Raw genomic sequence first — 144,179 nt, forward strand, 5'->3', positions numbered from 1 at the left:
TCTTTTTGTCTAATTTGAAACAAAGTACGGCTTGTTACATCTTATTACTGAACTGTAAAATAAAGTGCGACCCCTGATTCAAAGCGAGGCTGATCTATTCTGTGATATTCTTCTCTGAACAGTGGAATCTGCCCTCAGTCACAGCAAAGCAAAATGCCTACAGTATCTGACCACCTCTAATCACGTTTTACAGATTATATTTTACATTTTTGAATAGATACACAGTATTAAAAATAACAAATAAACATGGTTTTGTTATTCACAACTGAGAACATCCGCTGTGCACCTAACTCTCTCCCATTTGGCCTGCTCTACCAGAATAAAAAAAAAAACAAAACGCAGCAGTTCAGTAGACTAAACAAGCACAGATGATGATAGAACAGGTTCTATATGATCCTTAACAGCAATGTGACAATGAAAAAAAAAAAAAAGAACAATCCACAAATATGGATAATAACTTAAAGAGCGTTCCCCAAAGGAAACTTTTAAGGGATGACCAGAAAGCTCTCCTGCAGTTTATTCTCAGCAGATCGGAGGAGTGTGGCAGAGCGATAGAGGAATGCGAGGAGAGATGAAAGAAAAACACCCCTGTGAGTCGGAATGATATGCCAAGGCTTTGAGGCATTTGTTGGTACGATATAAAGAGTCAGTCCGTCCAGTTATCCACCAATTCTTTAAAACAAACTTCTAAATTTACCCTCCTACCACAAAGAAGAGGCAGCAGCTTTTATTTCCAGTCCAAAGCGATGCGCTCAAGCCCCCCTAAACCTCGAGGGTTCGGTCCTCGTCTGATTCATCGTTAGTTGAAGCAGAATCCTAGCCTGTCTGGTTCAGAGCCTGTTAATGACTGTCCGTGTGTGTGTGTGTGTGTGTGTGTGTGTGTGAGCTGGAGTGTGTCTGTAGCCTGAGGAGGTTGCAGACAGGTCGGTGCTGCCTGTCATTCACTGTGCACACAGAAAATGACGATGGAGAAAACAAAAGCCCCTGCCATGACGTGAGATGGTGTTAAATCATGCACTTACATGCTGCTACTCAAACGTGGGTAATCCCATGTTAGCGTTTGGGTGTTTGTGGCGCTTTTCTGTGTTGAATACATGGATATTTCCTCTTGTTTGTCCCAGGGCTTTGCAATTTATATACAAGAATATTGTCATTTTCAATCTTTAAAGAAGAAGACAGTCAACACCGCGTATGACAGATGACTTAACACCCATTTTACGCCTTCGTACCCTCAAATTGGTTTCACATCTTGCAGATGCAACATTTCTTTGGGGGATTCAAGCTGAATCAGGTTAGCAGTTATCACGGGATGGCCTGCATGGGAATGGGTGAGTATGTAGCTACAGTGGCCAATCAGGGGGTCAGTGAAGAGGAAGATGAGGCAGAGGTACTGCAGTACATGTGAATGAACCAAAATGCTTTGTGGGCTTGTCATTTGTGTGCATATTCATAGGCAGGTATTCTTATTTTCATCACGGTGGTGAAGAATTAAAAGAAAACAAACAAACAAACAAAAAAAATACATCTTGCTTGCTCTCTTGATTCCTTGACCAATCAACAATCCCCATCTGTTGTCATGACAACTAGCACCTCACTTTTGCCCATCTCTTCCAGCGCGGTCGCCAGAGAGACCAGGTCTGCGTCAGCTTGGTGACAAGCTTCCCATAAGTCCAGGAGAACACCTGTGGGGCTGGGCTTTGTGGCGAAGTAGTTCAAGTACCTGAGGAAGAGGCAGACACAGCGAGATGTGAGAAGAAAAGGAAGCGCTGCGTTATTGATCACAAACATTTTTAAGTCATGAATACTGCATGTCGCAAATATTGCTGGTAGCATTTTGTTTTTGACAGTCCAGTACTGATGATGATTTCATGAAGCAGGAGTAAGAGAGGCCGACCGGTGTGGCCTAAAATTCATTTCACTGCGTAATTTTAAGCGGTAATGCTATATAACACAGTATATTTGTTTTTATTAAAATTTCAATATAAACGCCTCATTACTGGCTGTAATATTTAGACATGTTTCATATACATTACACAGAAATTTTAAAACATTTAATGTGCAAAACTGGAATAATAGATAGAAAAAACAAATACAAAATCTTTCCTCAGGCATATCAAGTTTTATCACCCCTCTGTCATCTAACATTGCAGATTATTATTTTCTGCTTGCTGTCTGACCTTTTAAATCTGAACAACGTCCATTTAAAGGAAGATGCATCGACACTTTTACCAGCTCCTCTTCCTCATCACACTGTAGCAAGCTGTTTCAAACAAGCTAAAAACGAAAAGGTGTCGGTACGTAGTCTAACTGCTCCGTCTGTCACATATAAATCTGGCAGTGCGCCGCCGTTAACGCTTCTTTTAACGGTTGGGTGTAATTTATTATCAGGGTGCAGCCTCTCCTCGAGTCATGTCAGCAGAGAGGCAGACAGTGAACCAACGTGAAGAAGACGGAGAGCTCAAGAAATATTTTAATCTGCTCTGTCCGAGCCTCATTCACCACCACCGCCATGTTTTACACAAGAAAGCAAAATGAGGGCTCCACCAGTCGGCACACTGTAGTCACACAGTAAAAACTTTCTATATATAGTGTACTTTCAATACCGTTTACAGCGTCCACCACTGCTAGTTAGCACTATGAAATATTTTGAAAGGAAACGGAAGGAAAAGAAAGAAGGAAGGAGAACAACATTTGGTCAAAACTGCATCTCAGTTAAGGAGGCTGGGATGAAGATTTCTTTACCAGTACTTCACTAGTATTAACACTTAAAGCTGGTTATGGTTTAATGGCATTAAGCTAAAAGACACTGATCATATCCTGTACTGGTACTGAGTGTTTGGTTGGTAATTTCTTGTACTGAGGACTGATCTTTTCTCATGGTGTTGGGATTATTGAGGGTGTTTGTGCCTGAGTGGGAATTTATTATTGTTCTACAGTTGTTTGTGTTAAAGTGGTTGTTTTATTTTGCACCTTTACAGGGTTTTGTTTTACTTTCAGATCATTCTTGATTAAAAGATTGTTTATTTGGTCCATAAAATGTAAGAAAAATGCAGATCAGTGTTTTCCAAAGCCCAAGATGACGTCCTTGAAGGCCCCGTTTTGCCCACAACTCAAAGATGTTCAGTTTATTGTCATAAAGGTGTAAAGAAACCAAAAATATTCACATTTAAGAGGCTGAAGTCAGAGATTTTGGACTTTTTTTCACCATGAATTGGAATTATTTGTATTACTTTCTAATGCCCTGTAGGTCAGGTTTTATTTTATTTTTTTTTATATAAATCTACAAGTTTACTCTGTGGTGAGGAAAATATCCCCATTCCCTGGTTTTCACTGTTTTGTTTTATTTCCTTTGTGCTTGTTACAACTCTCAAACTGGGGCATTTCACACAATATCTGAAACTCACTTTATGGAAATGTGGTGGCAGAATGTCAATAAAAAATGTATTAAAAAAGAAGGAAAAGCTTGGTTAAATCATATTCCTGAATTTAATATTCAAGTCATGTCTTGCAGATTCTAACCGGTGCGACCAGGATATAACTGTTTTTCACAACTCTTAACTGAAATCTCAGCCTGGGCTCTTCTTAAATAATCACCCCCTTAAATCTAACCTCGGCTCGTAAATATCTAAATGCTACTTTTCCTTAATTCTGAGTTATCATTTGACAGCGGGAGCCTGAGCATCGACACTGGACTCTGCAGGCTAAAAAAAAAAAAAGCGTGACCGCAGCTGCCTCTCGCAGACATAAACATGTGAGGCAGATCTGACCTGTCAAAGCCCAGACTGCGTGCCAGTAGTCTCCAGTCACATCCTCGAGCACTGGGTGCATCCAAACTGGCACAGATCTTCTGGCGGATGGAGTCAGGCAAGCGAAAGGCGTAGGGTCCCACTTGAGAGGAAGGCAGGCAGGTGCCTCCTGCAGGGAGGGGCGAGTGCGGCGGTAGAGTCTGGATTGACAGAGACGGCGAGAAGCATTGAGGTCAAACTTTGTATTTATTGACGTGGCTGTGTTGCTTTCATTGCAACTTTAGTCCTATTTGCACAGTAATAGTATTTTCTATTTTCCCAATGTAGCGTGACTTACATCTGTTTTATGAGCTGCACGCCTGTTTACTCCCTGTCAGCTCTACAGTAACGTTACTGCTGTCGACAAAATTTGATTTTTCATCCTTAAATAAGTTACTTCACTTCTCACAGTTTGCTTGGTGCATATTACTAATAATATTTACAGTTTTGTTTTGTATATAGTGTTTTTGAGCAGCACCTCATTGTCTTAGACATCTGTTAGCAACGTTAGCCAGCTAGCTTCGTCGTCTTCACTCAAACCTTTAACTCACTGCATTAGATTTGAAAATATCAGACAGCTAACAATGCTAATGGTTAGCTAAGTCATTGAGGTGATCATCACTCCTCAAAAACACAAAATGAACTGTAAATACTATTAAAATATGCACCAAGATAAATGTGAAAAGTGAAGCAAGTAACCTGATAAAAAATCCTAAAGTTTGTAGGCAAAGGTTACGTTACTGTAGAGTTGACAGAAAGTAAAAAGATGTGTAGCTTGGCTTGTAAAACAGATATAGGTCACACTACAATGTGCAGTGTTACCAGAACCCAACTGATATAATCGTATATATGTTTACTGATATGCACCAATATGAAAACTTTTTTCTCACAAGATTGGCAGTGCTTTACTCTTTATTTTCTCAGTGCTCCTTCCTGCAATAGGTACATGTTAAACTGTGTTAAATAAAATATGAATATTCTTTAAAGTTATTTGTTTAAGAAAGCAGCCCTCAGAGTATCTTTGCATAGTCATATCGGTGAAAAACTGGTGCACAAACCACATAAAAAAGGTCTATTTTTATTCCAGCTAAAAAAAAAATCACTATATCAGTAATCAGTGATTTTTTTTCCCCCTCGAAAATCAGCACCAGTCTGAAAAATCTCATATTGGTTGGGCTCAAGAAATGACCCCCTCATGTCTGTGTTTCATGTGATGCATTCAGAACATTTCAGAAGCTGAGCGTTTGTACTTCAGCAGCCACGTTAATAATATAGTTTGGAGTTGTTTTGCCCTCTTTCGGCATGTGTTTAAGGATAAATACACATTTGCAGCTAACCTCCTGTGTCATCAACGCTTATTTTAATCATCAACATAGCCGATCTCAGAGCTGTTGACTGATATTTAACATCTTATAAGCTGCGATCAAAGTTCTTACTTGTTCAGTTGTCTGACAACAGAAAACTGATGTAGTAAAAAATAAATACGACCCCAAATCACCAAGAGGCTGATTCATGCAGGACTGATATTATCTCAGGAGCTCTGTACTTGGTGAAATATGGTAGGTAATTTGCCGTGGAATTTTTACTTTGGCAGATTTGCACAAGATTAACATCACAGGCGACCTCTACAATTATTGCAAATTACTTGATGTCCCAAGGTAATACCAGTCCTGCAGAAAAAGGGCTGTAATCAGTGTTATTTCAGATGTCGCCATTACCTCCTGAATATCCGTGTGCAGCTGGAATATCTGCCCCTCCCCTTCCACCTGCCGGACACAGATCTTACAGGTGAGCTGTGACACGGCCAGGCTGCCTCTCTCCAGGCTGAAGGTGCAGTGCAGGGGTCTCTGACTGCCGCTCCAGATGTGATAGAACGGGATCTCCTGTCAACAGAGACAAAATGTTAAGAAGGAAAGCTGAAAAAAAAACAAATCTCCACTGTGACTGAAGTGGGTTTGTCCTGAGCAGCACAATCAAGAACCATCTAGACTGTTACCATTCAAGGAGAGTGCAATATGCTTTATTTTGATACTGGGTGTTTCCACCAACTGGGTATCCGTGTGTCAGAGAACAATTTATTTCTAAAGCGCACTGTCCATAAATTAGGACCACTATCAGATTTCCTGTTTGTTTATTCAGAGAGGGTTCAGACTGCAATCTCGCTGCCGCCGCCAAGAGAATGCAGCAGAGAGTTTGGATGTTTACAACAGCAGAGAATAGTCGAGAGTCCACTAACTGTGTTTTCTGAGAAAATAGCCGTTCTGCTGAGGTGAAATCAAGAGTTTGTTAAACCGTTGTGGGTGCGTAGGAGCTATTACATTTTAGTTTTTAAAGGGATACTTCAGATTATTCAATGTGGGGTTATATGAGGTACAGTCTGGATCTCGGAATCTGTAAAAGGGACCTGCTGGAGGATCTTGTGTCACACTTAGGCTCATAAGAAGTTAAGCAGTCACTAATGCATTCAGGTGTTATTCTCATCCATGCATTACAAGCAGGGTTGCATGATATATACCCCTGCATGGTAAAAAAGAAGTAATATTGCGATTATTTTGACTTAAATTGTAACTGCGATCTGCAATAAGATCAGTTGGAATGTTCATTTCTGCATCATATTTTATTTTTACTGAAAAAAGTAAACTCAACTGGCATTTGTTGGGGTTTGTACCAACCAAACATGTTTTCTTACATCTGGAGAACAAGATTTGTCACACACAAAATTGCAATTTGGTTTTGGCTCTGCAATTTGGATGCTGCATTTGGCCATTTTGCAATTTTGATAATAAAGGCATTAATTTCGCAGCCCTACTTAAAAGTGATGATTAAAATCTTACGGCAGCCAGCGTAATAAAGCTGAAATTGGGGTTATGTGTACTCCTTTGTGGGAATTTGAGAGGAGTCTAGCAGCATAATTTTGAATTAACTGAAGTCTGGAAAGACTGTGTTTACTTAAGCATGTGTCAAGTGAATTACTGAAATCTGAGCGGGATGTGATGACAGCATGAATGACAATTTCCAGGTTTCTGGGAGAAAGAAAGGACCAGATCTTAAAGATTCAGCACAACTGTTTGAAACAAGACTGGACAACTGATTTGACATGCTGATTGAAATTTAAATTACTATCATAAATGATACCAATATTTCTGCAGCTAGAGGTGACATGAGAACGGAGAACGAACCCTAATCCTAACTCTTACCTTTATTTGTTAGCCAGTTTTTACTTTACCTTGCCGTCATACAGCCTTTTCTTACGGTATATTTGGCTTATATAATGTCAGTTTTGCATCAGAAAAAGCTGTTTGATGGGAAAAAAGTGGTTAAAATATTCTAAAAATAGAGCACACCTGGTATAAATTCTTTGAGTTTGACCTTTTTAAGTGGCTTAAATACATTTTGTTGTTGGCCCTTTGCACAGCAGTTCACTGACTAACTACAGCGCTGTTACTCCTCTCTGCTTCTCCAAACTAGGAGTGTCCATCTACTGTAGGTAGTACCTCATAAAACCCCTCATTAAATAATCCAAACTATCCCTTTAAGCAAGGCTGACAATTTATCAATAGTTTTATTAATCTACATTATTCAAGCTGCTGCTGATTTGTACTGTAGAGACACAAACATCTTTACACACCACACATATAAACAGAGTGTAATCTGGTATCTGCTGCAGTTTGAGCGTCTCACCTGGTACTTTGCCAGTAGTTTGCTTCTCCAGTGAGTGTGAGGAATGTCATGGATGGACAGGCGCAGGTTGTGGTAGCTGTCTTTGAAGAGCAGCGGCTTGGGATCCTCCAGCAAAACTCCGCCTAGACTCCTCTCCAGATCCAGCACCTCCTGCACAGAGGCAGAGACGGAGAGAGAGAGAGAGAGTTGACGGGCTTAGAGACATATTTATTTGATCAATTCTATCAAAAGAAAATATTGTGCATTCTAAAAGTTGGTATCTCCAAGTGGAAATGTGTGAGAGCGAACAGTTTGAAAGCTGTTTGAACTTTAGCAGCCAGAAATCATGTAATGTGATGCCAGTAAACTGCACGCAGCACGCTCATGTTTACTACCCCGGCTGGTCTGTGAACACTTTATACAAAAGGGACTGAGAGAAAAATATTTAACATCAGTGAGTCCAACTTTGTCTGGATGGAGAGATAGCTGGCTGTTGAGTAGGGGGTTTATATTGTGATGTGCTATTTTGAGTCGTTCCTGGTGGCTGAGGGAGAGTCAATATGTTAGAATTTGATTTGGGCGAGGAGGACGGATCTGCAGGACGTTAGTTTAGAGTGGATTGGTAACATCTATTGCCCAGGACTACTATGGAACTAAATTATATTAACTTTTAAGGTAATTATCATGTGACATGCTTCATATTTCACCATTTCATAGTATATTTTTCATCTTTCAACTGAATCTGCATCTTTTGTTTTTTGTTTTTCTTATGATTATTAGCACAAGTGTGTTATGTGCATGTTATTTCTGACCAAACCAAGCTCTATTTTATCTGTACTTAGCAACTAAAGCTGAAAATCTTATCGGTAAATCACCAGTAATGCATTTATTAAAGAGGTACAGCACACTTTAACATGTTTTTTGAGCTGTAAACTCAATTATAATACTCTTTTGTGATGAAACACATTAATGCTGGTATTAATATTGACATTTCTTAATAAATTTATGAAAAACTGTCATTTCATGGGTTAAAAACAGCACAAAATGGCATCTACAATTTGAAAATCAGTTTTTAGCTTTTCCAAAGCCATTATTAAGACAGAGTCAACCATTTGACCATGAAATATAACAAGCAGTTTAATGCCCTCTAATCAGAGTTGGGCGGTCCACCTCCCTCAGCTCTTTGAAACACGTTCAAATATATGCTGATCGAAACTCATCAATCACAAGAGTTTACACTAGTTTTTGCTAACCCTCTACTTAGTATTTTTCAATTTTGGCAGCTTTGATGGTTGTAGAAGCTCCACTGGACTGCAACAGCAGGGTACAACTATGTACTGGCACTGCCTCACAGACAAACACACACACTGGAGAGCCTCTACTCAGCTAGCGTTGGCTCGGTTAGCGACAACACAAGTACAACACAGATACTTTTTCAAAAAGGGACACAAATTTGCTTCTAGTGATTGTCAAAGCACCAGCTGACTCTCTGTGTCTCCAGTGTTTCTGCACAGACACAGAGAGTCTGACAGCAGCTGCTCGTGGTTGGTTAGCTCCAACAACTAGTTCTGCTACAGCAGACTTCAGTCACTTTCTCTGGTCTGGTGTCTCTTTGCCACTTTTCAGCATTTTCCAAAATGATGCTGTGGGGGAAATTAGGCTCAGACAGGGGTTGCAGTTACAGTTAAATGCTATCATCCTGTGCCATAGTAAATTTTTGATGACTTCATAATAGATTTTTTGACTTTGCAGGTCCAGGTTTCGTTGAATCTGTGTCTTTTGTTTTGTGATTATTTGGTCAAGTGTGTTATGCGCATGTTTATGACCAAACCAAGGTCTGTTTGAAGTTATATTTTGCAACTAAAGCAGACATGATGGATGTAAAGTATGAGTAATACAATTTAACCAGGTAAAACTGAGTTGGGATAAAAACTTTTACGGACAGGTGTCTGGACAGGTGGCATCTTTAAGTCTAGCTTATTATTAGATCTAAGACTGTAGGAATTATGTACAAATACACATTTAGAGTATATATACATGAGTAATCTGTGCAAATGAAGACCATCTGACCAGAGTGTACAATGTAAAGTGATGAGTCCTGCAGCCTGAGTTTGAAATATATCGCAAAGCAGAATTATAAAGTGGGTCATGTAAGGCCAAAGTAGAGGGACAAGCAAATCATTTACAGCACTTACATTTAGCTGAGACAGGAAAACGACCTGTGGCCAGGCTTTAAAGCGAGGATGGAGAGAATATTCACACGGTACAGTACACAAGTACAGTATTGCCAGATTGACGCACACATCAAAGAAATGAGGAGGCAGAAACGCAGTGGGAGAGAGAGGCGAGGAGAAGAAAGGTAGAGTGACAAACACACGAGCGGCACCTTGAGTGCGTGCGGGGTGTCATGGATGCAGTAGATGCGGAGGCTGTAGTCCAGGGAAAGGCAGGGTGCTCGGGGGGCGAACAGCGCCAGCTGCAGACGTTTGCAGGCGGGCTGTGGCGGGCAGGACTGGCCCACCAGGCCATATGTTCCCAGCTGTTCCATGAGAACATGACAACACTCCTCCTCCAGCTGCAGGTAGCACGGAGACGACAGAGTCTCCTCTCCTACTGTCAAAACCTCCTGAAAAAGAGACCGTGATAGGGTTCAGTGATGCCGCATCAGCCAACGAAAGATCCAATTTCTTGTTAGAAGTCAGAGGTCGTCTCACCTCCCACGCCCCCTGATGTGTCTGTGTTTTGAGTGTGAGCGTCCAGTCAGGTGTAGGTGTGTCTAACTGGGCACAGTGCGGCAAAGTAAGAACCACAGGGCGATTCAGCAGCATACCGGACGGACCACAGCTCACTACAGGACTTAGTACAGTCTGACTGCCCTCAGAGGGTAGCCTGTAAATGTCACACACATACGCGCGCACACACACACACACACACACACACACACACACACACACACACACACACACACACACACACACACACACACACACACAGAACACCAGGTGTTTGCAACAGTTGCCAAAACATCACACTTCTTTTATAAAAGAACATCATGGCCACGACACGGTTTGGAACATGCTGGCATTGACGTATGTGAGGCACGCTGAATATCAAACTTCCAGAAAATTGGCAGGAAATTAATCCACTCCAATTTTACAATAACAGTTGAGACAAGCTGATCCATTTTTTATCCTCGGAAAAATTGATAGAACTTCCAAATAAACTTCAAGCGGTTCACAGTAGGTGAGTCTTGCACGGGAAAACTTCTGATTGAGGTGAGAACGAGGTCTATTCTGCTCCGTAGCTGCGAGACAGATGAGTGGAATGGAGGAGGAAAGATGAAGGGCACTCACGTCGTTTTGTCCCACTTGTTGATAATGAGGTACATCTCATAGAACTTCCCCTGGGGGATTGTGCCAGGGGGGACCAGCAGACTCACACCTGTGGGGGGGGGGGAGGTGTCATGACTTATCTTGTTTTATGTGTGATTAACAGAGCACGTCGTTGGCTCACACTGAATTCATTTGCATGTGAAAAAACAACCGCATGTGATATATAAACCCCTAATTCCAAAGAAAAGTTGTGATGTTGTATAAACCATGAATAAAAACAGAACGTAATAATATGCAGCTAATTTTCTATCTATATTCAAGTGAATACAGTACAAAGACAATATATTTAATGTTCAAACTGATGCACACTCAATCTGAATTTGATGCCTGCAATGTGTTTCCAAAAAGTTGCGAAAGGAGCAAGTTTACCGCTGTGATGCATCACCTTTCACTCAGTAAGTGTTTGGGAACTGAGGATGCTAATTATTGAAGTTTTGAAAGTGATTTTTTGTGCTTTATAATGCAACACACATTTTCAATTGGAGACAGGTCTGGACTGCAGGCAGGCCAGTCTAGTTTAGAACAAAACGTCCATCATTTCTGAAAACAATCTGAAATGTGGACTCACTTTTTCCACTTTGCATCAGTTCCATCTCAGATGAGCTCCAGAGAATTATGCAGTGTCTCTGGATGTTGTTGATATATTTCTCTTTGCATGGTAGAGTCTTAACTTGCTTTTGTAGATACAGAGACAAACTGTATTTACTGACGGTTTTCCAAAGTGTTCCCGAGCCCATGTGGTAAATACAGTTATGCTGGTTTTTTAAAGCAGTGTTGCCTGAGGGGTCAAAGGTCACAGGCATTCAATGACATCATGGATCACAGACAGCGAAATCCCTAAATTCCTGCACTTCTGTGGTGAGAAACGTTCTTTATCTGTTGGACTGTTTGATCATGCAGCTTTTCACAAAGTGGTGAATCTCCCCCCATCCCTGCTCGTGAACGACTGAGCCTTTCAAGGATGATATTTTGATTATTTCGATGATACCTTCACCTGTTATCAATGAACCGGTTTACCTGTCAAACAGGCATTTTTTGAACATTCAGGAACTTTCCCAGTCTTTTGTGGCTCCTGTTCCAACTTTTTTGAAACATGTTTCAGGCATCAAATTCAGAATGAGTGTATATTTAGAAAAAAAAAAAAAAAAAGTTTATCAGTTTGAACATTAAATAACTTGTTTTTATACTGTATTCAGCTGAATACAAGTCAAAAACTATTTGCAAATCATTGCATTGCACTGTTACACAGTGTCCCAGCTTTTTGGGAATTTGTTACCTGTATTGGGGATGGTAAGGCGTCCTCCCAGATTACCCAGGGTGGCGCTGGTGCTCAGCCCAGGCTCTCTGGACAGGGTGTGGCTGTGGTAGTCTCGCTCTCGCCCCACAGTCCCCACGGACTTCAGGCTGAGGATCTCCCCGTCGGAGCACATGTCCGCGGGGAGCTCCAGCGAGGAGAGCGTGGAGGAGTTGTACACCTTGATTTTGAGACTGGGCAACGGGTCCAGCAGGGGGGAGGTGGTCATGGGGATTTTGTGGGGGCTGTCGTTGACCCCTTGCTGAAGGGAGAAGAGCGGCCCGCGGAAAGCCCCCGCTGTGGCCGTCAGATCCGGAGGAGCCGAGGGATGCAGGGGGTGGGGGTTATCTGGAGAGAGTGGAGGAGAGAGGAGTGATTTTCTTATCACCAGAAATGACACATGCAGGGCGGAGAGTGCTAAAAGTGATGCGAGTGAAATGGATTAATGTTGCTAATTAATATTTGATGGCAAGAACAAGAGAAGGAATACCATGACGAATGCTTAAAGTGTAAAAAAATGTAAAAAATTGAGAATTGGCTAAGCGAGAGGAGATAATGGTTTAAAGAGAATTAATTTATGGGCCGATATAAATAGCAGTGTGATAATGAAATGAAGTGTGAAGAAGTGCTTCTATGAAGATGAGTAAAAATAAGGGAAGTTGTTAAAAAAATAAACACAATGATAAATTGTGTGTGAATGCATGCTGACGGATGTGTGCGAACGTGTGAGTTACCCTGTCTGGGAGGCTTGTAGTTGCCAGGGTGGAAGGCGGCGGTGAGAGCAGACGAGGAGTCGGTGATGTCTCCGTGGAGATGGCGGCATCTGCGGCGATATGCCAGCACTCCCACGCACAACACCAGTATCACGCACAGCAGCAGGGCCCCCACCAGACCCGCGTAGACGGCTACACCCATACCTGGTGCCAGTGCTGAAAGAAGAAGATCAGACGGTCAGAGTGTCATAAAGAGAAATGTGAAAACTCACAGATACAAATGCAAGGGAAAGACAAGAGGGAAGACAAGATAATTAAAGAGATTTCATCTGATTTACTACATGTCAGTTCTCGCAGGAAGTAGAATAAATTAGTTACTGCAGTCTAAATTAGAGCTGAAACGATTAGCGGATTAAATGATTAGTTGATCATCAGGATATTAACAACAGTTTTGATAATCCATTAATCTTTGAGTCATACATTAAGATAAAATTCTCGCTTCTCAAATGTGAGGATTTGCTGCTTTTCTCTTTTTTGCATCATTGTAAATTCAATATCTTTGGTTTTAAGATCAGACCAAACATGATAATTCGAAGACGTCACCTTGGGCTCTGGGAGAGTAAATGGTTAATTGAAATTTAATCAGTAGATTAATCAATAATTAAAGTAATGAGTGGTTGCAGCCCTTTCTTTTCCACACTTTTTTTTTCCACAGTTAAAATTGAAATCTTCAAGGACAGGATAGGTCAGCAGTCTGTCAACTTAATATGTTACAGTATTTTTAGTGCTTAATTTTCTCCTTGTGTTACTTTCACACCATCACGGTTCAGCAAAAAAAAAAAAAAACACTGTCTGGGAAATAAAGAAGAGGTAATTAAACACTAAAAATACTGTTACTTCAGACAATACTTGAGAACAACAGATCTGATGTGCCAGACAGGCATCTGTACAGGTGCTGACCTCGTTAGGTGGATCACAGGTATCGTAATTATGCAACAGATCCACATAAAATACATAGTTTGTTGTATATGGTAGTTATGCATAGTCAGTGTTTTACCAACAGTAGATACCAGAGCAGACAGGAGGCACCAGCACAGAAGCTAAGCAACGAACAGCTGCGAACAGGGTCAGCAATAAAAGGTATTTTTGACACTTCAAACAGGTCCACCTAAAGAAATGTACGCTATATTTAGAATATTTGCACTGCTTTACTTTGCCATTAGACACCCTTTTCTGACAGGAAACCACTGTTATAGACGCCCAATACTGCTTTCACCAAACTAACCAAACTCCATGAGCGAAATTAGTCATTTTACTTGCAGTACATGGTAGTCGCTGGCCTGCTGCTGCCTCGATCTGTTAGTATGTTTGTGTGACTTTGGTGTTTTTTAAGGATAGCTCGGATTCCCCAAAGTTACACAATAACACAAACAAACTAACAGATCGAGGCAGGAGTGGACCTGAAACTTGAATTTTCTGCGAGGTAAAATTGGTGATTTTGTCAATGGAGTTTGGTTGGTTTGGAGAGAGCGATATTTGGCTTCTATAACAGCAGCTTCCAGTCCGAAAAGGCTGTCTGATGGTTAAGCAAAGCAGTGAAAATATTCTAAAAATATAATAATAATATATAGAATATAATACTATATTGAGGTGGGCCTTTCTTAGGTGGCGAAAATACATTTGTTACTGATCCCGTCCACAGCAGCACTTCGCTTAGTCTTCCTTCTGGTACTTCTCTCTGCTTTTCCAAACTGGGTTTGTGCCAGACAGAATCTACTATAGATAACACACTGACTATTAGTATCTTGTACAATCCCACTTCAAATAATCCAAACCGTCCCCATCCATTTCTGTGTGGTGGGGGATAAAATCTTAAAAGTTAGGGAGGGAATCACTTTGCAGCCAGTATGGACAGGAGGGTTACGGTTAGTTAATTCTTTGGATTTAGGACTTACTCGATGTTCAAGGCTGAAGTTACATAGTTTTTTTGGCTAAGAGAGATGATCTGGAGAAGCAACATTAATAAAGAGCTCCTTCTAGCCTGCAGGGGGCACATCTGAAAACAAAAGTCTGCATGGATCGAAGTGAGGTTGAAGGGGGCAGGAGGGGTGGCTGTCCATAACTTCACCTGCTCCCCGTCGGGCTGGGTTGCTGGGTGATTGGTTGTGACTGGTCAGCAGGGCCCACTGCAGCCTGCTTTAGCCCTGTCTCCCCAACACTAGCGGAGCCATACCCAGCCCGAGACACGTGAGCCAGTCACACCATGGCAGAAAAGAGGAGAAGACAAGGAGCAAGGTTGGCGGGAGACAATGAAGAAAATGAAAAAAAAAAAGGGTAGACGGGCTGGATAAACAGAGGAGGGGAGAGCTGGAGGAGAGGCAATTTGGCAAAAGGGGATAGGAAGGAGTTAGATAAGGTTGTGATTTGTTGAGAGGACAGACGGATTATAAGTGTGGTGAGGAGGAGAGAGGAGATAAGGATAGCTGTGCTTGAGGAAAAGGCCCGTATTAAAAGAGCAGAGCGGGGAAGAAGTTGGGAGGAAACCAGAGACAGACACTACACAGCGGCAGTGAGAGTAGAAAGAAAGAGTGGAGAAGAGGAGAGCCGGAGGCAGACGGGCTGGCAGAGGAGAGCTCCCATGCTCACGTGGCGCGATGGAACCGAATCCGACAGCCGTCCGCACTTATTACCACAAACGGAACAATAGCGAATTAGGTGCATTACCGCGGCTGAACCCACGTCGCATTGAGCAAGAGGAATTACCATCACTTCAAATGTAAACTATATCACAGATTAAGTGAAAGTCAGACAGAAATCAGCTGTTTTTCTCCAGCGAGTTCTCTGCTTCCACCTCAGAGCTGATGGATCAAAGAGTCTCAGCTTAGAGGCCTGTCATTTTGCTCTCCTCATAACACAGCTAGCAGGTTTCTTTTTTCCGCTGACATGTTGGGTTTAAAACTTTAATGTTTATCTGGTTTTTGCTTGAACATAAGACTGCATGCATCGGGCATGTTAACATCTTAATTTCTTAAGGCAGAATGCAAAGATCTGCAAATAATTTTTGACTTGTATTCAACTGAATCGTCACGCAGACAAGATATTTAATGTTCAAACTGATTGACTTTATTGTTTTTTGTAAATATACACTCATTCTGAGCAACATGTTTTTAAACAGGACAGGAGCAACAAAAGTCTGTCAAAGCTGTGGAATGTTCAAAGTCACCCAAAACTGCAGGAATTTATGGATTTCACCATCTACAATCCATAATATCATTAAAAGATTCAGAGAATCCAGTGAAATCTCAGCTTGTAAGGGGCAAGACTGGAAAAAAACATCGAATGCCAGCGACCTTTGACCCCTCAGGCGGCACTGCATTAAAAATAGTTGTGTAAAGGATACTACATGAGCTCAGGAAAACTTTGGGAAACCGCTGTCGGTAAACAGTTTGTTGCTGCATCCACAAATACAAGTTAAGACTCCACCATGCAACATATGCTGCCATCCAGATGACGTCTTTTTAAGACACGTCCCTGCTTATTTCATCAAGACACATTCTGCACATTACAACAGAGTGGCTTTGTAGTAGAAGAGCTCAGGTACTAGACTGACCTGCCTGCAGTCCAGACCTGTCTCCTTTTGAAAATGTGTGGTGCATTATGAAGAACAAAACACAACAACAGAGACCCCAGACTGTTCAGCACCCGAAGTTGTATATCAAGCAAGTATGAAGAAGAATTGCACTTTCAAAACTTCAACAGTGTGATCTCAGTTTCCAAACGCTTACTGAATATGATGTGTCACAGTAGTAAACTTGCTCATGTCCCAACTTTTTTCAAACATGTTGCAGGCATCAAATTCAAAATGAGTGTATATTTACAAAAAACAATCAAATTAATCACTTTGAACATTAAAACTTTGTCTCTGTACTGCATTCAACTAAATATGTGCCAAAAAATATTTTCATTGCATTCTGTTCTTATTTACATTTTAAACAATGTCCCAGCTTTTAGGTAACTGGGGTTGCAATTACACCAACATCTATTAATCCCTTTGTTGTAAATTTATCTTCTTTTTTTCAGCCCACAGTTGCAGCAAGCTGTTATGTAAATGATGCTAACCTACGTTACGCTTAGTCAACATGTTAGACAAGACGGGATAACAACATTCATAAGCAGGCCGGACAAGAAGGTGAGGCGCGTCTCCACTGAGCTCGATCGGAGATGACAACAAAGCGCGGACAGACGGGCTCAACACAAAACGCCGCACGCGTTCGGCTCCACGTGCTAACAGATGTTAGGACTCACAGACAGACACACGAACACACAGAAGGTAACAAACAGAAACAGTATGGAGCAGTGACAGAGTGAAGTCATGGGAAGGTGAACTTACGATGGCTTGCATGTTCAATAGAAATCTTTTTATCTGTTTGAACAGGAGAAAAAACAAGAGAAGAAGAAAAGAAAAAAAACAGAAACATAAAAATGGATGGAGTAGTTGTTATGCAAATGAAAGATACAACATAATACAAAGCAGAAAGTAAACAATGGCTCATCAATATGAAAATAGAAACTTAAAAGGCAAACCGCAAACAAGAAAACACACTTTACATCTAAGAAATAATAACCTCTTCTAGGAATGTGTGAATGTTGAATGAAGTTCAGCATAATTGTTTTTAATGTACAAGAAATAAAAGCCTGTTAGAGATGACTGTGAGAGAGATTAGGATCATTTGGATGAGAGTGTCGAAGGTAAAGAGAGTCTCAAAAATGAACAAGGATGCTGGTGTTGTGTGGTACACGAGGGAGTCGCTGTAGATTGAAGTCGTCTCTTTATACACCCCACAGGGTACGTTATCACCTTCATCCTATGAAAAGAGAAACCCCATCCATCCTGACGGGAACAATCTTTTCCAAGATAACGCCGACGTGAATCATCCCTGAGTGGTTTGATGAATATCGAAGCCATCTTTCAAGGATCGTGTCACTCACCGTATCTCAAACCAAATAACCTTCGTTCTCCCAAGCATCGTCAAAAACACCAAATGGATTCTCCGACTTTCCCGCTCAGCCAGTGGCAATTAGACTCCACCAGGAGGCGGGAGGATGATGGCTTGTGGCGTCTCAAAGCATTTTGCATTTATGACTGAGGTTTTTAGACGATCCTCGGAGGGATTAACGACGAGTGAAACTTTACTCTCAGCTTCTGTTGTTCGATTACACAACAGGTAGTTCTTATCAAGCGATCTGATTGGTCAACTGGACATGTGGTTCTCAATTTATTTCTCATCCAACGACCCCTTATGTGACAGAAAACACACCAAAGACCCCCTCAGGTATGTCCTTTAGTTATGCCTACCCATGTGCAGGTGTGATAAACATTTACGTGGTAACAGTGAGCTCCACCAATCAGAGACAACACAGTTACACTTTAGGATTGTGGGTAGTGTAGTAATTCTCCAAGATACTGCGAATGATACTTGTTTTGTCTCAAAACAAGGTTCATATCACACAAACTTGTGGCTTTAACAGGAGCATAGCTGGTGGTGAGTCTACTGTGGATTCTATGTTCAGAATATGAATGGGATTTTCACTTCTGCACCCTCACTGAGTCCTGACTGCATCACTGTCGTACTAATAACGACAGTAAAGTACACCTTCTCGTGTAATATTTCTTAATTATCTGAAGAATGTTAGGAACCCAAATTGTCCTAATTCCATCAGGACAGTTTGCCCGCAGAATAATCAGATTATTGTGCCGGGAAAATAAATAAGCGAGTTGGTAACCTGTAGTTTGCCAAGTGACACATTTACAGATTTTCTGCAGCACAGTGTTCCCCATCTTCCCCCTCTGTCAGAGCAACTTGAGCGTGTGTTTTCCTGACAGCCCCCTGAGAACGCCCTGCTCCGTACAGCCAAATCAGACTGCGTGTTTGTCTAATCTGGCTGCTCCATGGAAGCCTGTTTATGTCAGGGCTCGCGTGTAACCGCTGATAGAGTTGAAGCAGAGTGCGCCTATGATCCCCCTCGTTGCACGTGCGTTTTTACGAGGTTTGTCTGCATCCATCGGCCAAACTTACGTGTGTGTGTGTTTTAAGCGTGTGCTCGAATGTGTCTCACTGCCTCTGTGGATGTGCGTCTCTAAGATTCTAATGCGCTGTCAGCTGGATTCCTCCCAGCTCATCACGGGCTGCACATTGGGTGTCAGTGTGAGTCTGACTCACTCTCATATGCTCTTCCCTGTGCTAATTTTTCAACTTGGCCGTGTCATGCTCGCTTCCCACTCCATGCGCTCCCGTAGCCTGCACTCGCTCCCTCGTTCTCTCTCTTTCTCTCCATCTGTGCTCTTTAGATGTGGATCACTTGCCTTCTCTCTTTGTGAACCTAAATTTTGCCTCATGAAACATCTGTCTGCGATTTAGCTGTTTTTTTCCTTTCATCTCTCTCTACATCATTCGCGCTCTCATCATGCTGCAACGGCTAAACACTTTGGGAATACAGTTCTTTAAAAAAGAGCTTTGAAATGCAATGCACCTTATAAAAAAAAAAAACTGTGAACTATGGGCAAAGAAAAGACTTGCTTATCAATTCAACAACTTCATGAAGCTGCAAATGAGCTGTTATAGTCCAGGCTTTTTACCCAAAAGTGTGCGTCAACCTCACACAAATTCCAAAATAAACAAACTCAGCATATTCTTCACATTCTGTTCTCAATGTGTTCTTAATGAGATTTTTTAAAAAATGTTACGGAGTCCGCTGCTGGAGTTTCACGGGAAAACAGTGTTGCAGAGGCCACGCTCACATGCACATGCACGCCGTCTGAGCTGGATGTGCGTGGCGTGACGGTGCGCACACGCAAGTGAACAGCGTGTCGGGGCTTTAGGAGACTTGGATTACACCACACGAGCAGCATGGAGGCATATTATGTGTTTTTCTGTATTTTTTTACATTTGAAAACTGGCCACCATTCACTTAGTTTTGGAGATTCTACAGCGCTGTTTTCCTGTGAAACTCCAGCAGCGTTTTGTGGACTAAAAAACTGAACCCGACCTTCAATCAGCATGAGGGTGAGTACAAAATGACTGAATTTTCATTTCCTTTTTTATAGTACAGGAAGCTTTTTAGAATGAATGCGTGAACCTCACACAAATGACAACAGCTAGTCTGACAAATTATTATTTCTCATAAAAGTCTCCTCTATAAAAAATTATAAGAGATCCAGGTGGTGGTTCAAAGGTGTTTCTCAACCATAGCCTGGCACTACTACTTTTTTGCTCCTGAAATAATCATTAAATCAGCATCACTATGTTAGTACAGTGTGGTTAAATTATATATTGTTAAAGCCTACATTATGAATATATATTCAAGTTAAGCACAATTATGACCCTGAATCTTACATCACAGCAAACTTAACAAGGAGTGACAGGAATCCTTCCTGTGAACGTTCAGGTTGGCCTTGAGAATGAGTCACATTTTATTTTGGACTGTCTTTATTTTGATGAGTTGGGAATAAAATGTCTGATCAGAATCCAAGAATGTTTTGGTAAACAATGTGCGCTAGTGAACTAGCATACATTTAAAATGAAAATTATTTAAATATCACACAACACTCCTGACTGCCAAATGGACACCTCAACTTTTTTTTTTTTGAGGAAAAGGACTTGATAAAAACTTTTCATTACAAAGATACTGCAAGAAAACGAACCCACTAGGTAATTTTGACCCATTTATGTGTCTAAAAGATAAAAATTTCCTTTTGCACATTCACTGTACCGTATCCGACACCATGTCTCATCTGAAATACCGTTTCTGGTTGATTGTGGACACCACTGAACCCTTTTGGGTGAATATGAGACTAGGAGACATGCATAAATCAAGTTTTTTCACATGGGCAGGAATGGGAAATTGTGGTATCACCAGTTTTAGTATTTTTCAGTCCTTTTCCCCCACTTGGATTTCTTAATACTTTTAATATGTTATAAATGACATATTTATGAGAATAGCTGAAATGTTGCGTGGGGGTCATGCTGCATAATGCCGGCACTATTAGGGACAGATCCCTCAGAAACACCTTATTCTTTTAGATATTAGACAGTTGAACTATGTGTACTAGTGAACTAAATTCTGATCTGTATAAAAGGCCCAACTGAAGAATTACGCTGTATCAAGAAATATACATGAGCCAAATATTGACTCTCTTTTGACATTTAACAACCACGGCAATTCAAACACTTTGCTCCGGTGACTTACTGCGTGCACACAGCCCCTCGGTGCAGTTTTTGCTCTCCATCATGCTGCCGCTGCAGTGCTTCCCTCCGTTCCTGGGTGGGGGAGCTTGGCACTCGCGACTGCGCCAGTGAGTGCACTCTGTCCCACAGGCGGACCACTTTGCCCACTCCGTCCAGCCGCCATCCACTGGAATGACACAGCAGAAGATGTGAGTCACATCACAGTTTACAGCTAACCAACCGCTAATCGCTCCAGGTAGAGGGGAACTGGGAAGTGACGTTGTGATGCGGCATGATGCAAATGTAATGGCATAATTTTGCAATTTGCAAAATGCATTCTGTGGTTTGTTTTTAACGAGTTTGGAGTCAGGGTGGTCTGACACACGGGGCAAAACAATAAGAGGCAGAACAGTGTTTGACAGTAAATCAGATAACTATATGTTCCTGATGTTGATGTTTCATCCTGTCCTGTTGGATGTAGTTGTTTAGTGGAGTTGTATGAGGTACTTTTTGGAGAAGCAGAGAGGAATATGAGCAGAAAATCTTAGCAATGCACTGCTGTGGACAGGGTCAGCAACCAATTTTAGCCACTTAAAAAGCGTGCACCTAAAAAAATCAATATCAGTTTAAGTGTGCACAATATTTAGAATATTTTCACTACTTTACTTTGCCATCCGAGAACGGTTTTTGATTGTAAACCACCATTATACATATAAGCCGAATATCGCTCTCTGTAAACCAACCAAACTTCATTTGCAAAACCAGTCATTTTACCTCAAAGAACATGGGAGTTTCTGGATCACTGCTGCCTTGATCTGTTAGTTTGTTTGTGTTATTGTGCAACAACACCAAAGTCACACAATAACACAAACAGACCAGAAACTCTGTGTTCTATGAGGTAAAATTACTGATTTTACAGAGTTGTGACAATCCTATAATATGCTGACTATTGACAAGTACCTCATACAACTCCACACCAAATAATCCAAACCATCCTACAAACCTCAGTTGTGGAGGATGCAGCTGAACACCAGCCTCTAAGGTTTTAAAATTCATCCTGCTTCTTCCTGCAAAACGGCCCAATGACTTCGTCTGAGCATGTTATGAATAATACAGGTGAGCACGTCACCCTCACCTGGACACAGCGTGGTGCAGGTCACTCTCTGGAAGGGCGGGCCCTCGCAGAAGGCTCCTCCGTTCAGGGGGGCAGGATTGGTGCAGCTGCGTGTTCGTCGCTGCCAGCCCCGCCCGCACCGAGCGTTACACTCGGACCAGTCGGTCCAAGACGACCAGCCTCCGCTCACTGACAGACACACAGACAGGTAACGTGAGGGAGTGGTCAACTTTAACATTGATGAGAATATTTCTACTTCAGCATGCACACTGATGAGTGATAATTCTGCTAATGTCTACCAGACTTAAATAAAAGTATGTAAGTATTATCAGCAAAATATGCTTGAAGTAGTCTCTTGATTAAAGTGGTCCCTGTTAGTGTTTTACAATTAAATATTATGTTTTTGGATTAATACTACTGCTGCATTAATGTGTATGTTGCATTTTACTGCAGCAGATGTTTAAGGTAGAGCTAATTTTAACAACTTAATATACTGTTGGGTAGTATAATCTACAGCAATGCATCAAATACTGCAGATCATCTGTTGTCTCTGTGCTGTGAGAACCATGAATCTGTAAAAAGTCAAGTTTTTGAAAGAAAAACAGCCTGTTTTCAGCTTTGTGACGATGCATTTTCCAGCTAAATCCAAGAGGGTTTTTACAGAGTTTATTTAGCTTAAGAAAGAGGAGAATTTTCTCAACCCATAAATGAACACGTAATCCTTCAGTTCATCACAAAGATTCAAAATCAACACATTTGGAGATACAGATAAAGTTTTCATTGGACAGAAATGATCTGAAAAATAACTAGTCACTAAAACTGAAGCACAATAACACAATACTTGGTAAAACTTTATTTGAAGAGATGTGTATTATTACGTTGTCATAACCATGTCATGACACCTGTCTTGAACATGAAGGAATCTTTATGAATGTTTATGACTGTTGACATTAAGTGGCATCCAGTCAGTTCTGTCACTTTAAATGCAAAGTCTCTGAGACAGACGATGGCCAGTTTAACAGAGAATACAGTACTGAGGTGGTTCTTGCTGGGTTTGGCTCCTGGCATCCCGGGGCTGAGTCGGCTAATCAGGTGGCTAGCTCCATGGCTAACTGAGCTAACCAGCTAACACCAGCTATTGATAACAGCAGATAGCGGATAGCCTACTTCAACAACAACTTAACTAGCTAACTGCTTTCTGACCATTAGCTTACTCTATAAGCTAAATCCCATTGGTACTGTACTCCACTGTGAAACTGGCCTTATAACTTTTAATGACATCTTTATGACCAAGTTAAAGTTAAAATGTACCTCTTTACTTTCGGTCAAGGTCAAATATTCATGGCACACTTATATTGGTCTCATAACAGCCAGTGACAAAAAAAACAACCACATATGACAGTTGCAAATATATTTCTGGCTTGATTAATGTCAAGTTGACATAACAGACATTTTTGTCATGGTTAATGTCAAGTTTTCATAATAAAGACTTTGCTGGCTTAATTAATGCTTAGTTGTCATAACAAAGACATTTTTGTCATGTTAGTGTCAAGTTGTCATAACAAAGACATCTCAAGCAATCTCAAAATAAAATGAAAAGTAACATAATTGACCGAATGACACTTAATCACAACAGTCATCAACATTCCTAAAGACTCCTTCATGTTCATGACAGGTGTCATTAAATGGTTATGACAGTGTAATGACAGGCTTATGCACGCCCCTTCAACTAAAGTGTTACCCAATATTTGCCTTGAGATGAAGTAGTAAAAAGCTGCATAAAATGGAAACACTCAAGTACCTTAAATTTGTACTTGAGTATTGTACATGATGAGTAAAGTTACATTCCCGGTCTGCTGCCTGACATTTTTATAAGCTTTGGAAAAGTAAGAAAAAGTTCCTATTGGTAGTTAAACATCGTCTGGTGGTTTTCAAATCATATTTCATTCAACTGTCTTACATAAAAGTGCAAAGTTCATTCAATAATTTTAGATTTACATTTAGGTATAGAGCTGCTAAAAAATATCCCCAAAAATCCCAATAAACAGGCAGGAGTTTATCCTCACAGAAGAGAAAAACTTGTGTGTTTGTTACCATAAACGATAAGTGTAGCTGTGCTGCTGCGTCTTTTGGCCACCACGTTACGAGCCACACAGGTGTAGTTAGCGGTGTCCGAGAGTCTGGCCTGCTTGATGATCAGATCATGATCAATGGTGATCAGGAAGTTGGAGTCCTGCGACGGATCAATGACGTCCTCATTCTTTAGCCAGTCCACCTGTAGAGAGGAAGGCACACACACCGCTCAAAACTTTGTCGTACTAGAGGAACTCTTCAACCTGATCAAACAAAATGATAAAATTAACCAAAAAGGAGAAAGTAGCAATAGAAGCCAAGATTTTAGTTGACAATCTTGAAAAACATCCGTACTGTTTAATTCTTTTGGCAGAAACCTCTTCACATATTTCATTGTACAAATCAGCAGGTGTGTATGCATAAACATGAGTCTGCAGCCCACCACACACACACACAGACCCAGTCAGTAAACACAGTAAACCTGCAGAGTATTAAGCCATCACGACACGCTTCAATGCTATATGTGGTATTGTCAAACACTGTCAATATTTGATCAGTTTGCTTGGGATAAATAGACTTTGTGGCTTCTTTTGACCAAAATATAGCTTGATAGTATTTCATAAAAAACAACCACAAGCAATACAATTAGTCTTCATCATGAAACATTCTGAAATTGCAGCTTTTCTGTTTTCAAATAATATCAGCTTTTCACTTTCATGCTTTGTGCTATTATTATGTCAAATAATAGCACTATTTACACACTAAAAAAGAAAATACAGCTCACCAGGATATAAATATTTACTTGAGTGATAAAAATCTACATTTTGAATAATTAGTTTTCTTTTTTAATAAACTGTTGTGCTGCTGTTTTATGGGAGAAATAAAACTGTTTGATATAGTGCCTGGAGTCAAAGCAGCTTAGAGTTAAAACATGACACAAAGTGGATTTAAGCACTGCCTTTTTTGCTCCATTGCTTAAATAACAAAGCATATTATTTTTTATATATTATGGTGTCACGTAGCTGGATGGACTTAAATCTCTCAAACTTCAGTGGCTCGCCCTTTGCTATGCTCCCTTGTGTATAATGTTTATGTTGTTCTTTTACTGATTATTTAGACCTCAGTTTTGCGATCCTGGCTTCAGATATAGAGCTATAAAAAATATAAATGGTCTTGAACTATTACCCTCCAGTATCAAAAACACCAATGTAACCCCCAAAAGTGAAAAGGAATGAGAATTTACAATATTTAACCCTTTCCTCTGACACGTTCAGGGCAAGAACCTCGCATAGGGAACACGTAGGGAACCTAACAAATCATTTCACTGCTTCCCCATTGATAGCCACATTAAAAGACAATGGATAGTGAAAATCTGGAGGGACACTGGGTATTTTTTTCAAGTTAAAATAACATATTCGATAACCGATCAGCTACTGTGGCTAATGTTAGCATTCAGTCACTTCCTGGCTAACGATACCATCTGATACTGAAACTTAAAAGATAATGGATAGTGAAAATCTGAAGGGACAACTGACATATTTCAAGTTAAAATAACATATTTCCCATCAGCTACCATAGCTAAAGTTAGCATTCAGCAACTTCCTAGCTAACGTCACCGAAACACATATTTCTAACACTGAATATTAACGTAAGCTGTTTGCCTGATGGATGGACGGATTATAAAATACTATCAGTCAAATTCTACTCCTATCAAATGGTAACTTAGCTGGGAAGTGGCTGGATGCTAATGTTAGCTGTTATCTGACAGTAGCTAATTGATTAGCAAATACTATCTATCAAATACTAATACTACAAAATGGTAATGTTAGCTAGGAAGTGTGTGAATGCTATGGTTAGCAGTTAATTGGTTATCAAATATGTTCATTATCAGGTTTCATTATCCATTATCTTTTTAACAGCTGATTAATCGGGAAGCAGTGAAATGATAATGATCTATCAGAGTCCCTATGTCCCACCCCGAATTTGACGTCAGGAGAAAATAACTGCCTTGTGGATTTTTCTTAGGAGGGTGAGATTTACCTCAGCAGCAGGCATGCCCTCTGGGGGGCGACACTGCAGAAGGACCTCCTGCTCGAGTCGCACCTCCCGCCCCAGCGGCTCCTGCTCAAAGTTCTTCCTCAGGTCTACAGGGGGTGACACAAATGTAGTCAGCAGTTAGTGAAGGCTGCTCTGTGACAGCAGTGACACCCTGTTTATCTTAGTGACATTGGCTGTCACACACACACACACACACACACACACACACACACACACACACACACACACACACACACACACACACACACACCAGGCAAAGCCCCAAAAATCCTCTGTCACTGTTTTCAGTTCATACCCTCATAAACATGCATAGTGTCAATCACACCACATCACACATTACCACGGGGGACTACGATGGAGTGCTACAGCAAATTCATTTGCATATATACTTAAGCTGACACGTATGACAAGAAAAACTCAGAAACATTTGCTCTTCTGCTTTCTCTCACACAAACACACACAAGCACATACGCACACTGGCACGACTAGTACTGACATGCAATGCGAACGTAGGCACGGTTGCTCTTGGTGGTGCCAGCCGAGCTCCAGGCTACACACTGGCACCAGTAGTCCTCCAACCCAAACAGCTCCTCCACCTGGGTCCTGGACACCGAGATGTCGACCTCCCGCACCACCAGACCTGTGTGGAGACAGAGAAAAAGAGGAAGAGAGATTAGAGGGGCATATTTTTCACGGTGCATATAAATAATGCATTGGCTGCAGGCCAAATGCAGTTAACGTGCACATAAAAGCCTGTGGGAGCTAATGGATTATGTAGTTGAAAATGATGTTTGTAATTGAGTATGATGTTTATGTCTGTGAAATACAAGGTGACATTACTATGTGTGTGTGTAGTGGTGTTTACAGTACACCTCTGTGCAGTGTTGTAGTCAAGACCACCTAAGCCAAGACCAAGGCCACAGTGTATCAAGACTGGGACAAGACCATGACTTTGGAGGGGTGACACCAAGTCAAGACCAAGAAAGAGGCAAGGCAAGAACAAGTCAAGACCAAGAACAAGGCAGCCCTGGACCAAGTCAAGACCAAGGCAGGGCAGGACCAAGTCAAGATCAAGAACAAGGCAAGGCAAGAACAAGTCAAGACCAATGATGGTAAATAAAGATGGACAACCCTTCTGAACTACCTCCCATTTAAAAACACTGAAGCCGAAATATCCTGGGTACTACCATTTCTGCGCAGTAGTGGTCAGTGTTGGAGCCAGGCTATCAATTGTCAATTGTGGCATAAAATCCAACTTTTATATCACACTTGAACAAACTTCCGTGTAATAAGAACTAAAATGACAGAAACCATTTTTGGGAAAAATCTTTTGACGTGTACTGAAGTGCTTTTTTATTTTGGCACATGTGCTAGCTATTAACATTGACAGGCAGGATTTATGACTTGTACTGCAGTCTTCAACCAGGCGACGACATAGATGCTTTGGCTTCAATATGCTGGTCAAGACCAACATGAAGCCAGCTGTGCTCTTGATTTGTCTTGAAATAAAATTTATTTTTTGTATGAGTCAGACAAAAGACAAAGTAAAAATGTGTGAGACAAGGCCTTCACAAAGTGATCTGAAGTTCTTCAACACTACCCCTGTGAGTGAGTGTGTGTGTGTATTACCTGTGATCTGGTCCAGGCTCTCTCTGGTGACGTGATCGTTTTGATTGACCCATTCTCCGTTACATTTGAAGTAGATCTGGGTGGCTGGCGACGCCCGGCATCGTAGCTGGACTGGCCGGTTCTTTACGATGAAAGCGTCCTCCGGCTCCAGGAGGAACTCTGGGAGAGGTTCTGCCGGTGCTGACGGGAAGGAGTCGGGGAGAACCTCGGCATCGCTGTAGTCGCTGCTCTCTGAAAACACAGGGCACAGATTTGATTAGGATGACAGATTCAGTGGAAGGATCTGAGTTAAAGCGGCGTACTCGAGCAGTGCAGTGACTCTCCTGTAGTATCTGGATGGCTGCTTTGTGAACGAACCTCACTGTTCAGGTAAGAAATAAGCAAAATAACACATGTCCCACGGGGATCAATAAGCTAACAAATACCTGGAGGGAGTATATGTGTGGGTGACAGCTTGTCTTGTGTGTCTCAATCCAGCTTTAGGGCATGTGTGAACAAATCTGTCTGCAGTGTTTGGCTGTATACATAAAGGCAAACCTGTGTTTCAAGAGGACATTTAAGGTGCTGACAGTTTGTTTGACTGTAAATGGAGGGGCACAGTGACATTTTCGCCCCCTTGTACTGGCAGTAATCTGGTGAATGCAGGCCTCCTGCTCTGGTCTCTCTGGGAGAGTCCATCCCTCTCAGTCGGGGAGGAGAGCTGCTGACCTTCCACAGACAGGTCCCGTTGATCGCACATTATCCCATGACATTTTCGATGTGACACATCGCTCTTGGCGATGCTGCCAAGAGCTTCTCCTGGCAGGAAGGACACGGTATCTGTGACCTCTTCACTCTGACTTGTTACTCTAATAATGATGGGTGGATCCCTGGCAGTGTATCAGTGCTGCAATGTTATTGGCTACTATACAGGTTTTCACAGCAGTAAATTTAGGTAAATTTAGGGCTGATGCAATAACTGCAAGTATGAAATACCCTCTGACAGGCCAACCACAGGGGAGGGCAAGCAACCACAACAACCACAACGTTGATGTTTTTTCTTTTATCATAAGGCTAGGCTCTTCTCGTGTTATGCTTTAATGTGTGTTAAATTAATGAATCAATGCTTGCAATGCAACATGAGGGCCAGTAACTGTGCAAACTCAAGGCTAGATCAATACCAGCTCTATGTGAAGTTTTGCCATGTGCTAAGTTGTTTTAGTGTTTATTTAGTACATTAACCTGTTGAAACAAACGTTAGGCTGCTGCACAGCTAATGTGGCTAGTACCACAGGCTGGGGCGATGTTGGACTAATGTTGTAATATTGAGGGACAGTCAAGAGGAACTATGTGAAGGTTAAACCTCATTTGAAGCCATCTAAATATCAAAAGTTATCAGGTTTCATGATGATATCCATTTTCTCATGTTTACACTGCACTGAGTCAGGTTCTACTCTGTTGTCCTCATCGCCTGTGTATTTGTGTGTGAAACTGTGAAACTAAGCTAGCCAGTTTGCTTGAATCATAAAGTTGCCTGCTGGGCAAAATCCACAGATAAGGTTACACTAAAAGTTACTGCACCAAATGAGTAGGGGTGTCACAATTTCAATATTAAGTAGAAAATTGATCTTTCAATGTCAATAATTGTAAAGCCATATAATCCATAGAAATGCAATAATTTGCCAAAAACAAAAAACAAAAAAACAAAAGAATGGCACTAGTGCATCTCACTGTTGAGCCAACCTAAATACCTGCAGGGGAAATTCTGTCAGCCTGACAACCCGAGGTGTATGTACTGATAACTTTGCAATGTACTACTTTTGTTTTTGTAAATTTCAGGAGTCGGTACTTTTACCGTACAGCCTGTAAAGCCCTTTGAGGCATATTTGTGATTTTGGTCTGTACAAATAAAACTGACTTGACTTGACAGTTTCAAGAGTATCATAATGATGCATAATGATAGAATGACATAAATTGTCAAACACATCACATCACTGATGGTTAATCTTCTTCTCCAGCTGTTAGAGCTGGAATTGGACTCAAAAACTCTGCATCAGTCAGACTTGTTTGTTTACAGGGCCGCAGGGTGGCAGATGATGATGCAAGCTCGACCCTTGCCACAACTCATGTGTGTCCATCAACTGGATTGTATCCTTGTGTACTTGGGCAAAACAGTGAAGCACAGGCAGACTGGAGAAGAGCTTGTGGCATGAAAGTTGCAAACAACAGGGCTGCAGCAGCTTCTGCCATGAGCAATAACCTGACCGCAGTAAAACCATGATGGTCTGACACATATAGCACACAAAAATACAACAATAAGCTTTGTTAAAGTATGTTTGAAAAGCCACTGTAGGTCAGCAAGTGCTGTCTTAACAGCATCTACTATCAAACTCTTACCATCTCTTTCTGACTCCTCTTTTCAGGTAATCCTGGTTCTTATGAATTGTTAATGGGTCTGACCTTCCAATAGAAACTTTGTTCTGCTTACAAAAATGATCTAAATTCAATAAACATTAAATGGAAGACTGGAGTGGAGTGCAGGGGATTGACAGGGTCGGCTCCAGCCAAGAGATGCAAAAAAAAAAGGACTGGGCATATCCAGCCCAGTGCACTTTCTTCTCTTGACGTACACACACACACACACACACACACACACACACACACACACACACACACACAGATGCAGGCATAGGTAATTGTGCTTTTCTTGCACTGCAGTCTCACTGCACTTCAGTTTTTAAACCTTATTCTCTGCATTCAGTGAATAAAGAAAGAAGTGGGAGGGCAGATGCAGCCTTAAACCAGACAATGAGACTTAAACCAGACAAATTTGCAGTTTTCAAAATGTATTGAGCTCAACCTGATCAGTTATTCCACAACCGGGGAACAAGAAAAACTACTTAGAAAGATACCATCTCCTATTTTAGGAAAGTGAGCGCTTCCCCACCCCCATCCCACTCCTCCCCATGACAGTCTGTCTGAAACATTAGGGGAAAGCAAAGAGGAACACGGCGCACGAAGCGGGAGAGAAAGTTGTGGCACGATTCAAACCAAGGCCAGTGGGGGATTCAAGAGGACTATACCATCTTCAGGTACAGGGGACAGTACAATCTTTTGCCCCGAATCCACAGTCCAAAAAGAGTCTGGAGCGGTGCTGCCCACAGCTCCGAGCGTGGCAGTGCTGTGGCCACAGGACGGGCAGAAAGGGCAACAGCTGCTCCAGGCCCAACAGCCATCCAGGGTGAACCCGTCATCCTGAATCTGTCTCTGCCTCTCTCCAGCCTGTCTCCACCGCAAACACATCCTCGTTCTTCTCCACCGACTTCTTCTATAGAGACACTCCACCAACTACTTTTACTCACTAACCCGTGACCCTAAACTGAACCCTGAACGCTGCACGCATTTACGCTTTAACCCACCTAGACCCCGGCGCTGTCATCATGAGTGCTTGTAAGTTCAAGAAAAGAAAATTGTTTTTCTTGCACTGAAATGTTCACTATCTTCAGTGTAGTAATACTAACAGATATGGCAGAAAAACTTCAACAATCCAGTGGACAGCAGTGAGAAATGTACGTTCTGAGTTTGTCACCCCAGAAAAATGTCTTATTAACCACCCAGCCGAAACGAAATTATTAAAAAAAATTACTGTAGTCACGTCATTTGTAAGTCCGTTCACTTATGGTGAGTGAATGAAACAAACTAGGTAATTTGTTTTTACTTCTGCTCAACTTCTCATCACTTGCACTGCTAATGCTAAATGCTAATGTGCTCCAGTTCATATAGGTTTAGAGGACAAATGGCTCTAGTGCATCATCTGGCAATGATTTTAGGTCTGCCCAAAAAAAATCCAGAAACAGAAACAGTCCAACAGTCTTGACTCCACAATTCAGGACTACATAGTTCAGTCTTTTCCACACATTCTCAGCTATTATTTTCTAATATGTAGAGGAAAATGTCTGTATTTCCTTTACACAGACTTTAATGATTTAGTGCGTTTGGGTGCTGCTACTTGTACGAACACTTCTCGCTTCTCATCAGTCGATTAAAAGGTCAACCACCAATCAAAATGACAGATCCATCTATTCATTATCTACACCCTGAAGCTTATCGCAGCTGTCATTGGGCAAAAAGTACACCCTGAACAGGTCGCCTGTTCATCGCAGGGTTGATGCATTGAGGCAATCATTCATGCTCATGTTCACATCTACACTAGAGTCACTGATTAACCTGCATATCTTTGGACTGTGGGTACTTAGAGACAAGGGGTGAGCATGCAAACTCCATGCAGAAAGGCCCTGCCACAGCTACAAACTCCCTCAGGTGCCCAGAAGAGGTGCACCACTGCACCACTGTGCCGTCCAAAACCATATAAATGACAGGGAGCCGCACAAATAATCACATAAATGCTGCAAAGTGTTTGAACTGCAGTCAGTGTGGAGGATCTTGTGACACGGTCCGTTAGAAAATAATAAATGGCAGATGATGAAATAAAATGATGAAATCATGTTTGCATGACTCCTTTTGATGATTTTCATTGACCAGATCTGCTCTTTACTTTACTTTACTCTTTACTTGTCAATATCTCTGTCAAAATATGGAGTGAATGACGTTTTTTAAATCCCATCAGAGTCTCTATCGAAAACTGTTTTTTTTTGGTCACACACTAAATGTTGTGAACTATATCTGGATTGTACTGGATGAACATGATATACCACACTGGAACAACCAGGGGAATTCAAATGGAAAAACACTTCATGTCAAAAAAATACTTTTTTAAGTAGTAAATGATCTAATCGCGCAGTAGCAGTAACACTAGCCGAGTCTGATTCACTTTACATTTGTTTTACAGTGTTTCTGTGCATCTTGAAAGACTTGAGTGTCCATCACTGCCATATTTGTGTCAGCTCTGATCGACAGAGGAGTTTAGAGGCTGAACTTTTTTTTATTACAAATGTTGAATACATTTCAGGGTTTTTACCATCTGCTTAGCCTCAAGAAATGAGGCAATTTGGCCGCCATAAGACCTGAGCAGGCTACAGCCGGGACACACTGGCTGTTTGAGCAGCATGTGTGCATCACAGAACCTGTTGGTTTTTATTTCCACACCCATATTAACAGGTTAGAGCAGCCTGGCTCACATACGTGTCACTTGCAGCTGTAACCACGCTTCATCTAGAGATCTAGAGACATCTTGCCTGTTTTTTTTTTTTTTCTTCTGTGTGATTTGTGTGGTTCTCTGCAAAAATACACAGTGAGAATGGCCTGTTGACAGTCAAATCAGCATCATACCAGCAATATCACATCACTACAGTTTCATTGTCTCTGTGTGTAGAATATGTCACAGACAGGGTAGCACTTTTCTTGTGCGCTGCCTCTTTTCAGTCCTTTTTTTTTCTCTCTCTCAACGATTTGGAAAACAAAATTACACTGCTTTTATGGTGGTGCCAGCGTATGTCACATAAATATATTGTATAATGCTTTCATATTCTGTCACAAATGGCAATGAAGTTCTTTCTGTGTACGCCGCGAACGTTCTGTGACCTTAAGAAGTTACTGACTTCAACAGGCTGTGGCGCAACATATTCTTACGAACACCAAGACAATGGACTGGGGATGGGGTTTTTTAGAAATGACCAATCGAGGAAACATCTGGGTTCAATCAAGGTCGTGCATTTTTGTTCTAGCTTTTTACTTTTCAAATAAACTGCTCCTCTTATGCACTAGTTCCTGTTTCTGTTTCGTCTCTTCATCAACCCTTATTTACACTTTCTGGCTACATCTCATCACTTTTCTTCAAAACTCTTCTGCAAGCTCAGTCTAGAAAGACACAAGAAATGCTGTCTGTGTGCACACCACACACACACACACATTCTTTTTTAAACATCCATTGCAGAAAATATGTCAGACATGCTTTTTATGTATTATTGAGAATTGGGGATCATGGAAAAAAGTTTAATTCTTTAAAAGAACATGCCATATTTAAAAGATGTAATCAAAAATGTAGTCAAGTAATCCTTGGCAATGTATCTATAATCTAATTACATATTTTCAAATATAATCTGGGCTGATTATACTTACTTATTTTTTGCAATCTGATTATGTAATCCCGATTACATGTAATCCATTATTACCCAACCCTGCAGGTGAGTCTCATGATCACAGAGTGCAGAAGAAGAATAACAAACACATGCACGTGCACACACACACGCACACACACACACACACACACACACGTTCCCACATGTTCCACCGTGGCAGGGTCCCACACTTCATGTCACTCAGTCACACTCAATTTAACACAAACACTACTGCGAGCAGGTTCACATGCAGGTAAAAACAAATCAATAGGCATAATAAAAGTTAACACATCGCAGAATGATGTTTAAGTATGAAGATGAATCACATTCATCTCCAAATTCTCTCTGTCTGTTTTCTCTCCTCACATCCTCTTGCTCTCCTCTTACTAAGCTGTCGCCTCCAGTCTTTCAGACTTTGAATTCACTGTCAATAACCAATTGTGTTGCCCCTCCCCGCCCCTCACCCCCGCTCTTTCCCTTTGTCCGGCATTGATCGCTCGGTGTTCAAACATCGGCTGAAAAACACAGCCTGTCACTCTTCAGGCGCGATGAGAGGGGGCACGGGGAGAGAAAAAGAGGAAGGCAGAGGAGGCATGGCAGACAAACAGAGGGAGAGAGACGGTGCTTCAGTTGGAGACATAATGGGAGGAACAGCCCTGCGTATTTGGATAAACCTCTCTCTCTCTCCCTGTAATGTGTGTGTTCTGAGGCCTGCAGAGTTGCACAGTTTAATTAAAACACTTTTGGATGACAGAGGTAGGAGACAGACAGACAGCTTCTTTCTCTCTCCACCGTCTCTCTTTGGGATAATGGAGCTGGGGGTTTAAAGTGGAACCTGTGTTTTTGGGCCGGCATACAAACATCCATCAGAGCTCAGCAGCCGGCAATTTGTGCGGAATGGAGGAAACTTAAAGACAATAACTCCTCGCCGTGCAGCACAGCAAGTCTTTTATTACTCTAATGACAGACAGCAGACAGCTAGAACGCAAACACAGGCTTCTGGGTATTCTTTTCTAGCGTACATGAACACTCATGCACACACGTAGATCCACTGCATGACAACCTCTGCTTATTAGGGTTGGGTACCAAACTCGGTACTTCTGTGGGTACCAACTGAATTACGTCGTTACTGCTGAGTACCGATTCATGTTAAATCAAATTTCAGTACTTCGGAGTACATCTATGAGAGAGAGTAACAGAAAGTAGAGATGAAATGATATGATTAGCGTGTTATTGATACTATTTATAGCTATTGATACACACACTGAAATCATTTGACCAAGTTTAACATTGAAAAACTTTCAGTGATTTGAAATGGGATCATGTCTTTTGTGATATCAAGGTTAAGGTCACTTTATTGGTCTCCCTTAGGACAAATGTGTCTTGTATAAAGGGAAAATGCTGCATCAAACCAAACACTTCAGTATAAAAAACAGTAAATAAGGACATTAAATAGGTCAAATGTTCAAACTCTGTCGCCCACGTTCCTCACAGTCATGCTGGATCAAAATACAAAGGCATAGTACTGCTACCCAGGTGTTCAGACACACACTTACATTGCTACACACTAATATGCACTCAATATGTTTAATGATGCAAAACAAACCCACACTGACTGCTGTGCCTGCACCTGGGAGGCTGTTGCTAACTTTGGTTGATGCAAGATGGTATTTACTGATTCACTGTGTTTTTCAAAGCGTGGTGATCAAACACGGTTATCACGAGAATTAAAATTTGAAAAGGTTACACTAAAAGAAAAGAGAGAGAGTTACGTTACCTCTGCAGCTTGTTCAAGTCACAGTTAGCTGATAGCGAGCTGTTTGGTTAAACTTTTCAAAACTTCTCACTGCAATATTTATAATGTGAAGTGCAAAACTGGCCAAGGCGACTCGTCTAACAAAAGTCAAAAAACAGTGTGTCTGAAGGCTAGAGAGAGTGCACAGTTTTATAGCCTAAAAGCGGCAGCCGCTAACATTAGCATGCCTGCAGCTATCGCCTTACAACTTTAAACAACTTGAAGCAAGCCATCGACAACTTCATCAACATCCTGAGGTGATTAATTAACTAGTTGGATGTGTTGTTGCTGAAGAAAACTTTTTTTGGTTGGCGCTGGCTTTGCATTTTTACTAGTGGGCCCAAAATTCCTTGCAAACATGCTATTTAGCACGCTACACCAGTATGAGAGATTTATCAGTATGTCCAAATCATTAGTATGAAACAAATATTCATGAATTCAAGGGGACATGAAGAATCAACTTAATATATATTGAAGCAATCTGATTGGTTCAGTATCCAGCTCTATATACAGCACGCTCTCACCCACTCTTATTCATGTATGCTGAACTAAAAATGGTGTAAGTGAAGGAGTCCCCTCCGTCAGCGACTGTGCGGCGGAGTGCAGAGCTTCAGTACAGTGTAACCGAGAGTCGGAGTGACAGTGGTGGAGCGCGGCCGCAACTAGAAGGCAGGACTGCGTGGGAGTGAGATAGAGGGAATCTGGACAGAGGTGACAAGATGGGAAGACAGGGAGGCCGGCGAAAGACAGGTCAAGAGACACTAATAGACAAGTGGAGAGGAGAGAGACGATGCAGTACACACACCCACACCCACACACACACACACGCGCTGCTATAATAGCTGGCGAGGAAAGTGAATCACAGAAATGTCTGTCTTTGTCTCAGCCTGACTGTGAAACTGTCTCTCTTGTTCTTTCTGCCCTCTGTCTTTCTCCACCCTCTCTGTTCTCACACACGACTGTAATTTTCTTAGCCCCAGCGCCTCCAGCCAGAGTGGAGTCTAAAGCGTCTGTACTTTATCATTACCTTTACAGAGTTAGTCATTACTGTCCCCTCCAGTGCCCTCACTATCCCAACACTGCACTCAGAAGAAAGCACGAGAGAATAAAGCATCGGAAGGAGAATAGCCAAGCAGCAGAAAGGCTCCATGAAAGACACAGGAGTCGGCTCGTGTTTGGCAAGATCAGGAATCTCTTTTTCTTTTTCTTCTCAGAAGTCCTGTGAGTTCAAAAACAAACAAACAACAGCACAGCGGCCCACCTCCTCCCATCCGCTTTGCAGTTTGGGGTCTGGCATGCAGAGGTGGCATGAGAACGCACATTCTTTACCCACGTAGACGAACACACAATGGTGTTAAAAAAGAGTCTGGTAAAAGAAGAAGTACTGTTTCAGCTTCTTTACTCAAATAAAATTGAAATAGTACAGGCTTTGAAAAAAGTAAAAGTTGCCCTCTGAAGGACATTTGTACCAGCTGTTTCTGTGCAAAGATAACTGAACTCCTTTTTTGGTTTTCTTGCTTCTTTATCGTCTTGTTATGTTTCTAAAGTTGTTTTTCGTCTTGTTATATGTTACAGTTTTTTTATTACATCATATTTGGTTGTGACGTCTTTTTCATCTTCTTACATCTTTGACATTGTTCTTCATCTTGTTACATCTCGTTACATTTTTTTTTCATTTTTTTGTCCTGTTATGTTTTTTGCGTGTCTTCTTACATCATTTTTGGTCCAATTATTTCTTTTAAGTTGTTTGTAGTCTTATTACACTTTTTCTGTCATGTTGCTATACTTGTTGTGTCTTTTCCGTCTTATGTCTTTTTTCATAATTTTTGTCTTTTACGTTTTTCGTCTTGTAAGATCCTTTTCGTCTTGTTACATCTTCACCAACGCTTTTCATCTTATGTTATTTTTTGATTTGTTACAACATATTTTATGTTGCGTATGCGTTTTTTTTGTGTGTCCTACTGTCATTTTTCATTTGATACATCTTTTAACATCTTGTATGTTGTTTTTGTCTTGTTACATCTGTGTGTACAGTAACAAAGTATTTATACTTAGTTACTTCCCACCTCTGCTGACATGCTTTTCTTCTCCTGGCCTTCCTCTGACTCTGTTCCTCTTTCCATCCTGCCTGCTGCAAACATCAAATGACATGCTACAGCCTTAAACACACACACACACACACACAGACACACACAGGCAGAAAGGACTACAGCCCACAGCTATGAAGCTCAACTGGTCCACTGAGCCCACTAAGGACAAACAGCTGTGAGGACAGACAGTCCAATGTGACAAACCTGCTGGTGACAGAGGAAACAAGGCCAATAGATAGAGTGATCAGCAAGACATTATGCAACATTGAGTGGCTGACCATATCCATCATCCTCACCCAATCTACCTCATTATCATCATTCTTGGGAGGAAGCCCCGAGGAAGACACACACACACACACACACACACACACACACACACACACACACACACAAACACACAGAGGCAGGTCGAAAGAGACAGAGATGGATGGAGGGAGACAGTCTCTCCTTGCCTTCCTTAAAGGACAATTACGTTGAGTGATTGATATTCAGACCGACCTCATCCTCATCAGCCTGAAAACAACTCGCTACAGGAGGAGAGAGGAGAAAGAGACGTGAGGACTGGAAAAAGCAAAGTGTCAAGATTTAGATTTGGTGGAAAAAAAATCACCAAACGTGTGAGTGGGACAGTCTCAGTGTGTGTGTGTGTGTGAGTGTGTGCGTGTTGGCATGCGGCGACATGAGTGCAGGTTGGAGCGACACAGCATCACTTCTCACATCAACAAAGCCAGACGGGGTGTGAGGAGTCACGCAGTTCACCCATCTGACAGAACACGCACACACACACACACACTCCCGCACAAACACTTACAGTATAAGCAGACCTTTAGAGCGCAGACAGGGGGGAAAATTGGTCATCTTTTAATAGGAAATGTCGTTAATTCACCAGTGACTAACAGACACGCCATCATTTTCATTTCATCATGGTAGCTGTGAGGCGACAGGAGGCAGGAAGCACAATTTGACGTCCCGCTAAGAGCGACACAGATATAGCCGCGTGCTCTCTCGTAAAGCCTTCAACACGTTGGCCTTGAAAGTTCTTGTTTGGATATTTTGATACAGCCACTGAGATGCACACCTGCGGCGCCTCCACATGGCTCTGCAGCCTGTGTCTTTGTACTCCCCATGGTGGCTCTCTAACTAACAGACTTCATCTCCCACGCAGGCAGACACAAGTTTTTTACCCTGTAAACAGCTAAATTGAGAACTTTTTTTTTTTCATTTTATAAAAAGACCCAACAGCCTGGTTTCATCAACCTGTCTGCCGTTTTTCCCACAGTCAGATAAAAAAAAAGAAGAGTAATATCAGTTTCATCTTTGTGTGTGCAGCACAGCAACAGGTTTGGGATGTGTTAGCCTAGCTTAAAATAAACACTGGAAACAAGAGAAAACAGCTAGGCTAGCCCCATAAAAACTTTCAAAAGAACACTGTGTGTTATGTAATTAACAGTTAGCTAGTTATATATTGAATTTTTTTTTCTTGAGGAGCCACTACTATATCTCAAAAATCCCCCACAGTGAAACTTCTACGTTTCTTTTGTTAATTAAACTGGTGGTTAGCTAGTGAGTGAACTTTGTAATGCTGAACATAGAAAAAATACCACATCTGCACAACTTCTTATCAGCAATAATCTTCTTTTCTAATTTTTTAGTGTACGTTTTTAGTCATTTTTCAGCAACAACTGAGCTATGCTAGCTGCTATATTCTCTCGAGTGTAATCTATGCTAACACATCATGGACACTCAGGTTAAATAGTTGACTTCCCAATGCTTTGGACACAACCGGACACAAACATAAATGTTAGAGCTGTGTATCGGCAAGAATCTTGTGATACGATACATATCATGATACACGGGTTACGATTCAATACATTGCTATATATTGCAAGACTATAATCAAGGAGATATATGCTACATTTTTAATATAATTTGAAGAAACTGTCATAGTATCAAGAATACACCACCATATGCATAAAATCTAAATTTATAAAAGTCTTTTTTTATCAATATTCTCTTTTTGTAAATGTAACTTTTCTATTCTTCCCTTATATATATAACCAAACATGTACTTCATAATCAAATATTGTCAACTAAGCATCACCTCAGACGCCTCATCATGTTTGGTGCAGGAACTTGTGAGCTGTAACTTGTTGGGAGTTCATCACAGCAGTGGAAATGTCACACCTTTGATTGGTTCCAACATGAGAATGAGGACGCCTGCAGACTGGCTATTTCTGTGACGTGTGAAGCCTCTCCTGTTTCATCAAGACACAAGCGTGAGCGTGTAATTGATTGTGCAAGGCGCGTGCATGAGCGAGTGTGCGCGAGCAAGAAAGACGGAGTCTGCGTGAGCTGGAAAAAGACAGAAAGAGGGATAGAAATAAAATGTGTGTGTGTGTGTGTGTGTGTTTGTGTGTGTGTATGAGGGAGGTGACAGGAGGCTGGAAAGCAGATTGGCAGAGGGGGAAGGCCGAGCAGGTGATGGAGATGCAGAGTGACAGAAATGCTTCGCTTGTCCATCCAGCATGTCCGGGTGGCAGGAGGAGAGAGCGCAAGCCTGAGGACATGGTCACACACACACACACACACACACACACACACACACACACACACACACACACACACACACACACACACACACACACACACGCAGAAAATGCAATGTCTTGCAAGAGCTAATTTACAGATCTGCTTGTAAATAGAGTGTTATCCCACACTCTTAGCTGCAAGGTGTTTCACCCTACAACCCTCTAATTGTAAATGAAGTGTGACCTGCCCTTTTTAAAAACACACATCTTCTGTCTCTTTTTTCGCCCTTCGCTATTACACACTCTTAGAAATAAAGGTGCTCACTAGAACCATACAGGGTTCTTTTGCTTGTCCTCATAGGAGAGGACTTTTTTTGTTCCTTGTAGAACTTTTTATAAAGGTTTTACTTGGGACCCTTTCGGAGAGCGCTACTGAGAAAACAACCATCTGTGAAAGGTTTCAGACAAAACCCCCCTTTGGTTTTTAATGGTTCCACCCAGAACGCTCTCTGGGGAAAGAAACTTTCCACACCTTAGAGTGCTAACAAGAACCCACCCAGGGGTTCTAATAAGAAACCATCATATTCCAGGGGTTTTACCTAGAACCCACTTAGCGGGGTCTACCAAGAACTCTTTTAGAATGCAAGGATTTTATTTAGAACCCACCCAAAAGGTTCAACTGAGAATCCTTTTATATTCTAAGGGTTTTAACTAGAACCCACTCAGGGGGTTCTACCAAGAACTCCCTTAGATTGCAAGGGTTTTATTAAGAACACACCCAGGAGGTTCTACTGAAGAACTAAGGGTTCCAAGGGTTTTGTCTGGAAATCACCCAGGAGATTCTACCGAGAACACTTTCATATTCCAAGAGTTTTATCTAGGACCCACCCAGGAGGTACTACCGAGAAAACATTTTGTAGTCCAAGGGTTCTATTTAGAACCCATCTAGGATTTATATTATGCCATTATGGTAAAGAACCTTTGATGAATGAGTTCTTCGAGCATTGCAACCATCCTTGAAGAACTCTTTCTTACAAAAAAGTTTTCTTTGGAGGAGAAGGGTTCTTAATGGAACCGTTAGCCTTGCAACAAATACTGCGTTGTAAAAAGGGTTCTCCAGAAGCAAATGGCTCCGGGTGGAACCTCAGCCCTTCGGGGACTGGAACCCTCATTTCTCAGAGTGTATTGAGACTTAATCATCCTGTTGGATGGTATGCAGGAGGGGGGGGGGGGGACACAGGAACACATTTAAACATGTTATCTAACTCTGTGGTTCCACACTGTAAATACGGCCGAATGACAGAGTGACAGTCAGCTGTGTTTTTTACTGATAACTGGTTGAATGTTGCAGAATTTTGTGGCTGTTTCACATGGACCCACACTACATTCAGACGGAGCGCGTGTGAGAGGTGGGGCGGGTGTGTTTGTAACAGACTATGGATTATATTTACCCACTGTGTATGCGAGGGACAGCCCACTCTGAGCGAGATTCTGTGACTGTGTTTTTCAATGTGTGGGTGAGTGTGACTGCGAGAGTGGGAGCGCTAAGAGGATTTGCGCTCATGTTGTAGCTGTGAGCCCACTGCTGCTACTGGTGCATTTGAATAGATGGGGAGCTGGGGGGGGGGGCGGCGGCTGCGTCGTGGCTGGGAGTGTGCGCCGTCGCAGCTAGGGGGCGCCACCCCCCACGGAGCTCATTAATCATAGCCCATCAGAAAGTGGCCCTGTGCTGGTTGTGCGTGCCCCGACGACCACCTACTGCATGGGAACACGGGCGTACACAAGCAGCACTATCAATCACTATCAGAGGTGGAGGGGGGAGAGGGTGAGAGCAGGGTGAGGAGACAGGGAGGGGCACGGAGGGAGGGAGAGGAGACAGAGTGGGTGAGACAATGTTGTTTTCCTATTATCCTCTCGAAATTACAGACCAATGTCACAACTATTACTTGGAGGTCAAACTCATATGGTAGAGTGAGACTCCCCTTCCTGCGTGTGTGTGTTGAGTGTGTGTGTGTTGAGTGTAAGGCGCCACTGCTTGTCTGCTCCACCACTGCGCAGATGAGAGTTGCGCAAATCTACCCAGAGTGGCTGGTTGCCATGGTGGGTATTCACATGGAGCCGGCTCCTCTAGAGGCCTGCAGTCTACACAGCCATTAACTACGGTGCACACACTGCAGCTACACACACACACATACACACACACACACACACACACACATATTGTCTGTAGTCTGTCTCCCCATCGCTCTTTCTTTTGCCACCTCACTTCCTCCAGCTGGAAGTCTTGCTGAAAATCTGTCCTCCTCTGTCACTGCCCGTCTCACTGTGACTGTACGCGCGTCTGCACACGTACACTCTTAGAAATAAGGGTTCCAGAGAGGTTCCTTCTGAAAGACTGAGTAATCGGATACAAAACGCAGCTTGTTATGTCTTATTCTGTGCTGTAAAATAAAGTGTGAACCATCTTGCTTCTGAAGGACCCTTATTTGAAGAAAGAGTTTGTCAAGAGTTCTTCGTGAGTCTAGTGGTTCCATGAAAAACACTTTTCATACAAAGAAGCTTTTGGAAGAGAGAGAGTTCTTCAAGGATTGTTGAAAGTCTTGAAGAACTCTTTCGTCAGGGGTTCTATGTGAGACAAGGGATTCAATTAAGAACGCTTTTCATCCAAACCCCCTTTTCTTTTCTTTTTCAACAGGGGGAACCTTTATAAAATATACTTTTTGATCTTTCTGGGTGAGTTCTAGATGAAACCCTTGTTATGTGAAAAGGCTCTCTGTAGGACTCCCTTTATGGATTCTTAGATGGTGGACAGGTTTTGGATAGAACCCAGAGAGGGGGTTGAACCATCTCAGACGCTACCAAGGAGAATCTTTATAAAAGGTTCTACCAAGAACCAAAAAGGGTTCTCCTATGGGGACAAGCCGAATAACCCTATATTGTTCTAGTTAGCAGTTTTATTTCTAAAAGTGTATAATTTCTAAGATTTCTAAGGGTTCTAAGTACTGAGGTTCTATGCATAAAAGGATATTGGTAGAACCCACTGAGTTTGTGGAACCCCCTGGGAATGTTGTAGATGAAACCTTTGTATATAAAAAGGTTCTCTGTAGATGCCCCCGTGTGGATTCCTGTTAGTACTCTTAGAGGGTGGAAATATTCTGGATAGAACCCCCAGACATGGTTCTGGGTGGAACCACCATAGCAGGGTTCCCTGGAGAACAAGGTTCAAGGTATAAACCTTTATGTTGGGTTATCAGTATAACTCTCTCAAAGGCTTCCAAGTTTAACTTTTATAAAAGGCTCTACCAGGAACCACAAAGGGTTCTCCTATAGGGACAAGCTGAATAACACTGCATGGTTCTAGTGAGCACCTTTGTTTCTCAGAGTGTGTGTATGGTGAATAGGTGAGCAGTACAGTGGGATGAGTGTTTGGAAGCTGGGGCCGTTTAAATGGCAGTAATTACATGAGAAGATGAGCTGCATTCCTTCCTGAGGGCAGGCTGATTACAGGCCTCTCCTCTCTGGGCCCCTGTAATTACCCACTCTACCCCCCGTCCCCCGTTCCCCTCCACCTCCCCCTCCTCACCCCCATGCCTCACCCTCCATCCCACTGTACTTGCATCGGCTCTGCTCTGCGGGCTAACAGGAGCGTTCAAACCCCCCCCTCCCCCTGTCCTCTGATCCACCTCTCTCCCAACTTCTGCAACACTCCGCCTCCCCTTCCCCTCACCAGGTCACTCCTCTGTCCTCTCTCATTGCTCCTCCAACTGATTGCCACTCACACACTCACACAGACTCACACTTACAGACCACTCAGAGGACAAACAGCAGATGTGGCACCATGGACATGGTGCACACACTGCCTTCAATTTTGGCCTAAAGATCTCTTATTAAGAGACATTGAATTGTACCATGAATCTTCTCTTTGAATGCACGATAAAAAAAAAAGACAAAAGACCTAGTTTGGTGACTCAAAAGCTATCTGACATGACTCACACAGAAGTCATGTTCATGGATGAGGTAATATGAAGGTTTTAGTCATGTTATGTTTAGTCACTTCCTTCCTCACTCTCTGATGTATCTGGCGTATCCTGTGTTTCAAGGAAATAATTTAACCTTAACCTAAATATAAATATTCCACAAACAATCAGAATAAAAGTGCCTCCTGTAAACACCTCAATCAGAAGAGACCGATCTGATCCATCCTGCTCTGCAGGAGTTTTCAATCTGACTGAGAGGGCTGGTCTAAATCTTTGATAATCTGTTCAAACAGAAAATAACAAACATGTAAATGCTTTATCTGATCGTTTCCCTCTGGTTTAAATGAATATATTCTCTCTGCGCATGTCGCAGGTCTTAAGGTTTGAAATAAACTTAAAGGAAAGTTTTGTCAGCCTATAATCTTTTGTTGAGATAATGACAAACTTTTCTTCTTCAGCTAAACTTTAATCTTTTTTTGAATTCAATCCAATGGAAGCAATAGAAAATATTAAATTATTAACCATTGTTCATTTTCACTTTAATGAGTTTAATCAACAGTTTTTGAATTTCTTTTAAAACAATGTGTGTAGGTAGGGGGGTTGTTGTCAAATGCCATTCGAAACACTAATGGCCACTCCTGGAGACAAGACTTGACAGTTGCTGCCCTACAGGTAAATCCCTGAACAGTATGACCCCACTTTTTGTCTCCTTCACACGCGCACACACACACACACACACACACACACACACACACACACACACACAAAGTGAGGGTGGGGTTGCGTACATGACCTCACACATATACAAACCTCAACAAAACCAGTAAGTCCACCCCAGTCGGGGATTCCGGTAAGACTGGAGACACACAGACAGTCAAATTACATGTCCTTCACCCAAACACCCTCAATTGTTGCACCAACCAACAAACTCAGTCCCTGCTACCCTGTCATTTGTGTTCGAGCACATATTTGGCGTGGAACTCATTTACAGTTTGTCCATTAAGGCTCTCAGAATTCCTCCTCGCCTTAAAACACTTGAGTTCTTGTTAGTGATATTGTCTTGTGGTGCCGTCACGTGAGACCGTGCTAAGTCAAGAGGCATGAACTGTGATTGCAAGAAGAGTCAGCTAAAGGCGTCACAACATATGTGTTTTTTATTATTTGATATGACAACTGCAGCTCCCCGGTGGCAGGAAGACGGCCGGATCAAACTTCCTGTACAAATCACATCAGACACCCCGAGCAGGTGATAACGAAGAAAGAGGAGAGTGTTGGGGGCGTTTTAAAGAGCTGGAGAGAGAACTAAAACATCACGAGGAGGAGACGGATGGATTAAAAATGAAAAGTCTTGATCTCCCTGAGCATTATGAAGACAGAGAGCAGGAGGAAGGGAGACGGAAATAGAGCTAGTCAGGGAGAGAACTTCAGAGGAAGGAAAAGAAAATGGGAGAGATGGAGGGGTACAGTAAGTGAAGGTAACCTAGTTACTGTAAGGTGCAGGGTTGTGATGGTTTGGATTTTTTCTTACCATGGTGACAAAGCAACATAGTCCTGCAGGATGATGGTTTACTATAATTCTGTTATTGAAAAAAAGATAGATACAGCTGGAGTGAAGAATCACACAAGCCTCCTCGTGTTGTAAAAATAAACCAGCACAAAACTTACCAACAAAAACTACCACGCTCTGAACAAACACATTATAAACATGAACAAACAGTGACATTTGCATTTTAGAACATAAAATAGCAAACTTAACTCAATGCATCATGGAATTTTTTGCAAATGAGGTCGGTTTCTCAGCCCAAATGTGAAAGTCACAAGCTAGAACCCTGCAGCGCCCCACACTGATTAGACACCACTACATAAGTTACATTACATCAACTACATAAGCTTTCCAGATTAAAGTTCATGTACTTTTACTACTACTACTGTACTATTACTACTACTGCTACTACTACTATATCCAATTTCAGATATTAGAATCGGCTCAGAACTGAAAAAAAATTGTTCTTCTGTGATTATTTATTCATTATTCCATCTTGAACTCAGTTTTTGTTGTTGTTAGCATGTTGTTAGACATCCACTGGCAATCTCAAGGCTGCGTTCCTGACTTGTGTGTGACAGTGCTGATCCTTAGGTTTATTTATAGATCCATGCACTGATCCCAACATGCTATTGACCCCTCAAAATAAAAATTGCGGAGAGAATGGTCATGAGATCATCCCCGCTGTAGGCATCACATGACCATGGTATAGCAGTAATGCGGATATGGTCACAGCCCTAGGAGCTGCACACATGAATGTCACAAACCAGAAGCGCCTACAGCACCCCACAATGGTTGAATGATGCAGTACACACATTACATTACACAAACTACACAAGCTTTCCGGAGCAAAGTTCAGTTTCAGCTTCATGTAACCTTACTACTAATACCATGGTGCTGATCCTTGGGTGTCTTAATAGGTCAATGCACTGATCCCAACATGAGATTAATCCTTCCAAATAAAATTTGCGGAGATAATGGTAATGAGCTCAACCCTGCGGTAGGCATCACATGACCGCGGTATTGCAGTAATACGGTTATCTTCACAGCCCTAGCAGCTGCACACATGAATGTCACAAGCCAGAATCTTATGGTGCCAAACAATGGTTGAAGGATGCCATTACACAAGTTACATTACACAAACTTCACAAGCTTTCCAGAATGAAATTCAGTTTCAGCCTAATACGCCTACTAATACTACGGTGCTGATCTTCAGCTGTATTAATTGATCCATGGCCTGATCTCAACATGAGACTGACCCTTCAAAATAAAATTTTGTGGTGATGATGTTAATGAGCTCAACCACACTGTCATCATCACATGGACGCGGTATTGTGGTAATGCGGTTATCGTTACAGCCCTAGTAAGGTGCTGATGGAGGGAGGAGGAGGGAGGAGAGAGGAAGATTAACGATGAAGCTGTAAGCTTTGCTGTAAGTGGGTAGCCATGCTGGAGGGGAAGGAAGGAAGGAAAGAGGATGTGGATAGAAAGAGATGTAGAGAGACACAGAAACACTCCCTGGGTGCAGATCAAGTGCAACTCTTGATTGGTCCAAGTGTGTATGTGTGTGTGTGTGTGCATGTGTGTGAGTACTGTGGGCATTGGCTATGGTTGCCACGATTGCCAGTGCTATTAGAGATGCCTGCTGCTGTAATGTGTTGTGACAGGGGCTGATTCTTGTGACTAACTGCTTTGGCAGGAGAGCTCCTCTGTCATGCTAATGAACAGATGAGGAGATGAGCTGGATTGACAGTGGATCGACGGGCCGCGCACGACTCCTCACACACTCAGACGCAGGGAAAAAAAACACAGAGGGTTAGACGCTACATACGAAGACAAGAGCAGACCTCGCTGTCATGAACGTGTACACGGCACATGACACACTGATGCAGACGTCCCCACTCACAAATAGCTAGTTACCAAGTGAGTGTGACAGAGGTGACAACACATCGACAAACAAACAAACAAAAGAACACATGTGCACACACAGACGCATGCTCACACCCCACACAAACACAGCGGGGTTGGCGTCACTCTGTTCCTTCATTGCGTCCCCTTGCATCAGAGAAATCCCTAGATATGCAGCACACAACAAGCAACATGCTGTGGGCCAGCCTCTGTCTGTGTCTGTGTCGGTGTAAGGGAGGAAGATACGGGTTGTGAGCTTTGTAAATTTGGCCTTAAAAATTGGGAAATGTACCGTTCAATGTGGGCTTGAAATGATGAAAGCACATTACTATTCCACAAACAGGCTAAAAGCAAAAACATTTGCAAAACTTCCTTGAGGATTGGCAAAAATTAAATATTAACAACGATCAATTTGTTGGTTATATTAATACAGTTTTTCTCATTCGCTTTGGCTCAATTCCCTAATGTGAATTGCTTTTTTCAAAACATTCTGAACAATTAATTTGTTGCTCACGACAGATTAGGATTTCATATTTGTTCAAGCAAATTGCAACAGTTTTGGCATGTGTGTGTAAAAGAGGAAGTCATAAAGGGCCATAAAAGCCCTGCAGGTGGGCCTTGAGAGGAAATGAAAAATACATCAATGAAATGTTTTTCAGCTCCTGTTTTATAACTTTAAAATAACCATAAAACATTTATGATTCATTTTAAATAAGTAGTACGAACTAAATTACATGTTATTCTTCATTTATCTGACCTAACAGGTGTTACACCGTATGTGGTGACCTGTCATATATATATACATAAACTGGGCCGTGGCGTTCTTAAATTTGAGAATGGCTGGTCTACAGTTTGCACAATAACCACTTGCACATGGCTTGTTGTTCAAAACTGATGAGTTGATTCTCAGTGAAAATGTCCACATCACATGCAAAATGATCCATTTAATTATCAAAAACTTTAAGATTGTTATGATTCTCAAAATCCACGATTCAATTTGATTTAAACATTTTTTTTTTTTGCAAAGATGCTTATGTCTTGATTTGCAAAGATCAACAGATCATTGGGTTTATGATAACGTACGCTGCGTCGTCTTTGAAATTGTTTTTATCTTTGGACATGCACAAAAGGCAACAAACAGGTGGGGGAGAAAGAATACTTGTAGAATTGTGATTCCACCTTTGATTTCAGTTTGATTCGATTTAGCCCATTTTGACTGATTTTCTATTGAAATTGTGGCTCTCCTCCATGTGATGTTCTTGATGTCTGCTAAATTAGCAAATGAGCTGCCAGGTGACTATAATGAACCAGGGATCACGTGGATGTCTTTTTGTGGAAAATCTTCTGTTCATTGTGTATGACTTTACATGAAAGATCAAATGTGAATTTTCTGATCACAGTGCATGTGTATACAGATGTGCATATCCCTTTTCTGTGTACTACAGTGGTGTGCGGTCTCGTCTTTTCACAGTAAACTTCCACCTATCTGAATACAAAAAGCTCAGTGTGATACACAAAGAGCATTCAGCTGGACAAAACTGACATTCTTGTATAGCACAGTGAGCAGTCTGTATCAACAAAGGAGATTTTTAAGAAACATTTCCAGGTTGACTGCCATGGTGAAAAAACACAAAACTACTGACACAACAACTCAGTTCTGAAGCATTGAATGCTTGAAATGATTGAAATGTTTTGAGCGAGCTGCTACCTTTTCCAGACGCTCAACAGAGTTGTGACGTCCAATGAAACACTTGCACTTGCAGTTTAGAGAAAGTTAAGATTGTTTTGAAAAAATTAGCCAAAGCGGCGAACAAGGTTCAGATTAAACTGTGAATTAAAAAACAAGCCAGATTTTTAACGAGATATTCTAAAATAAAAATGAGAAAGATGGAGATAGAAGTAGACAGATAGCAAGGAGAGACAGAGAGGTAGACAAGGCCCAGAAAAGATTAGGGCACTAATAGGCAGAAAATCCATGTTGGAGGAGATAGATGACGAGAGGTGATGTGGCGATAGCAGAGGAGGACAAATGGAGAGGCAGAAAATAGAGGTGAGATTCAATCTCTTCACCCTGCCGAATGTCGGGGTCTTGTAAGCAAAAGTAGTCCTGCACAGAAGCTAATGGCTGTTTTATCCCTTTGATCTTTTTCCTTCACTCCCTTTATACCTCGCTTCATCATTCTCTCAAAATAAATTTCCCTCCCTGCCTCGGCTAGGACACACTCGCTCAAATCAGGCCAAAGGAGAAAGAAGACATTTCCATCCAAACTGCTTGTCTCAGGGAACCAAATCTGGATGCACTCTGCAGGTTTGCTCTAAAAATGTATTGTATCATCCGTGTACCATTTGTGTCTGATCTCTTGACTTTCTTTGTCAGCAGGATGTTTTATAAAGTCTGAGGGGTTCATTTTGAAATTTTCTAATAGACATAGCGGTACTTTTTGTTTTTCCGATCCAACAGCAAGCAAGAAAAAGAAAATCAGAAACCCAGAGGAAGCCAAACTTCAGTGGGAAGTGTGCAGTTCAAGATAGGAAGCCAAGAACACACCAGACTGTTTGACTGCCACGTAATCTCAGAGCGGTGCAGCACCACAACATAAAAGCAATAACGAGAGCACAGGCATCTCACAGACTATCACTTTGGACCAGGCCAACTTTTTCCCTATCTGGCAATCTCAGCTGCTAACAGATTGCGAAACAGTGAGAACTGATAACGCTGCATTGCACAAAGGGGCTGGTAGCATCGCTGCAAAGTTATCTGCAACCTGGACGGCCTGTGTGCATCTCTGCTCCGCTTCAAAACGTAAATCTTGTTATGTTTTAGGTCAAAATATCGGGCTCTTTCTCCTGTGTGATGAGTCAGCACTTGCTCATCAATCATTCATGAGGCTTTAGTTCCTGCCTGATGTCAAAGTTTTTCGCTGCTTTTCACTGCAGCTACGGGGGAGCGTGTCCTTGACCCGGGGACAGGATGGGGACTGGACTGGGCTGGAAATGAAAAGAGGACATCCCAGAGCCGTGGGCCACAACCAGTATGACTGGACTGGTGGGAATGGCGGTGATGGAGAGCAGTGATGAAGAGAGCATGACGAAAATCCCTGTGGCATACACAAATAAAAGAGGCGGCTGAGAATGGGAGAGAAAATGTGCTTGTGTATGTGGGTGAAAGCTGAAAACAGGAGCGATGGATGGATGGATGGATGGAGAGCTGGAGTGTCACCCGCCAGACGCCCAGGGCCAGCGTAGACTGATGGCGACACTGACTGGCCGGAGTGTGTGACACTGTGACAGTAATGATGAGAGACTCTTTCCCTATCTCTCTCAGGCTGCTTCTCCTCCTCCTCTCCCTCTCCCCTCCTTGTGTCACCCCCTGCAGCGGGCTGGTGCTTCGATCCACATCCTGAGCATGAGTGTTTCCTCCTCTGGCATGGGTCAAACCGCATCGCCAAACAAAGTCTCATGATCCTCCAAACCCCGCTCATGTGGAACGCCTCAGAAGTCATAAAAAAAAAAACATTTTCCATTCCAGTTCGCAAATATTCAAAGTCATTAAAAGAAAACTAATTTTTAAAACTGAAGAAATTTGAGGGGAGGTGAGAATGACTGAGATACATCCCTGTTGTGAGCAGACTACCAGACACAGAAGAAGTGTAAGCAGGTTTCAACACATTATCATTTATTTATCACGACTAAGAGTCCACAGCTGTGCTCATGACTCTGTGAGGCTGTAGTGATTCACAGCAGTGCTTTGAGCTAAACGCTCACAATGACAATGCTAGCATGCCACAGGTAAAATGTTTACCATGTTCGTCGTCACAGTTCAGAATGCTAGTATTTTAGCATTTGATAATTAGAAACTAATTAGCTAATTTGCATTCGCTAATTAGCTCAGGCTGATGTGGAAGTCAGTAGTTTTGCAGGTATTTGGTCCTATTAGCCTGGACGCAGCCTCAGAAGACCGGCTTGACCAGAACAAATACAGTACCAAGGTGATGTACCAAATGTCATGGCAATCCATCCTAGGGATGTTGAGACTACAAAATATACACAAGTCCTGCACAAAACAGCACCTGCAAAGCTGCGGACTAGAACTGACCCGTTTTCTGCAACTATCTCCCAGTCAATTCTGCGCCCGCCCGCAACCATTAATATAAGTGCAGTGACCCGATCTGCACCAGTGATTAAACACTCATACACAGACACTCACTCATCACTTGTCACTCACTTGTGTTCTCAACTGGTGCGACGCTTGTTCTCCTGCAGCTGTCCATCTGTTTCCATAGTGAGCCGAGCCTAGCTCGTGGCTATCAAACGCTAGCTTTTTCTGAAAGCAGCGAAGTTAATTGCAACATTATTCTCACAGCCTCTAATCACATCAAATTTCTCCCTCTTCAGCAATGTATTATCCACAATTTGATATTCTCCAACGGCTATTTCTGCCTGCATGTCATCCAGCAGCTAGCCTACCTCGCTGTCAGATCAGACAGTAATATCCTATTGTTCGGCAGGATGAGAGGTCGAAGGTTTTGCAATAGGCTTTCACAATAAAATTCTGCCAGCTTATTAGACTTGATTGCATTAACATTAATATATTATTGTACTGTATGCGCTATATTATTGTTCTCATCCATTGCCCACTCACATTTTCACCCTTGCACATACCTGTGAATTTATATAAATGTATTTTTTACATGTTACACAACTTTTTTGCAGGTTACCCTGTGAGTGCCTGCAGGAGCCCAACCCAGTGCCAGACTCGAACATGAGTGGTGACACTAGAGGAAAAATCAAGGGATCACCAATGTCAAGAGGATTCATCTTCTGAGCAGCATGAATGTCCTTGCGATATTTCATAAATATCCAATAGTTTTTTAACTAATTCAGTCTGGACCAAAGTGGTGGACCCACCAACTGTGCCTGGAAATCAAATAATTTGACAAGATCAAACGTGTATTTGTTTTATTTCTGGTATTCTGTCCCTTTATTCTGGATCTATGCCAGCATAGAGAGTGTTGGACACATGGCCGTTGCTCCAGTGGACAGCAGGGAATTAACTCTCTGTCCCACATCCTGGCGGCCATGTCCCACTGAACCTCACACCGACCCGCGTCAGCCTGGAGTCGCGACTCCTCTGCACGGCCTCCCAACAGCACTGTTTTATTTACACTGTACATTTTTCTGACCTGTGCACTTGTGTATGTTTTCAGTGTGGTCCTTTGGCGTGTGTGGCCCCGGCTGAGCTCTCTCTGAGCTCCTCTCTCTCTCTGTCTCTCTCTGGCTTCGCCCAGCCGCAGCCATGGCAGCGGTGCTGGTTAAGAGGTTTGTGTATCCCATTAGGATGATGAAGAGGCCTTTCATCAGTACACTCCCTCCGGCCAGGCACTGACAGGAGCTTTACCTCGACAAGCCTCTCAAACACACCGCTCGACATGAGACAGCACCCAGCGAAGTGGTCCGCAGGCGGTACACATACTCACTGACAAACACAGCTTCTCACACAACACACACACACACACACACACACACACACACACACACACACACACACACACACACACACACACACACACACACACACACAGTCTGAGCAGAGGAAGAAAGGGAAGACTGGGACTAACTTTTCACTTTCAATCTTCTATCCATTTCTAACATTAGCCAATAGAGTTCAGTGAGACACTCTTAGAAATAAGGTTCCTCCTGAAGTGCTGAGGTTCTACTCAGAACCATTTCCTTCCAACGGACCCTTTCTTGAAGAAAGCATTTGTCAAGGTTTCTTTGTAAGACTAAGGGTTCCATGATATACCCTTTTTATTAAAAAAATAAGTTTTTGGAAGAAAGAGTTCTTCAAGTATTGTTGAGATCCCTTAAGAACTCTTTGGTCAAGGGTTCTTTGTACCATAATATAAGAAGCTTCTTGATAGAACCCCCTGATTGTTCTATATGTAATTCTTGTAATATAAAAGAGATCCCGGTAGGACCCACTGGGTGAGTTTGAGATAAAAACCCGTGGAATACAAAAGGGTTCTCAGTAGAACTGCTGGCGTGGGTTCTAGAAAAAAAACCCTTGTAATATAAAAGAGTTCTCAGCACAACCCTCTGGTGTGTTCTAGATAAACACCCCTGGGATGTAAAGTTTCTTGATAGAACATAGATAAAATTCTTGTAATACAAAAGAGTTCCTTGTGGAACCCCCTGAGTGGGTTCTTAATAAAACCCTTGTAATATAAAAGAGTTCTCAGTAGATCTCCCTGGGTAGGTTCTTGTTAGCACTGAGTGTGAAAAGGTTCTGGATAGAACCCTCAGTGTGGACCCAGCATAGAAGGGTTTTCTGTAGAACCACTCATAGGAGGTTCTGGGTGAAACCTTTCACAGATGGTTCTGGGTATAACCTTTTATGTTGGGTTCAACACAGGGGTCCAAGTGGAAACTAGGTTCTAATATGAGCCAAATAGGATTCTCCAATAGGTACAAATCAAAGAACCCTTTCAGGTTCTATTTATCACCTTTATTTCAAAGAGGATGAGACGAGGAGGCCGGAGAGGAAGGAAAGTCTTGACTAATTCTGACTCGGTACTCTGATCTATTTTTAATCAGTGCCACACGAGGACTAATAGTGTAACGTCCGTGCAGGCCTCCGTCCAGATGGGCAAAGCAATTTTTCAGGAGGGGGAGAGTGGGAGGAAGAAGACAGAACGTGCGGACAGAGGAGGAAAAAAGAGACAGGAATAGAGAGGAGGAAGACAAAGACGGAGAGGGAGAACAAGCGAGAGAGGAAAAGAGGGAGTGTGAGAGACAGAGATTGATAAAGACGGAGCGGGAGAGGGAACAGGAGACAGAGAAGCCACAGGAGCCAAGATGACCTGGATTCATAGGACCAGTATTGATTACTGAGGATGAAAAGCCAAAGAAAGAGCTCTGCTTAGACACTGGATAAATGAACTACAGGCAGAGACCTGCAGACACACGGCTGACTGAAAGTAACAAACAAAATGTTCACACACACACTCTGACAAAAAAACACACCAACTAGAACCACAAAGAGTTCTTCAGATTGTCCCGAGACGAGAAACACTTTTGGTTCCTGGTACAACCTTTCATCATAAAGGTACAAGCTGGACCCCTTTCAGAGAGTTCTACCGAGAACCCAACAAAAAACTGTAAGACCTAGAACCATCTGTGAAAGGTTCCCCCATGAACCCTCTTTGAGATGTTCTACAGAGAACCCTTCTACTGTGGTTCCACCTAGAGGCCTGTCTGAGGATTCTATCAGTCTGTAAGAGGGCTAATAAGAACCAACCTATTTTATATTTCAAGAGTTTTATCTAGAAACCACCCAGGAGGTTCTATCAAGTTCTTTTTTATATTATGAAAAGTTCTAAGAACCCTTGAGCTAAGAACCCAACATAAAGGGTTCCTGGTGGAAACTTTCATAAAGGTTCCACTTGGAGCTCTTCCAGAGAGTTCTACCAAGAACACAACAAAAGCGTTACACCTACAAGCATCTGTGAAAGGTTCCACCCAGAACACCCTATCAGAGGTTCAACAGAGGACCCTTTGATGGTGGTTCATTCTGTCTGGGGGTGCTATCCAGAACCTTTTCACCCTCTAAGAGGGTGCTAACAAGAACCCACCCAAGGGGATCTACTGAGAACCCTTTTTATATATCAGGGTCTACTCTAGAACACAGTCAGGAGGTTCTACTGACACCCCTTTTATGTTATTGTACAAAGAAACCTTGATGAAACAGTTCCTCAAGGATCTCAACAATCTTTAAAGAACTCTTTCTTCTAAAAAGGTTTGGATGAAAAGCGTTCTTAATGGAACCCTTACTCCAACAAAGAACGCTTGATGACGTTTCCTCACAAGCAAACGGTTCTGCATAGAACTGCAGCACTTCAGGAAGAACCCTTATTTCTAACAGTGCAGAATCTGACTATTGTAGTTGCTTTGCCTTAAATCTGACAAGGTGGAACCCAGTCAGCTGTTTAATCCACTGCTCTGACAGATAAAACAGTGTGACGGATAAAAAAGTATGACAGGTAGGGACAGGAAGTGTTTGTGTGTCGGCTGGATCCAAACGCACAAACAGCTTTAACGAGAGCACGTATGCAGCATATGGGTGACTGCATGATCTGATTAGATTGTGTTCTGTGTGGGATTTATGGGTCAGCCTATAGAACGTGCACAGATGATGTATGGATGTTTGAATCCACACACGTGCATACAAACAACACGGAGGCCCGTCTCTGCATTTGTAGTCCGGATTACTCTGCTTCACCTAGATTAACTTTGTATAATCGCTTTGAGAGTTCTGAGCTCAAAGCACTGACGCCACCCAAAGATGCACCATCAAAGACTCGCGGCACAATAAAACGAAACACAGGTAGCAGCACATAAACTCCTGCCAAACACAACGCTCTCCTCAGTTCCTCATTCAGACGCTTTTATGCACAGAGCCTTACAGTACCAGCGCTTATGCTTCTCTCCATTTCAGACTCTGCAAAGACAATAGTTGCCCTGGGAAATTACAAGAACTTTTAAGGACAGAAGTTGTGAAGAAATCACACCCATAGTGCGATAGTGCAAGTCAGTAAATCATCATAATGACCTGCACCAATTCTTCTATGTTTACTGAACAATGCATTCTCACATTTAAAGGTCCAACGTGCAAGGTTTGCAGGGGTTTACTGGCAGAATATGGCAGAAATGAAATATGATATTCATCAGTATATTTTTATTAGTACATAGTCATCTGAAAATAAGAGTTGTTATTTTTTTGTTGCATTAGAATGAGCTGTTTGTATCTATAGGTGGTGTGAGTCCTCATCCACAGAGGCTGCCATGTTGCACCACCATGTTTCTATTTTTTGCAAGTTTTGCGGCCTCCATATTTTCTCCGGCATGGTTGGAAGGGGAAAGTCAGGCGAGATGTTTGACATCTGAATCAGTCTCGCATAGCCAGACCTCTCTCCACAGTGCTCACTGCTGGAGAAAGGTCTCCACACACGCACAGTCTACATTTCTTTAAACCAATCACAAGCGTCTCGGGCGGTGCTAAGCCCAGGATGCAGCGACGGTGCTGCTGCAAAATGGTGTTTTTTGGTGGAACATTTGCACGTTGGGAGGTGAGCGTCATCATTACAACAACTTCATCTCTGCAAAAGAAAAGGTAACAGCTGTTAGCTTGTTTACCTTTGTACCATGAGCATCCAAGGTGCTAATTTGCCATTTTCAGCGTGTAGATTGCAGCTTGGAAGTTGTTGTTTCTAGAGGACTTTGAAAACATAGCAGACGCTGCGTTGCTGAGTTTTGATGCAGAGTTATACCAGCGGTGTGCATCTTCTGAGCTAGATGCCACTAAATCCTACGCACATGAATGTTCATGACAGAGATGATGGAGATTTAAAAATAGGATTGTTTTGAATGCCATTGTGACTTAAGTCCACACCACCCTAAGCTCATCTTGCATTCCTGCAGCGTTCCTGCAGCCTGCCTGAGCTTCCTGAGTCTGGGGAGGAGGGGTTGGGGAGAAACAACTGACTTCAACCACAGGCAATATATTAAACAGGGGTTCAACCAATTTAATTTTAAGTCTACGGCTCCATCTTGCTATTTGGACTGCAGTACTCATATCTGAAAGTGCAACATTCAGACAGAATCAGGAGTTGTGGCAAAAGCAGGCATCTCATTCATTTTGAATAGTTTAGTGCCTGGAGGCTGTGGCAGTGGGGGCTGAAGGGGTTGCTGGACAAAAAAGGCAGCCACCTGTTGAAATTTTTGGACAAACACAACCCAATGTCACATTGCAGTGGCAAATCACGTAAGCCAGCGATCTGACTGCTCCACAGCCTGAAATATCTTTGAAATGAGGACCAAACGATGATACTTCAAACCAGCTGTGTCTTTGTTTGGTTTATTTTATGTACCCAGCTTCCACGTCTAGATCTGGCTGCAGTTCATGCTGCTAATTAGCAATAACAGTGGTTCGTGTCCATTTGAGGGAGAGAGAAAGCACGCAGCTGTGGTTGTGCGTGATAGAGACTGAATGAGGCGAGGGAGCACTGGTAGTGAGAAAACTACAAGACCTTTTATTTTGAAAATTGACCGGCTTCTCTATAGTGTTTCTGTGTCTCAGTTCCTGCCTGCTTGATGTGATCTGTGCAGACAGACGCAACATCTGTCAAAAATATATACTGGCCTGCTGTCTGCATGTTTTTCTTTGCTGTTTTATTGCTGCTTTTCATCTGCTTCTCTGTGGACTGTAGAAGCATTGACCAATTAACAACTGGCAGCATGAGTGACACGAGATTGTTTAGTTTGTTAATACAAAAATATCGATTATAGCTTTAAATTGTAAGAGTTTCAAGGTCTTACAGGATTCAAAGTATGCAGGCGTTCTAGCAGTAACAATCCTAAACTTTCTCATTTCTTCTCTGTGATGTCTCTTCGTAATACTGATGGCCTACAGAGCAGCAACAGTGAAGGTCCTGAATAGAACCGCCTGACCCTCATATGGCTGCGGTCACTTAGGTCATTTGTGAAGCACAATGGCAGGCTGCAAACATAAAGGTGTTTATATCTTTCCCACAATTTACAATCTATTCAGCATGACTGACTTCACAACTTCAATTTTCCACAACAACAAAGAGCCAGCTTTTAGTACGTGTGTGAGTGTGAGTGTGTGTGTGTGTGTGTGTGTGTGTGTGCAGCGAGTGCAGAGGATGTGCAGGAGAACACAGAGGTGTGTGGTGTCTGGGTGGCCGACCAGATTACAGAAATCATGCGAGACACACAAAACTACTCTGTTGTGTATTATGAACGACATCACATGCACAACAATAAGACTGAGGCTGTTTGAATAGTTAACACGCCAGCACCAGACCAAAAAGCAAACAGCGAATGATTGATGTGAATGAAATGAGACTCTGTGTGTGCAGCTTCTCTGCAAATACACTAAATTTATGCCAGACACCGCGGCTTTATCAACTCTACAGCATACTGAAGTTAGTTAATAACGTTCGGTATTCATGTTGAAGTTTCAGCACTGTAAAAATAAACTTTGTTTTAAAGGTAGAACCAGTAGAATTTCTCTGAGCTGTTCGCAAAAGCACCTGAGAGAAAGCTGATTGTTCAGTCTCATTCCCAGGATGGCAAATATCGACATTCTGAGTTGTTAAAGAGTCCTGAGCCCAGCAAAATCAGGAGGAAAAATAAGAAAATACAAGCAGAGGGCAGGGACTCTGCAGCGACACTATGTTATTTTTTTAAGAAGAATGATCCATATTATGTCTTCCAGTTTAAAAAGCTAGTGTCTGGACTGCCTTAAAAAGATGTTAAGTTGTTCAGTCACACTGACAAACAAATCTGATTTCTTTTTACAAATTTCTCAGTTTCAAAAGTCAGTTCTTTATTTCACACAAAGAACTTAGAGCAGCTGCTCCTGTTGGCGCTACTTTGTTCCAACATTGGCACAAAGACAATATGTGAAACTGCTCGCAATGAATTTTAAGCGACTGAATTAACACTGACCTTCATGGTGTTTTGAAATGTTTTTATTATCGAGAAAACAAGCACTCATGACTTATCTTCAAGTGTATTAGAGACACAGCATGTTTCCATCATATATATGTCTGTCAAGCTATAAAAAGAACTGCTGAAGGAGAGTTTTTAACTCTCAAACAATGCATGCTGGGAAGTCTGCTAATGTGCTGATCATGTGTCTTTAGAGACTTCATTTAATGAGTTGACTGAACTCTGTACAGTAAATTCATTCAACTCATTTTCACTCATCAAGTCAAAAGATTCACTGTATAAGAACTCATGTTTATAAGTTCTGAAGTGGACTGAAAATAAAAACTAGAAATTTTAGGTTTAATCAAGCTAAAGAAATAAAATTAGTTTATTCAGTAGACCCATTAGGTAAACCCATTAATGTCCACAGTGGAATTTTTAAATTTCCTTTATAGCACTTACACCCTGAGCTAAGCACAAAGGCATTCAAATTTTTGTTGGACAATGTGTTGGACAATGCATGAGGCTGGCACAAGTTTATATTACCATCCTGTCTTTCATGTTTAGTCTGTATTTCCACTCATTGTTTTCAAAATAGTACAATACAGAAATGGCTGTACCTCAAAAACTACAAGAAGTGCTTGGTGCCATTAGATTCAAAACTACTTCAGTGTGCAACTTAAAAAAAAAGAAAAAGGAAAAGAAAAAAACAACAACTACTGATTGGGGAATGATAAATATATGACTGAAAAAATCTGTGGAGCTTTTCCTCGACACAATAAAGTCAATCATCAATTCATTTCATTTTTTTTTCCCCCACTCCTGTAATGCACATAAAACACATAAAGTTGTTCACAATCAATACACAAATCTGTACAGCTCATGAATGAAAAGGAGCAGGGATATTTTCCCTGTACAGTATGTTTACAGTGTCTTGCCCTCATAACATCAATAAATAACACTGCAAATTATCCAGTGCAAATCTGTCAGAGGCCACAGCCCTCAGTTAACTCCATATCCCAGGCTTCACTGCACGTATTGTCACACCTTCATGGGTTTTGCTGCGCTAAGACCTGATGCTACAGTGATACACTGATGAAACATCTCTCAGCCTTTTCCGTGGCTTCACCCCTCCGTGACCCTCGACCTCACCCCTCACCTCCGGCTCCTCGCAGGTGGCACCGCAACTATTCTGCACACATGTGCAGGAAAAACAGCAGATCACGGTCTCATTTTAATTACCCGACACAGAGGCTCGCCACTGTGTTTTCTCCCCATGAAATATTACAGCATCCATAGCCCCACTACTAAAGTACTAAAAGTACAAGCACATTAATATACATTACACAGTCTCCAATCATTTTTAATGGCTGTGGAGACACTGAAAACGATCAGTGGAGCAAATAAAAAAGAAGGGAAGCGGGACAGAGAGAGACACAGTGGACGGGGTGTAGTGAAGCTACCTGTGTACTTAATGAGTGTGAAGATGACAAAGAGAGAAAGTTAGCTGAGCAGAAGAGGCAATTTTGGACTGTGTGAGATTCATCATGCCGTCTTGTCTTAGACTCATCATTTTCTGAGGTGGTCCATATAACAAGGTGTGGAGATCAATAGCATCCATTTACTGGGGTGCAGCTCATCTAATCATCTGGCGCTCTGCTGCCCACAGAAGGAGCTGTGACACACACACAGGGCCTCTGGAGGAGAGCAAAGTAATGAAATGTACACTGCAGCCGGGTCTATCTTCAAGTTTCCAACACTGCCAGCACAAACACTGCCCCCACGCCTCCCCCTCGTCTCACTTCCTTCGTCTCCTCCACCTCAACATATGAACAATAAACCCAAGCTTCACCTCCCGGTGTCCCTCTTACGCACATGCCACATATGTTCAGCTTAAGTTGCATATCGTGTGGTCCATTAGGGATCTGAGGGGTGTGAGTGAGGCGCAGAGACCAAAATATCCACAGCACTCTGTTTCTCTCTCCAACTCATTGACTGAGTGCCTCGGGGTAACATCACAATAAGCACTTCTTGTCCCCGCTCCCCAATGCAATTCTATAATTCATCTTAATTGAGAAAAACAAGCAAGCAAATGGGAACTCAGGAAGGATGCAAAGTGCAGGTCGCGTATCTCTGGGACCGAGGGACTAAGTGTGTGTTTTGTGTCAGAGAAAGGTGAACGTAGGTGCTTACCGTTGCAAAAATCTATTCACCTTTCTCCTTCATGTGTGAACATTTACTTATCAGAGGGTGTTTTTCTCTAATGAGGCTGAAAACAAAGCAGTGACAAATCATACAAGAATGAAATAGAATTACACCTCGGGGTTGTATCCCTCCGCCAACCAGTCAAGTTGCCATTTACATCCACATCTCAACAGACTCATATAATGAATGTATTGATGACTCTGAAGGAATTTAATTAAAGGTATTACGTGCATTCTTTGGCAAAGTTATCACTATATTGACAGTGAATAATTTCCAGTGAGAACCTGCTCTTCTCTTAGAGACTATTTTTACAGGAGAGTACAGAGGACTGATAAAGAGCAGAACATTATGATGTCTCAGCGAAGTTGACCTTTGATTTTTTGGATATAAAATGTCATCACCTGATCATTTTATTCCATTAGATATTGGGGTGAAATTTTGTCATAATTAGCAAATAAATTCTTGAGACCTTTGACCACCAAAATCTAACTTGTTCCCCTTTAAGTCCAAATGGATGTTTGTACCAAGTTTGAAGAAATTCACTCAAGGTGCTCTTGAAGTATCGCCTCCACGAGAATGGGACAGACATGAGGTTACAGTAACCTTTGATCATGGAAATCTGATCAGTCCATCCTTGAGTCCAAGAGGATATTTGTACCAGGTTTGGAGAAATTCTCTCAGTGTTCCTGAGATATCACAATCACCAGAATGGCAAAATGAGTGACCTTTTAACCTGTGACCACCAAAATATGCCATGTATCCCAAATCACATACCTTTTTTTAATATGTATCTGCCAGGTATTCCTGAGATATTGTATTTAAGAGAATGGGATGGACATGAGGTCACAATGACCTTGAACTTTGACCTTTTGCCACCAAAATATAATAAGTTCATCCTTGAGTCCAACTGGACATTTGTACCAAATTTGAAGAAATTCCTTCCAGGTAGTCCTGAGCTGTTGTGCTCACAAGAATGGGATGGACAAGAGGTTGCAGTGTCCAAGTGCACGTTTGTGCCAAAGTTTGAAGACATTCACTCAAGGCGTTCTTCAGATATCGTCTTCATGAGGATGGAGACAGAAATGAAATCATAGTGACCTTTGACCTGTGACCACCAAAATCTAATCAGTCCTCCTTAAGTCCAAAATGGACATTTGTGCCAAATCTGAAGAAATTCCCTCCAGGTGTTCCTGAGTATGGGACGGACCAGCAGTTACAGTGACCCGTGACCACCAAAATCAGCTCTTTGTTGTGTCCAAGTGGACGTTCCTTCAAGAACGGAACAGATGCACATAGAGATGGACCGACAGATAACCTGAAAACATCATAAATAACAAATATAAAATAATAAAAACATACAAAGGAGTCCTATAAGTGTAATGATTCACTGTTTTGTGCTCAAAAGACAAAGTTGATGTTGTTGATAAGTGGCAATGAGAGAATTTGGCAAGAAGGCAGAGAGAAAACCACTGAAAATTAGACCCTCTGTGCTACAAACATAATGAAGGACCGGGGATGTATTTTTATTTTCTGCACTCACTCACTCACTGTGATTTTTACGCACATAGTGTAATTTATTCAAGGGTTCTCTGGTTCAGATTCCCGAGCTTAGAGACAGAGGTAAAAGGCAGATGGTGTTTAAACACTTATCTTGAAAATGCAGAGTAAACATGACATCTGAATATCAAATCGTGGAGAAACTTTCGGGCCAATATGGCAGCTCCAGTACAGATGGAGCCCCAGCTTTAGCTGCGTGCATGCAGACTTTTGCTTCAGGTAATTAGCAGAGAATTCAGGCTTTTTTTGTTCTCTTCATGGCTGTTGGAAGTTAAAAAGAAGCTGGCTGGCAGAGGCAAACCTTAACATTTATGATTAAGAACACCCCTGCTGTTCTAATGTACGATCAATGCAGGATATAAATACATGAAAGAGGGATTTCTACGTTGGCTGCCACCGTGCTGAGCGTGTATTTCTATTAGAGAATACATGTTTTTAGAATATGCAGCACTGTATCGTTTGTGTTTGCTTTTATTTTTTCATCCACTTTCCCAGGCCTGTGCTATCTAGGGCAGTGGTCAGCAGTTTTAATCAATTTTCCAAACGCAGGAGCACTACGGCAGGCAGGAAATCCCAGTGGGACAGTAGGGAATGGACATAGCAATAATAATAACACAAAATCTAATCTGAATTATGCTCTAAAGAGATTAGGTCAGAATAATCCCCAGAATAAACACAAATGGGGAGGAGGGGAGGCCGCTTGTGATCAAATGCAGGGAGGGGGGAGCTGCACCGCCTGCGTGTGGATGTTTTTATTCCTGATGGTGGGATTTGTGTAAAGTTGTGTTTGATTTTGGGCGTAAGAGCGATGAGGGTGTTTATTTTGGGAAATGAGAGTATGTCTGAGGCTCAGAGAGTTGCTATTATTAAAGAAGAATAAAATGCTTCCTATCGCCTGCTCAAACAAAGACAGATTCCCTGAAGTGTGACGGATTCCTGAACGTTCTCAGTCACAAAGCCAAATGGAGGACTTTTATTTTCCAAGTAGGATTCAGATTTAATAAAATATATCTGCACGCAGTTAGACAGAGACCCATTAAACCCGTTAAACTAAATTATCCATTTTGAGCGAAAATACGGTTTAAACATTGCAAACATATTGCTGTCAACCAGTCTTTTTGAAGAAAGGAAGATGCAAAAAAAGGCAGGAATTGAGAGTGAATGATGGAATATGTCTGTGACATCAGTTCACCTACTGTTACTTGGAGGCAGTAGCAATTTCCTGAATAATTTCTGATAAAATAACCACCTCAACATCGCTGATTTCAGTATATGGTTAGAGGCTCATACAGCAGTGTCACACTTTCATGCACCTAGAAGAGGCTGCAGTATTATGCGCCTGATGCCAGTTCTCATCAGGTTGTCTCACTTCTTTTTGGATAAATTAGCTAAACTATAATCTAAAAAGTTGTTTATGAATCTAATCTTTCCCTAATCCCAGATTGCACATGTGAGAGACTTCACTGTGACTTCAAACTGAGTTTTTACCTTTTTTGTGACGATCAATTTACATAGAAAAACTTTACTCCTTGTGCTGCTTGCATGGCTGCAACCACGACTACACACCCCTACAGATTTTCAAATGACTTTTTCTTAAGTGCTGATAAAGTCTTAAGATGACCTTCATGAAGTGATACTGGAAATACGTACTTTCAAACAGAAATATGTTGACATTTAGATGGAGTAAATCATGTCCAACAACAAAAATCTACTTTAACTGGAGGGGTCTGTATTCTGATATGAACATAAAGTCCAGCCCAAACAGCCTAACAAGGCAGACTGTCTGTTTCCATGTGCACAGGTGTGAAACCAAATATACAAATAATAAGAAAACATGAATAATATGCCTTTATATATGACATAAATTAAGTAAACTGATCTCGTGTTGTATGCACTAGCACTTAATTCTTAAAACCACATCTTTTTCAGGTTTGTGTGTGGATTAAACAAACAAGATATAACCTGTTAATCTTTAAAATTTGAAGGTGTTGGTAGGTGGATTTTTCAAACTTTGGCCAGCCTCAATGTTTCCTCTTTTTCCCTCCAAGCTAAGCTAACCGCCCACTGGCTATCGCGTCATATTTAGTGTGCATATATGAGCGGTATTGATCTTTTCATCTAACTCTTGGCAAGAAACCGCATAAATCTGTCATCAAAACATTGAACTATATCTTTTATCAGGGCTCAACAGTAAGGATTGCCCACAAGCTATGTAAAATGCTAAGTCAGATGATAAAATTTGACAGCTAACTGTTATTTTTCATGCAAAAATGGCAGAAAATGCTGTTTTCAGCCCCTAAAATATGGAGATGACTCTATTTCCTCTGTTAAGTATCATATTAATCTCAATGCCTTTGGTTTTGAACTGACAAAACAAAGACATCACCTTGGACTTTTTAAACATTGCACTGCACTGATTAAACATCTTTGTTGTTATCTGATCAGTGATAAAAAAGCAAGTAAAAACGAATGTCAGGCGAGTAGATTTCTGACCCACTTTCCCACTTTGAACTATGTTTTATGGCAGCCACTATAGAAGCTGAAGTGTAAAACCACATTTATGCTTCTAAACTGTGATATTTTTTGATTTGCCTGAATTACTGCAGGGTCTCCGCTGTGGCTTCCCCCGGTGCTGACTGTGTGCACCGAGGGTTCAGGGATCAGAGTGGACAGGGCCGGGGCAGACCTCGAGGTCACCGGCTGCCTTTCTGCTGAGCACGCTATTGTCCGGCAGCTGCATGGCCGCACCACTCCAGGTCTATTCACAGCCTATTCAGCAGCCTCAGCTAAGTGCAACAGAAGACCCCCAGTCTATTGTCTGCTGCCAAGTCTGTTTGAGCTGCACCAGAATGCTCACTTCATCTCCCAGTGAGTTCAGAGAAACAGTTAAGTCTCAAAGAATGGGGGCGGATTTACACGAGTAAAAAAAGACACGTTAAACACATTCAGGACTCCGGCGCTCAAACAGAGAGCTGCTTGACCTCATGTGACCTTTGCAGAATGTCAAACCACCACTGTATGACCTCTGATTGCTTCCCTCATGCAAGCATTTAGACTCAGTACTGGAGAATGAGCGAATACAGTCACAGTTTCTTTAAAATAATTATTGATAACTATAAGAAAAGAAAAGTATTAAGAAAAGGGATCAAATATCGACAGTACGATGCCTTCAAAGCTAACAAATAAGAAAAATAATCTGCTTTATGGTCTTTTAAAACAAGTTTTTATGTACCTGCATATTGGACAACATACATGCAGATACTGATGGAGACTGACGGACTGTAATATTTAGTTTAGTTTAAGTTTGGCAACCATTAGTGACTCTAGACTCCTGCATAATCACCTTGCAAGACATGTAAGATGTTACGTATAGGAGACATACAAGTTTGTTTGTAGTTTGTTTAGAATACTGTGCGACTTTGGTTCTTTAAAAGGATGATTCGGATTCACTGAAGTCACACAATAACACAAACAAACAAACAGATTGAGGTAGTGGTAGACCAACAACTCCTGTGTTCTGCAAGGTAAAATAACTGATTTCACCTATGGAGTTTGGTTAACTTGGTGCGATATTTGGCTCATATATCGTCAGTTTCTCCTCAGAAAAGGCTGTACTCTATTGATTTCTTCATACAGTCTCCTCTTCAAATACTCCAAACTATCCCTTTAAAATCATGATCATGTGACAAACATGTTTTCTTACATCTGGAGAACAACATTAGGAGACCAGAGACCATCTCTGCAGTGCCACAGTACTTTGTTATAATGCTGTTTTGTGACAGTATGGTGGCTGTTCAACTGCTAACATCAGCTACACAGACCTGCTGCTAATGTTAGCTGTACTACTGCTGAAAAATGTTTTGAGATTTTAGGTGGTGATGCTGGTGACTGGGATGGTGTGTGGGTAAAAACACAACCCTGATTGTGCAGCCCTAATACAAACAGTGAAGAGGCACTAAAGGACGAGGGGAAAGGGAGAAAAATGTCTGATTTTGTCAACATTTTTCCACTAGATTCACAACAAACAAACTCTTCATGTCAACACCTATTTTGCATGTCTGTGGGCATGACACAACAGCTAGCTTTATTTGCATTTGTCTTCTGATGTGAAATAAGAAGCAATAAAAAAAACATTATAATGCGAAAATTAACAACAGGAGACCAGTGGCATCGCTAGCACGTTAGCAATTCCCAAAGTATTGGGTAAGTGCATGATCGTGCACACAAAATGGCCATATCACACTCAGTAAAAAAGCCATCTGGAAGCATCAGCACTTCTATGAGCAGAATTAAGTCAGAGTGCAATGACTTTCTCGTTTAAAGTGCCTCCAAAGAGCCCCATTATTACCTTCCCAGAATGCAAATGTGCTTCGGGCCAATTAGAGGTTGAGCCAATACCAATGTAAGCCCATAAAAACCCGCCCTTCCATAATCATTCAGCAATATGACTCATGGGTAAGATTGGAACACCGGCCTGTAAATGTGTCATGATTATGAGTCCGTGCTTAAAATGAATGGAGGGAGCTGTGTATTTCATTCCCACGGTGCTGGAGCCGAGCCACGCATATGTTAGTGTCTGAGCTCCTAATGAAATAAATAGACTTGTGATGGTACTTATTAGTCCGCCATAAGTGGCAGGTAAAGACAAGGGCCCAGTGGTGGATCAAAGGCAGTTAAATGTCTCTTTTTAGATCTCCACCTATCAAGAGGTATTTAGGGGGGCAGAGGGAGCGGGGGGGCTGCTTTTTTGTTTGTGGAGACAGACGCCCTCATCCAGGATCTCTCTCTGTGTAATTACACGCCACAGAAGACCTTCATTCCTCTCCTCTTCACAGAGAGAGATGAAAGACGAGAGAGACAGGGGCATGTAATCGCTCCTCTGACTGAGAGAGGGGGAGACGAGGTGAGGGACGCACAGGATGGAAGGACAAAAGGATGGTGAGCGGTGGTGGGGTTTTAATAAACCTCCTCTGTCTCTTGTTTACAGAGTCTCCTCCACCTCTGCTGATGTCTCACACACACGCGCGCACGCTCTGAGGAATGAAGGTGCTCGCTAGAACCATTCAGGTTCTTCGGCTTGTTCCCACAGGAGAGTCCTTTTTGGTTCCTTTCATAAAGGCTCCACTTGGACCCCTTTCAGAGAGTTCTACTGTGAACCCAACAAAAAGGCTTCTACCTAGAATCATCTGTGACAGGTTTCACCTAGAACCCCCTGTGAGAGATTCTACAGAGAACCTTTCTATGGTGGTTTCACCTAAAACTCTGTCTGGGGGTTCTATCCAGAACCTTTCAACCTTCAAAGAGCTAACAAGAACCCACTCAGAGTGTTCTACTGAGAATCATTTTTGTATATTACAAGGATTTTATCTAGAACCCACTCAGGGGGGTTCTCCTTAGAACCCTTTTATATTCCACAGGTTTTTAGCCACAACCAAAGCAGGGGGTTCTCCAAATAAGCATTTTTTATTCCTAGGGTTTTATCTAGAACCCACTCAGGCGCTACTACCGAGAGCCCTTCTTTATTCTAAGGGTTTTATCTAGCACCCTCTTATATTCTAAGGTTTTATCTAGAGCCCACTTGAGAGGTTCTACCGAGAATCCTTTTATATTCCAAGGGTTTGATTTAGAACCAACCCAGGGGGGTTTACTGGTAACACCATTTCAAGGGTTTTTATCTTGAACCCACTCAGGGAGTTCTACTGAGAACCCTTTTATATTCCAGGGGTTTGATCTTGAACAAATGCAGGAGGTTCTAAAGCAAACCCCTTTATATTCCAAACGGTATATCTAGAACCCACCCAGGGGTGTTCTACTGGCAACACTATTATATTCCAAGGGTTTTATTTAAAAAAAAGAAAAAAGTAAAAAGAACCCTTGACAAAAGAGTTCTTCAGTGATCTCAACAATCCTCGAAGACCTTTCCTCTAAAGAGGGTTCTTTGGATGAAAAGAACAACAACGACAAAATAAAACCCTTGATGAACCCTTTTCTTCAAGCAAATGTTTCTGGTAGAGCCTCAGCCCTTCGGAGAGAACCCTTTTGGAACCCGTATTCCTCAGCGCGTGCAGACTATCTGTGACCGGGTCCTTCATTACTCTCGAAATCGGCTGCTGTTCGCCTCAGGACAGATGTGTAAATTGTTGTGCTAATGTAAGGCCCACTGCTGAGAGCTTTAGAGAGAAGGAGATTTACACACTCCACACCACTGTATAACTGTCACTCACAAACTCACGCTCACAAGAGCAGAAAGAAGGACGCCGTAAGCGACAGCATCTCAGCACACACACTCACCAGACCATACACACATGCACACACACACACACACACACACACACACACACACACACACACACACTGGTACTGGCAGAGGCGTGGGCGGACGTTGCCATGCACACGTAAATGTTCTATTTCCTCCTGCCATTCATACTCTAACAAAAAGACTCCCTCACCTCATCACAAAGGGCTTAAGAGCGGCAGTGAAGTTCCAATCTGCCGCCGTTCTACTGTAAAACTCCAATATTCCTCCATTACAGGCTGTATTTACTCTAAAGGGCACAGGGGGGCAAAACACCAGACAGGCACCTGTTAATGATCTCCCGCCGCGTCTGAGGTTAAACCGAGGCGGTAATCTGACGGATCTTTGTCGTGTTGTTGTTTTTTTAATAGTTTGCCAACATCTGTTGTTTGGAAAGAGCAAAGTGCTCATCATACAGCTGAGAGTAATGTGAGAGGAGGGAATGATAATGTGACAGAAGTCATCGGGAATCAAAACAAGGACGTCGACTACACAGAATGTGCAGGAAATTAAATAAACACAATTTCAATAATTAATTGATCACTTGAAAGAAGAGATTTTGGAGAAAAACAGCTGATTGCTGAGTTTCATTACCAGGTCGTCAAATTACCAGAGCTCGTAATCTTCCAGTTTGGTAGAATACGATACTTACATGATGATTTAATATGTATTGTGTCAATATTGTGATTTATTAAGATTTTTTATTAAGATTTTTATTTTTTACTACTAGACCGTGGGAGAAAGTTGAATCTTACACCTCTAGGGACTGTATATCATAAGTCATATTTCTGAAAATACTGCACATCAGTCTTTGTGTTTTATTTCAGCATATAAAAGCAGTGTATAAAATACCTGAAGTCAGAGCAGTGGATTGAGTAAAAAATGTGAAGCTGGCAGCTATTAGTTTGTTTCCAGAAATCACAGGAAATATACGTCTGTCTGAGCACACGTCATTTTATGTTACGTATGTCAAGTAAAATGGTTCCATTCGAGATATTACAGTGATCACAATGCTAATTTTCATTAGCATGTTAATGTGAATTCCCACTACGTCTTAGCATTGAGCTAAGACATTAAGCACTAGTTATTCATCATATCATAATCATAATCATAATGCGATAAAAGAATCGATTTTTCCTTAAACCCCCTACACATGACCACACTTTGGATTGGTGTAGGGGTGCAAATAATGATTACTTTAATAACTGATTACTAAGAAAATTATTTTCACGATTAATCAATTTATTTTGTCTATAAAATGGAAATGTGGAAATTTTGTGAAAAAAACAATGCTCAGCACAATTGTCCAAAATGACATATTTAAATTGCTCCTTTAGTCCAAAAAACAGTCCAAAACCCAAAGACCATTTACTATTTTTTACTATTATTTACTATAATAAATGTCAAAAAGTTGCAAGTTGTTTTATGTAATTGTCTTTGGTTTTGGACTGTTGGACAGACAAAGGAAGCAAATTATGTGGTGAACTCCCCCAAAAAACAATCCAGAAGCTCTGTGCCTTCTTATTCTCTCATTATTCTGCTGTGCTTAGGGACACATTGGTATTTGACGTCCTGGGAATGAGAATCAGCATGAGAATCTTTCTGGTGTGTTTGCAGCAACTAAAATGTTAACATATTGAACTATTCTTTTCAAAATATCAAACATTTGCTTGTTTAAGCTTCACAAATTTGCTGTTTTTCAGCGTTTCATATCTTTGTGCTTCAAATATCTTTGGTTTTGGACTGTTGGATGGACAAAAGAAGCAATTTGAGGTACTAAACTATGCAGGATTTTCCCAAAAAACAATACATAGAATTCTTCTTTTCTCATTATTTTGCTGTGTCAGGGACGCCTGACCAACCCAAAACATCGTCCTGGGAATCAGACTCAACAACTATCTTTCTGGTCTGACAAATCCTACTTATTCTACTTTCTAAGATAAAACCTTAGGCTCTGGTTTAATTTTTCATTATCCTCTGACATTTAATAGACTACCTTCCTAATACTAATAATAACCAAGAGATTAATTGATAATGAACTTTTTTCCTGTGTCACATCTCGGCCAAGTCTTCATGACACAGGGTGACTGACTGCTCCTCTGTCTGTCTGTCTGATGGCGCCGAGGCCTCTGAGGGGTTCCCAACAACCCATCTGCCCAGGAATCTGCCGGCCCGTCTGTTTGTCTGTCTGGCTCTCCACAGGTACGTCTATCTGTCCCTGCATGATCCATGTTTCTTTTATTAAGCCGTAGAAGAGGAGGGCAGGGGCTGGCAGCAGCGTGAAGGTTGAAGCTGTAGACAGAGAGACACTGCTCGGTGTTTAATGACCCACTATAACTATACCTATTCATCTCCCCCGGCACACAGCGCTGAAATGCCACGGAAATGGTCCTCTGCTGAAGATATTGCATCATGCTAAATCATAACTCTTCAGCCAGCACTAGTATGATTACATGAAGCATGTTTCTCCTGCAGCTTCTCAGTTTGTCCTGAAGCGTTTTATGCATAAAAACCTTCAAAACGACACAAGGAACGCTTTGATATAAATTAATCTGGCAGCAGCAGAGAGCAGAGATGCTCTGATATCATTTTTGCCTTTCAGATACTGATTCTGATACCTAAACTTTGCATATCAGTCAATAACGAGTAGCGAAAAATGAAATACGGACAGAGAATGAATGCCACTCTGGAGGGAAAAATGGTGTATAGGATACTGCTGGGAAGTAGCAGGGTCCCGTTTTGGGTATTAGAGGTTGACACAGGAGTGGATTTTCACTTCCTGTCCCACTCCCACAAAAATACTCCCATGATGGAGCAAAAGAAAAATTCCTTTCCAGTCCAAATCCCAGAAGAATGATTCCTGCCCTGTCCCATTCCCGGTAATCTGCAGTCCTACTGTAACTGTAATTCCCACTCCTAACAGCTCCCGTTGGCTGTTTTTCCCGTCCTGTCCCAGTCCTGTGATGAAGAGTGACGTTGACTGTCATCCCGTGAGAATAACGTGGGAATCCCATGTCCTGGATTCACAAAAAACATGTCAGCCTCTATTGGGTATCATTGGGATTTTAACTATTCTTGTTTCTGATTCTTTGAGCATAAACTGATAAATGTTACCACGTTATATTATGAGTAAATATGAGTAACTGTAATCTATTACAGTTGCAGTTTAACTGGTAGTATTCTGAATACAGTTACCATCTTTAAGAATAGATTACTTGATTTTATCATCTTATTATCTATCAAATTTAACTGGGCTTGCTTGATAGTTTGGCTAACTATTTGGCTAATCGGCTTAGCTGAATTGCCGATATGTATTTAGCCACAAATACGATGACTTTATTCAACACGTGATTCCTGTTTTATTCTTTGGAAGTGGAAGTTTTACAAAGCCCAAAGTGACACCTTCAAATGTCTTGTTTTGTCCACAACCCAAAGACAATCAGTTTGCTGTCACAGAGGAGTAATGAAACCAGAAGATGTTCACTTTTAAGAAACAGGAATAAGAGATATGTGGCACTGATTATTAAAAATGATTCAAAGTAATGAACAGATTATCAAAACAGTAGGTTAATTAATTAGTTGATTAATAGGGATATATTATAATCGGATAGGACAGCAGTAGTGAGGACAGAAAAGGGGAGAGGGACATGACATGCAGCAAAGAGCTGCAGGTGAGAGTCGAACCCACAGCTGCTGCAGAGGACTCACAGCCTTACTGAGCTACCAGGCCACAAAAATCACAATTTCTTAATGATGACTTTGAAATCAGGATTTTGGAATCAGTTCAGCATTGGTTCTCGATGCCCAACCCTTGTGTTCATGAATTGGTGCATACGTTCCTGTACTCGCTGATACTGCATTTTAGTCAGTATGAGAGGCATATTGAAATACTGGTATCCATATCGGAACAACCCTATCAGAGAGAGAGAGCATAAAACAAACAAAAAAAAAGACAGCCACTGCACCTCTTCCACATAAATCAATCAAGCAGAAACTTCAAGCTCACATCTATCCTCGATCGATAAACATCTATATGGCTTCCCTTTGCTTGTGTGAGCGGCTCTCTCTACCTGCTGTACCTACACACACACGCACAGACAGACAGAGAAACACACACACACACACACACACACACACACACACACACACACACACACACCACCTCTTGTTGCTGAGAGGATTGGAGGCAAGTGAAGCCGAGCAACAGCAGCGGCAGAGCAGAGACACCCAGAGTTAATGAACCCTCACCAGTCAGCATGGCTGTCCATCTGCTTTCATAATCCCCATAAACAGCAGGCCACGGACGCTGCCCAACCAGCTACACACACACACACACACACAAACATCCTAAATATCTATGTGAAGGATGAGGGCTGCACATGCTTTAAGCGTGCATGTGTGTTTTTGTGCAGGATTGGGTGTTGCAGGGGGTGGAGGAGGGCGGTGGCGGGTGGGTGCAGGGGTGATGTGTCCATTATAATGCCTGCGCGCCTTAGCTCAGCTCACCAGCTAATCTAAGCGGAGTGGCGGAGAGAGGTGAGCGTGAGGTCGGGTGCTGAGCCCATCTGGTCAGCAGCAGGTAAGAGGCTTGAAACACACACCCGCTGACACACTTGATGCGCGCATGAGCTCATACACTTAAATCTAACCTTAATTACACGCAGGTACATCTGCCACATTAGACCAGACCTCGTCCCACTACTTCACACATGGCGCTCATTTAAAATGATTCCTGAGTCGTCAGCGCCTGATGCCTGGTGGCATTTTGTCTTGTACGCCTCGTACACCTGGCATGGTGAATGAACCAGGAGGATAAACCGGGTCTCCTCCTGTGCAATCAGAGCGGCTGCCAGAGTGGGAGAGATGGGTGGGTGTGTGTGTGTGTGTGTGTGTGCGTGTGTGTGCGCTGTGAGCTGTGTGCTGATTGAGACTGGGAGTGTGACCCCACTGTGACCCATGCAGAAAAGGGGAGTAATACCTAAGTAATACGGCCGGCTTCCCATCAGCGCGCGCCCATCGCACATACACACGCTCACGCCAAACGCGCAGACCCGAGCCAAGAGGAGCCTGTCAGTGCTTGATTAAGACCTGCATCCAAGGCGAGAACAGAATCTTTACTGTGTGTTTGGAGGCTCCCAGTCAAAGCCTCCGGAGGAGTTGCACGAATTAAGTCTGAAGACGGGTGGAGGAATTAAAGGGTGGATGAGGGCACATCTCATTCTTTCGCTCTTCCCGTTGCTGTGGTTGTGATCCAAGAGTGCCTGAGCAGAAACGGGGATTATTGCCCCTACTGTGCGTGTTTGCATCTGTCTGCATATGTTTTGGGGATGAAGCCAGATACGGCGTATAGCTGACATTCTGCTTTAGCACGATCTTTACAGCTCAAAGAGACGAGAGGAGAGAATAGGAAGAAAGAGACACGGAAAGGAGAGGCAAGGAAAGAAAGACAAGAAAAGGAAAGGGCATTAGATGAGAGGAGAGACGATGATAGGAAAGGTCTGGACATGCCCTTATTGACCTCTGATTAAGTGCCAATCACCGCTCCATCCCTGACAGACGCAACGAGCTTAAGAGACAAGCACGGCGCTTTAACTCCATGTCAGTGTCTACATTAAATAACACAGCGGCACACTGTTGACATGCAGCCAATCACACAAAACGCACCGAGCCCTCCTCCCTCCTCCCCCGCTCCTCTACACACACTGACAAATACGCTCAGTGAGCATCATCCGCCTTGACTTAAAACACAAGGGAGGAGGGAAAAAACTGTAAGTTGTTTGAAAGTCCTGCTGTTGCCTAGCTGCCTGCCATGCAGACAGAAGGACGCAGGATCATTTCCGCTCCCTCCTCTCCGCCGGAGATGCGCGCACGTACGCTCGATGCGCCCGTCTCTCCGGGGAGGTCTGTGTGTCATTCCCCTACTTTAGACACACCAGCTGCTCGGTCGGTGTGTGAGCCCCTTCCCCACCTCGCACAAGCCCCCAGTGGCACCCACATCCACTTACGCACAGGCATGACAAAGCCCCCTCCAGCCCCCCTCCTTTACCTACCCCACGACAACCCAAACACCCCCCACATTCGTAAGTACCCCGAGGGCAGATGGGACCCTAATAAGCGTTACACTCATAGAAATGGGATTCTTCACAGTGCCTTCTAAAGAGCAATTCCCAAATTCCACCAGCAGTGAGCCGGCTGGAAGAAGAAAAAAAAACCCAGATGATGGAGTGAGAGTGATATGGATGACAGAGGTTGGTATATGTGAGACTATAAAGCTATAAATACGCCTGATGAGACTATCAAGAGATTGAAGGAAGAGGAAGGGGAAATGGGGACAAGAGAAGGCAATTTATTAATGTGGATGTGGGGGAATGTGTAGCTTTGTATGCCAAATTCATAAAATGAAGTCAGACTAACGCTAACTGCCAACACCTCCTCACACTAATGCAGCACATTTCCTCTCCTCTTCTTTCTTTTCATTGTCACATTTTCTTTCATTTTCTTTCCTTTGCTTTCATTTCCCTACCTTTCATTTCCTCATCTCTTCTCTCCTTATCTCTCCTTTACTTCTTCGATCCTTTACTTTCCTTTTGTCGCATTTCCTTGTATTTCCTTTCTTTTCCTTTCCTTTCATTGTCTCTCATTTTCTTTCCTTTCCTCTCCTTTTCTTCCCTTTCATTTATCTCTTCTTTCCTTTCCTTGCCTCTCATTTCATTTCATTTGCTTTCCTTTGCTTGTCCCTCCTATTCTTTTCTTTTCTTATCCCTTCTTTCCTGTTTTCCTTTCCTTTCCTTTCCCTTCCTTTCTTTTCCATTTTTTCCTCATCTCCTATTTCCTTTCCTTTCATCTCTTTTCCTGTCATTTCATATCCTTCCCTTTCCTTTCTTCCATCTTCTTACCTGTCAGTCCCTTTCCTTTCCTTTCCTTTCCTTTCCTTTCCTTCATCTTCTTGCTTCTCATTTCCATTCCTTTCCTTTCCTTTTATTTATTTCTTCTTTCCTTTCCTAACCTAAACTAAAAAGCTATAAATACACCTGATGACACTATCGAGAGATTGAGGGAAGAGGAAGGGGAAACAGGGACAAGAGAGGGCAATTTATTAATGTGGATGTGGGGGAATGTGTAGCTTTGCATGCCAGATTCATAGAATGAAGTCAGAAAAATGCTAACTGCCAACGCCTTCTCTCACTAATTCAGCACATTTCCTCTCCTGATGGAAAGTGTATTATTAACACACTTTAAGCAGAATTTTTTCCTCCAGTTCGCCAAAGCCCACATGGCACACTCAAAAAAAAAAACAGACACAAACACAAGCATTAACAGATTGGCTGTGGTCTAAGCTCTGAGTGGACTTGGCTCAACCGCCTTTTGAAGACAAAAAAGCCTCCGCTAAGAAGATGAGGGGGAATCTACATGGCCTGAAAAACCAGCGCTTTTTCAGACGAGGACACACGCAGCGTGCTGGACCACAGCACAGCCAATCAAGCGCTGATGCTGCCTCTGATCTATGAACCTCAGTGCAACCACTTTTACCAAGAGTGTGTGTACGTGTGTGTGCGTGTGTGTGTGTGTGGGTTTCTTAGGGTAAGGGGGTTGCTCAGGATACAGCGTGACCCCCCGTAGTGAATCCTGATCCTATTGGTCACGATGCTCAGCGTGCTGCTGAGATCTTAAATGAAAATTCCTGCACTCACTCACTCCTCCCAAGTGACCCAGCAGGCCTTCCGCCATTATACATAGAAAAGCTACCTCTTCATCAGAGGATGTCGCTCTGCTTTTGCATATGTGGGTGTGTGTGCGCGCGCGTGTGTGAGTGAGTGTGTGGGTGCTGTACTTTGATTAGGTACGTTCCCGGCAACTAAATTCCCTGTCGATTGAACTGAAATTTTAATTTAGTCTAGTCGACTGGTCTAGAAAACACTAAAATAACACTTAAAATTGAGCACAATGTATTAATCAATAAGGTTAAAGTTTTTTTTATGAGCAGGGTTTTGAAAAGAGGGCTCATTTTGTCAAACCACTGCACAAAATTCACACCTCCACACACACAAATAGCAGAACACCTCAGATCTTTTGCAAAATGACAACACAATCCAGCTTTGTCACAGAATGTCAACCTGTTACACGGTGTTCTGCACAATCTAAAACACTTCTACTTTTCTAGGATATAGTCTGGGTTTGTTTTTTCAGATATTGTTAGAGTAAAGTGAATATATTGACCAAACACAGCATACAAGACCAGTACTACACACAGCTGAAAATAATAATTATCTCTCGCCACTTTGTAAAACCAGTCAATACCTCCGTGCTTTTCTAAATAGTGTATTTAGCTCTAAGACTCTGAATGGAACATATTCTGAATAGAATATTGTAAATAAACACAGCAGAAAAACATCTGCAGAGACAAAAAAAGAAAGCCCATGTTTACGACATGCTCAACCAGTGTTGCTCGAATCTCATCTAATAAATTTGGTCCTTGTCTTCTTTGTCTACGTCCTCCTCCAGATTAACCTCTTCTTCTTCCTACCCATCACCCCTCTAACTCTTCACTGTCCCAAAACATATTCTGTGTATTAAGAGTCATTTGAAGCTGTTAATCACAGTTTTTTAATAACCAAAAGATTTTAAATGCAGCTGAAATGTGTGGCACTTTGTGCCGTGCATTATAAACATTGAGAATTATCCCACAAAACATGACAACAGCTCATTAAATGCGTCTGTTAGTCAGACATCACTGCATTTGTAGCTAAACATCATTTAACTGCAGCTAATGTTAACTGGCTAACTTCAGCAGTGCTAACAGCAGCTCTCTTTGCAGATCAACATCCACATGGCTATAATGAATGTGGTTCCACATTTCTCCAGTCAAGTATATACAAGTTTATTCTGACAAAACCTTCATGCAGCCTTATTTCACAACGGTTTTATGGGATGTTATCTTTGTTCCACTTTGCTGATTACAACATCTGGGCCATACGGGCATTTGTGCAGGGAGAGGTAGACTGCAGCCCCGCTAGAAGCATGCAGCTATGTAACATCATAGAGGTAACAGTTAACTGGCACTATGCATTAAAAATATTAATAAATAGTTTAACTGACTAGTATTTCTGGTGCTGACTGGCGTGAGGGCAGCATTGTTGAATTATATAGTCAACTTATCACTCACATCTGTACTTCTGATGTCAGATACTTGCTAATCTTCTTTGCCCCGTTGCCTGGTTTTCTCCTGGGGTCACAATTCTCCCACATTTCTCCCAATTTATTTGACAAATTATCCTCTTTTTTTTCCCCTTTTCCATTTTGTTAACCTCCAGCATCAATTTTCTCTACTGTCTTCTACAAAGAACCATCACCAATTGAAGAACCTCTACTCAGAGGATGGTTCTTCGTGTACTTTGGTGTTATTTGGTGGCAGGTATGTGGCATTTAAAAGGTCTTTTAACTTGGAACTTTGCAGAAACCTTGATGCTGTACAGTTTTCAGGCATTTATTTAGAAATGTTTCTAAAGAAATATTTAAAAGATGTACTTCACTGAACCAGTTAAGGTCCATAGAGATATTCGTTACTAAATTTCTTTGGAGCACCATTTATGGTGCATCAAAGAACCAGTTTTGATGGTTCTTTGAGGAACATTTGCGGGTTGTTTAATAAACTGTTTGCAGAAAGTTTTTTTGCAGAAATGGCTGTTTAAAGAACATTTTTGTAAAAGCTTCTTTGTGGAACTAAAATGAGTCCCTTCTGTGTGTAAGGGACAAGGGCAAAAATTAATGGCTGAATGAATATTAGTTTAGGCCAGAGGGACAAATTACTCTGTAATCTTTCCTGAGAATTACAAGGAAAATGAAAAGCATTTGACATAAAATGCTGTTGCAGTGCACTTATTATTTAGGTATTTTCATTATTTAAAAGTCAACAGAATACAGGAAGTCTCAAACCCTAATTTTTCCAAGGGAGGACCCTGAGACCCCAGCTTTGGTTTTGAAATCCTCCCTATTTTTGAGGTCTCAAGGTTGCCAAGTATGGTCAGATGTCACCGAGCACGTCTTAGCGCATCAACGAGCACAGAATCATGGCAAAACAAGCAGGTGTGATCTTTACCTGCGCATGAGTGGTTATGCGACACCTCTACAGAAGCATGAACACACACACGCGAGTTTATCTCCTGCTGAAGTTGTGAATGAGTTCTGAGTGTGTGTGTGTTCTGCTGCCCCGCCTCACCCCCCCTTTACCCCACACAAAGGGGCAGAAAAAGCTCTCTGGAGTCTCTCTATTCATCTGAAGCACAATGGAACCCCACAGAGGTTTTCTTCCTGTTTCCCTGTCTGCCCCACCCATCTCCCCCCACGGGGCAGGATGGAAGGGCAGGGGGTACCCTGTCCTGCCGGCCCGGCGGCGACTCAGCTCCCATCTGCCACCGAAACTCTCCCTCCTCCACCCCCGATACATCCATCCATCCATCCCCTCTCACAGCAGCCTGAACTTGTTTTACTCCACTCGCTGGTTATTAGAAGACCTGTGACAAAATCTTTGCATTTTTTTTTAAAGAAAATCACCTTCAAAAGTAACTGATGGGAACAAAACCATATTTTGATATTCAGTTTTGCTGGGAAAATATATTTTAAAAGATCAAACTCTTGGCTTTTAAACCTTGTAATGGTCCAACCTCCTGGTGAGTCAATCTTTAATTAAATGTAGATTAATGCTAATGCTAATCAAAATACAATTTTTTATGCTAAAATTCTTATTTAGCTTTAATTTAGAAGGGCTATGGAGTTGACATGTTATGGTTGAGATACATCTGGCAGCAATATTATTTAATTAAACTGTTGAAAAATACAAAGTTTAGCAGTGTTTAATAAGTATTCCTGCCTTTTTTAAAAGCAGGAAGTGAGACAGAGGTCCTTAGGGAATACCTAACCATTTTTATGCTGGATTAAATCATGTTTTTGTATAAATCTGACAGAATTACGGGACAGAACTTTAAAGGGCCAACGGTTTGATTAAAAAAACAAAGTTTAAAATTGTTTGAAGTTGTGAATTGTTGTGTGGGATGGGGACAAGTTTAAACATTTCAAACATATATTTCATATATGTCAAACCTTAAAGTAGAGAGAGTCAGCTGCATTTGTCCGAGCTGTTTGTAAATGCATCAGGACGTCAAATACCAAAGAAAAAGAGCAGGTTATTAACAATACAGCCTCCGCTACACAATTCTAATGGGTCACCATGATGATTGGAAGATATTATGTAATATGCATTTTTTTTAAATTTCACCAAAAATGTTTTTTTTTTTTTTTTTTCCCGTTGGACATGATTCATCCCAGTTCTCAAGACTATTAAAAATAGCACTGTGACCTTGGAAGGAAAACAACTCAGTCAAAAACATTTTTAAATTTCAAATATCAGGGGGTTTAAATGTTTGGATTAGACTGAAACAGTCTCACATTCTATCGGTGTTTTATGTGAAGGCACACAGGTAGGAGAGACCATCTGGTGCGAGATAAAAAAACAAGACATTTTTAACCAGAATCCAAGCATGAAATATTTAAATAACTCCACTTGATGATAATTATCGACAGTATTTTTGCACATAGTTGGCAGGCTCAGTGATATTGATTAAATCATTATTACCCCGGATTCTAAATACTCTGAGAACATATTGTCTTTGCAGAGGAAAATAATGGCCCGTGCTTAAAACTATATTCATCCCAAGTCTGCCAATCTCGGCTCGAAACTTTCTTGTGCTGCTAATTTCTCTTTCCATTCTTTATAGTCAGCTCCCTCTTCCATTTACCTCGCTGTTTTCCCCTCCTGCAGAGCCCTTGCTGCTTGCTGCAGATTTATGGTCCGGTCTAACATGCACAGTATTGGCAAAGCATTAAACATGTCTACTCTTAATACTGTGAGGTCTCTCCATCGATAAGAGCCTTAATAAAAACATCCCCCTAGTGGATTTGTGTGTCTCTTTTTCACTTTCAACCCTCCTCGACAATATCATCCTCTCTTAACCACTCTTTCCTTCCTTCTTTCTTTCTGCTAGCTTCGACCTGCTCCTGCTGCACATCACCTGCTTCCCTCTCATTCTTTTCCCACCTACTCCTCTCCGCCTCATTCTCCGGCCCGTGCCAGGGGTTTAATGACGCTTGAATGCCACTGCTATGGAGTTTTCTTCTCTGCTCTTTTCTCATAAAGGATATTTAAAAGCCATGCCCTGAGATCAATCTATCTCAATGTGTCTCTCACGGGTTCATTTCTCTTCCATCTCCTCTTTTGGTTTTTTACCTCCTCACTTTCAGATGGATAGCACTACCCTGCGTCACCTCTCTCTCCTTGTTTGGTTCACACACATCCTCTGCAACATCCCCGAGCTGCAATTGGCACACTTGCTCGAACCGCCACTCTTTTATCTAGTCTATAAATGCCTATTGGTACCCTCAAATCCTTCACTACCCCCCGTCGCTCTCCGGGTCAGTTGCGCCAATGAGAGCCGAGCAGCTGTTCCCCTCCCACTTCTTTCTCCTTTGCTGTCTCTGATGTCAAGAATTTGAGCATCATAAGCACATTTTAAATATTAACAAAGACCACTTTGCACATATGAATAATACAGCAGAGAGGGCAGTGGCTGGCCAGCGATCCCATCCCCTGCCGCCTGACGGCCATAAAACTAATGCACTGCTCCGGGACAGAATGTGGCCTGGTCCTGGTCTACCAGCAGGACTTGCCGGAGGAGCTCGTCTGGCCCGTGGCCTGGCCCGAAGAGAGCTGTCTGTCTGTCTGTTTATTTATCGCGGTGCCCAACCACCTGTCCAAATCTGTGCAGATGCAACAGCCTGGCAGCACTTTTGTTATGACTACATGTTTCAGAGACACTTTAATCTAATCTGACATCTCAATCTGTTGAGCGTCTTTGAAGCCAAATCTACTTTGGTGTTTGTTTGAGGTTAGCTTTGTTGTCACATTCCTTTCTTTCCGTGCATTCAAAATTCATACTTTTTGCTGTTGGGAAATTACAGGGCCCCTCATGACCAAACCAATATTTCAGTGGCCTTTTAACCAGCTCATACATAATATTAGAGAACGTGCGTCTGTTATTCAGGAGCAGGAGGATTCCCACACTTAAAGAGACAGTTCACACCAAAATCAAAAGCAGTTTTCCAGAAACATATAAAGCAGTTCATTGAGCTCTCCATGTCCTGTATGATGCGAGCCGCGGACTGTGGACGCTTCACTGTCCTCCACTTGCTGCTCAAAATATTCTCCTGCTGAGCTGCACATGTCTTCACAATAGTTCCTGTTTGGAGCCACAACTGTAGTGTTTTTGAAGCATCCCTTTTTCCACCTCTTCACTTCACCTCTGCTTACTATCTTGCCATCGATTAGCTCGTAACTACCGGTAATCATGGATGACGTATGCAGGGCAACGTGCGTAATCGTGGCTACATAGCTGGCTGATATTTAAACAAAAATACAGGAAAGACAAAGCTTTATTTAAATTACATTTCAGTGATCTCATATTTTGTGTGTTTTTATTCAAAACTTTGCAGCCCAGTACTTTTAAAGTAATTTCTTTTTTTGCCCCCATGTATTTCTTATATTCCACCAGAGGTACTGTCTAAGATCTAGACAGTTTTGTAGTGAGCTGCAGGGTTTTAGAAGTATCAGCCATAGAGATTTCTGCCCTCTCTCAAATATAATGGGACTAAATGGCACTCAGCTAGTGGTGCTCAAAGTGCCAAAAATACACATTTGACACATTCAACAACAATGTCTCTTTACAGAAATCAAGACCCGGTTACTCAAGATAATCCACAGACCTTGTTGTTAGCAGTTTCATATAGGAACTATTTTCTTTCTACCTAAGTACACCCAACAATGGTATCACTGCGCAGAAATCAGCGTACATCTACTCATGGATGAGAGGCTCCTGCATATGTCAGCAATGGATTTATGGCGTCATCCATGGCTATGCTGTGTTGTGAGCAGTTTAGGAACTATTTTCTTTCTACTGAACTACACCCGCTTGCATGCACTCATGAATGAGAGTTAACAGGTCATTATTGCAAAATACACCCCGACAGGATGATGCAGGATCCTGACACAAAGCATAGGCGTCTTTAATCACCCAGAAGGGGTTTATTTTTTTCTTTCCACTGCTCAAACAGTAACTACTTTCTTTCTAGTAGAAATAAACTTCAGGTAGATTCCATAAGCATAGAAAGAAAGTTCCTACATGAAACTGCTCACAACAAGGCCTGTGCATTATCTTGAATAACCGGGTCATGATTTCTAGAGAGAGACACTGGTGCTGAATTTTTCAAATGAGCACCACAAGCCGAGTGCTGTATAGCCCCATTATACTGGAGAGAAGACAGACATCTCTACAGCGGATATCTCTAAAACTCACACCAAAAAACATCTAGAAGGACAAACAGCACCACCAGCTAGATGTTGATTTTGAGGTGAACTGTCCCTTCTACACAAATGAGACAGCGCATCCTAGGAGAGTGTCACCATTCATCCAATCCTCTATGGGAGTGTCTGACATGCTACGCTCCCTAACTCCAAACACTTGACTGCTCCTGTGCTGCTCCCCTCACCCTCGCGCTCCTCCTGTCTTGACCTCCCAGTCTGGACACTGGTCTCCAGCCCCTTCACCCTCCTGCTGAGGGCTTATACTTACTGGTCTCCTTTTAATTCTGATGTGTCGCAAACTATGTGTAAACACACTCCCCATATGTCTGTTTTCTAATTCTGATGAAGTCATTAATAATGACACACTCGGAGAGACAGTGGACAGCAGGGTAGTTACTCCAGACAAGTGTTCCTGGCAGTCTGGGTAATTAATGTGTATGTCAACACAGAAAGAGGAGCACCGTAGCAGAAATGTGAGCTCAGCACATCCACAATGCAGGCACAGAGCGAGACAGGAGGCATCTGAGGAAAGGTATGCACACAATGGGAGAGAAGATAAATGCAATCTGTCTGTCCCATCATGCATTCCCTAAAAATACCGCACCCTTTCTTGAGAACTGGGACAAATCGAGCCCAACCAAAAAAGAAACTTTTAAAATTTCTTAGTATAAAACAAAATTTTATGGTGAACATTTGTTGTTAAAGATTTAAATATGTATATGAAATATATGTAATTTATGAAATGTTTTGGTGTAAAAAAATTTTTTTTTTATTAAAAAATGTTGGCCCTTTAATGTTCGGTCCCAGAGTTTTACAAAAATATGATTTAATTGGGTATAAAAAGTTTCGCTGTACATCAAGGAGCCCTGTCTCTCACTTCCTGGTTTAAAAAGAGGCGGGAATACTGCTCAAACACCAGTGAACTCTCTATTTTTTCCACAAATTCATTATAATCTTGCTATCAGATGTGTCTTAACCATAACACGTCAACTCTGTAAACTCTAAATCAAACTTAAAAAAGATAAATGGTTTAAAAATGGGTATTTTGATTAGCATTTAAAGAACTCTTAGCAGCTTTAAAAACTAAACTGGCTACTCACTCCGTCAGATTTTCCGTCTGACGGACTTGACGTCTACATTTAATTTAGAAAGTAATCTCTACATACATAATTACCAGAATTACTGAATAGTGAAAATCAAAACCCCCTCAAAACACAGTTTTGTCCCAATTCTGCCTTTCTCTCTGTCTCCTGCAGACAGAAAGTTTACTGGGGCACACTGAGCCATTGTCCCCTGGCCTGGTGTCCCCCTCCTCCCCCTAACAGGACCTCACTGCAATCCTCAACTGTTTATATCAACCTTTCTCATTTCTCATGCAAGGATTTCAGAATGGTCCACAATTTTAATAAACGTAAGCTGCTTTTCTGCTCCGCCTGTTCAGGGAATAATACACACACACACACACACACACACCCACACACACACACACACACACACACACACACACATGCACGAGGACCTTGGGATGTGCGACGGTGGGGGGTTCAAAGAAATGGACACAGACCTGGACGGACAGTCAAGATTAGTGCTGTCATTAAGAAAAAAACTGACTTCCTCACCAGAGACTCTTCCTGGAGTGGCCTTTGTGCAGATTTTGCACTCATTGTTGTCCGCATTGTTCTTTTTTTTTCTCTACTGTAAACCGAGCTTAATCCACAATCCACTAAACCCTCAGATTTCTGCCTTGTATTTCAATCTGATCAGGCACAGAGAGGGCGCAAAAAGTCCAGTGCCTGGTTGCATAAACACACTTACAGGCTAAGGTTTCCCTTAATTTTTTTTTTATCTAAGGATGTGCCGTAGGAAAAAATGAGTTGCATAAAATCACCTTAAGGGAAAACCCTTTAATCTCTGGGTATTTGCCCTTAGCTACTTAAGAATTCCCTTGTGTGTGTTGTAAGAAGGTAACCATTCCCTCAGACAATTTTAAGGGACACGAAAAAGTCCCTTAAAAGTGAAATAATTTGAGGACCACAAGACAAATAATAAATTTATTCTAACTGAGGACCAAGAAACATTTTTCAGGAAAGTCACCACTCACATAACACTACGAACGATGTGAAACTTGTTAAACAGTATAGATTTAACATTGGTGCAAGCAACTTTATAGCTAGCTGGCCAAACATTAACATAAATCTGTCTCATATGGGTCTTTCAGCATTAGCTTTTATTGAACTCAATGTCAACGTCTGTCTCCTTTCTTGCTGTCAGAATAATAATTTCATATTTCTTCATGACTTCATCTATGGTTAATTTCACAGCAGATTTCTTACACTGATTTTGTCAGTTGGCTTACTTTTATAGAGAAGCTAGCTAATGCAGGCTAACTGAATGAGTTTGCTAAGCTAGCAAACAAATGTCAATAATGCTACCTGCTAACATTAAAGAATATGTCATATCTTAGCTTGAAATTATGTTGCACCAAACTTTAGAAGTAGCTTAAAGTTAAGAAAGATTACATTTAAACCTAGTTCTCTTTAAACCTGAGTTTAGTTTTTCACTCTAAACTACTACTACTTTTATTCTGTTGGACCAAAACTTCAAACTCCAATTTAAAATGTGACCTAGTATCAACTTTAAACTTATAAAAAGTTCACTTTTTTACCCAAATTGAGTTTTATGTGTCACTTCTTTTTTTTCACTCCAGCTGATAATTCAGCAAACAAAGAGTTATCAAAGAGAAATTAGAGCTTCTCTGGTAAGTGAGAGAGTAGGCTAACAAGGCTATACTAACTTTTTAGCTAGCTAGCAAACAATAACATTTAGTTAACTTTTTAGCTAAGTAGCAGACATCATATTTGTCATGTTTATACTTTGCTAGCTAGCAGTAACATTTTGTTAACATTTAAGTTACCTACCAAACAACATAACATTTATTTTACTTTTAGCAAGCTAGAACACAAGGCTTTGTTAACACTTTAGCTAGCTTGCAAACAATGCAACATTAAGAAATACAAAGCAGCTGAAAGTTGACGGTTTCCTCTTTTGTTTTACACTGACTAGGTCCTGACAGCACTCAAATTTATGTTTTATTTATTTATTTACTTTAATTTGGGTAATCATGCATCCCTATGTTGATTAAACTATTTATGTTTGGTTTACATCACTAAACTTTGCTTTACTAAACTGTGATTAGATTTTTAATTGTGCAACTAAGCTCTGCTTAATTTAAAATCTGGATTTACTCATTTTAAATGTAGTTCAACTAAACTCTGATTAGAACTAATCTGCGATTGAATTAACCTGTGTTGGTGCAAATCAGTCTCAGGCAAGGAGACAACCTAACAGACTCTATGCAACACTCCTTAGTGAACCCCTTAGCTTAGGGAAATATTTTGCTCAGGGGACAAACTTCAGTCTGAAACCTAAGGCAGTTTATGCAACCTGACACGGATTCACCTACAAACAGACCACACTGAGTGAAATCATTCACCTTGGCGTCCACTGTCTTGTCCCATCACCTCACCCACAGTGACCTGCTCTGTGCACCAAGTGATTTAATGTCCATGAGAGCTGCTGCAGTCTTTGACACTGAGACACTGATCAAAACCTGCTCTGTTCACACTGATGTCTGATAAAAAAATGATCAGAAAGGTAGAAATACTCTCAGAATTTCAAAAACAGCTCATAGGCCCACACACCCAGGCTTGAAAAACAAGTGTCACTAAATTTAGACACTGTGTGTCGCAAAGAGAAAGAGGAATTAAAAGAATATCTTTCCCCAGAAGCAATTCAAGCGCTCTGTCTTACTTTTCTTTCCCTTTTCTTTTTGGAGAGGCCAAGAAGGCATGGAGCAAAACCTTAATTACTCCCTGCGCACCGGGGGAGTTTGATTTTTCCGCTTCAAGTAGAAAAGAGAGCTGGGAGCTCGGCTGTACTGTAAGCTTGAAGAGTTTGGTCAGCAGGAGACCCCGGACCCCTGCACTGGTATACGGCCAAAGATGTCTATGTTAAATTGCACCAGAAGTTTGGTTTTTAGGTTGGACACTTTTCGTTTAAAGTGTGATATTTTCTCGTTCAGGATAGATTTAAAAAAACAGCTCTGTGTACGAGTGCAAACTGATCTTTAATTAAAGAACTTACCCGTGCCAGACACGACACATCCGCCGACCAGTAAGAGTAGAGCCAGAGGAGCGACACCTTGGCCACGCTGCATCCGAGCACAGAGCATCTTTTCCGGCTACGCCGTCGCGAAACCTCCCGGGGGTTGTCCACACGGCGTATAACCTGCGGTGCTTTTCAGACACACCAAAGTGTCTCCTGTCCAACAAAGTCTCTTACTCCTGAAATGCCTCTCAGGAAAGAGTGAAATAGTCCAGTAGTTGATGTTGAATGTTTTGGTAAATAGTTCACTCTTGACGCAAACAGACTGCAGCGCTCAAAACACATCCATCACCGAGCAGCTTGTGACTGTCAAAGGGGAAGAAAAAAAGAGATTGAAAGGGTGTAATTTCCGTCCGTAATCAAAGTTTGAAGAGCTCCGCAGATATATCACACCCTGCGAATATGAAGGAACAATGTGTCGGGGCTATTCCGGGCAGATTTCATTTCCAGACGCGCAGAGGTGCCACAAAAGTCACCAAAAAGTTTGACGCATTTCTGCTCTGAATGGAGAGCTTCAAATTAGTCGAGAGAGTGCGATCCCCCGGCAATAAAAAGAAGAAACTTGCTTTGCTTTGCGCCCGTGCAAGATGCTGCGAAGACAGCCGCGTACGTCCGCCGCAGATTGGACTCCCGAGTCTTCCTCTGGAGGGGCCCTTGGGTGTCTTGTCTCGTCCCCGTCCGCAAGGTGTAAACAAGAACACGGGGGATGAACGCTGGAGCACAATGCCAGCCTCCGGACTACCAGTCCCCGCCTGGCCAATCATATACCATCCTCCTCCTCCTCCTCTCAGAGTGAAGGCTGAACAAGTGAAGGTAAACTAGTGGCAAGCGAGGAGGAAATAGATGGGAGGGGAGAGATAGAAAACCCGGACCCGAGAGCGCACAGCAGCGCTCTGGATTGAACACTAAAGTCTCACTGCAGACTCACTATCTATCTATCTATCTATCTATCTATCTATCTATCTATCTATCTATCTATCTATCTATCTATCTATCTATCTATCTATCTATCTATCTATCTATCTATCTATCTATCTATTCTCAGATCTAATCTAATTTTAAATGCATTAACTCTCCTCTGTTCTTTGCTGACTTCTTACCTGCTATGAATAATCTGTGGGTTTCTATCTGGAGTCTATAAAAGAAGTCCAGTCTTGGTTTATGAGAGCATATTATTGCCTGTCAGTCCATCCCTCCATCCCATCCCTGGGTCATATTTTACTCCCGGTGGCCACAAGAGAGCACCCTTTCATAGAAGAGCCAGTGAGGGCTGGATCTTCAGCAGAACTCTTCATTATTAAAGTGTTCCCCCCTTATGTGACTAACTGGATGGTGATGGTGATGATGATGATGAAGAGGTGAGCATGGCTGTGGCACTGAAGCTGCTTTATTGTTGCTTATAATCAGGGTTAGTAGGGCCAGAGCATCATAACATTCAAGTATTGTAACTTGATTTATTTGTTACTTCTGAATCACCTCAGCAAATATGAAACTGTAAAGTTTAATGTTTCATGTAGAGTTTATTAATTGTTTGCCAGATGTTTGTTTCCTTTGTTATGTGTAAACAAACCTTTAGATCAATAGCAGTAATTATGAACATTTATATACAAACGAGGTCAATTGCTTGTCAAGACTTTAAGTGGAAGTGAACCCCTGACTACTGAAGACTATTATCTTGTCACAGCATGCAGCCAATGAGGTACTTGTTTTGTTTGTGTTTCACTTGCTCAGTGTTATTTCACATGCTGTGTGTGCAATTTCTTTATGTTAAGTTAGCACGGCTTAACTTTTATTTTCTGTGGATTTAGTTTTTACAGTGGATTTGGAGAGAAATCTTCAAATAAACCTGTGGCAAGAAAGACATTGATTTATATAACTCTTTCTATTGTGAATTTTTGATGTTTGTGCGCCATCTTTGTGTAATCTAACTAGTTTATTATATTATGTCTTTGGTTAGCAGTTGGTATGTGAAGCTAATGTTAGCAGTTTGTCAGTGCAGCTAACATTTGTGGTTGGTCTGTGCAGATTAAGTTAGCAGGTGGTCTATGTAGCTAATGTTAGCATGTTTTTAAATTAGATGTTGAGTTCTTGGATGATGACAGTATTTCACAGGTGAAGACAGACACGTTACTGTACTGCGATGCTGTTCTTCTTTTCTTATTTTAAGACAAAACAATGTTGAACTTTCAGGTCAGTGCTGTAATGTGTGCACAGTGTGCATGGCAGTGCACGCATCTTTCCTTTTCTTTCATTCTTTTTCATTCTAATGTTTTTTAAGATCACAATCCTGCTAATAATCCAATTTTTTTCTAAATGTATCTGTACTCTGATTTTTTTTTAAATTATGTAACTCTCTGTTACTTGTACTCTGTCTCTCCCTAAGCCTGCTTATTTTTCAGCAAGTACAACTAAATTCAGCTCGGGGTGTTTTATTTTTAATGTTGGCAAAATCCCTGCCCATTTCCCTGTCATTTATAAGAGCTGCATCCTCTTTGAGTTTGCTCCTTTTAAAGTTTGAGTTTCTTCATCTGCTCCTTATTAATGCTAACTACAAATTTCCTCTTCAGTTTCTGTTGCTGATACTTCTGGATGCTTGATATATGTGATTTTTGTGCATTAACGTTTTTTTTATTGCCAGATGCCTACATAATCTTCCATTTGCAACAGCAGTTTGCTTTCATATGATGCACAAATGGGTGACAAATTCAAAGTAAGACCTGTATAAATGACATGAGTGCAAATGCTTCCATACATTAGAATCACTTGATGAGGATTAAAAAGATGTGAGTCATATGTTCTTTTCCTCACAGTCAGCAGTGTCAACCCACCTGAACACCTATGGGAGATTTTGGAACAGCATGTCAATGCAGCGCTCACACGGTTTCACTTCTGCCAGCTGCAGTGGTCTCTTTCTTCATCAGTCACTTAGACACAAAAAACATGGCAAAACAGGGTCCCGGTTGAAAAATACCAAAGTTGCCTCTAACTGTTTACATTTCATGCTGTATCATGCAGCATTTCATCCATGAACAGATACACGCTTCCTTCTGCACACACACATAAATGGTGCTACAGTTGAGAGGAAAAATAGGAGTTTTTGATTTCGCTGTGAACTGTTCCTTTAACGGTGGACTTTTCATTGGATTTGCCACCCAGCTGCTGTATGATTTGGTGCTAAAGAGTATAAAAACATAATTTATTTCTATGAAAATGTCTGCCGGTGTCTCACTCTCTATGGGCAGCAGTATCACTCTGTCTCATTCTTCTGTTGCTGAGTCACTTTGATGGTCAGAGAGGGAAGTTTATCCTCGCGTGACTTCTACCTTGAGACTGGATTAACACCGGGGAGTAATATACTCAACATGAAATGAGATACAAATAAGGGTTCTTCCTGAAGTGCAGAGGTTCTACTCAGAACCGTTGCTTGTGAAGAACCCCCTTTTTTGAAGAAAGTATTAGTTGAGGGTTGTTAGCAAGACAATAAGAAGTCTTTTCATCCAAAGAACCCTTTTTTGAGGAAAGAGTTCTTCAAGGACTGTTGAGATCCATGAAGATCTCTTTCATCAAGGGTTCTTTGTACCATGATGAAAAAGGGTTTTTGGTTGAACCTCCTGGGTGGATTCTACATAAAACACTTTGAATATTAAAGTATTCCTGGTAGAACTTTCTTAGTGGCTTCTAGATAAAATCTCTTGATATATAAAAGGCATCTCGGTAGAACCCCTTGAGTTGGTTCTAGATAAAATCCTTGAAATACAAAAGGAATATTTGTAGAACCTTCTGGGTGGGTCCTACATAAAACACCTGGAATATAAAGGTATTCTTGGTAGAACCTCCTGGGTGGGTTCTAGATACAATCCCTTGGAGTATAAAAGGGATTTTGGTAGAGACCCCTGAGTTGGTTCTACATACAACACTTGGAATATAAAAGTATTCTTGGTAGAGCCTCCTAGATAGTTCTAGATAAAATCCCTTGGAATATAAAAGGGTTCTTAGTAGAACTCTCTGGGTGGGTTCCAAATAAAAAAACCCTAGAACATGTATGACCTATCTGAATGGGTTCTAGATAAAACACTTGGAATATAAAAGTGTTCTTAGTAAATGGTTCTGTTTAGCACCTGTACTTCTGAGTGTGTGGTTAAGAGTAGAACAGAGCAGAGCCCAGAGTTTACGGCGCGGGATGATGCAGACAGAGAACCAGTATGTGAGCACGCACGCCGCTGAGCCTGAGGCGAGGCCCCTCTCTGAGATGTGACAGTATCTGGCAACAGAACAGCATCGCTGTACTTTGCTCAAATCCAACTTCAAAGGTTATAATTCGCCTGGACAAGTGATGACTCCCAGTGCCTCCCTCCTCTGATGACAATTATGCTGTTTCCTGGAGCACAGAATACACTCGGGATTATTTATTTATTCTCTAAGTCTTTATTGTGACTGGTGAGGGAGCGTGGGGGGGGGGGGGGGGTGATGGGGACGTGGACAGAGAGAGAGAGACAGAGACGGCGAGAGCGAGAGAGGTTATGCGTGAAATGGAGTTCGCAGGTTGTGTTTGAGACAGATTTGCCTCGTGGAGCTGCAAATGCGTTTTCTGTTTACATGTCTGTGCATGCCGTAGTTTCTGATTGTGTTTCTGTGCCACTTTCACTGCTCTGTCCTTTCATATAATGGCTCTGTGGTCTGTATAATGACTGGATACTTACATGACAATATCTACAATATGTTTCAAATCTCATCACTTAGCACTGATTCCTGGTGTGTGTGTGGGGCGCTGTGGGGTGAGGAGCTCGTTCAAGCTGACTGACGTTCAGGGTTGGGAGGGTTAATTTACTTTAAAAATGTATTCTGATACAATTGCTAATTACCTGTCAAAATAAAGTTACTGACCTACTCCAAGTATCACAATATTAAAGTAATATAAATCACCTTAATACCAAATGTGGTGAAATTGTTAGGTTTATTAATTGATTGTACAGTTATTCCTTGTTTTGTTATGTGTGAATGAACATTTAGATTAATAGGGGTTATTATAACATTTAAATGTATTAGTATGCTATTCATACTTCACACTCAAGTTTCAAGTAAACTGGCAAAAACTTATTCCGCTCTGAGGCTGGTGTTTTTACCCACAAAATGTTTTTCAATAGTAGTAGATTTTGACAGGTTACCTAGCTAACTGGATTTCTATGTATCTAACATTATTGGTTGGTCTGTGTAGCTAACATTAGCAGCTGGTCTGTGTGGCTAAAGTTAGGAATTGGTCTGTGCAGCTACAGTTAGTGGTTGATCTGTGTAACTGAAGTTAGCAGTTGGTCTGTGTAGTTTAATTTACTGTAGCAGTTGGTTGGTGTGGCTAAAATTAGCAGTTGGTCTATATAGTTAAAGTTAACAGTTGGTCTGTGTGGCTGAAGTTAGCAGCTAGTCTGTGCAGCTAAAGTTAGCAGTTGGTCTGTATAGTTAAAGTTAGTGGTTGGTGTTATTTATTGGATGATGATAGTGTTTTCACAGCTAAAGGCAGATGTGTCACTGTTCTGTGATGTTGTTTCTCTTTTCCATTTTAAAAACAAAATAATGTTGAAATTTCCACTCGGTGAAGCATTTTTTTTCCACATGAGGCCATGATAATGAACTGACTGCAAGATTAGCTGGTTTAATTTCAGTGGTGTTGTGAGACTGAAGTGTTGTCATGTGTGCACGCTGCGGATGGTTGTGTATCATTCTTTATTTTAAAATGTACTTAAAATTGAAATCCTGCTAATAATCCACATTTTTACTAAATGTATCTGCAATGGAATGCAGTTACTTTTTTGTATCTAATTACATTGTCCTGTTACAAGTAATCTGTTACTCCCAAAGCCTGATAATAGCTATATACCTACATGACATCATCCACAGTCTTTTTCCAATCTTGTCACTTAGTGGGGATTCTCGCTTTACATGTGTGGCGCTTTGGGGTGAGGAGCTCGTTCAAGCTGACTGACGTCAGTGACACATCTCCCACCTTGATGAGGTCATGCAGGATGGTAACACTTTGCCAGCTAATTTACACTCGCTTCCTTCTCTCTCTAAAACATTACCCAATTATTACTGAGATAATGACAATGTTGAACTTGCCATAAGTTATTATTTTGTTCTGCCCTTTGCTAAGACTAATTGAAGATATAAGTCAAGGGCAACCAATGGAAAACTGGGGAGGAAAGCTGGGGGAAAGTAGAGCCATAATGGAGTGGGATGGGACTCATATGCGGAGCTCCATACAGAGGAACAGACAATGAGAAAGCTAGGGCTATTATTAAGGCATAATAGGTTATCCGCCGAGGACTGTTTAGCACCGCTGACTCTCCGTTGCTTTGTGTTGCAGGCTTGACATAAAAAGGATCAAACTGCCTATCTCTGTAAAACAGAGGGGGTCTAAAAATAGGAGACATGCTCTAGAAGTTGCTGTGGAGATAATTGAATATTATTTTCAGGAATGATTAAGTTGACCTATCCAGTAGACTAATTATTTCTTGCAGGCCAGAGGAGAACTTGTTTAATAGATTTTGGTAGCAGTGAATAAAGCAAAATAAAGCGGCCAATCTGCAGGCTTTCTGCTGACCAAGAAAACATCATCTGTGGCAAAATGAATAATGCCCGTCATTAGAGTTTGGCTTGGGGGATGCTCACAGACGTATCTCGCAGTATTTCAGAGCAGCGTTCTCTGACATGGTCTTTGGATGTGTTTAAAGTTTCGGCTCATCCAAAATCCCTTTTGGTTTAATGCGCCAAAGTTTGAGAAAACTACTTCCACCCCAGTGTGAAAAAAAATCCTTTGTGCTGGTCAAAGTAGTGAAGAATTATATTTGAAACTCAACAGCAACATGTCGTGTAGAGAGGCAGTGTCCTTGTTGTCCTGAATCAGTGGTGGACTCATTCTTGAGAACTGGGACAAAACTGCATTATGAGGATTTTGACTTTTACTCTTCAATTATGCTGGAAAATATATTTTAAAATATAAAACTCAGAGTCAGACTTTCCATCTGACACAGTCTTTTTTTCATTTCACAGCATAGTTGTAATGAGCAGCCATTTTATTTTTAAAAGTTGCTTTAAAAAGTTTAATGCTAACCAAAATACATTTTTAAACCATCATTCTTATTTAGATTTGATTTCATGTCATGGCTGAGACACATCTGATAGCATTATTATTTAAAGAATTTGTCAAAAAATGAAAGTTTACCTGTGTCACACACAGTATTCCTGCCTTTTTTAAAACCAGGAATTGAGACAAGGGTCCTTTGGTTATAGCTAACCCTTTTATGCCTGATTGAATCTTGTTTTGGAAATCTGGGCTAACATTTTCATTAAAAAAAATATTTTAAAACAAATGTGAGTACAATAGCATATTTTAATATCTATGGTATCAGTAAGTATTGCTAGTTTTAGTTTTTGAAGGCTTGTAACAGATTTTTAAATTGTCTGAAGTTGTAGATTCTTGTCTGGGAAAGTTTAGAAATTAAAACAATTAAAGCAAACCAAACCATTTCATAAATCACATTTAGCCTGTATATATTTAAATCCTTAAATAATGAATTTTCGCCTCAAAAATTGGAGTTAGAGTGTTGCTATTTTCTTTCTTACGACGTGATTTATCCCAATTGTCAAGAATATTTACATTTATTTAAGTGCTGCACTTGCAGTAATTTACATTTTTGAGTTAGTTGAATTTTGCCTGATCATTTCTATTTTATCATAGTTGTACTTTACAGCATGTTAAAGGTAATATTCTAGTTTTTACTGCAGTACATGTCTTTGACAGCTGTACTTAGTTAATTTGCAGATATGCAGTTTTTGGGTGACAGTAGCTCAGTCTGTAAGGACTTGGCTTGGTCACTGGTTCACGTCCCGAACGGACCAAAGTGTGAAGCGTGGACTGGTAGCTGGAGAGATGCGGAGGTGTCCTTGAGCAAGGCACCAAATCCCTGACTGCTCGAGGCGCCTGACTGTATGTATATACATCTATGTGTGCAGCCTCGCTCTGACATCTCCAGTGCATGTCTATAGGTCCTGTTTGTGCATATGTGTGTATTTCAGGCCTGTGTATGTATGTACAACAATTACAACAGTGAAAAATGTAATTTCCCCTCTGGGATGAATAAAGTTTTCTCCTTACAATTGGTAACAAATTTCTCACATTTCTCCACACTAAATGCACTTTTTCAAAACTGTTTATCTGTTAACTGTTTCTGTTTACCAACATGCATTTTAGCACAACAGTTACAGTAATAATCTTATACCAGAAACACTGGCAATAATGCAACCAAAACACTCAGGCACACACAGCCAAAGCTAATTCACATCCTGTCATCAAGGTTATTAAAAAAAAAATTCCCATTTAGGGATTTATGCATTTTTATTTTTATTGCTTTCTTTTTAGATGTAGGTGTAGCAGAATGTTGGAAACTGCAGTCTCATTTATAGTAACCATGTGTTATCCTAGGTTTCACATGTAAATTTAGAAGTGTTTACATGTCAATCATACAAATGTAATCATATTATATCAGTCAAAATCATAAAATCACCAGTAATTGACATCTAGTTGTGTATGTGTGGGTGTGTGGGTGTGCATATGTGCATGTTTAATTACCTGCATATGTGCATGTGTAAGTATGTGTGCATGTATTGTGGATTTAAGTGTCTTTGTACGTAGGTGCAGGTGTACTGTATGCCTCATTCTGCATACATAACGATCTAAATTAAGGTATATATGGTTTGGCGTGTATGCAGATTATCTGCATGCCAGGTACTTTCGTTTAATTATTTTAAAGTTATATCTGTCTATGTTGTTTTGTTCTGTCAGCATGAACAAATAAAACATTGCTCACGAAAACTGACAGTTTTTACATTTGTGTACATGTACAAAGTGAGCTGTAAATATACCGAGTTTTAGGGGCGGTTGAGTACGAGTGAGAAAACAATTAATGAATTTTGAAAGATGTGGGCACTAAAGGCATTTTTGTCAAAGTAATTAAAAGTTTAGTTTGTTTAGAACAGCAAATGAATAAATCATAAATTAATTAATTGCAATTATTAAAAAAAAATAGCAGTAAAAGCAGTAGCAACATATACAGACATATGGAACGACATTTGCGGGTATTATCTGGTTGCTGAAGTGTTTAGTTGTCTGTGATTTGGATTTATATTCTACTCTCTTGAACCTCTGGCAGAGCAGGATGACCGACTAAAGGTTGAGAACTTCAGGTTTATTTTTTTTTAACAATGCATCATAATTTATAATCTTATCACATTTTTTATGAAGAATTTTACTCTAAAAAGTAACTAAACCTCTCAAAAAATGTAATGGAGTAAAAAAAAAAAAAAAGTAAACTTTCCTCCCCCACTTGTATGTGTTGTATTTTCATAAAAGCCCAACTGATATGGATTTTGTGAGACTGATTTTTAGAGGGGAAAAATTCACAGATTATCAATATGGTGGTCGATATCGTGAATTTCTGAGCTGGAATGAAAAAAGACCTTTTCTATGTGGATTGTGTGCTGATTTTGCATTAATGTGACCGTGCAAAGGTACTCAGAAGGCTGCTTTCTTAAACAAATAATTGTATTATACAATATTCAAGTGAAATATTTAAGATGTTCAAGTTAAATATTCTTAAATATTTGCCAACCAATTCTAGAACTGAACACTGAGAGATGAACACAGAGAATTCAGAGGTATTCAGATCGTTTAATCACTGTTGACAGTTGAGAAAATTGTTTTTATTTTAATTTACTTTTACTACTTTTTTTTTGGGAGGGGGGCAGCCCTCATGAGCTTTGTTGACCCTGTAAGCACTTACGTAAAAACTGAAGCGCCCAATATTCAGCTGTGCATGATGACGTGACCGCGTGCGGATGGTTATGTCGATGATTGTTAGTGTTTTTGTGTGTGTGTGCATGTCTGTCATCTGCGGCTATGTGTGTGTGTGTGTGTGTGTGTTAGACAGAATGTGTGTGTGTGCGTCCCTGTCAGTGAGCATTGACTTCACCTGTCCTCCACCGTTGTAATCCCTTGGTACACCTGGGCCTGTGGGCTTCGGGGCTTTTAGCAGATTGCATGTGTCACACTTAGGACAATTACACTGATTGTTGCCCTAGAAACTCTGCTCTCCCTCTGCTTCTGGGGCTAAAAAAGTTAATAAAATTAAAGGTGACAGAACAATGTGGAAAATGAGAGAATCTGTCTGCAAGCTGCTTTTAATATAAATCTAACTCTACCGCACGGTACAGGAACAGCACCTTGACAAACAAACCGAAAATGGTTTTCATATACAGAAAGGTCAGTTCTGTTTCTGCCGAATTAATTCAAAACTTTTTACAAAGTTTATTTAAACTTAAAAAAGGTGGTTGTAGTTGTTGATGAGCTCCTCGTTCCCAGACAGAACCAAAGGCTTATTTCATCAGCCACAAATAAACTGCATACTCTTGGAGATAAAGGTTTCAACAGAGTTCTTCCTGAAAGACTGAGGTTCTACTTGGAACAATTTTCCAACAATTCAATAGGGTTCCATCAAGAACCCTATTCATCCAAAGAACCCTTTATGGAGGAAAGAGTTCCTCAAGGATTGTTGAGTCTTTTGTCAAGGGTTCTTTCTACCATAATATAAAAGGGTTCTCCGTAGAACCCCCTGGAAAGGGGTGGGTTCTACATGAAACCTTTGCAACGTAATAGGGTTCTAGGTAGAAACCCCTGAGTTGGTTCTACATGGAACCATTGGAATATGAAAGAGTTCTCAGTAGACACACCTGCATTAGTGAATGGGTTCTGGTTGAGATCCTCGTAATATAAAAGGCCTCTTGTTAGAACCCCCTGGGTAGGTTCTAGATGAAACCATTGTAACATATAAAAAGGGTTTCTCAGTAGAACTCTGTGGATGGGTTCTTGTTAGCACTCCTAGAGGGTGGAGAGGTTCTGGATTGAACCCCCAGACAAGGGTTCTCTGTAGAATGTCTCACGGGGGGTTTTGGATGACACCTTTCACAGATGGCTCTAGATATAACACTTCATCTCGGGTTCTAGGCAGGACTCTCTGAAAGAAGCCCAAGTGGAACCTTATGAAAGGTTCTACCCTGAACCAAAAAGTGTTCTCCTGTGGGGAGAAGCAGTAGAACCCTTAATGGTTCTGTTCAGCAGCTGTGTTTCTCAGAGAGCAGCGGATGTGATGGCTGTGTTGGATTTACCTTCATGGTCACACTGTATTTTGTTGATATTCAGGAAAGATACGAAGCTTAATGTGCATCTTATTCTCTAATGGCCACGATCAGATTGAGCTCTCCTCTCAGACGCACACAGACATCATTAGTAAACAACAGACTGAGGAGCAACGTGCCGGCCGTTTGTACTGAATATACGGAGAGACCGGTCCCCGAGGAGATTACAACTGTTTCATATCTCCGCCGTGTTAAGATAAGGGCTGTAACTGTAATGTGCACGGCCGAGGATCCTACAGTGGGAAGTGAGTGATTCACACTGAGGTGCATGAATCATTAAGACGCGAGACTCAGCTGTATCTCATTCAGTGGTACTCAGATCTTTTAATCAAGCCGCATTGTAAAAAGGCTCCATTACAAGTAAGTCCTGTATTCAGAATTATACTTAAAAGCTCCTACAAGGACCTTTTCTCCATTTACAGTATTACTGATGCCTCTACATGACCTACATAAGCAAACAATACCATCAGTGAAAGGATTCTCTTACACAGGCATCATTACCGTATTTATTTATTTCACACTGTGCATTTCAGCCTATCTGTGTGTCTACACTGCTGTATATATTAACCATTTCTTATTTTCTATATATTGTTGTATAATGCGCATATTTTTTTTACTTATTCTTATTTTTCACATACTTATTACTTATTGCTGTTTGTTTTTGTATCTCTATTCTTGAATAGGAGAAACTGCAATGCAACCAATTTCCCCCTGGGGATCAATTAAGCAATTTCTGATTCTGATTTTGTCCACGGCGGCAGAATATGAAAACTTTAAACCTATCAAAATGAGTTTTAAACTGCCTATGAAACAAGAGCAATAAGATTTTCTCTATAGTTATTCTTGGGGCAGATCCTATTTGCACCGGGGATGGAATAACCAATGTGGCTGTTTGCACCTGAGGGGTATGAGGAACTGGGAATGTGACATCAGCCACAGTGAGGCTACTATTTTTTGAGGATACCCCCCAAAAAACACAGATTATGGTATTACTTTTCATTCTTTGCCAACATGGAGACTAATGAGACCACATCACTATGAGACACTGAATGGTTTGGGTGGCAGCTGAAGAACAGGACGATGTTTGCATTTCTAACCACAGTTTTAATGATCAAGAAACTTTCCACAACTCTATGGTGTATTTAATGTTGCCTTTGCTCTCCTCTGCAAGCTCTCCCTTTCTGTGAATGTACATTAGCTAGTTGTCATATCCTCAGCACCAGCCACCAGCCAAATGATGGTAAAATATGCAAGTGGCTGGTAGATTTGCTTCACTCTGCAGCCAAAAACATGTCTGTCTATGCCAGACTATGCCTGTTTATTAATAAGGATTGACATCATTAATATTAGTTTTATAATATGTTGTCTCTTTGCTTGTGTTCAAAGTTTCTCTTTACAGACATTTATCTTTAGTGTGCACTTTATTCATTTCTGATGATTAATGATTGACAGATGACAGATGACAAATCACCTGGTGACAGTGATATATTATGAAAGCTCAGTATTCTATCTGGGTAATTCTAATTCCACTCAAACCCTGATCTCCTGCCTAACACATTCACCCACTGCAGCCTCCTTTTAAAAGTGAATTTGTTGCTACTTATAGCCACACTTCAGGGTGTCAGGTGTGAATACTGTATATTCTCACCTGGGTTCAAATATACACTCTGTATTCTTAATGGCTGCCATTGGGTTGGACTTGTGAAATCAGATTAACTGGTTAAGAGAGCAAGAGCAAACAACAGCAAGAAGATTGGCTGTTTCTGTATAGTTACTCTTCAGGCAGATGCTATTTGCACCCGGGATGGATAAGCCAATGTGAATATTTGCATCCGGGGTGGAATAGCCAATGTGGGTATTTACCCCTGGGTGTATATAGCCTAGCATGGCACAGACAACCTAACCAAACTGTGATTGAAAACTGAAAATAATAATTTAAATATTGTGAATAATAAGTCAAGAAAGTCTGAGAATGTAATGTGTAAAGCTGAACAGCTGCCGTGTGTTTATTCTCACCTGGGTGCAAAGAGACGCTGTATTTTCAATGCTTTGGATTCTCTGTGAAGTAAGAGAACCAGGAAGTGTTACAGTAAATAGTATGTTAGCCAGTTAAAAATAAGAAGGACTAGACTTTTACTTAGACGATTTTATTTTAGACACTATATTTTGTTGTTATGGTGGAGGAAATGTGACTGCTTTTGTCCAAGAAGGGCTTCAAAATCAACAAAATATTAAAGTCAGTTGTAGTAGTTTTAAGTAAAAGTACAGATTAGTGTTAGCTAAATGTATTTAAAAGTTAAAACATGAGCTGTTTTTCAGAAAATCTGCCCCTGTGACTGATATATTACAATATTGTACATAATTATTGTTAATCCTGATGCATCAATGCACAAGCAGCATTTCCCTCTGCAGCAGGTTGCAGTGGAGTTTAATGTAACTACTTTATATACAGTCACTGTAGCTAGTTTAATCCAGGGGTTACCAAACAGAGGCTCGGCATACCTCCAAAGAGTCGAAAGATTAATCTCAGGGGAACGTGATGATTAATGGGGTGGAACAGGAAAAAAAAACAAGAAACAAAGTTCTGCCACACAAGTTTGAATTCATATTTTCATACTTTTTTTCATACTCTAGTCTTTGCTCTCTTCCTTGGGCCTGAAACGGTGATTTAAATGAGATCATGTTAGAGTTTTAGAGGGGAAATGTCTGTTTGGTGGAACTGCAGACAGCTCATTTAAGGCATCATAAATGTGACAAGAAGCCCTGACTAGGTACTGCTTTCTAGGAAGAGTTCACAAGCCCTTCAGCCTTCCTTTTTTAATAATGCATTGTAATTTATAGTGATGGAGAGAGTCTATACTCAAGTAGAGCTGCTGTTTCATTACTGAAATACTGCTCTTGCTTACTCAAACTTGGCACTCTATGTCCAACCGATCTAGACTTAAGCTTCTTCTCGTTAAGACTGGGTGTAAGTGTTCTGACTTGTCAGGAGCAGGTGTAAAGTCACAATCTTGTCTGATTAATACAGATATATACAGCCTCTATATGGATACCTTCTACAGTGTGCCATTAATGCTCAAACATATGAGTTATTCAACAAAACTGTGTGGAAAATTAAAACACTGCAGGTGGGAAATGAATAATATTTAGTCAGATGTAATACGTGCGCTGCACTGATCTGTCCAGCTGACTTTTATGTGACTATGTATTAATGAGGTATATAATTTAGAAACACGGAGATGCCAACATGCTGAGGCAAATAGGTGCAATGTTTTCTTTTTTACACAAAGAATTAAATAACTTAGTAATGAATAACATTTGCAGAAAAGACCCAAATAATATATGGTGATGAATAAATTAGTTTGGAGCCCTGTACTATAACTATATGGCTTTTATTTGTTTTGATATCAGCATTGTATAGAAGCTGTTGGCCACCATACTCACTAAATGTTGGCACTGGCCATGCATTGAAAAATCCATACTGGTCAACCACTACTGTACAAAATTAATTATTAATTTAGGATCCGTTTGTTAACCATGCTCTGATGTTACATTACCTATATAGAAATCCAGTTAGCTAGCTAACCTGTCAACAACTAAAAATATTTTGTGATTGCAGGTGGTGATGCTGGTGACCTGTATACTAGTACATTTAGGTACATTTGATCCATAATGTCCATAATTACCTCTGTTAATGTAAATGTTCATTCACACATAAACATATATAAACAATTTCACCATATTTGTCCTGAGGTAATTCATAAGTAGTGTAAAGTAATCAAGTTACATTACTTTATGTTAGTATCAGGTAATTAGTTATTGTATCAGAATAGATTTTTAAAGTAACCCTCCCAACCCTGTTTATCTGACAGGCACAGATGAGATCTGTTGTTTGTGTGTATTACATTTTCCACATTATAACTGTCTCATTGAGACACACAAAAGAGAAAAAAAAACATGTTTGAAGTACTCTAAGTGTTTATACCGAGTTGTTGTTAGAGAGGAAAAAGATGCGTGTAAATGAAAGTGTTGTGATGTGGTGTGACTCGGAGCGGCAGTGAAGAGTGGGTGTGAGCACTAATTAAACATACCATCTGTTGGAAGTAGAGACACTGGCAGCTATGAAGCTGACAATCAAATCGTCAGCTATTAGTAACCACGATGTTACTGTCATTTTTATATCAAACAAAATACATTTATTTGATTGATCGTAGGGGAAAGAAACAGTTGCCTCCGGTAAGCTTCACATGTGGGAGTTCTCTAGTCACTGTGGGCCTTTGTCAGGTAATCTCTCAGTTTATTAGACCTGATATGAACTATAAACCCAAATTTTGTTTATGATGAGGGGCGTCAGGGCATTGTTGAGTGATGATATTTCATGAGGGAAACATTATGTACACTTCATAATATTGGCGGCTCAGCACATTCGCTATGCTAGTCCAGTCCAGACTTGTTTTTAATGGTAGCATGGGGCTTTAGGACACTGTAAGTCAGGGTTTCATTTGTGAGAGCAACATTATGACTTCATTTCTGTATGGACTGGAGTGTGTGTGTGTGTGTGACTGTGTGTTGAGATTAATGACCACTGGCATAAGAAATGCCACCGACTAGCATTTTACACAAACAACTTCCAGTTTTGTGACATGAGACATAGAAGGGTAAAGAATGGCACCTAGAATGACAGGCGGGTTGTTTGTCACTCAACGTCATCATTGCATGAGCTACGAATATCTCCAGAAATCAATGCATAAAAACACAAATTGGTGCATAAAGATTAATGGAGGAAATTAAGTGTCTGACACTTAAAAATCTGATGGCAGAGAACCCTCAGATGTCCACTGAAGGTGGAAAAAAATTAGCTACACAAACCATCCGCTAATGTTAGCTACGCAGACCAACTGTTAACATCAGTGAAACAGACCAAGTGTTAATGTTAGCTACACAGACCAACAGCTAACATGAGTTATACAGACTAGCCCCTACTGTTAGCTATATAGAAATCCCCATATGCGAACCCTGTTTGGTTCCTGGTAGAACCTCTTGTAAAGGTTTTATTTGGAACCCTCTCAGAATGTTCCATCTAGAGCCCAACATAAAGGGTCATACTAGAACCATCTGTGAAAGGTTCCATGCAGAACCCCTTATGACAGGTTGTACAGAGAAGCCTTCCATAGTGTAATGGCTCCACCCAGAACCCTCTGTGGGTCTCCCATCTAGAACCTTCCCATCTTCCAATAGTGCTAACAAGAATCCACCCAGGTTGTTCTGCTGAGAACCTTTTTATAGTCTGGGGGTTTATCTAGAACACACCCAGGTCGTTCTGTTGAGAACCTTTTTATATTCCAAGGGTTTTATCTAGAACACATCCAGGGGGTTGTACTGAGAAACCTTATATTATGGTACAAAGAACCCTTAACGCAAGAGTTTGTCAATGATTTCAACAATCCGTGATGAACTCTTTCTTCCAAAAAGGGTCCTTTGGATGCAAAGGGTTCTTGGTCTTACAAAGAACCCTTGACAAACAGTTCTTCTGAAGAAAATGGTTCTGGGTAGAGCCTTAGCTCTTTATGAGGAACCATTTTGAATCAGAGTGTAGGACGCTGTGAGTCAGGGTTTCATCTGTGAGAGAAACATTATGGCTTAATTTCTGTATGGATTAGTGTGTGTGTGTGTGTGTGTGTGTGTGTGTGTGTGTGTGTGTGTGTGTGTGTGTGTGTGTTTATGTGTCTAGATTAATGACCACTGGCATAAGAAATGCCACCGACTAGCGTTTTACACAAACAACTTCTAGTTTGGTGACGATATAGGGAAACGCCTTGGGGTGGAAACATGACTTTTGCTGTCCTCTGTTACTCCCTCCATCCCTCCCTCTCTTCATCATCCATCGCTCCCGTTCACCTGCGCCACCTCACTAATGATTGCTCAGCGGCTGTGAGTCTACCATGCATCATTTACCAGGAGCTCCACAGAGGCGGCAAGAGGGAGAGAGAGGCAAAAAAAGGGAACAAAAAGAAAGAAACTCTCTATTCATGCAGGTGGGAAGGCTGAAAGGGAGCAACAGTGATATCCAGAAGGAAAGGATGAGAATGAGGAGAGAAGCCGACAGAGTTTCAGACACTTGGAGACAAGCATGTGCTGCAAAGGCGGTGTAAAGGGAGAAGGTGAGAATAGGCTGGAGGGGACCAGGAGGCCCATTTTATTAATCACAGCCTTGATCTGGTGGGAAATGCTGACAGACCTGGATGGAAATAATACTCAAGAGTTGCCGCCACTGCACTTCTGCTTGCCACCGAGAATGGGTGGAGACGGAGGCAAGGCATTCCCCCGAAAACAAAATGTGTGTTATCTGTGATTAGCATAATTGCACAAACAGATTATTGTTATTGAGACAGAGCAGAATAGAGTTACCAAGGCAAACAGCTTGATGTTTTCCCGGTAACACTACTTAATTTTTACAGTATAGCTGGGTAAAGACTGCCTAACAGTACATTTTTGGTTTCAATAAAATTCAGATTCATTCACCATATTCCCATGTTGGCCATTTTCCTCTGATGTCACACTCAGGGTGGGAGGCTCAGATGTTGTAATGCTGTATTCCAGGTTGCAGGTCATAAAGAATCCAGATCGATCTGCAATTTATAAAACAATAGATACTGAAAAACTGTAGGGACACTGGGCCATATTTAAAGCTAAATAAACAAGACTTCTAGTGGCAGAAATTACCGTTTGTACCCAATTTTAGCAGTTACCCCAGTTAAAAGACTGTTTAATCTTTGCTACTGACAGTATGTTAGTGAACAGAGCCACTGTGACGTCACCCATTGGTTTGTGGACAACCATTTTGAACCCTCGAGTTTGGCATTAGGAGGGTTGACATCTTGGTTTTTAGATATTAAAGCATGCTTAGTACAGAGAACAGCGTGAAGCTGGTGGGTGACATTCTGTGACTTGGGTGGTGCTTGGTTTTTGGCTCGTCCTTTCAACAGGGAATAACAGCTTGCCGGGTTGCAATCTTTCTTTTATTACAACTAAACAGTACACAAAAATATGTTTCTATTTTTCTTGATCCATGTTTGATCAATACAGCCTACCTTCAGAGTTTGATTTCAGCTTTGGGAGGCTCCATTGGAAACCGGAAACATAATTGCGGCCACCTGGTCGTGTCTAGTCTCACATAGCCAGACCTCTCTCCACGGTGCTCAGTCTGAAAAGGTCTGGCTCCACGCATACACATTCTGCTATAGGGGTAAAAATGCCCTGCCTCGTTTGCATTTCTTTAAACCAATCACAAATGTGTTGGGCGGTGCTAAGCCCAGGATGCAGCACTGGTGCTACTGCAAAATAGTGTCGAGGGGGAACTTGTTTTGGTGGAACATTTGCACTAAAGTCAATTTTTGTGAGAAACAGGCAGTTATAGCAACAGAATCTTGATCCATATTTGATCAATATGGTCTAGTTTTACAGTTTGATTGGTGTTTTGTGTGTTTCACTGGATGGACTCACTGCAAATGACCTGTCAATCACACGATAGCCACGCCCTAAAGCATAACTTGCTTAATGGTGTATTAAGAGTTGATGGAAGGAACATTTTTCTGGGCAGAACCAGACTTGAAACAAGTGATTGTGACCATAAACTCATTAGGAAACTGTGTATTGAGGTAATAAATCAACTGAGAAGTAGTTTTTTTTTCATATAAGACTCAATACAATTGGACTTCTTTGTGCAACCAGTGGAGTCGCCCCCTGCTGACCATTAGAAAGAATGCAGGTTTTAAATCACATGTGCATTGGCTTCAAGTTTCAGCCCCAGAAGCTCCATCCACAACTGTCTATTATCTTTTCGCATAGTTTTGTCTTTATTTATTTATTTTTTTTACAATAAGATAAGTTAAGAGTTAAGAGTACAATAAGATACAATAAGAGTATTGACAGTAATCAGCAGTATCGATGTTGATATCAGTCTCAATCCAGTCCAATAATACTCGAGGTTTGCCTAACAAATCTGAGTGGTTACTCACCAGCCGAACAAAAGCAGTGCTTTACACTGCATTATAAGAAACAACAACTGCCAAACATGGTGACAAAAACAGGAAATATTGCCTCTGCTCAAACATCACAGCAGTGAACTGTTGATGTTTCTCTACCAAATACAGTGAATTGTTTGGCTCACCACATGTGCTGTTAGCCTTGACAAGACTGTGACATCCCATGATGCAACACAGCACTGCGGGGTGGCATCATGGCATGTAGCCCAAGTCAGAACGATTTAATATTACAATTTACCTTTCCAGGCATAAAGACGGAGAAAAGTCAATAAAGAGTGGAGTGACAATCTTTCCACATTCCTCACACAAGCTGAATGGACACTATCATTAGGTGTCTGACTAGATGGCCAATCAAGTTGATAATAATAGGCCGGATTTCTGCAGACAAAGGATGGATAACACAGGAGCTGACCCTGCAGTGCAGCCAGCCAGCGGTCATCTTATTAGCCTATAAAAAGCTGCGGTGTGGGCGTGCTTTGTTTGCCTGGACATGGTCTCCCATCATACCAATATCACCTCATTTCTGGAGGTGGGAGCCAACAGGGAGGGAGAGACAAGGGGAGAGGTGAGGAGGAGGAAGAGGAGGAGGAGGTAGAGGGAACGGGATGGAAATTAGTTAGAGGCGAGATGGTGGCACTTTTCCAGCACTGAATGACTGTGTGTAACAGCTCTGATGAATATGGTTACACTCAATGATAAGATGATAAGACAGTCTGTTCTGGTGGAACATTAAAGTTGTGTTGCTTGTTAAATTGCTCTCTCCCTGCCACCAAACTCCTTTGACAAAAATGGTAATTTTACCTCGGAAGAACACAGGAGTTTTTGGTCTATTGCTGCATCAATCTGTTAGTTTGTCAGTGATATTGTGTGATTTCTGTAAATCCAAACTAGTTGTTCAGCACAACGAAGTCAAACAATAACAGAAACAAACGGATCAAGGCTGCAGTAGACCAGCGACTCTCATGTTCTGCGAGCTAAAATGACTGATTTTGTCAATGGACTCTGGTGGCAGGGAGAGCACGATTTAATAACTTTCCTGTGTGTAGGATTTCGTGACATCTAGTGGTGAACTAGTCTAGATAAACTAAATAAAAATTCAAAGTCAAGGTCAAAGTCAAAGCATTTATTGTCATATGCACCTTTCCCAGTACAATGGAATTCTTCCTCTGCCTTCCACTCTGAATGTTGTTGAACAATGGGACAAGAATACAAAGTTGAACGTACGGATATAAAGTATGGAAATACAAGAGACATAAATAAAGATCTCAGGAGAGGATAAGTGACTGTTTGACACTATGTACAATTGCAATATAAAGCAAAAATACAAATGTTTAAAGGCTAATAGTTAAAAAGATAAACCTAAATAAACATTTTAGTTTTAAACTGACTAACCTATTAACTGAACTAAATTCACCTGGTTCAGGGATTGACAGATAAATCCGATATTTTACTACATTTTATACATGTTTTGGTAACATTGAAAAGAGTTTATATGACATTAAACATAGCTGGAACCTCTTTCATCATGAAATCACTCAAATATCGGAATGATTCATAAACATAAATCATAAACATCAATATAAAGGGCTCCTACCAGAATAATTAGCATATTTTAGCTCTTTTAGTGTGTGTAGGCTGATATGCAACTTCCCAAGCAGACGCCAAGGGACATTATATAACATTTAGTAATTGGTACCAAAAAAAAAAAAAAAAAAAAAAAAAAGAGTGAATCAGTTAATTTTCATGGTGTATTAGAAAATAGTTGGCGGGCCACCCAACATCCTATCACTGGCCAGATTTTGCCCCGGGGCCTCAAGTTGAATATTACTGGTGTAGGTGTAAAACAACCGAAAAAAGACTAATGAAAACATACTTATGAATATTCTATTCCATTTCTGCCATAATCTGTCAATAAATCCCCACAAATCTTATAAATTGGACCCTTAAATATAGATTCCTTTGCTTTAAATACACTGTGAAAATAAAAATTATTTTGATGCAAAAATATTAATGTTAGTGTCAAATAAACATTTAAAGCAAAAAAACAAACAAACTTGATATCAGTCCAGCTGTACTTCAGAAAAGTTGTTCAATAAGTTTAAGATATTAAGTTAAACCAACTGTTCAGTCCCACTGATGAATTTTACAAATAAATTTGACTTTCTCTTAGAGATATTTCTTCACATATATTTCACACAAAGAACTTACAGCAGAAAGAAGATGGGGAGAGTTTTAACTCGCACACAATGCATGCTGGGAAGTCTACAGATATACTGATCATGTTTCTTTAGAAACTTAATGAGTTAATTGAAATCTTTACATGAAACTCATTCAACTCACCATGTCAATTTAAAAGACTTCATATAAGAATAACTCATTCAAAGTTTTGTTGTGTTCTTAAAAGAAATACTAAGAAATAAAAAAAAATTAGTATATTCAAGGTAAGTGAATGAAATTAAAATCTTGCTTTTTACAGTGTAGGCATTCTCCATAATCATGAGACTATTAGCTCAGTAGCCTTTCCACAAATTGCACTGGGCATCTGTAAATGGGGATAATCAATATTATTGGCAGGCTGTTGGAGTAACCAGAGGCTGGAAAAACAATCACGAGTTTATCTTGTTTCCATGTATTAGTTTTTATCTCTGACCTTTGTGCTCCGGCAGTTGAGGTGCTTTTTTTCTTTTTATGGGATGCAAATCCATCCGTGGATACCAGTCAAATCCATGCAAAGCAGTCAGTTGAGGTTGAATCCACAGAAGCCTCAAATCAGGAAGCGGAGCTAACGCTTCAAGGAATAAGGTCATATTGTTGTGATAAGTTCTAAACAGCGAGAGGAGAACAAAAAAAGCATGGATGCAGAGTTTTTAAGGCACTTAAACCCATTTTTACAAGTGATTTAGCCGAAATATTACAATGTTTGCAGCTTTTCTTGATCAGTAGCTGATGTAAAAGTAGCAACAAAGAAGCGGTTTTAAATGAAGGGTTAAATAATTCTGGCACAAATAACCAGTGGTGGAAAGAGTACTAAAAATCTGAACTGAAATATTACTCAACTACAAATAAAAGTACTAGTGTTAAAAATAATAAAGGATAAGTACAAAGTATTCATCTACTCAGAGTATTAGTTACTTTTTAACCATTGATGTTTGATGCATTATGAATAGCCAGTATTCAGTTGAAAGGGTTTTCTGTTTCTCCAAACCTGTGCCTGTTTTTTTAAAATCCCATTCACACAAATTTCTTTACATACAAAATTATTAGAACCAGTATTTGACATAATCTTCTCAACAAATCTTAAAATATTCAACACCTTTTGTACTTTCTTGTATTATTCAGCTTTTAAAGCCAGCAATGCGGTTTAGTGTGAAGTTTTCGACAACCACTGAACTTGCAGTCGGTACTCAGTTACGATTTTAAAAGTGAAAATGTAGGTTGCATTGTGTAATGCTTACTTAAGTGCAAGGAAAAAAAAATCAGGCCTGCAAATAGCACTGAATTTTATTGACGCTAAAATAAAATAATGAAATATCAAACACTTCTCATGCCACATAGAGAGGATCACATGTGAGGTGATATATTATCTCACTGAACTGACAGACAATTGATCTTTGGTTTTATGTCTTATTGTGTCTCAAAAAAAAGGTGTAGGAGACAGACAAGAGAATAAATAGGGCACCACTGCACTGCAAGGTAGGTCATAACCTGAGATGCAGATAATGAGCAAGAATCACACCTGCTTACAAGGACCAGACAGAGGTTGCAAAGGTGGACATCTGATGCTGGAGACACACCTGCTCCTCTCATCGTCGACATGACTGTGATTTGAAGAATCACAAGGCGGAGGACGTGACAACTGGACAAAAAACTCACTCTCTATGAATCCTGACCTCCTTTGTTGTGCAATCTTACAAAGTTCAAAGATGCCTATAGAAAGTAATCCCGAGATGTGTGGAGCAGCATGGATTTGAACTTGAAACATCAGACCTGCGGTCCTTCTCCTGTCACGTTTTCCTGTGTTCAGGCTTAAAAACAGCTCCTTCTGCGACTAAAAGAGACAAAGGAACAATCAGACACTGTGAGTAAGCGTGCTCCCGGGCTCCCACATTCCCTTTGGAGGGCACACCGCAGCCTTTCATCTCGGCTCCCCTCTCTGTATCTATCCTCTCATCTCGCTGCTTTATGTTCTGCTTTCTGCGCAGAGTTCAAACACTGGGGACCAGTTTAAATACTGGAGGTTCCCACTGCAGTGCTCCAGTGAACTAGAGCATATAGTGAAACATAAAAAGCTCAGGCTTTTGCTCATTTCCCCTCCTTTTTTTAGGTTGTTAGTCTCGCATTGAATAGTCTCGCCTTCTTTTAATTAAAGCATTATTAACGACATTGTCGTTACACCGAATGTTAAGCTTTAAGACAAGGGTATTAAAGCCTGGAGGAGGAATGGACGGATGCAAAAGGACACAAACAGTCAAACCGAGAACATGATATTCCAGCACTATGTGATGCAGCTTTCCAAATACACTGATGTACGAATCAATACGTGAAAAAAAAGCAGAATAAATGAAAGGAAGGAGGATGCACCTGGGTCGATAAACTTGCAGGTGATTGAGAGGAAATGGGAGCCTTGCTGTGCCTTGTGTGGGTGTGTGTGTGAGTTTACATAGCGTGTAAGTTATAGTAAGAGATAGTATGGATTATTGGATGTGGGGTTGTATGAGGTACTTATACACAGACAGTGTATCACCTTCAGTATATGCTGGTCTGCACACCCCCAGTGTGGAGAAGCAGAGAGGAGCCTCAGCACAGAAGCTAAGCAATGATAAGCTGTGGATGGGATCAGCCACAAAAAGTGTTTTAGACACGTAGCAAAGGTGATCCTAAAGAAATCAGAATCAGTTCAAATGTAGACTATATTTGGAATAATTTCACCGCTTTACTTTTCTGTCAGACAGGCCATGATTTCTGTAGACAGCTGGTTTGTGTCATTGTTTGACTTCAGTGAGTCCAAACTAACTTTTTAACTTTGCTCATGGAGTGAACTGATACTGAAACTGATACTGACTTTTTTAGGTGGCTGAAAGAGGTTCCACAGAGAACTGTTCTAAGGTGTAATGGTTTCATCCCGAACCTCCCTCTCCCCGAACCTTTTCACCTTCTGAGTGCTAGTCTTGCAAGGAACCCTTGACCAACCCACACAGGGGTTTAACTGAAAGCCCTTTCATGTTCCAAAGGTTTTATACCAAACCCATGCAAGGAGTTCTCCTGAGAACCACTTGATATTCCAAAGGTGGTATCTAGAACCCACCCAGGTGGCTCTATTGTGAACCTTTTTATACTCCAATGGTTTTATCTAGGAATCATCCATGGAGTTCTACCGAGAGCCTTTTTATATTACGTTACAAAGAACCCTTGACAAAGAAGCTCTTTGAAGATTTAAACAATCTTTGAAGAACTCTGTCTTCCAAAAATGGTTCTTAGGATGAAAAGGGTTCCTGATGGGACCTTCAGTCTGACAAAGAACTCCCCCTTTCTTTAACATAGGATTTTCAGAAGCAGATGGCTCTGGGTAGAACCACACCCCTTTAGGAGGAACCTTTTTGGAAGAGTGTAATACACTGACCATCGATAAGTACCTCATGCAACCCCACATCAAATAATGCAAACTATCCCTTTAAGACCTGTATTGCCTGGTTGTACTGCACATGTCTATTGAGAATGTGACAGCCTTTCTTGTGGCATGTCTCTCGGCTATACTGATCTCTTGTTTGGTATTGACTCTGTCCGAGTCTTCTGCAGGAAGCAGTTTTCAGGAGAACTGGAGCTCTTTGCTGCAAACAGGCCTTTAAGTCCATCAATAAAGAGACAGAGAGACCAGCAGAGAAACAGCAGACACACAGAGAAAACCCCGATGGAATCCGCAAACACCGACAACAAACAACAAAGATCGTGTTCGAGACAAAAAGCAAAAATCCACTTTTCACTCTGCAAAAGAATCCCAAAGTGAAACACGTGCTTAATCAATCATTTTATCATTAATTGGATGCTAGCATATTAGTCTCATGCTTCTACAAATACAATTATATGGATTAGGTAAGAAGACATAATCTGCTGTTCAATCCTCATTACTATGGTGATTAATCCACACTGATTACCTCATTTTAATTAACATAATGAGATACTCAAAATACCCATTCTCACTGAGTGTGATCTTTGGTTATGGTTTGTGTACCCTGAAAGCATTATTGTTGTGTGTGTACATGCGTGTGTGTGTGTGTGTGTGTGTGTGTGGATGTGGGTGTGTGTGTGTGTTGTACCTGGCTGGCAGGGACGGTCCGCCGGTTGGAATTAGATTACACAATCACAAACGTCCCAATCAGGGCTCATGCATATTTCATCCCCCCTGCCTGGCTTTCATAATTACTTAATTAATTCCCAGCTCTAAAGAGATAGGCCAACGCTAATCCCCCCGGCCTCCCCTGGGGCGTCCCGGGACTGCTATAGATGTCCTGTCCCAGGATGCACTGCAGCAATATAGACGGAGACATCCTGTGTGGACTGTAACCATGGAGCTAATTCTGCTGTTCAGAGGCCTCGCTTCGTTCTCCTTCTCAATGTAGGCTGCACTCTCAGAAACATGGGTTCCAAAACCTGAAGTGCTGAGGTTCTACCTTCAACTGTGAAGAAAACTTTTTTGAAGAAGGATTCGTTAAGGTTTCTTTGTACGATTAAGGGTTCCAGAGTTCTTCAGGGATTGTTGACAGTATATTCTCAGAGGGTCCCTTGGGTACATGTTGTCTTAGGTTCTGGATAGAACCCCTGTGCAGGGTTCTGGGTGGAACCACAAATGGAGGGTTCCTTGTAGATCCTCTCGGAGGGGGTTCTTGGTGAAACCTTACACAGATGGTTCTAGGCATAACCCTTTATGTTGGGTTGAAGGTATAACTCTCTGAAATGGTTCCAAGTGGACCCCTTTATAAAAAGGTTCAACCAGGAACCAAAAAGCATTTTCTTATGTTGACGAGCCGAAGAGCCCTTTATGATTCTAGTTAGCCCCTTTATTTCAAGTCTTTCTAGGAGTGTGGGTCTCAGGGTTCTAACTTCCCAGTAAAGCTCTCAGCTGGAGTTGTGTACAGCCAAAGTGTGAGAAACAGTCGGCGGGCGCGGAGCTGCACCCCCGTGTTCCCTCCTGAGCAGAGAGAATGGATTCTGACTGATCCGGGAAAAATAGGGTAGACGTACCTACTTGCATACTTGTACGATCAACATGTGCTCGGCCTGTTTTCGATGCTTCTTCATCTCTTTTTCTTTCCGTGGAGTAACACGAAGTCTTATGCACTCAGTTTGAACCGCAGGCAGATAAAGAAACAAAAGGGAGGCTTTTTTTGTGCACTCCCACATACTAACATATTTGAATACGCCTTGAATATCCGGCAAAACTGAATTTAAACTTCTATTTTTCGCTTTTTCTAAAGGGCTTTGATATTAACTATGTCAGCTTATGTTGTCTGAATTAATGACTTTTTATTCTAACAGAGGAGGAAATGCTGTAAGCCCTATCAGGCAGAGAATGAGTAAGCTGAATCCAACAAGTTCTCGTGGATCTGTGGGGAAGAAAAAAAGACTTTTAGAGGAACAGCAGTCCCTTTAACAGCCGTGACTAATACTAACAGTCATAAGCTGCACTGCATTCATTCCCTTTGGCTTTAATGTAAAGTTTAATGAACCTCACTCTCAGAAATTAAAGTACAACTAGATCCACAAATGGTTCTTTAGCTTGTCCCCATAGGAGAACTCTTTTTGGTTCCTGGTAGAACCTTTTAGGCCTTTTCCACCAACATGGGACTGGCCCTGTTTCTATTCAAGCACCTAATGTTAGACAAGCATTTTCCACCAAAAAAGAACTGGGTCGGGATCTGAAAAGTTGGTCCTCAGTTGGAACCGTAAAATAGCGTGTATAATTGGGCGGGTATAATTTATAGGTTCTTGTGTGTTCTGCAGTGCCCTCCGTTTCTGACATCTTTGATTACAAAGATTTTGCTCAAAACTGAACTCTTTTACTAAATAGCACCAAGGTTCCAAGCAACTCAAACAGAACTGGTACAAGACAGAGTTTAGTTGGTGAGAACTGTCCACAAACCTTTCACTCTGAACCCTTTCAGAGAGTTCTACCTAGAACCCAACATATAGGATTAACGTTAGAAGCATCTGCAAAAGGTTTCATCCAAAACTCCCTATGGGAGGTTTTACAGAGAACCCTTCTGTGGTATAGTGGTTCCACCCACATCCATCTCCGGGGGTTTTATCTAGAACCTCCTCACCATGTAAGGGTGCTACCATAGTCAAGGAAACCTAGGCAGTTCTACCAAGAACCCTTTTATATTATGGCACAATGAACTCGACAAGGATTTCAGCAATCCTTGAAGAAGTCTTTCATCAAAATTCTTTCTTCCAAAAAGGGTTGTTTGGATGAAAAGGGATCTTAATGGAACCCTTACATAGAACCCTGTCTTAAAAAAAGGGTTTTGGGCAGAACCATTACACTATAGAAGGGTTCTCTGTAGAACTTCTGTCTCATGCACACGCCCACCTGCAGCCATAGTTGAACATTCCTCAACTTTTTACTACACAAAGTGCAACTACAATGGAGGAGACGCTGTCCTCACTGTGACTGATCGGACATAAACAGGAGGGATTTTGAATGGATGAGGATCATAACATGACTGGATATATCAGGTCTGTGTAGCAGTGGCTCTGAGAGACAGTCGTGCACAGGAGCCGTTAACGTGGTTACCATGCAAAGAGCGCTGGCCATTAGGCTGAGCTGCAGCAACAAAGATAAATTTTATCTAAGATTAGTCTGAAATGAGTAAATACAGGTAGAAAATTAAGCAGCCCTTTAATTGCACAATTAAAAGCTAATCTTAGTTTAGTATATCAAAGAATACTTATTTAAAGTTATGTTGTTTGCTAGCTAACTAAAAAGTTGACAAAATTTTACGCTGTTTGCCTGCTAGCTAAATACTAAAATCAACAACAACAAAACATCACGTTAGTTTAAAAGTTTAGCACGACACAAATCAAAGTTAAATCATGATTTAGTCCTCCAAAGAACTCTTTCTTCAGAAGCAAATAGCTCTGAGTAGAACGTCAGCCATTTAGGAAGAACCTTTTTGGAACCCTTTTTTCTAAGAGTGCGTGAGATTCCTACTGGACCAGCAGCTACTTAATCGCTGATGAATGAATATTAGCAAACAGAGAAACACTTATTTAATCACACCTACACATCCTCCGTGGTCATGGCAAATAACATCTATTACTGGAATTATGTTGACCCAATATGAGCGAGACCGCGGCCTTTCTCCCCGTGCTCCCATCTGAAAAATGTTCTGTCACATAATAGCCTGTAATTAGTAATTATCTGTAGATTCAAATAATTTCTTTTTGAGCACTTAACTAATGAATTACATGTCCGCTGAGAGAGGAAATCACCACGGCTGAGGCTGTGTGTCCACATCGTGCAGAAGGACCGGTCACCTGCTGCTGCCGCTGTGCCGGTGCCCTGGTGTGTGACTCTCCACAGTGGGACTCCAGCGACCGAGAGAGAGCAAGAACGGAAGGAGAGGCAGCAATGAGAGATTTAAAACACTCCAATCAATCAGCGATTTGACTCCGGGCTAAATCCACGTTGATAATTAGCCAATCAGAGCAGGTTGGACGGCGGGAGCTTGCCAGGCAGGTGCCTAGAGGCCCTCGGGGGACCTGAACTGTCTCTTCCCTTCATTAACTCCTCTCGTCCTCTCCCCTTGTCTGCCTGATCCCGCGAGCGGCCGGGGCTGCTGGGTAATTCAGTCTCCAGTCTCTGAGGTGACCCCACGCCGCGGGGCTGAGGGAGCCGAGGATACAACACTTCTTTTTAACCTCTCTCTGACTCCGCTTTTCTCTGTTTCCAGGACCGCTCCTGCTGCCTGTTGTCAGCTCTTTGTGCTCAAATGGTCCAAATACCATGAACTTTTTATTTTTTCCTGACCTTCTTTAGATATGGAGGTCAAAGAAAAAGCGCCTCTCTTTTGTATTTTTATCTGCCGTCTTCTCTCTGTCTGTCGGCCAGTCCGTGTGTGTGTGTGTGTCTGTCTGTGCAGAAATGCAATTTCCTCCCATCTCACTGTTTGCAGCTCTTTATGGGCCCTTTATTGCCGTTCTTAGCTGATTGCTCATATTTATTTACAACGAATGCAGTTATGAGGTGCGGATGTGAATGCAGTGGGCATATAAATGCAACGCTCATCTCCCGTTAGCTCATTAGAATGTATTGCATAGCTTTCACATTTTTTTTTCTTTTTGTCTTCATGACTGTAATTCTGAACCTCCCAGGATCCTCTCTTAGATTAAGATTGTCAGAAACAGTAGCTTTGTTCCAGGAAAAAAAAAACAGCCTGGAACACGGAGGGCCTTTAAAAAGATGAGATACAGTCTTTAATATGTGTCAAAAACTGAGTTGTCATAATATCCAACTTTAATAAGGGATGTGCAGGGATCCTTGTCTCACAGAAAATCCACCCGCCCACGCATGCACGCACACATGCACACACAGTAATCAGTATGATTTCACATTATGGTTTTGCACATCGCCATTAAAGCTGAGTTACAATGTGATTATTGCCTGTGACAAATGAAGAGGTTATATTCAAACTATTAAACAGCTCATAGCTTTTGATAGGAGACATATATGATCAGTTAAGGTGCTTCAGGCAGAGAAATGGTTTCTGTCTTTCTCTGTCCATTTCTCCTTCATTTTCTTCTCTAAAACTCACACTCAAACACAGAAGATAGGCTGAGAATTGGGACAAATCATGTCCTGAAATGTTTTGGTTTGCTTTATTTTTTTTTAGATAGAAAACACCCTTGTCTTAGACAAGAATTCACAACTTCAAACAGTTAAAAAATGTGTTAAAAGCAAAATCTAAAACTAACAATATCTACTGATAACATAGATATAAAATTTGCTATTATAATCATCGTTGTTTTAAAATCAGTTTTTTAATGAAAATGTTGGCCCTATAAAGTTGTGTCCTTGATTTCTGTCAACTCTGTCATATTTTTACAAAGCATGATTTAATCAGGCATAAAATGTGTTAGCTATACCCTAAGGACCCGTGTCTCACTTCGTGGTGTAAAAAAAAAAAGGCGAGAATACTGCTGAAGAACTGGCAAACTTTCTCGCTTTTGAGAAATTCATCAACAATACTGCGATCAGACGTGTCTCAGCAAAAACATGTAAGCTCTGTAGGCCCTCTAAATCAAAGCTAAATAAGAATTATGGTTTAAAAATGTGTATCTTGATTGTCTACATTTGATTTAGAAATGTATTCACTAGAGATTGGCCCATTACAAGGTTACTAGCTAAGAGTTTGATCTTTTAAAATATATTTCCCAGAATAATTGAGGAGTAAAAATCAACCCAGCCTCAAAATACGGTTTCGTCCCAGTTCTCAAGATATACTTCGAATTATGTTAATCTGCGGTTTTTGAAGTTGAGGCGAAAGCATGCTGCATACAATATCATCAATTGTTCTCTCTCTCACATAAAGGCGAATGTATTTGTGTGTGTGCGCACAAACACAAACACACACACACACATGCATCGGAACATGATTTTCAAAAGCATGTTAATCTGTAGGTTCTGAAGTGGTACAAAACACAACATCAATTGAAATGATAATGCTGGGAAGATTTCTTTAGCTGTGGTAATGCGTAAAATCAGCACAGCCGATGGAGGATTTCTGCCTGGGAACAACACAAGTACCTCTTTTGAGAATATATATCTATCAATACAAACGCAGGTGAAACGACGGGAAGAGACGTGCACGTGTAAAGGACGAGCACGCCGCGACACACACTCACTGATGACAGGTGCGGTACGCTTCACTGAGCAGCTTTGGTTACTGACAGATTGTGGCAGGTGAGCAGGTCTAAGCAAAGCGACGACTGTCACCTTTAATCTCCCAAATCCACATGTACACACACACACACACACACACACACACACACACACACACACAGACACACACGCATGCACACACACAAAAACAGCACCACCACTGGCACTGCAATATTTTTTCTGCTCCACACCCTGCATGTCTGATTGCTATCCTGTCTGCAGGGGACCAAGGCTACCCCAGGGGGAACCAGGAGTAGAGCTGGTGACTAAACCGATCTACAGCTCCCGAGAGAACCCCCTTTTTTTTCTCCCTCCTTTCCCCCAGCGCGCACACACACCTAAAGTGCTGCTGCCATCCCATCTCATCCAGCCAAGGCCCAGGCAGGCTCCTGCAGGGCACGCTTTAATGACTTCCTCTCGCCTTCCCCTCTCTCTGCATTTAGGTGTGGCTGCCATCTAAAAGGAGTGTGGGGTGGGAGACGGAGAGATTAGCATATCGGGGGTACAGATTAGTGCTCTGTGGTGTGTACATGTACTGACAGAGGGTGGTAATGAGGAAAAAAGGACCTCCCTCCCCCAGCCCGAATCTCATCCCCTGGTTAAACAGAGGGAGTTCAAATGGAACCACAGATAGAGACACGGGGCCTCTTTATCTGCTCTTTACAGGTAGACAGAGTGACCGTGTTTTCTTCCCTTTTAGGCACAATGGTCAGACGCCCTGTTAGGGATTAATGTGATTAAAGTGCCAGGAAACCACAATACTGTAGAAAATAACAGGCTCAAACGTTCTGTATGGCTTTATTTTTCCTGTATGTGATAATTAGTAAAATCTTATAATAACCATCATTAATAAATGGTAAATTATGTTACTGGTAATGCTGTAATTCATGTTATATTATCGTTAGTTTGTGTTATATAAAATAATTTGTTTAAAAGTTAGATGTATTAATGATAAGAGACAATCATAACTTGTAGTCAAGCAGGCTAAATGACAAGTTTAGATGCAGTTAAGAAGTTTAATCAAGACACATGCAAAACAGGGCAAACAACCCTGAAACCACAAAAAGTCTAAAAACAGAGGAAAACACAACGGAAAGCACCATGAGGAGGCTTGACCACAAAGGAAGAAGACAAACTGGCAACTGGAGTGAAGGACGCAGGACAAAATACACCAGGAGGTTCATCACGGTCAGGTGGAAACAATCAGAAATCAAAAGACAAAGACAGGAAGTACAGGCGACAAAGATGCATAAGAGGAGGCCAAAATGAAACAGGAAGTGACTAGGCAAAACTTAAATTCTGATAATTAGTGAACAAACGGTTGCACACGATTTGACGATTTGTAGAGCTTTCAGAAATCATTACATAGAGAGATGGACCAGATATTTGTGACACATAAATGTGACATAAATTGGGTGCTGCTATAAAATTGCATCTGATGATTATAGAGGGCACGCACTGATGTCACTTTCCCACCAGAACACGCCCCCTCAGTCTGACTGAGCGACAAAACATCCTGCAAAAACACTTCCTTTAGTCGGGGGAATAAAAGAAACAGTTGTGGCAAAGAAAAGAAACAGTGGTCCATGGACAAAGACATTTTGACAGGAATCAGGTTTCCTGACGTTTTATGTCTGATTTCAATACAATGTTTTTACATTTAAAAAAAAAAAAAAAAGTTGAGACGACCTAAAAGTTCAAGGCAACACACTCACACTCACGAGATAAACTTTAAAAAGTTTTGCTCAGCTATATTCTTTAGTTAAGATAATTTACTTTTCTTCTTCATTTGAACTTGAATCTTTGAGTTTCAGATACTAAAAAATAATTCAAAAATTGGTCACAATGAGCTACAAACCTGATTTGTCTTTTCTTTTTTAGTGCCTGAAAAATTAAATAGTTCTACTTGAAAATATTAAAAGTTTAACATTTACTTTCACTTCAATTAATTTAATCAATATATTTTTAAGTGCAATGTTTTGAGTTTGTAAAATTCAAACTTAATTTGTTGTTAAAACTTTTGAGTTTGTCTCAAAACTCAAAAATCTGTTGTAGTCTGTTGCCTTTGTTTTCATTGCATTCAAGGTGAACTCTAACACTGCCACTCAGTCATCATTTTGCCAGTGAGTGACTTCAGCATCCTGAGACGTGACAAGCGTCGCCTCTATAATACCTCATGTATGTGAACCTGTACAAACTATGTACTTATGGGAACCCAAAGCATGTGTCTTTTCCTAAATCTGCCCAAGTAGTTTTTGTGCCTTTATTTTAAAAGTCTACCCAGATGTTGTATATTTGTTATTGTCCTGTACACTCAAAACTTTTTTTGTGATCCAACTTTTATTAATTATAAAATACATACATGCACACAGACTGACACAAACTTCATGGGACATAATGACAAACCAACAAACCCTCACAGGACTACTCCATGACTACAACAGACCAATATGTTTACAATAGCGCCTTTATGCTTTTAACAGGATTAACTAAAACATTTACATCATATGATTTTGCACCATGTGACCTCACAACATAGAGAGCATCCATGAAAGAGACCAACCATTGTTGTCTCTGCAAAGAATGTGGGGCCTGCCAACGTGGAGCAATCTTTTTTTGGGGCTGTTGTTAGGCCCGTCAGCCAAGCCTGTCGTTGTTGAAGTGCAAGTTTTAATGAGGAATCATAGTTTTACAACGAAACCAATGGGGATCGTCGTACAGAGCTTTCCAAAATCTCTGATAGACATGAAGAGACACAGTTCCAGAATCTAAGTACCTCTGGGCATCCCCATACCGTATGCAAACAGTGCCAGGAGCTCCCTCTGGACAAAGTTTGCAATTTGTCTGGCTTTCATCAGAAATAATTTTTGAGGTGTGCAATATGTCTTCAAAATAAAATTAAAACGTACCATTTGATGAGTTGGATTTCTTGAGGAAAGTGACTAACTAACGCTAGAGGAATAGGGTCACTGACCAAACTGTTGTATTTGAGAACTTGTCTTCATCACCTTTGAACATTAAGTATCTTGTCGTTGTACTTTATTCAATTGAATATAGGTTGAAAAGTTTTTCCACATCATTGCATTATGTTTTTATTTCTGTTTTCGACAATGTCCCAACTTTTTTGGAATTGGGGTCGCATTAATGATGGTTTTTGTAAAGATAAATTACCTGATACACCAACAAAAAGACCCGTTCGTCTTTACTGCCTTCCTAAGTAAAAAACTACATGTTCTCCTTTCCATCTTGTTCTCGGTGAGCTCCCTGCTGGTTGGGTTGGTTTTGGCCCGTGTCCAGCTGATCCAGCACTGCCCACTGCCACCCAGCGAGAGGCTGTGTGTCAGTTGCGATACGAGAGCCTGACCGCCGGTGCCCTGTCTCTGCCGCAGGGCCGAAGAGCTCCTTACCCCCATGGATTTTTCATTTGTGGATGTTGCAGAATCAATGTTCTGTTTTTGCCTTCCCAGACAGGGACCATGGATCAGCATTTTCTTTCAGCACTCCTTATCTCCCAGTGTTTCTTTCTGTCTCTGTGCGTACCTCTGTGTGTTTACATCTTTCTTATTTTCCTTAACCTTTCCCTTCTCTGTCTGCCCTCAGGAAACCACATCCCTCATGTCACTGCTTTATCTTGCTCCTCTTTCGATTTGTGCACATTTCTGCATGTAACGTGGTACCAGCAGTGTGCTTATGAGACTCGCATTCAATTTCTGTTCTTTTTTTAACCTAATCAGCCAACCAACAGGGTATTTAAACACTGAGGTATTTATTTATATAGACAAAATTGTGTCTCTGGAGGTGTTCACACTTCAGCAAAGGTCTGGAGGCAGCGAGAATAGCTGCAGATTCACAGAAAGCTGGAGAAAGTAGGGCAGGAGTCCCTCTTTGACAAACTAAATTGTTTGAACCGTTCTTTAAAGCACAGCGTGGGGCAGTTACAGAGCCCTGCTTCTCCACCTGTTCTTAGTTGGATAAAGGAGTTTGGTAGCATATTTTTTTCAGCGCTAGCCGTGGCGCCTTGTTTCCTGAGAGACTCTTGTGCGGATAGAAGTCATTGTTACGAGTGTTGCACCTGTGACAAAGACTGTAACAGGGAGTCTAGCAGAGCCTCGCTACCTTAAGGGCTTCGCTGCACACAATGCAAATGATTCCTGTATTGTGCTCCCTCACTTCTGCTGTCCAGCAGACCATTGGAAGCACATAATGAGCCACATTTTACGCTTCCACAGTGGCAGAGCGGAGACGTGAAAGGTAACACTTTACAAAATCGCCTGGTCACTACACAGATGACGTCCGAACACAAGACGGAAAACATAATTGCATTCTCACCACATTCTCCGACAAACACTCCCTGCAGACATTTGGGTCAGTTAATTGGAATTTTACTTAGTGCCAACGAACCATCAAGTAAGGCACACGGTTTATGCTGGCCGCTGTTCATATTGTGCTGCATTAGGAATTGCAAGCCTCCCACACTGCTCTAATTACCAGTCTCTAGACAGTTGGGGAGGTACAGTTTTGGCTATCGAAGGAAAGAAGTGTCGGGATGAATTTACAATTAGAAGAAGCTGTCTATTTTAATAAAGGTGATACATATTTTATTGATATAAATGGATCACAACCTATTCATGCAGTGTGCTGTGATCACTGTGTTTTGCATTTCTGTTCTTTGATGTTTCAAGGCTTGGATGCAGATCCTGGGGGGAACGGAGAGGACATGTCCACCCCAACCTAAGAAAAGCATGAAGCTGTCCCCCCCAGTAAGTTCATCACTCCGCTTTGCATGTGTTCTCATAACCATTACATTAATGTTACAGTGACTAACAGATAGAGATCATAGAAACAGGAGGACTCTTCTTATTATTGTGGAATCTCTTTCACACACTTTTTAATCTGGCAAAGTACACAGAGTAGCATACAAGACCTGCAGTTTTAATTGCTTTTGATCTGTTAATCGGGGAAAATACCCACGCTTACATGCATGTGTTACTACTGTTATGAAAAGATTTGCATAAATGGCAAAAACAGATCATTTGTAAGATTGCTTCATGAACAGATTTCACAATCAGCAAATGGATTTATTAGTAGTTCAGCTTTTGAAATCATGCTAAAATCACACATCTGCTATCATAAAGTTCCGACGTTGAAGACTGAGTCCGTCTCAGTCCGTTTCTCAAAAACCTTAACATCAACATTCAGTCCGTTATGATAAGTGAGCTGAATACAGTCTTGAGGAAGTTGTGGATCCATCTGGACAGCTAAAGGAGAGCTCCGCTGTGGTAAAGTGTAGACCTACACAAGTAGCTAGCAAGCTAACATCTGTGTGCAGGAAAATGTCTGTGTCCAGTTTTGCTTTGGTGCAAATAAATAAGTAAATAAACAAAGAAATCTGATGTCAGGTTTTACTCGTAGACAATTGCTATGTATAAGAGACAGCTGCTGTGGACGCAGGTCTGAGGAACTTGCTTTGGAGTGATCATGGAGTAAATCAGTAAAATCATTTTCAAATCAATATTTTGTCTAAAATTATTGACTTTTGTTTTTGGAAACCATGTAATTAGCAGGATAATCTACAGTGAGCAGGTCATTATTGTGAAATAAAACCCTTCAGGGTGATTCACATTATCCCGTGCATTAATTTTGTAATTGATAAATTACGTATTTGATAGACGCCGGCTCCACTTTTTAAATAATTCACACATAAACACAACACTTTTTAAGGGTTTTATTTATATCTCCCCCTGTCTATCCTGCTGTGATCTGAACCGCATTTGTCACTTTCATGTTTTGGGGTGAAAACAAGGGCAGCTGTGGCAAAAAGTTCATCACAGTTAATTAACGATGTTACTGAGAAAATGACGTGAGATGTTTGCAAAGTTTCTATCAGGTTTTAGAGCTTTACATAGCAGAGACACCACCCTCAACAAGGTAACCATTGACCTTCTTTCTGCAGCCAACAGGGAGAAAGTGTTATAATTTTACCTCAGTGTTTGTTCAACTTTGTCTTGCTTGTTTGGCCTCACAGTGTTGCCTCCTGGGTATCCTGCTCTTGTTTTGTCTGTCAAAGCACCTTTTAAACTCTGAAAGGTGCTATACAAATTTATTATTTTCATTATTATATGTGCTAAATGTGCCTTTGATCAAAACGAATTAGAAAAGACTCTTAGTGGGGGTGTTACTAAAGTTTTTATTGTGCAGAAATAGGTCCCTACCATAAAAAAACCTGCTTTTAAAATGGAGTTTGGTTTAATAGTGCCCACCACTGGGAGCAGAGGGCATTTGAATGTTAATAATTGACATAAATTGAGCTGACCTACCTTCTAATAATGAACCTTGTAAAAAGCATTATGTACCATAGGATGCAAAAGAAAAATGTTCAGCTGCAAAGAAAATGTGGGAAAGAAAGTGTAGCTGGTGTATGTTCACTCTCCATAGGTGCCATCTATGGGGGCATTGGGTTTAATGTGCTCCAGAGTTACAGATAGACTAATACATTTCATTGGCGTTTGAAAGGACCACAAATAAAGCCATTGCATATGCTATATTATTCTTAATTTTTAATTTAAATGATTAGGTGTGTGTATGGTTTGTTATATTCTTATGTGTAATTGGACCATACCGTGTGTTTTAATTAATTAAGAAACACAAATTCAAATATTTTGGCCCGTTAATGCAGGTAGTACAGTAACTTGTGGCTCTACCAACTGAATAAGGCACAACCTGATGTCTGACACCATCTTTGTGTGGAAGATTAAACAAAGATGCAAAGTGTGCGCTCTGTCAGCGAAGAAATCAAATGCACTGGACTGAGGTTTGCTGCCACATTTAGAAACTTAAAACTTAAAAGCCCAAAGCTTCAAGAACACTGGATTCATACTTTATCCAAAACACTTCTGGGTGAAATACTGGCAGCATATGATGAATATTAAGTTCAGCGTTTGGCTGTTGCAAAATGTGCCTCTCACTAAAGAACGGCGCCAAAAGTCTCATGAAAAATCCATCTGAAGTCTGACGCCAAGCGAGTTCTCTTTTTAACTTGAGTGATCACTGAGCTTATCAGGCCGACTACATCTGACATCGCGGCACGCGTGGTGAGAGCCCTCGGCTGGTGTTGCAGCAGCAGCCTCTGAACGCAAACAGAATATGGAATTTACTCAGATTAACAGAATGACTTTGAAATCACCAAATGACTTGTTTTAACAAATTTCGTTTGTTTATAATATGTAGAATTGTAGAATATCACTTCCATGAGGCTGGTCGGCCAAACGCTGACAGATCACAGGCAAGAAACTTGGCATTTTCATCCTTGCGCAGTTTATATTATGTTCAACTGTTGACTCATGTTGAATGGCGTCCGTCTGCCTCTATACTTATTAATGCAACCAGAAAACATGCTAAAGTGGTCAGGTTTGGAACACAAACTCTTCTTGTATCAATGTTGTCTGAAATATGACCACTGTGTTTTGATGCTAGCTGTAATTATACCTTAAAAACAAGTGCATGTTCCATAATACATTGTGATAGAAAATTTCTAATTTTAGGGCAAAAGTAGCCTGATATCAGACTATTACACTTCATTTTCATATTCAGCCTGACCTCCACTCTATATGATTTGACTGTGGGTGGAAGGATTCGATTTTCTCTAACCAATCACTAGAGACCAGTGTCATTTTGAGTTGACACTGGTGCGTTGCCATGACAGCACACTTTATTTTTGCCCCCACAGTCTATGGTGTTATTATGGAAGACTGAGTGTGTGAAAGGTGGTTATGTTACTAAAGTCAGCCATGAAGTGTACAGATCAGCTGTGTGTTTGCTGACACAGAAAATAAACAGGAAGTTACCATGATGTTTCTACGGCCGCCTCATCTGTTCAGGCTGTGAGAAGTCAACGATAGCTAGTTAGCAGCTGTGAGTCAGGCCAAAGACAATTAAAACAGCAACCTGTGGTCTCCCAAATGTGCTTTGGAGTACAGCCCTCTGAAGCCGTGGGTAGAGAAACATGAAGCTAGCTCATAGCTGCTAATTAGTTAATGCTAGCTCTGCTGCTGCGTAAATGTTGCATAAACAGCGACTTTTATTTCTTTTCTGTGGCAGTAAACACAACACACAGCCCTCCAGCAACCTGCTGCAACCGGAGCTGATCTTCACACTTGTCTTCTTCAGTCGACCTAAAACAGCCTCCAAAGCAGCATCTGTAGCAGCAACCATTGTTGTTATTACTCCTCCTTGGTTATGACACACAACAATGGCCTTAATCCTGCCCTGTGGCACTGATTGGTCAGTTATCTTTTGGCTCGAGAAACCACCTTTATACGTCACAATGCCAGACCAGAAAATCAGCCAACTCATTGGAGCAGGTTTGATTCAAAGGTCTGGATCCAGGCTAGGGAAAAATATCAATCCCTACTCCTCACCACATCACCCCATCTAACATTGCAGAGGCTGTCCCATCGCAGTAAAAGAGTTGTGTTCAAGTTTGCTGGTTACATCACCGAAGAGAAGGCACACAAAGACAGATGAGTTTGTACCAGTGGATGACTTTATTCCAACTTAACGACACTGGCAAAGTGTAAAAATACATTCACATTTGCACTGGGGTGATATTCTGAGTGTGCTACTCCTACCTTTGGCTCTGCACCTGGTTGGGACGTGCATATTTTTGTCTTTCCCTGAGGTGAGGCTCGCGCTCTCTGCCTTCCACCAAACACAACTCCTGATTATTTGCACTACTCTGGTGACCATTTTGTCATGCAGCGCTGTCATGTCCCGGCCGTTATATGCTACAGCCAGATAGCATCAGTGTCCAGCATTATTTCTGAGACTCCCTTCTGTGTAGCCAGGGGAAGCGTTAAGGGCAGGCAGAAAGCCATGCAGGGCTAGTTTCACCTCCTCATTCTGCCTCCTCCACCATATATTAAATCCCACCCACTCTCTCAGAGAGCCGGGGGGCCATAAAAAGCACCGCAAGAGAGAGGAAAGGAGGAATCATTACGTGCAATTTATAAACCATTAAGAGCCGTATTAAAAAGCCTGCAATCTAATTCACCCAGCGGTGGGTTCTGGCAACGACGGTGGCTGAGGGGGAGAGGGAGAGTTCATTTAGGGAGTGTGTTTTGGCCACTCAGAGTGTGTGTGATGTTAATAGGGTCCAGGGGGTCACCTCTAGCCAGGGGAGGCTGCTTACATCGGCGCTGATGCCCAAGTCAGCAGTGAAAGGGAGGAGGGAGAACATGAAGGCTGACAGACGGAGGGGGAGATGGGAGAAGAGGGGATAAGAGAGTTGACGAGATATGATATTGCTCACCCGTCCCACCTGGTCCAGCAGGTCATGTCTTAAAAGTAATTGTTATGTGGTTTCACAGCTGTACGGTTTAAACAGGGTATGCTGGTGAAATCAAAGTAGGAATTTGCCTCCTCAACCACACCAGACCTCTTGGTGGGTCCATTATTGCAACCTTGTGTTGTGTGGACAGGCACTGTTCAAATCCACAGAACTTTATTTTAAATTGTAGGGAAGAAGTCGAGGTCTCTGAAGATATCAAAAATGTCAGACTGAACTGCAGGGAAATGTGTCTGTAATAATGTAAAAGACGTTTCTGATTTTCCATTTCATATAAAAGCACAGTAAAAAAGAAAAAAAAAAATAAACACACCAGTTTTTAAGTGAACAATTTGAAATATGCTCGCTCATTTCTTCCAGAGAATTAAAGAAAAAAGAAAAAAGAAAAAAAAAATCAATACCACTCCCATATCTGTCAGTTAACAGTGAAGCTAGAACCAGAAGACATTAACAATTAGCTTAGCAAAGACTGAAAGCAGGGGAAAGCAGCTAGCCGGGCTCTCTCCAAATTTTCAAAAGTTTTACCAGCCCACATGCAGCACCTCTAAAACTCACTGATGTTATAACCTGTCTGTCTGTGCACACAATCAAAAATATAACATCTAAAATTTAGTGAGGTTTAGCCAGGCTAGATGTTACCCATTTCAGGTGCAGGGCTCAACAATAAGGATTGCCTGCTTCATGAAAAATGGCAAAAAAAAAAAAAAAAAAAAAAGAAAAAAGAAAAATGCTCCTTTCAGCCTCCCAAATATGGAGAATTACCACTTTTCTTTGTTTAATATCATTTAAACTAAACTGAACAGACAGAACAAGACATTTAAAGATATAAAGGCTATGAGAAGCAGAGGTGGACATGTTTTTACTGTTGTCTGACATTTTATAGACATTACAGCCATAGATTAACAATTAACTTTAGTCTTTCCTTGATAACTGCTAGTAAAGAAAAAAAAAACAACTTTGGGCAAGTAGATTTCTGACTTCCTTTCCCGACCAGGCAACTGAACCCTGATGTGGCAATCGCTATTTGCATTTTCAAAGTCCCTGTTGCTATGGAAAACATCAACAACCTCCAAACTAGCAACCTGCATGCTGAAAATGTCAAGTTAGCATCTGGTTGCCAACAGTGTTAACATAAACAAGCTAACAGCTGTTACCTTTTCTTCTAAAAGGATTTATCCATTTTAATCCCATGGCTCTCCACGTGCAAATGTTCCACCAAGACAAGTTCCCCCTGACGCTCACCATCACTGTGTCCTGGGCTTAGCGCCACCTAAGACGATTGCTTAAAGAAATACACACCAGGCAGAGCATTTCTCTCTGTTAAAGCAGAATGATCATGTGTGGAGCCAGACCTTTCTCTAGCAGAGAGAAGTGAGGAGTTATGTGAGACTAGGTATGACCTACGTCTGACTGTCAGACACAACCAAAGGTGTCAATAGTTGAGGTTTCTGTAGCCATGGTAGCGTCTCCAATTGTATAGTAGGTAAACAGTGACGAAGAACATAACTGTTCTTGGAAAATGTGTTTCTTACTTTCTACAGCCTGCTGCGTTAATTCAACCTTCATTTGACCCTGGAGCTGTGTCAAAAAACTCTAAACTGTAAAACAAAAACTGCTTTCACAACCGACTCAGGGACAGGGGCGCACACCAACGGAGGTAAAAGTCTCATGATTTTTCCAGCATTGCAAATTTGTCTGCAACAGTAAAATCACTTGAAATGTTGTTTGGTGTAAAGCCAGAAAGATAGATTATCAAAGCCTCCCGTTGATTCACCATCATGGACATGGCCAGCAGCCACTTAACGAACAACTACAGGGAGTGTGTTTATTTTGGAGCAATGGCCGTTTTGGGATAACAGACTGTCGGACAAATGAGTTTTTGGTCCAGTAGATTTTTCACAGTCCCCAGTGTGTTCAGGTGAGTATTTACCAGGCCTGTTGGGCCTTACAGTTGTATTATCATCAAATTCCCCTCTATAGACTTGCAGGAGTTCTGTTCAGAGTGTGTAGAGAAGCATCAGACAATGAACAGGACACACCCTGCAATGCAAACAGCATATTGCTTACCATTAAACTGTTATCAGACCTTTATTTTGAAAGACACAGACAAAGACACATCCTGTGGTTGTGGAAAATATGTTACTCTGTGTCAGAAGGGTCAAATTATTGGCCTGCATCAAGCAAAGAAAACAACTAAGGAGATTGATGAAACTACAAGAATTGTCCAACACATTATTGAAACGTGGAAGGATAGTGGTGAACCATCATCTGCCAGGAAAAGATGTGGTTGGAAAAAATCCTGAATGATCGTGAAATCACATCACATCGTAAAACATCAACACGCATGTTCCAAGATTAATTCATCGGGCCAGACCTTCCAGTCCAGACCCTTAACTGAGAATCTTTGGGATGATACGGGAGAAGACTTTACGCAGCGGTCCGACTCTCCCATCATCAATACAACTCAGGACAGAAATAAATGTTGTGACACTGCATGAGCTTATTGAAATGATGGCCATTTCGTGCTGTAATCAAAGCTAAAGGCGGTCCGATGAAATATTACAGTGTGTGACTTTTTCTGTTCTTGAGCGGGAGAATCTGCAACGTCAACTAATCACTAAAGTATTTCTGATTCCGGTTCATTACAACAATGTGGACATACTTGAACGTTTTTGATGCTTGATGATGCATGAACAGAATATCAGCATTCAGAAAGTACTCAGGCTCAATACGCAGAAGCTGTTTAAGAGGTTATGAGTGGAAACATTTTAAGTACTCTTGGTCCCACTGAGTGTAGACTGACTGGTTCTGTTTCTATCGCTGCAGTGTTGATATAATAGACTGGGACCAGTATAGACATGCCTATATTGTCTTTGTAGGGAGAAGGTCAAGAGGGTCAATAACTGTGGCGTTGAGAGCGTCTGCCCGGAGCCCGAGGCCCTCCCTCGCCATATCATAACACCACCACAGTCAATACACTCCAAATTGAGCCCTCATGCAGAACACTGCACAGATCGATATTCTTAAAAAGGTTACACGTCAAACTATTAAATACTTTATCGATCCATATGCAATATGTAGTGCTCATATAGAAATCTATAGCTGTGTTATCCCCTGTCCTATAGAAAACATATCTCTCATTAATTTGATTTCTTACAATATCATATGGCAAAGTAGGTGTGGAAGAGAGGCAAATAATTCTTATTCAGTTGGACACATGCCTTGATAACTGCCGTTCTCTCTCTTTTGAGAACATCCTGTCAAACTCAATGCCAAAACTTGACAGTTTAACGTTTCCGGCACGCAGTTTGACATGATGTTCTCTCCCATACAAAAACAGAAAGAGGGAAGGCGATGTTTAACGGGGCTACCTATAACTCATCTCTTACATAAGCTGTGTTAAGAATATCTCAGAAAACAGGCTGAACATCCCATTTTGAACCTATTCATCTTCTTTCTTACGGCTGTCAACGTTTGGAGAGAAAACTCCTCTAGCTGAGAGAGACGGAGACAGTCGCAGCATCTCTCTCATCAAACGCAACTATCTCAAAACCTAACATTAACTTTTTTTTTCTCCGCACACCAGCCGCATGTCATTCAAGTAAACGGAGCAGCTGCAGCAAACCACAGAATGTACAATAAAGCTGTCACAGTCTGTATTAGCAGGGAAATGGGAAATTAAAAGACAAAAGCAGGTGTTATTGAGAATGGAGGTTTTGAGTTTGCCAGGTGTAAATCTGGCAAATGGGAGAGGAAGGGGAGCCGGAGAGGAACAGCCGACCAAGATGGATGGATGGAGTGATATTGAGCATCAAGGTGAACGGTGCAGCATGCACAAGCACAGAGAGGAAAATGCAAGGCGAGGCAAAACAGTCTCAAAAGAATCATGTGCCAGAAAAAGTCAGCAGGCGGTTACAGATGTGAGCGAAGAACAAAGTGTCATTACCTGGGATGAAGCTGGTAAGTAAGTTTTCATTTATCTGTACTTTACTTGAGCGTTATTTTTCTGACAACTTTTTACTTTTACTCCCTTCATTTTAACACAAATATCTGTACTTTCTACTCCTTACATTTTCAAAACAGGCTCATCATTCACTGTGGAGAAAAGGTGAGGTTTATTTAGCTTTGTACAGAAAAAAAATGGTAGAAACTTCCTTCAGAAGGCAACTTTTTTACTTTTATACTTTGAGTACATTTCAGAGCCCGTTTCACTTTTACTTGAGTAAAGAATCAGTACTTTCTGTTTTTTGAATCTATACGTCTACTGTAGTCAAAAATATTTGTACCTTTGACACCCCTGATGGGATAAAATAGAGCTTCATGATAATGGGTGAGAACCGAAATATACAAAAATGGAACCAAGAGACATTTCATCAATCAAAGGTGGAAAAAGAGGAGTTTTATCTTTAGAACCGACGATGGCGAATAAGAAAAACTGTGAGTGGCACTCTCGGTTTGATGGTGCTTTTGATGGCCTTGGAACCATTATAGCGAGAGAAGTTAAGAGGAACATCACAGGAGGGAGCAGGAATGGAAAATCTTGTGGGTACGGATATAAGTGCAGGGACACGGAGTAGAAATAAGTGACCAGAGGCAGTTATGAATGCACAGTCAATAGAGAGACAGAGAATAGGCAGAAGAGGAAAAATCGAAAAGGGCACAAGAGAGCAAGAGAAAGTGAGTGGGACAGAGAGAAAAAGGCCTGACAGTGAAGAATGGAGGCAGTTAAAGATATCTGCCGAGCGATCTGTTATTACAGAAGGAGGGAGACAAACAGCTTCTTTCTTTTTTTTTTACAGTGAAATAAAGACACTCATCAATTTAAATCGGCAGGGTTCCTGGACCTCACCTTTTCTCTGTCAGACGCTGGGCGGTGGAGGTGTGTTCCTGCCCGCCTCTTGTCCATTCATCACGCGGAGGAAGAAGACACCCCTCCAGGGGCATCCTGGGTAATCTTGCGTGGCCGGAAAACGTGGCGATGGCGAGCGGATGGCGGCAGGACCCTTTGTTATTTACTGCTCACTTAGCCCCTCTGCACCCCGACACACACACAATTTATGAGGACAATCGTCGGGCCCGCCGCGCTCCACTGGAGCACTCCCTGATGGATGTACATGGAGCCAGGAGAGGAGAGGGAGGGAGGCAGGGAGAGACGGAAAGACAAAGATTGAGGTCGGGGTGTCTTACAGTTTTCATTACTGTAAATTAAACTACTCGTTGAGCTTCACAAGAGAACAGAGATGGGAAGCAACTTAATACAAATACAAATACACTTATATATCTTTACTTTCTACCTTCTTCTTTGAGAATTATTATTTTATTTTGCATCAATGGACTAAGACAAACAAGACAAATGATGTAGCAAGACAAAAATTATGTAAAATATGTAACAAGATGAAAATAAAAGATGTGACAAGATGAAAATTATGTAAAAGACAGATCAAGACATAAAACAAAAATGATGTAAAATATGTAACAAGATGAAAAAGACATAACAGGATGAAAACAATGTAAAATATGTGACGACAGAAACAACATAACGACAAAAGATTTTGTCGAATATGTAATGGATGAAAAGGACAGAACAAGATGTAAAAGATGCAACAAGACGAAAACGACAAAAAATGTGAGAGATGAAAACAATGGAATAAGCCATAAATGACTTAACAGGAGAGAAAAGTCCTTCAGAGGGTTACTTTTTACTTTCATACCTTGAATAAGTTTCAGAGCCTGTACTTCAATCAGTAATTCTGCTTTAACCAGAGTATATATATATTTTTTTTTTTACTGTACTTGTACTTGAGTGAAGAACATGTGTACTTCTGCCACCTCCGTAAGAGTCATATCAAAACAATAGATGATAAAGATCATTTTGTTGTACAAACAGTGTGCAGTATAAAGTAAAGAAGTCATTTCAGGTATGTTAATGAGCACTCTCTCAGAGGCTGCACAGTCCCATCTCATACCAGGAGTGATGTGAACTGAGCTACCTGCTCGTATGTCTTGCGAAATGCCACTGACGCACCAAATGTCACCAGAATGTCAGCAATTCCACTGTCTGTGTTTTGAGCTTTTATTTTGGTGCACTCATTTTCAGCAGATACCTCTGTTCTGCGCCTCTCTCATCCTATCTGCACGTCCCCAATCCTCACCTCTGCTGTCCCCGCGCTCTGTGTTTTTGCTTACAGCAGCCGGTGCATGCAGCACAGTAAGTGTTCGATCATAACAATCCATTAGAATAATCACTGATAACAAGTCCATTTTCATAAAAGAGGCGGGAGAGGGATTAATGAGCTTAACGCTACTTATGTTCCATCCATTTTGTGCTGTAAATCAATAATCCAGTAATAATGTTCTTCAGTGGGGCAACAGAGCCCCAAGAGCAGCATCCTCTCGCTCTTCATGAGTTATTTGAGCTGCCCTGCTCTCTCCTTTGTTCTCTATAAAGTTGCCTTTTGGGACGGCCAGGACCAAACACATATATTTTTAGTCTTTTCAACACAGTCTGGTGTGAAACAACACGAGGGATTGGTAAGACTCCAAGAGGAAGAGAGAGCACAGAGGGGAGGGGAGGTGATGAGGGGAGGAGAGGAAGGGAGAAAGCAGATGAGCCGAGAGGAGAGGACGGGGCCGAGAAAGCAGGGGAGAACATGAAACGCATGGGAGGGGGAGGCGAGAAGACGGACGAGATACATGGAGGTGGCGGGGTAGAACATGTCACATGTTACACCAGCCTGTTCTCCTGCACTATATGTAGCTGGGCTCTGATACCAGGACTGAGAGGATTACTTTCAAAATGTATTGTGATACAGTTACCTGTTAAAAAATGCAATGTATGTAACTTGATTACTTTCTGTATCTTTTGGATTACCTCAATACTACATAAGGAGAAGATTAAGGTAATTGTGAACATTTAAATTTACTAGGATACTATTCACACTTTACACTATAACTTCAAGTAAACCGACTGGTCTGAGACATGTTTTTACCCACAATCCTCACCTACAGCCCCCACATTTTTTCAGTAGTAGTAGTAAATATTGACAGGTTAGCTAGGTAACTGGCTTCCTGTATGTAGAAGCGACTCTCCGATCTGCTCCACTTCAAATACGCACCAAGTCTATTTTTGATGGATGCCACGTCAGTTAGCACAGAGCAGATCTAACGGGCAGGAAGTCAGACACAGAAAAGGCAGGGGGAATATAGTTAACTTTCAGAATAAAAGACCCCGTGCAGACTCACGATCATAAAGACAGACAGACCACAAAGAGGACCTAATCTGCAAAATCTGAGCAAGTAAACAATCAGGTGAGCAAAATGCTTCGCTGCCGAAATGCTTCTGAAACGCTGCTGGCGGGGCCTGCAACCGCGTGGAGGACGGATCAGAACCGCGGTGCAGAGGTGACGTGCTGGGTGGAATCAACCGGTTAGTGGTTGGTCGTTTTCTGTTGGTCTGTGTAGCGAACATTAGCGGTTTCTGTGTCAATCAATCAAATCAAATCAGAATCAGAAATACTTTATTGATCCTAGGGGGGAAATTGTTGACGTTACAAGTGCCCCCGTTCAATAATAGAAATATAATATAAGCATAAAGAATTATAAGAATAGAAAATAATAAGTATGTAAAACTACATGCATTCTACTTCAATGTATAATAGAGATAATAATAACAATAATAACAAACATACACATGGTATTGCATGGTAAGTTATCACACAAGTTATTGTAAATTTAATTAAATGTAATCCATAACTCCCCAAACCTTCTGAGCTCTAATATACAATAATTCTTCTCTTGATCGCTCTGTTTCATAAACACGATTACTGTTCAGTGGTTGTTTGTTGTTTCGTTCAAGGATCCCTCCTGATGGCACTGAAATAAACTGCATTCAACTGTCAGACATAATTACTGGGTCAGCTGCAAATTCTTCTTACTTGTATTCAGAAAGTAAAAGTAGCCCAAAAAAACAGCCAAAAGCAGTCAGGGGTGCAAAGAAGAGCACATTTTGACTTTCATGAACAAATAACCATCCAAAGTTTTTGATTTTTCAGTCACTGATGTCAGAAATTACAGGCTTGTATGTTGCCATAACTCTAAAAGTGGAGCTTGTGTAAATGTGTTTTGCTGAGGTGCTGCCATGGCAACTCATCATAAGGTACTTTTAACTTATATCTGGGAACTCATTTTAGAAAATGTACAGTAGAAAATGTCCTCTGTAATCATACAGTATCCACTGATTTTCCTTTTTTTCCCCTTTTGCTCTCTTTCTCTCCAAAAACTCATTGTGTGCATCCTTGACCCCTAACAAACATGCTGAATACATTTTAGTCTTTTGCATGAAACATTATTAAAACATTTTCACTGTAAGAAAAAAACAGAGAAGAAAAATTTCAAGGCAACTGCCTTCACTACATTTTTAGGTTTGAATCAAACTCAAACTCTTAAGTTTTAAAATTAACTAAAAAAATCTATCATAGTCTTATAATAAATAAAGATAATATCAGTGTTTACATCATTGTGTTTTTTAACTTACAGTTTCCTTGTTCACGGAGTTTTTGGTGCATTGCTGCATTTACTGGCACTTGTAAATCAGCAGAATATTGTGAAACCATAATGTGTTTTCACGGCGCATCACCAATCCAGAGGTCAACAGTGTTGGAGGTCGTGAACATAAACAACACATCTGAACCTGCAGCAGTTCCCGATGATTTTCTGCCTCCAAATGGAGTCACATCTACCGTGTCCATGAGAAGAGTCCATACAAACGCCACGTCATGACCTCATAAGTAGTAGGAGTTCAGGGGTTGTGTACACGACTTTCCATGTAGAATTATTTCAATTTCTTAATTTCAGTCGACCAAATATAAAAGTGTAAGAATAACAATCTAGTTTCTCATCAGATGACTTCATAAATAAACTGAAGACAGATTTATGACAGATCAGCATTTTGAAGTTGCACTAGTAGACTATCAGACTTGAAAATCCTAAAAGTCTTAGATATCTAGTGAATTGTCCGAAAATGATAAAGATAAAGATCATCTGATCACCTACTTCTGCTTTCACACTACACACTGATCATGAGCCGATAACTGAGCCTTTCTTTCCCGTCAAACACCATCTGTCTGTCGGCTGACTGAAGGGCTTTTCACACTGAGAACCTCCGGGGTTCTCGAAGTTTAATTTAAGACTTTTTAAGACCTTTTTAATACCACTTATCATTAAATTTAATGCCAATTTCACGACCATGCCAGCAAAAGTATTAAAAGCATAATGGAAAATAAGGATTTCTCTAAGCCCTAGAAAACAATTCTTTACCAAGTACTTGAATTTAGTAGATCAGAATAATACTCACGTTCATATTTGCCTGGAATAGGTTTAACACACTTGTATTCTGCTGCCATTTTACAAACAGCACTGTTTTCATTACTACATTACTTTTAAAAATAAGAATAACGAAGAGCACTTTTCAAAATTCACATTACAAAGTGCTTCACGAAGGACAGAAAATCAAACAGACAGGCTGGAAAGACATCAGGTTTTAAAAGAAAACAGATAAAATAGAAAGCATGGGGAAATTTAAGCGTTTTAATACAGAAAAGCAGTTCAAAACAGGTAAAATCAGGAAAGGCTCTCTGATAAAAGTTTGTTTTAAGGCCGACCTGATTTCCTCAGGCATACTGATCCAGAGCCTCGGGGCCCTGACTGAAAACGCCCTTTCCCCTTTAAAAAATATATACTATTTTCAAAAACAATAAGTTCAGAACAGGATCAAATATTTAAAATATAAATAAATGTTTCAAGAGCAGCAACATTTAACAGAAAACTTTGCAACAGAAGAGTCCTGTATAAACTCTATTAAAAATCTCACTTAAAATGAAAATGTCAATAAAATAAATCAGATTTCTGACATCAATAACTGAGTGAAGTTTATAAAGGAGAAGAGGAGCACAGACATGAGTCAGTGTCTTCATCCGGTCCTCCTCTGATGTGATTCACAGCCCGCAGGTATCTCTGGCAGAGAGAGGAGGTGCTGCTTTGTCTCAGCCAGCAGCTAAATTTACAACAATTTAGCACATTTTAAGATTTGTGGCAAACTGAGCTAAACAGTCAGACAACCGTCAAACAGCTTTTGTTTCAGGTTGTTTGTAACAAGTGGATATCGGCCAAGCCAGCACGCTGTGCTGAGGTAAAAACAGAGCAGACTGACACACCGCTGCCACCATGTTAACACTTTTTAAACAGGTGTATTGATAAAGCTGCCAGTGTGAAACAGGAAGAGAACTAAAGTGTAGTCACATCACCTTCTGGTATGTTCACAACAGTTGATGTACCAACACGTTCAACTTTTTGTGCGAATCATCCAGCCCTCAGTTTAGTTTGAGCCTGGACTAACAATTTGCAGTGAGAAAAGCACTAAAGCTTTGTGACATTCGTGCTCTTAAGATGTTTTATGCGCTTGGTGAAAATATGAGGTGGTTCACTGAACAGGAAGTACTTATTCAACTTTGTTACTCAAGTAAAAGTGAAAAAGTACAGGCTCTGAAATGTACTGAAAGTATAAAAGTAAAAGGACATTTCTACTGTCACCTTCAGTCAAGTCTCCTGCTTGTGTCTGTTTTGTCTTGTTACGTCTTTTATGTCATTTTCATTTTATTGTCTTCTAGGTCGTTTTTGTCTTGTTTCATCTTTTATATTTTTGTCATTACTGGTCATTTTGTTTTGTCTTGTTATGTCTTTTACTTCGGTTTTCTTTTTGTCATTTTCATCTTATTCATCTTTTACATAATTTTTGCCTTGTTACATTGTTTCATCCTGTTATGTCTTGTTCCACCTTTTTTTTGTGTGGCAATTTTCATCTTGTTACGTTTCTTGTCCTAGATATGCACTGATGGATACACCATTGTCTGTTTAGTCTGACTTTGGTCTTGATGTTGAGAAGGTAGCTCACAATGATGCAAAACAAAATTTCAATAATTCCCTTTAAAAGCATTAAGACTAAAATAATGAGCCTGAAAATGTAAGGAGCAGAAAGCACAGATATTAAACTGTCAGAAAAATAGAAACTGAAGTGAAGCACTGATACCTCGAAAATCTACTTCCCATTTAGTAGTGAAGATAGACATGATGTTGAACGTAATTGTATATAATATTGAAAAGTAGTGTGGTAATATTGCACAAGTAAAACATGACATTAACCGTAATAGAAGAAAATAAAATTGCACATTAGCCCCTGATATTGAAAAGTAGTATAGCACATATTTTTAGAAATTGAATATTAAAGAAAAATATTACTGCACATGATGATGAAAACTAATATTGGACATGATAATAAAACATGACATTAAATATAATAGAACCTGATGTTAAACATGACAATTCTTGTTCTCATCCAATATATCAGTTTTCCTCCCTGCTGAAGGGGAGAGAGTTACACAGTTTGATGGCCACAGGTCTTAATAAGACGTCCCGTGGCGTTCTGTGGTGCTCCTCGGCGGTCTCAGTCTCCAGCTGAAGGCGCTCTGATGGGACTCCAGTGTGGCGTGCAGGAGGTGAGAGGTTAAACCTGCAATAACTGACGTTTTTTTTTTTTTACCACTGAGTGCAGGAGCCATCTTGTGATTTTGTGAGAGTTTGCTGAGCTTGAACTGCTTTTTACTTAACAAAGCTGACGCTGTCATGCTGACCTTTGAATCACTCAGTTTCTTCCCCCGTGAATGAATGAATGAATGAACGAACATTTTTTGGCTTCTAAGTGGGAGTGTGCCAAAACAAATTTGGGAACCACAAGGTTGAGTTTTGGTTAAATATTCTAATATATTTTGCTACATCAGTTAATTTGTGAACATTTGTGAACAAATATGTTCAGTATTGCCTATTTCCTGACTTGCCAGATACGTTAATTAACAACATTTCCTCATTTTGGTTATACTAAATATAATTAGGTCTGTATTACGTTTCCCTGAAAAGCTATTTGCTGTTGCAAATTAGTTTCATACATAATTTCTTGGACACATGGCTCTGTCTTCTGGCTTTATGCTGTCCTATCTTGCTGTGACAATTTAACCTTAATGAGAAATCTTCACACCAATTTTCAAATAATAATCACTCTCTCTATTCTTCATGACATCAACCAAAGAAAAAATCCCTACTATGTCCTACACTGGGTGTGAGTGTTTTGCTCCAGCTCAGAGTTATGGAGGATGGCGGCGTGAGAGGCCGTGCTCTACACCGGTCGGAGGGGTTGAGGGCGGAGCTGGGTGGAGCGCAGGGTTCATTTGAAACATGCTGGAAGCGTCAGAGTCCAGACAGCCTCCTGCAGCCCCAGCTGGCGGCTTCCCCTCTCCTCCATCGCTGCTCTGCCTGCTCACATCCCCACGATGTCCTGAGGGAGCGGTAAGAGAGAGAAAGAGCTGGCAAACTCTGCTGGCCGCGGTGCCAACGCCAAGCCTCGACGCTGCACTGCCTGCCTCAGCAACAATCTCTGCAACAGCATTTAGAACAGGAGGTAATAGCCCACAACATACCCTGACGCTGCATATATTCAGATAATGTGTGCAGATTTGAATGAAACGGGAACAGATCGACATCTCTTTCTGTCTGTAAATCCTTATATGAAACCCAGCGATGTTGTTGAACTTGTGTGATTAAAATGTCATCCATCAGTTTAGCAAATTAGATTAAGGCTGGTTGCTAAAAGTTGCATGTCGGACAATTTGAGAAGTTAATGAGCACAATGAGCTAATTAATTGCCAAAAGCTGGAAATGGCTATATCTTTGCTTCTAGTTAACTTAGAAAGGTGATCTAAGAGTCAAAGACCAGAAATCCTGAAGCCCAAAATGTTTCATAATATGTGGTAAAAAAAGATTTTATGAGCAAATGATGAGCAGTCACCTCTCCCCCGCCCACATCACACTACTCTCCACTTGACTCCTCTACGATGAATGATTACACTTCCACAAATAAAGCGTCCATCTGCAGCTGAAGGTTACCTTGCGAGGCAGCTGGATTCGCAAGATCAATAGATGAGACGAGAATCCATCTTGCAGGCTTCAAGTTATCCGTTGGTGTCCACCGCCATTCGGCATCCTAGGAGGGACTGCTGGCAGGTGTGGGCGTGGTTTCAGGTGTGACAACAGCGAGAGGCGACTCCTGAAGAGTTTAGCGTAGGTACTGCAATAACATCAGTCACTTGATGGAAAAGATGTTTTCACTCTTCTCCCAGCTGTCTTTGGTAAGAGTTTGATCTGATTGGTTGAAGTCAGCCCGTGTTAGACGTGCTAGACAGATAGATCATCCAAGTGTTCTTTTGAAAGTACTTGCCCTTTTCCAAACAGTTTCTAGGGACGATTAACCATCATGAAACAGTCAGTTAGCTTAATTGCCGTTTTTCATTGGAACAAGCTTGTGTTTCTTACCTGTAGTTGTTTAGCCAACATGAATAGCTGAGGCATGACTGTAACTGTAAGCATCGTTTAAAGGGATAGTTTGCAAAAAAATGAAAATTCAGTCAGTATCTACTCACCCTCATGCCGATTAAAGGTCAGGTTTAGTTTTTTTAGTCTGTAAAATACAGGTTGCAGAATCTCACAAACAATTTAAGTGAATGGTGACCAGATTTCAAAAGTAAAAAACAACAGGAAAAAACAAAACAAAAAAAATGCCTCTATAGTGCTCATCTGGTGTAATCTAAGTCTCCTGAAGCCTCGACAATGGGGATAGAAATGTTTTCTTCTATTTTATACACACGATGCAGTTCAGTAAACAAAAATGAAATAAACTCACTCTGGTTAGTTTGTGACAATTTTTGATTTTCTTCTCTATTTTACCTGATAATGAGCAACTTACACTAATTACACAAATTGCCCAACATGCACCTCTTAATAACCAAGCTGAATTCCGTCTGCTCGGCCTTTGGATGGCACTTCCAGCGTAGAAGTTTACAGGAAACACCATCACTGGATCCAAGAAATTTCCAGTAGATTGACTCAGGATGAGCATCACCCTCAGACCCATATGTGTTTTAGCTGACACAGCCTCCACAGTCCTCAGGTGCCGTGTTTACAATCAAGTAGAAAAAGAAAGGATTATTATACAAGCACGCAGCCTCCTCAGGTGGAATGAAATGTGACAAAATATATGCGCGTCTCCCCTCCAAACTATTATCTTTACACGTTACGCACATCAAGCAGATTAGCAATCGTGTTTTACTCCTGTTACATAACAGTATAATGTGTGGAGGAGTCTAAGATGTGCTGTATAATTGGAGGCACGACTTCATTAGAATAACTGAGTATTCGTGGGGATTTACAGTATATTAAAGATGAGGCAAGTGCAGCAACTTAAGAGTGCAGCATAAGTTCAGCTTTCCCAGATGAGCTGAGGATAAGAGACGAGTAGTAAGAATGAAGAAGCACCAGAGGCCATCTGCATGTGTTATTAAACTGCCCATCGCCTCGCACTAAATCCCAACGGTGGGAAAGAATCCAGCAATCAAAGCACATATGGCTGGCGACTGGTGCCTGAATTATCCTTCAAATGTAGGTTAATGAATTCAGGAGCAGGCTGTGCTCATGAGCATCATATCTTTAACAGGCTGACAGACACACCTGCCAATCTGTGGCAGGGGGTCTCTGCAGAGGGGAGGAGGGTGCTTAAGGTGGGAAGTGGTGGGGGGCACCTATCGGCACCTCTGAGGTGGACTCTGTTGGGTGACAGCACCGCCGGAGACGCCGGGACACCCAGGGCAAGTCCATTCATCAGAGAGCATCAGGAGCTAATGAAACACACTGAGAGAGTGATTAAGACACAGACACCTACTACAGCGGGGCCCCGAGCCTGATGCATTAATCACAGCCTCTGTCTGCGGGTATCTGAACCCTCCCTGTTGCTGTGTGTGCAAGCATGGCTGTTGTGCATGTGTGTGTGTGTGTTTGTGCACACAGACAGATCTTCATGTCTGGTTACGTGTGTGTATTTGTTAGGGAAATAGCTGTGGTTTGCGTAGAGAAGGTGCTACTGTCCTCTCTGTGTTTGCCCTTGGATACGGTCCAGCACCTTTGTGGCTCTGCCAGTAAAAGACACTGTGCTTGGACTTGGCATAAATACAAGAAGCCGTTCTCTTACTGATCATTAACTTTTGGTGTTAATTGATTAATCAAACCTGGCTGATAATGAGCGAACACCAGAAACAGAGAACTGCGTTCCATCTTGGAAGGGCTCGCCCTGTCTGCTCAGCAGATGAATAATACAATGCAGATGGTACAAGTGTTATATATTTATTTTGGTAGGAGAGTTTTCGCAGCGGATTACTCATTGCAGTCTGGTTATACATAAGTTTGTCACACGAACTTGGCTGTTAGGAGCTGCAGCAGCTTTTTTGGAAGTCCAAGACAGAGCCGCCGCATTAAGGCTATGCTACAAATTCGTTAGATGACATCCAAACACCATCTGTGGTGTCACCGCCAGAGAGAGAGGCTGCATATTGTTTATGACAGAACCAAGATGAGGTTTTAATACCCGGTTTTATTGCTTAACAAATGAAGACAGGCTGAAGGTGATTATTTATATCTATTAATTAAGTTAATTAAGATGGGAGGATTTGCTTCCCTCGCCCCTGTTGTTAATTA

The 144,179-nt window shown here is 41.2% G+C and overlaps 1 protein-coding gene across 1 annotated transcript; it reads right to left on the bottom strand.

The window, feature by feature from the left end:
* Nucleotides 1–515: 515 nt before the first annotated feature.
* unc5b (unc-5 netrin receptor B) lies at nucleotides 516–88,147 on the bottom strand. The gene is made up of 17 exons (XM_084735661.1): nucleotides 87,962–88,147; nucleotides 27,944–28,174; nucleotides 26,811–26,954; nucleotides 26,297–26,400; nucleotides 24,278–24,458; nucleotides 22,205–22,372; nucleotides 21,092–21,256; nucleotides 17,235–17,267; nucleotides 12,866–13,060; nucleotides 12,114–12,479; nucleotides 10,799–10,886; nucleotides 10,160–10,334; nucleotides 9,832–10,071; nucleotides 7,467–7,616; nucleotides 5,504–5,668; nucleotides 3,768–3,946; nucleotides 516–1,720 (listed from the first exon to the last, which is right to left on the bottom strand). The coding sequence occupies exons 1-17, from the start codon at nucleotides 88,047–88,049 to the stop codon at nucleotides 1,555–1,557; spliced, it is 2,838 nt and encodes a 945-aa protein (XP_084591787.1). The 5' UTR covers nucleotides 88,050–88,147; the 3' UTR covers nucleotides 516–1,554.
* Nucleotides 88,148–144,179: the final 56,032 nt, after the last annotated feature.

Source organism: Lutjanus erythropterus, chromosome 14 (genome assembly GCF_056507025.1).
Source record: "Lutjanus erythropterus isolate fLutEry1 chromosome 14, fLutEry1.hap2, whole genome shotgun sequence".
Classification (NCBI taxonomy): Eukaryota; Metazoa; Chordata; class Actinopteri; order Lutjaniformes; family Lutjanidae; genus Lutjanus; species Lutjanus erythropterus.

Coding starts and splice junctions, on each gene's coding strand:
- unc5b (XM_084735661.1), bottom strand. CDS start 88,049: ATGCTCTGTGCTCGGATGCAGCGTGGCCAAGGTGTCGCTCCTCTGGCT. Junction 24,459..26,296: donor AGGGCATGCCTGCTGCTGAG/GTAAATCTCACC, acceptor TCCTCTCTACAG/GTGGACTGGCTAAAGAATGA. Junction 21,257..22,204: donor CTGCACCACGCTGTGTCCAG/GTGAGGGTGACG, acceptor GTGTCATTCCAG/TGGATGGCGGCTGGACGGAG.